Source organism: Sphaerodactylus townsendi, linkage group LG05 (assembly GCF_021028975.2).
Source record: "Sphaerodactylus townsendi isolate TG3544 linkage group LG05, MPM_Stown_v2.3, whole genome shotgun sequence".
In the NCBI taxonomy this organism is placed as follows: domain Eukaryota; kingdom Metazoa; phylum Chordata; class Lepidosauria; order Squamata; family Sphaerodactylidae; genus Sphaerodactylus; species Sphaerodactylus townsendi.
Genome location: NC_059429.1, coordinates 98,033,970 through 98,138,428, shown reverse-complemented (window position 1 = coordinate 98,138,428; position 104,459 = coordinate 98,033,970). Strand labels below are relative to the sequence as shown.

General features: G+C 43.5%; 2 protein-coding genes across 3 annotated transcripts in view; one reads left to right on the top strand and one right to left on the bottom strand.

The window, feature by feature from the left end:
* Window positions 1–5,952: 5,952 nt before the first annotated feature.
* LOC125433382 (receptor-type tyrosine-protein phosphatase V-like) lies at window positions 5,953–62,480 on the bottom strand. The gene is made up of 38 exons (XM_048497885.1): window positions 62,445–62,480; window positions 61,187–61,250; window positions 56,064–56,330; window positions 52,409–52,678; window positions 51,567–51,596; window positions 51,136–51,405; window positions 48,741–49,013; window positions 47,966–48,232; window positions 46,651–46,926; window positions 44,779–45,048; window positions 42,570–42,839; window positions 38,779–39,048; window positions 38,282–38,554; window positions 34,688–34,960; window positions 33,338–33,610; window positions 31,779–32,051; window positions 30,179–30,460; window positions 29,418–29,552; window positions 29,117–29,327; window positions 27,663–27,730; window positions 27,256–27,382; window positions 26,593–26,640; window positions 26,228–26,321; window positions 25,284–25,374; window positions 24,168–24,244; window positions 20,199–20,333; window positions 19,528–19,650; window positions 18,617–18,777; window positions 18,009–18,144; window positions 16,328–16,407; window positions 15,921–16,008; window positions 13,218–13,311; window positions 12,379–12,455; window positions 11,137–11,271; window positions 10,193–10,315; window positions 7,974–8,131; window positions 7,682–7,820; window positions 5,953–6,798 (listed from the first exon to the last, which is right to left on the bottom strand). The coding sequence occupies exons 1-38, from the start codon at window positions 62,478–62,480 to the stop codon at window positions 6,739–6,741; spliced, it is 6,297 nt and encodes a 2,098-aa protein (XP_048353842.1). The 3' UTR covers window positions 5,953–6,738.
* A 24,802-nt stretch (window positions 62,481–87,282) lies between these two features.
* PTPN7 (protein tyrosine phosphatase non-receptor type 7) overlaps window positions 87,283–104,459 on the top strand; it is a 21,709-nt gene continuing 4,532 nt past the window's right edge. Inside the window, exons 1-8 of one of the 2 annotated variants that reach the window (XR_007244613.1) lie at window positions 87,283–87,337; window positions 87,744–87,960; window positions 90,282–90,465; window positions 91,327–91,411; window positions 95,147–95,223; window positions 95,313–95,450; window positions 100,044–100,154; window positions 102,262–102,415. Coding sequence is in view for 1 of the 2 variants with exons in the window: in XM_048497627.1 (XP_048353584.1) it covers window positions 87,830–87,960; window positions 90,282–90,465; window positions 91,327–91,411; window positions 95,147–95,223; window positions 95,313–95,450; window positions 100,044–100,154; window positions 102,262–102,419 (884 nt within the window). In the remaining variant the exon portion in view is untranslated. Of the gene's footprint in view, window positions 87,338–87,743; window positions 87,961–90,281; window positions 90,466–91,326; window positions 91,412–95,146; window positions 95,224–95,312; window positions 95,451–100,043; window positions 100,155–102,261; window positions 102,420–104,459 lie in introns of both variants that reach the window. The other variant, XM_048497627.1, reaches the window with a different exon arrangement.

The window sequence follows — 104,459 nt, the reverse complement described above, 5'->3', positions numbered from 1 at the left end:
TGGAATAATAGTCATGGCGGTGTAGGTTGTGGCTTCCTCCAGCATTCAAACTCAGACATTACAGGATCAAACAGGGCCAGAAAGCAGTGAGCTGAGGTAATCCATTACAAAGCTGAGGCAAGTACTTCACCAGCCTTGCTGTTGGGGTTGGCAACTTTAATTTTGCCATGAACAGCAACTTCATGGAAAAATTCAGCAAGCTCAATATGATTGCTCTCACTTAATCCTCACTGTATATTCATGCTGGGGAAAGCTGTCTGTTCTGACGTTTTGCATATCAAGCAGCTGTTAAAAGCACAGGAGCAATGCCAGTAACAAAGATGGCAACTGTAAAGGCCCTATAAAGGCTGAACTGGGGCTTCAGGTGGGGGAAGAGAGAGAGAGTGACTGAACACTTGCCTTGCTCCTTTGGACTATAACTCTGCCTCCCATTTCCTGGCAACACCCCCCACCCCCTTTCCAGCTCAGGTTGCTTGTGCCGTTCCCATTGTAGACTCCAATCGCTTCTGGTCTCTCCTTTCCTTCTCTTTAATTGTGATGCTCTTGGGAGCCAGACACTATCTGGGCCCTTTGTTCCTTGGCTCAGAGTGATCTCCCTAGCTTTGATCTCCATTTCAGGGCCTCCCTTTCTTAAGGCCACTCTCCAAGAATGAAACCCAACAAAGCCAGAAATCTAAGACTCGCTCTGAGAAGTGAGCCTCCCGCCCCACCTGCTTTGTCTGCAAATCATCCCTAGAAGCTACAAGGAAATGGGTTGTGTTCCAGTCAGATGTGCAGCTTCCACAGCAGCTGGGCTGTGTCCTCCTGCTTGAGTTTTCTCCCTTCTGGAATATGCTGCATAGTGGAGTCCCAGGAAAGAGTCAGCATGGCCTCACCTGTTCCCAGCCATGAGTAACACTGAGATTTCTGCATTAGCTTCTTTCTGTTTGATGCAGAAAGAAATCTAATTTTCAAAATGCATGAATCACATAATCATAGGTCAGGGATGGAATAAAAAGCTCAGGCGATCCCCATGTATCAAGATACTGATCAAGCAAAATCAGGTTTACCAGTAGTATAAGTAGCTACAGGTGTTTCAAGTAAATGATCAGAAAGCATCTAAGAACTGAGCAAACCGCCTGATGTGTCTTTCAGGTTTCCTGCATTGTCTCCTGCCTCTGATGAGTAACAAGAAGTGGGGAGAAGTAGAAGAGAGGATCTGATATACCGAGAAGGACATAGTTTTCTTAGAGGCCTCTAAACTGTTCCTTCATAGGTTATGATTTCAGACAGCATCAGGGCACAGAGGTTTGGCCTAGGTTTGTAATTAATCCCTAACTTGATTTGGGGAATGATTATTCATTAACATGTTAATTAATTAATGTAGAAAGTGAGGATGTATTTTCCTGGAGATCTTTTTTTTTTTTTGGTATAGAAGAAGACAGGCCTTCCTGAATTACTTTACTGTAGAAACATTATGGAGAACCAGTTAATAAATGATCCAGGTGTCCCGTCGTCCCCCCCTCCCCCCGCTCTTATTAACAGTAAACTGGAAGTTCACTTATTCCCTGTTGCTTGTTCCTGAGAGTGGCCAATCAGTCTAAATTTGTATGGTGACTTTGCTGTTGCAAAGTTTCCTTGAAGTGACAGAATTTATAATTTGGACATCACCCCTTATATTTGTTAAAGAACTAGCAGTTTGATGACTTGCTGTAAGATCACATTATGATAATCGAGAAATGTGTTTTGTATTAGGAATTAGGAGATGAGTCATAAGGGAAGATGCTTGTGTCAGGACAAGATAAGATCAAGGGATGACTAGGCTGAAAGGCAAGGCTTGTATCAGATCGTACGTATTGAGCATGCTTAATAGGCTAATACATATTAACTCCTCCTCTTGCTCTGACGACAAACTGTATTATAATAAACATACAAGAAGAATATGGGAGGGGGCAACATATTAAGGAGGAACATGTAAATAGGTGGACCAGAAAGTTGTGACTCAAAGTACTCGTAGCCAATGGGGGAACAAAGAGGGTGTGGTGAATTCGGAATAGGATAAATGTGCTTTGGATATTCTGTTTCAGCGGAGTCTGCCCATGTGGCTCCCCTTTCTTTGAGCGAATAAGGCTACTGAAAACTCTGTTCTGTTGGCTTTATATTTGGTAAAAAAATATTGGGCACCACAACATGATCTTAGTTTGTTCTATAAAAATACTGTAAACATTACTGTAAACATATTTTAGCTGCTGTTCATATCAAAGTTGTATAAAGCCTTAATAGGATGAGGACTGACTTATCTGTGAAGCCAGAAATATTATAGTCCTCATGCTGCCTCAGTGCTCTGTCGCTGTGGTGTTTAGTCCTCAGCTAGTTACATTTATGTTGTTTCTGTGGCATTGCCTTGCATCATCCCTCCCAACACCTCCATGCTTCAAAAGAAAAAAGGCAGGTTTTTCCTTTTTATTCCAGGGTGTGTCTGATACCTTCCCTCCAGTGCTCATTATTTTGAACTAATTGGAGTCAGTAATTTATGAAGAGCAATGTTTTGTCCTTCATCTGCACTTTAATTTGGTTATTTCAAATGGGAGTTGTGCATTTTCATACCCCACTTGCTGTGCGTCTCCAGTGCATGCCATAGTCCCAAGCAAGCCATTAAAATGATAAAAGGGCACCGGCTTTATGAGAAGTGGAAAGACCTGTAGAAGATAAATTGGGACTGATATCCACACCTATGTGATAAGAATGCTGCCAGTGCAAGCAAAATTCCTCTCCAGCATAAAGCAATGAAAGCATTTTTTGCTGGTTGGGGTGACTTTTTGCTGAAACAGATTGGGTTGGATTAGATAATATTTTCCTTCAGCCTCATCCCATAATATTTTGGGGGAGCAAGACTAAGGTGACCAGATGGTCACCTTTATGAACCGGGACGGGGGGGTATGTCACAAGTATGCTTCAGTCGTAGTGGATGCTGATCAGCCTTTCTGGGGCTTGCCATTTCCTGCCCTGTCACAGGGCGGGAAACGGCAAGCCCCAGAAGGCTGTGCTCCTGTGGCCGCGCACGGGGGAGGCTACCGCACTGCCTTGCGCCCCAGAAGGCAGTGCGGCAGCCTCCCAAAAATCGGGACAATTTCAATAATCCGCGGGGCGCGGGACAAATTGTTTGAAGGCGGGACTGTCCCACCAAAAGCGGGATGTCTGGTCAGCCTGAGCAAGACTGCTGTGATGCAGGCCTGTCCTACTTTTAAGGCTACTGGATATTCATCTAAGGGCATACTTTTTTGAATAGAAAATATGCATGGAAAAGACAGCATGTGTAGGACTGAATACCACATCTGATTTCCCAATTACCACCTGGGAATCAAGTGCATAATTGGGAGATAGTCATGAGGGTAGCAACAGTGGCTTTTCTGGAGCAACAGGTGAACCAGTGGTGGGTTGTGAGAGGGGCAAGCGCATTTTCCTTTGAAAATGTAGGCTGTGGCAAGTATCTGAATTCTAGTCCATATACCACTGTGAACTATGTTCCTAGTCAGGTCTCTCACAATTGTGTTAATTTGTTCTCTGCCAGTCATCTGTGCCAAGATTGACAGCAGAGGTAAACAAAGATTGCAGGGAGCCGTGTTGATTCTTAGAAAAATGCCAAAAACAACAGCAATGCAATACTTTGTTATTAGGACCAATCAAAATATCACAAAATAGCAAACAAGCGCTTAAGTTCCCCAGGATTTTTCCATTACGCTTGAAGTTCAGTACATTTTTTAAAGTGGGGGAAGGGGACACTCAGGGGGTGTGGGAGAAGTCCCTAATCTGCAGTTTATAGAGCAGGGGTGTCCAACTCTGGCACCCCAGATGTTCATGGACTATGATTCCCATCAGTCCCTGCCAGCATGCCAATTGGCCGTGCTGGCAGGGGCTGATGGGAATTGTATTCTACGAGCATCTCGGGTGCCAGAGTTGGACACCCCTGTTATAGAGTCTTATAGGACGTGTTCAAAATCAGGTTTCCATCTGTGAGCTGGGAAATACCTGGAAAGTTTGTGCATGAAGACTGGGATGGGATGGGTTTGGGGAGGGAGTCACCTCAGCATACATAATGCCATACAAGTCCACCCTTCAAAGCAGCCATTTTCTCCAGCAATGCTGATCTTGGTTGTCTGGAGATCAACTGTAATAGATCTCCAGGTGCTGCCTGGAGGATAGTAACCATGGTTGCAGACTTGAATTAGACTTCTAACAAGCTGCCCCCTTAAATTGCATTTTTAGTGTGCCTGCGCTCTGTTTCAAAGAATCATGCAAAAAAAAAAAAGAATAACAGGAACTCCATGTAAAGCATGGTTCCACCCTAAAAGCTTCTGGCTTTCCATCTCAGTTCTTGAAGTACCTGAATCTTGTGATGAGAGTCCCTACAAAACTAAACTGTAGTACTGCCCTCTAGTGGAACACTGATCTTTATGATTAAGTTCTTCTGTGGGAACATTTTGAACAGCAGCAAAAGAAAATAAAAACAAGAGAAAGGAAGAAAGAAATCCGACTATTTCATTTAAAATCATAATTTATTATTACAAAACGATTTGTTGCCTTTCCCCCTCTTTTTCAGAGAACGGGGGGGGGGGGGGGCTTTTTCCCACATTTATTTGAGCTTTCTCTCACTCCCATTTTAAAATTGTGGTAATTTAGTAAACGATTTGAAAGCAGACCAAATAAAAAGAATAAATGCTGGTTTGGATTGGGCCAATCTACCTTCCTTCAGAATGGTTTGAGATGAGGAGACCGTCTGCCCTTCAATAAAAGGAAAAAGGGACTCAGTTACAGAGACTGGCACAGGGAGGAAAGATGGCATTTCTTCAACCCAGTTATGAAGGAGATCCAGCTGTAGGCCTTAAACGTGCCCTGCAGTCAGGAAATGGCAACATTTCCCATAGTTGTTCACTGTAAAGACACCATAGGAGCTGACTTACTGTGGGCCCTATCAGTTTTATCTGACACTGAGAGTAGCATAAGGCCATGGTTTGTCCCACGGTGTTCCGAGATTCCCTTTGCATCAGATTCTCAGTTGCACATATGTTCCTCTTCCCCTCCCCAACTCAATGTGCCACAGATCAGATAATCCCCATGGTTTTTGAAACCTCTGAAACCATGACTTTCCCTCTCCCCGCACAAGGAAAGTGAAGGAAAACAGCATGCACTTTGCTTTGTTTAAGTTTTCTTGTTCCTCCTCACCTTCCCCTGCCCACACAATTTTTTCCTGTTCTGGGATTGAAAAGGCTGTTTGTTTTTATTTTCACACTGAAATTGACATAAAATTTGAATGGTCTAGCAAATTAATGCTAGTCAGGTGGCACCAAAAAAAAGTGGCAGGCAGCCTTTCAGATAGAGGTTGCACAGAGAGAAAAGGAAGTCGCAGGTGGGAAAAAAATGACATCAGATCAGCTCAGGACACTTTGCAGCAGGGTAATCAGGGGAGGGCAGAAAACCATGGGGCAACCCCACTGCAAAGCAAACAGCCATGGGGTAAGTAGTGCATGCATAAAGGACATACGTTTTATGGATCAAGAGAGCTGTCATCAAAAAAAATACTGGATCAAACCAACAATTCATGTAGCTAAGCATTCTGTCTCCACCATAGTATAGCCACGTATGTCACAAGCAAGGCAAAATGTCACCTCTGGATCCAGGATCTGGCTCTGTATAATTTCCTAGACCTAATCTTCAGAAAGTCTCTATGTAAATAGGGGTCAGCATACCACCTCCCAGCACAGAATTCCATAGGTTATTTGTGGCTTGTGAAAGAGAACTTACTTGTAGCTCCCTTGTATCAGTTTGCTACCAGTTTCATTAGATTACTGAAATCTTTGGCTCTGATTCAACATCTCTTCCTTGTTTTAACCTTTCTTTCTCCTTCCACATCACCCAGGATTTTTAAAATAAATCTCTGTATCTGCTTTACAATCACTTTTGTCAATGCAATGGTTTTTTTTAAAAAAAATCATTTATTTTAGGCATCCAGAAGATGATCCATGCTCGTTTTGGTTGTGCTTTTACAATGAAGAGACCCCTGTTTAAAAGTCACTTTTTAATAAGTGTTTATAAGTCACTGGAAATGCACAAATTATCCAGAAAACAGCACACGTTATCCAGAATGTAGAAGTATCATAGTTTTAGCTATACCTTTTTCAGGATAAAGATGACACCAGATTTGAAAATTCATCTGCCATAACCTGGACCGTCTTTGTTCTGGAATGCTCTGCTTGGGTCCTAGTGCCTTGGGGGACAGAATTAGGTAGGCACCAATTCTCAAACCTGGTGTCATCTTTATCTAGAAAAAGGTATAGTGGCTTTATCAGACATCTGGATTCCATTATCAGACTGGCTACAAATCTGGTCTGTGTGAGTGCTGGGGATTCCAGAGTTCCAAGACTGCTGAACAGGGAATAGGAGGATTCAGGCTGATTTTTTTCTTGCCAGCAGTGCATCCTCAACTAAAACTGCATTGTTCTTGCCGTGGGGTGCTGTTTGTTGAATGCAGATGCAAGTCCCTTGCTCTCAAGAGGTAGGAACATCACAGGCTCCCTGTTGTTGACTCCCATTATTCTGCTTCCTGCACATGGGCTTAGATCAGGTTCCATAGGACAGCTGCCCATCACTGCAGGAGAACATCTGAATCCAGTCCGTGCTGACAATCCTGATGTGCCCTTGCTCATCTCTAGGCTCCTCCTGTTGTCTCACAGAGAGTGGAGGCCAGGTCCTGTCATAGTCCTAGACTTGCTTCTGGGTGATGGTGTCACAAATGCACTCATACAGATACATGTACTTATCCTAGAGAGAAAGACAGAGAAAGTCATGGGATGCCATAAATAGTGAAGAAATAGTTCTGCTCTCACTTCTCATGTGCAGTCAAAGCATGTGTGATGTTATTCCGGCAAGAAAAAGAGAATCACATCCCAGAGGCCCAACAATTATATCCTACAGTAAAACAGCATGTATGTTCAGCTGAAGCAAACACTAAGAAGACAGCAAAAGCAGGGCCACCAAGCCACACTTTGAACCCCTGCTGCCAATTTGACCAGGCAGCGCAGATGTCGATGGACTAATGGTCTGATTCAGGGTAAGGCAACTTCACGTGTATGTTCAATATCTCAGAATGGCAGCAGGTGAACCGTTCCACAGCAGTTTGAGAATACTTTGCTTGGTTGCATGTTAAAGCCTGAAGAAACCTTTGAAGATAAGAGATCTGAAAATGTTCAAGAAGACTGCATGAGAAAAACCTGATCCTTTCCCCGTCACACCATGGATGTGGGAGAACTGGTGGGCTTTGTGTGTATGTGGAAGGAGGGAAACAAAGCTCTAATGGAAAGTCTGAGGACCGTTTATTGGTAAAGAAGACTGGAGTAGCTCCCTGCCCACTTCCTGCAATGCTGGTGAACAAGCCAAAAGATGGCCTGCCAGAATTGCTCATGAGACTTCTGGGTCTGTCTCCTCAGCTGAGGTTTTCTTCCTTCCCTTATCTAAATCAATGTGCCACCCACTGCTGACAACCACAAAGGTGGCAACACAGATAAAAGGGAAACACACAGAGATCCACTGAGCTCTTCTGAGACAAAGAGCCCCATGAATCTTCAGGGGACAGACTCTAGAATAGCAGAGCCCCAACCCTACGCCTTGTCAGGCCACTGTTGCTGCCCTCTTGCCCCTTACATACCAGTGTCGGTGTCATCAGGCAGCAGCTCCTCACCAGCCTCAAGACAACTCCATATACATCCACACTTTTCTCTCCTTTCAGCTGCTGCAGCAAGGTGTCCAAGGCAATCAATGTGCCCATCTGACCCACGCCTCCCAGACTAGAAAAGAGGTGAGGGAGTGAGGGGGTAAGTGGATCTGTTCTGGTAGTGCTGGGAATTCACACAGATTGATCATTTGCCAAGACTCACTGAGAGGCTAGCTTCATGCTCCCCTGTCCCAGGCACCAGCCAATGTTGGGGTCTGGATCCTACCTGCTATGTAGGACCAGGGGGCTGCCTCTCTTCCGATGTGGCACCAGCTGCCTGATGATGGTGAGAAAGCCCACCAGAACCTTGGGGCTTGGCTGCTCCTCTCCTTCCCACAAAGGGAAAAGGAAGCGTTGCAGCACCCGCTCCTTGGCCTTCTTCTCCTGGCAAAGCAAGGAAAGAGGTGGTGATTACTGGGCAAGCAAAGTGTAGACAAGCAAAAAATACAGACCAAGGTACTAATGAAAAGCTCTTTATAATAGAAAAGCATACAAGCAAGCCAGAAGAGACCAGACTAATTCAAAAATATAAATATTGGTCCATTGACAAAGTGTGGTCCAATTAAAAAATACATATATAAAAATTACCACAGCCATGTCCATCTTACTTTTCCATTCATTCAGCAAATGTTGAAGCAGTCCTTCAGACTAAAAAGTATTTCCTCCAATTTAAGAGGGGTTTTTTTGCCAACAAAGCAGTTGATTAAGAAGCAGAATGCTCCTTGGAGACAAGGTACTTTGTTGAGTGGAATAGTGAGTAGCCTACAAGGACGTTAATACCCAGTCACTTCTTTCTAATCCTTTGGCAGGCAGGTGGAAAATTGGGAACATTCCAGTGTTTTCTGTGGCCTGCACAGTGACTCTGTTAGTCTGTGGCAGCAATTTCTGACAAGGACTACTAACTGTAGTCCCTCATCTCCAACTTTCAATTATTTGCCACATTTCTTTGCTGAATATATTTACCTCAGCCTGTAGGGATGAATTAGGCAGAAAGCAGGTCAGGAGTCTGAATAGAAGGAAGTTTAGAATGAGTAAGTGAATGTGGGGGTGGGGTGGGGGTTGTAAGCATGAGATGGAGACTGATTTGGGAGGGAAGGGTTTGGCTTGCACACATCAGTTGCCTTTTGTTCTGTAAGCATCTGCCTTTTGTGGTGTGCTTGATTTCTGTTTATGGCTCACTGGGAACTGGAGTGCATAGGCTTATGTATGGATGTATGCGTGGAAGGTATGTTGATAGTCTGGCCTTCCATAATTTTTAGCAGGATTTGAAAGTCCCATTCAATACAATGGACTTTTACCAGCGCACGTGTGGCAGTTATTGAGTTGTTTGGTACTTATAAGTACTCAGAATCTTAACAATCCCATCTCCTCAGAAGAGCTTGGCAGAACCATTTTGTTAGAGGTTGATAGATTTCTGCTGTACTACCCCTACAGGTGACACATGTGGATCTCTCCTCCCTGTTCAACTGATTCATTCTTTTCTGCTCTGAGTGCATTTGTACTCAGTACTGAATCAACTGTTCTGGTGAATAAGTATCTGGTGATGATAGGATAACTAGAAAACCAGGTTCAGATGGCTTTCTCTAATTCCCATCTTGCAGCCTTCATACATACATGTTACATTCTCATCTCTTCTAACGAAGTTTAAGGGATGCTCCCTCCAATTCCAAATTTACTGATTTTAAAGTAATCTGACATACATGCTTTCAACTAGTTAGCAAGAGGTCTAGAGAAGTCTGCGTGAACTTCCTCCCCATCTCCCGCCCCGCCCCAATTACCGGTATTTCTGTGGATACCTTTGTCCCTTCTGCCCACTTAAAAGAAAACTAGATAAGAGATGGACAACCAGGCACATGACACTCCATGGTGGATCTAATCAAAAAGAAACTGACAGATAAACAGTATCTCTGGCATTGTGGGTGATGATGCTGTGGTTTGTACAGCAGTTATTGGCTTCCAATACAATTCCTCAACCCTTGATATCATCTTTTTGTGATAGATCTGCTTCAGGGACACCAGGGACATTTCTCTTCTACAAGACATGCGCAGATCAGCAACTTCCCATATCTGATGAGAACAGGTAAATAGCTGCAGTTGACTGACATAAAGGGAGAAAATTTCAACCCTTTTCCAGTCACAAAAATGGTCCTGGCCATGAGTGAAACTCATCCTCTCAGTAAGCCATCAAAAACAAAGCTATGTAATATCTTTCCCCATTTTAGACAGTTCTTGTGGCCTACAGGAAATGGTGATAGGAAGACTAATGTGTGTAGGAAAAGCTCTCAGGGAAAAAATTACGGCCTCTTTCCTCATATGGTTAACAGAGTTTCTTTTGAATCACTGAAATTCAGTTGCCCCCTGAGTGCTGGTGATCAATTGGTCTGCATTGGATGGATTGTTTGGCTTCACACATTCCTGCCCAATCCTGCCCCCCAACTCACGTACATATTTCAGTCGGAGTTGAATACATGGCCACCCTGAAACTGCCTTCTTAGGGCCTTGTTGGATGGTCAGCATCTCTGTGCAGACAGGTTCCCCCTCAGAAGGCCAGCAGATGTTGTCTGGAGCCTATAGAAAAACAGGGATTGCAAGGTTAGCATTTCATGTGACTCTTGATTGGCTTGATAGCACAACTACTAGCCATTCAGAATGACTGAGCCTAGCAAAGAGCCATCTATGTGGGAACTGGCAAATCACATCTGGCTTAAAGAAGAATGCAGCCTCTTTCACCTCTTTCACTACTAAAAGAAATGTGCAGAAAAATGAAACCAACATGCAGCAAAATCCATGGGAATTGCCAGTTCTGATATTACATTTTCCATATTAATATTTCTGGGACTTAATTCCCAGGGATGCAACAGGCAATGGAAGGAATTAGGGATTCTTTTAAACATTATACTAAAGCACTTCTGGGTCGTTTGATCCCACAGTGCTAGTGTAATGTGATCTAGAAACATGTGGGGTGAGGGTATTTTATGTGGGTCTTTCCCATGGAAATGGCACCCAGATGGTGAGGAAGGTGCTGATTGTATGGGAAAGTACCCAGCAAAGCCTTGCCTGTGTGGCAGTCTCGATCCCAGCTGCATGGGATTTGTTTTTTCTTCTGTGGAAACTGCGTCCCACATGACTGTGATTAAATGAGATAGACTGCATTGAGACTCCTCCCATAATTCTGTTTGTTGAGCAGCAGAATTCCACAATCCCAGCACGTCTCTCTCAGGGTGTCCAACTCTGGCACCCCAGATGTTCATGGATTATAATTCCCATCAGCCCATTGGCCATGCTGGCAGGGACTGATGGGAATCGTAGTCCATGAGCATCTGGGGCCCAGAGTTGGACACCCCAGTCTATTTCAATCACTCTGCATATCTGCAAAACAACTGGCTTACCGGGCTGCTCTCCTGCTCAGAAGTTAGAGTGATGATGGTGTGGACTCCATATTCCCAGACCAGCCCCCAGAACTCCTCCCGGGCCAGTTTGTCAGGTCCTTCAATAGCTATATAATCCTTTGCTGAATTGCACCCCTGCAAAAAAACCAAAACAAAAGCGAAAACTGTATAAACTCCCAGTCAGAACAACTATAGCTCAGACATCAGGGGGATGGGCATAGTTTAGTATTATATCTCTCTGGCCTCATGTTGTATAATCTTAGAATATGCACCCCTAGAAAGAACTCTTTGCACAGAAAAGGAACATACTGCATAAGCAGCCAAAAGAGAGAACGAATATTGTTGTTTCATAGGTCTAGCAATGCTCTGCTCAGATCCCTTACAGGCCCTTCACCTCAGAACACCCTTGCCTCTTACAAGGGTGCAGGCTGCTCTTCGACTTTTTTAAGAGGGGAGTTGCTATACACTCAGGTGCAACTCCTGTGCTCTTTGCACTTTGATGAGGGGGCTTTGTTTCACATATTTCTCTCCTGTTGAGTGGGCATAAGATATTAGCTCATAGTATCAGCACTGTGTTGGCACTCGAGATGTGTCAGCCTTGAAGCCTTTGGGCTTAGCTGACCATGTTTTAACCTCTGATGATCATCAGTGGTGCTCATTTCTCTGGGATATATTTCTTTCAATGAAACGAAAAATAGCACTTGCAATTTGGGAACGATTATACTCTCCTGTGTTAAATAAAATTCTCAACTGTGCTTCTAGGTACCTGTTATAAAGTAGTTTTGTATTTGTGCATTTCGTTCTGACTAACTTTGAATAACACTGTTTTATACTTGCAACTTTAGTATTTAGTTTACAAATATAATTTTAATTTTGAAGCCCATATTCAAAACATTTCGTTGGTGTCATTTGTATGCTTGAGTATTGCATTTCCACACATTCACCTATCTTTACAATGACAATGTTAATTAGGTGGCTCCAAGACTGACTTTCCCTTCTGGAATCATTTCCCCAATCCAACAACTGAGTTATACTTGAGTAGTATGCTATGACATCTTTTATTAACATATAAATAGAAATATATTTTAACATGGGGGGTTTTTTTGCCTCAATGTGAAAGCTGAAGCAAGGGAAAACATATGTATTTGACATGAGTAAGTGATTCCTACCACAAGGGTGCCGATGCATCATATATTATTTGAAGGACCAGAAAAGAGAAACCGGAATGTGTGGTAAACTCACAGGGATGAACCAGATATGTGAGAGGTCTGAGAAGGGATCCCGATCCAGTGCTGAGAACTTCACTTTAGCATGATCATCTGCAAAACACCCTTCATGTGAGTGGTACTGGGCAGGGTTAACACAGTATATCACGTTCAGTTCAGCTCTAAGCATTACTAATGGAAAAGCTGAGAGCCAGGAAGGAATTGTGATGCGCCCCATGGACTTGTTCTCTGAGAGTCTTGGTTTTGTGATTAGCGCCAGCCAGCACACACTTTCATATCACATAGGTCGACACTTCCCATCCCTATATTCTCCAAGATTCTATAAGCACTCAGGGGCTTGAGATGGCCATTTCCCCCTCCTACACTCTTTTTAATTTAATTATCAATTGCTCTCAACATTCCATGCCTCCTGGAGCATATTCAGTCCTCATCAGACTTTTTTTGTTTGCTTTCTTCTTGTGGTTAGTTTACAAAGTAATTTTTTCTACATCTGGAGAATTTACCCTTCCTTGGTGCCCTGGCTGACCTATACCTTGCTGACCCCTGCCTTAGTGACCTGGTTTTGTACCTTAAGTGATCATAATGAGAGGCACTCACTATACTATAAGGAGTAATAATAATCATCATGATCTGGGGAAAACAAGAAGGCATTGGACACATGGGGTTTATCTGCATGTACATGTTAAAAAGCACTTTAGCTCCCTCCCAAACCAGAATGCTTTTGTCCAAAACAGTACAGCTCTTTCCAATGCTATGTATTTTCTCAGAACTCTTTGTAGCTTTTGACATAACTCATACAAATTACTTTTCTATACCCATTCAGCTTCTAATGCACAAACCCAACCCTATACTCACAAGGGATTTTGCTGGAGCAGAAGTTGATCTGGTGGTTGCCAGGAAGCGGTACTGCAGAAATGACTTCTTCTTTCGCTGCCTCCAAAAGCATCTGCTAGAGGGGAAAAAAGCATAAGAAAAGAACGGAGAGAAACTGGAGAGTGTCTGGCTCAAGGGATGAAGTTTTCACCCAGGCGAGGCATGGCAGGAACCCAGGAGGGCAAGGGAGAAGGAGCTTCAACAAGTGATGTAAATAACAATGCAGAGCCAGCTTTGCATTATTATCATCAAAAAATCAAAGGGCAAAAATACAAAAGGCTATGTGAAATGAGTAGCTTAGGGCTCCCAACTCTGAGTTGGGGAATTCCAGGAGATTTGAGATTGGAGTCTGGGGAGGGGAAGGACCTTAGTGGATTTTAATACTGGAGCAGCTCTAATTGGTGCTGAAGTTCTACAATAGCCTGAAAATAGGGTTGCCACCACTTAACACAAAATATCTAGAGATCTCCTCACTGCAGCAGGTGAGGGATCGGGACTGAGAAATGGGGTGGGGAATGGGACGAAGGACCCTGCAGTCTTTTCTCAGCTTTCAGTTAGAAAATTAAGGGCAACACCCAGCAGGGACGGAGGGAGACGAAGCAGGGAGAGGAAACTGCACCCAGGGTACAACCTGCTAGTGTGCGCCCCCGCCCCGATCTGCCCCCACCCTGTCCACATCCCTGGGAGAGGGTCTGGGGGTGATTTTTTCACACCCATGTGATGCCAATGGCGCGCTCATGGGGCACAGCGCCCCACTCCATTGCAGCTTCGCCACTGACATCCAGCATACACAGTGTATGTGTGTGTTAAGTGCCATCAAGTAGCTGCTGACTTATGGTGGCCCTATGAATTAATGAGGAATACTATGCCATGAATTAACTTGATCTTCATTGCCAGTAGAGGTGTGCAAAAAAAGTGGGAAAATTCAGATTCAGGTATATTGAGTCCAGAATTTTTTGGGTATGCATTTTTTTCAGTTCAACTATACCCTATGGATAATCTTTCCAGGGTTTAGGGAGGGACTGGTTTTTAAAGTAAAGGCACCAAATTTTCATCCTAGCTTTTTGTGATTCTCCTTACAAGAACCCCCATGTTTGGTAAAGACTGGGTCAGGGGATCCAATATTAAGGACCCCCAAAGAGGGTGTCCCATTTATCCTCCATTGGGGGCCCATAACATTGGACCCCCTGACCCAGTCTTTACCAAACATGGGGGTTCTTGTAAGGAGAATCCCCAGCAGATATGCTGAAAATTTGGCGCCTCTACCTTATAAAACAGCACACACACACAAACATGCACATACACACACACACAGCCCCAGATATGTTTTCCATAGACTACAATGGAGAGAAGGAAGGAGGGATGCAAATGTCAGCGTGAATGTGCTGTAGCAGTTATTTCCTTTTAAGAGGGGTTTCTACTGCTATAGCTGGTAATCCCAAAATGATCCCTGAAAAAAATCCAAATTTTTCCATCTTTTTTGGGATTGGGATTACCAGCTATATCTTAAAAAGCCATTTTTTTCCAGCCAAAAAAGCTGAAAAATACCAGTAACATATTTTTCACCTGTTTTGGTTCAGCTTTACCAAATGCACACTTCTAGTTGCCAGCAGCACATCCCCACACTTAAGTATCTTTTCTAGCTCCTTCATGGCTGCTTTCCCCATCTCAATCACCTTCTGATTTCTTGATTGAGCTCTTCCTTTCAGTTGATGATGGAGCAAAGGAATAGAAAATCTTGATCAGTATCTATTTCTTCATTGTCAGCCTTAAGGTTGTATAATGCCTTACTGGGCAAGATTTCTGCGTGCTAAGCATGTGCATTTGATATTAACAAATCAAATAACGACATGGAAGGACATTTGTGTTTATGTAGTTATTATGTCAATAGGGTTAATAATGACATTTAGTAAAGTAACACTATGAATGCAAATATATTTGTATTGAAATCAATGGATACAAAAATAATAATGAAAACAGGGAATGGAAGCAAAATGAAAGTGAATATCCTACACAGTCAGCAGAACACAAAGGGACACTTTCTTATGTATCCAAGGGCAGAGCTGATCATTGATTTCTGTGAAGTCTCATATATAAGCTGATATAAATAATGTATCTGTGATGTATGATCTATGATGGCTTATCCATACCTATAAATCACTGCTGTTGTCCTGTAGTGAGGAACATGTAACTCATTCTTTAAAAATCAGTCAATACAGCCAAGACCTCTTACACTCATACACGGGTAGCACTAACCTTTGCTTTAGCTTCCAGTCTATTTTGCTGGCCTCTTTTCTCCTTTTTGAGAAAAATGCATTGCACAGTGTGTGGGGGGGCTTTTGGAATATTGGTATCTTAACATGGGCGTTCAAATATTGTATGTATGCTTGGTATGATGACTGCTTAAGTTTGCTATTTATTCTCCTCAATAAATACTATCTGGCATTCCAATTTGTTCTTACTACTTCCTCCAAATTTGCACTAGAAGTTACATCTTTTTGTTAATGATCCTTTCATTGCCATTTGTGTGTGCCATTGTGCAGTTTGAACATATTCCCTTCAGCCTAATATCTCATCAGTTCTCAGAAGTGAAGCAGGGTCGGCCCCACTCATCACTTTGACATGGCCCACTCTTAACACTGCTTACTTTGGTCTCCCCTTGTAACTGCCGTGTCCAGTTCTTACCTCATACTCCCTGAAGAAGCCAGCATTGGCCTTGTAACTGTTCCTTTCATGATGCTGAACAAAGCTCTTCAGAGGGACAGGATGGGAGCTTGACAGAAATAACAAAACAATACAATCTTTCAGTTCACCCATTAAGTTCACCCACAATCGTTCAGTTCACCCATTTCACATAAACTGACAGATCTGCACAGAAAACCAATATCAAGCAGTAGGATAGTCTATTTGCAGAAAAGTTGCCTCAAGTTGAGATATTTCACCTCACCTGATACTTTAATATGCAGGGGCCTTCCAAAGCAGATGCTCTACTTCTGAACCACAGAAAATCTAGGTAACAGTTTTGCTATGTGGCATAACTGAGAAGAGGCCTATGAAAGTGAGTTAGTCTGGAAAGAGAAATAAAGTCTTACAGATCCACTCCAGAGAGGCCAATAAGTGGGTTTTCAGAGATCTTCTCTAAGATGCAATTGTGCAGGAAAATGTACTGCCCCTAGAAGAGAAGAGCACACAATTATCACAGATCCTCTCATTCCTCTGGTACCTGACGTCCTACCAGCAAACTTTGAAACAGAGACCAGTTGCTGAATTGTGCCCCCTCTGTTCTCCTGTGAGGGGCCCTTTACATCTTTGGGACCCACCGTGCCCCACCTTCCCTCATTAGGAGGGTTTTTAAGTAAGGGTTTTGCAGGACGCCAATTTCATGTAGCAATCGCTGTTTTAAATTAAATTAATATTTTAGAGTTTATGGGGCTGAGTTCTTAATGTTAGGTATTTATTGGTTGTTATTTACTCGCCCCTCTTGTTATTGTATTTTGATGTTGTACACCGCCCAGAGCCCTCCGGGGATGGGCCGGTATACCAAATTCTATTATTATTATTATTATTATTATTATTATTATTATTATTATTATTAGTAGTAGTAGTAGTAGTAGTAGTAGTAGTAGTAGTAGTAGTAGTAGTAGTAATAGTAATATTCTAATATCAGTACTAACTTTCTAGGGCTAGACTGTGTAAATTTTTATTCTGCATCATTCCATGATCAGTGTAATACACTAATTAACTCACCTGCTCAGATGCAACAAAAGGCAAACAGATAATTCCAATAGTATATAAATGGAAGATATTGGGATTGATTTTAATTATTAATAGCAGTTTAAATTGTTTATTAAATTGAATTTTACTATGCTATGTTTTATTATTGCAAGGCGTTCTGAGCTCTTTTGGGAAGGGCAGCATATAAATTGAAACAAATAAATAAATATATGAAGGAGGTGTGGTGGGATTCTAATTAATACCCCCCCCCCCGGCAGCACGCACGCCTGCCCCTCATTGTGCCCCCCCGCCACCACTTTCTTGGCTGTTGCGTCCACCCTTTTCAATGTTGGGCCGGGGGAGGTGCAGGAAAGCAGCAGCTGCGGCTTGTTCATAACCCGGGGGGGGGGGCTTTTCCAGATAGGCATGGTCCACACTGTACCGCCTGCCCAGGAGCCACGCCACGCCACCCCTGCTGCTGTCCCCCTGGGCAACAGGCTAGCTGGGCCCACGTGGGGCAGGGGTGACAGGCTGGCCCAGCAGGCACCCCAGGCCAGGCTGCCTCTGCTGCTGCCGCCCTCCCAGTGCGCCAGCAAGGTGGACGACGAGGCGTCAGCCGCTCATCCATCTGACTTCATGGGTATGTTGGCAGAGAGGTGGAGGGAGAAGGGAGGCAGAGCCTGGGGACATTCAGAGGGAGTGAGCACCCCAGCCGGGGAGAGGACCAGACAGGAAAGTGGCCAGATGGGGGGAGGTGAGGGAAGTGGGAGGAGGCTGGGGGAAGAGCCGAGTGGATGGTTGGATTCATCCAGCCACTGGTTCTCCTGAACCAGTGCGAACCGGCTGAATCCCACCACTGAATGAGGTCTAATCACAGAGAAATTTGGCATGGGATAACTGTTTCTGCACATCAGTCTTACACATTTTGTTGGATTGCTGCAGATTTTCAAGCACATGGGCAGAACAGCTGTCTAGATGCAAGCTTCTTTAGACTGTGGTTCAGTGATAAGGTAATAGATTCAGTGATGGGCAGTAAGTGGGGAGGTCTCACATTCTCACCAGAGTCTGAATCATCACATGGCGACTCATCCGTAGACTGTACATGGTATTGAACACATCAACCACCTTCTCGTGCTTTAGCTGCTGCAGGAGCCGGTCAAGGGCAATAAAAGTGCCTGTGCGGCCCACTCCAGCACTGCAACAACAGAGTGAAAGATGAGATTTTCACAGGCTTCAACCAACACAGTTTATTTTGCTCTGTGCCCAACTGGCTTGTTTACAATCCCTTCTAGTCCAGGCAAATTAAAACAGTCCTGGAATTTGACATCCTAGGTCTCATGTTATGTAGAAGATGGCCTGATACATATTTATAATTCATAACTTACCATTAACAAAACAGAGGCAATAATTCATTTAAACCTCACCTTTCCAAATTTGAACATTTCAAATAACAATAATATCCAGGAGAAAACTAGATACTTATTTCTTAGCTCATTCTCTAACTGTTGTACTTCATGTTTTTTTTCTGAATGTCTCAATTGGCTGTTAACTGACCAGAGAAAACTGAAACTATGAAGATATCTTTCTGTCAATGCAGTTTGTTTCATCCATTGTTGCCTCCACAGTTTTAGACAAAGTGGTGACCAGGTGGGCTATCTGTGACTTACCTGCAGTGTATCAGAGTAGGCCCAGAGTCCTTTGCATTCTGTATATGCGCTCGTACCAGATCTATGAATGCCATGATGGAAGTGGCGGATTCAGGGACACCATGATCCGGCCATGCTGTGTAGTGCAGATGGGTCACTCTCCTCTCCTCTTTGAGCCCCGCCTGTGATAGGAGGACCACATTAATGCTCACTGCAGCAAGTCAAATTGATAGTAGGGTTGTTCAATAAACAAAGGAGAACACTCACTACTGAATCTGCCCAGAGGAGTCTGGGATCCTGTATGTTACCTCTCAGTATGAAACCTTGCAATCGCAGAGGCAGAAGCACTCACTATGAGGAACTATACTAGAGGGGTTTTTGTAGCAAAATGTACTTCTGTGCTTTGCTGAAGTGCCAGTGTTGTATAGTGGTTAGAGCAGGATCTGGCAGACCCAGATTCAAATCCTTAACCTGTCATAGAAGCTTATCAGGTCACCTTCAGCCAGTTATTCTCTCTTAGCTGCACCAACCTCCCAGGGTTGTTATTGTGATGATACAATAGAGGAGTAAAGAACAATGTTGCAAGCCAAGCTGGCTGCCCATTGAGAACAAAAGTGGCACATAAATAAATAGTATATACCTCCGAGGTCCTGCAACCAAGATAGTTGGACCAGAAGCAGCTCCCATTTGCCGGGAATCACTCCCTGGATTCAGGTGGGACTGGAAGGGTCCTCTGCTCTTTAAAAGTCACTTAAATTTTCTTTGTGCCAGATTTTTTGAATAGCCCACATCAAGCAAAAACCTTTATTCCAGTTCACTAGCGCTGCCTAGAACACTGTAGATCTGCCACGACATTATATTTACAGTTTTGATTTGGCAAACTTATTAGGAGCTGACATGGTGGCAGAAAGACATGCTGGTCTTCTACTTACATGCTGGAGCTTGAACTCCCGTGTGGCCCACTCATCTGCAAAATTTTCAGCAAGCAGGTGGATGGTGATTTGCCCAGAAAAGACAGGAGAAGTATCTGAGGGCCAGTAGTATTCACACAGCACCTAAGAGGAAAAAGAATACTTGCAGGGTTTTCTGGGCAAGGCAGGAACAGAAATGGCTTGTTATTGCCTGCCTCTGCATAGCAACTGTGGACTTCTTTGGTGGTCTCTCATTCAAGTACTAACCAGGACTAACCTGCTTAGCATCTGAGATCTGATGAGATCAGGCTAACCTGGGCCATCCAGGTCAGGATGTTAGCTGATGAACATATACACATTTACCCTCCCCCCCAAAAAAAACTGTGTATGGGGAGAGATAGATTTTAGCAGAAAAATAGCTAGACTGAAAAATAGCTATTCCTTGTCACTCAAGACTCCAGCTTCCCATGTTTTTCTTAAGGATGCCAGTAGGAAGTTACACGCATCTAACTTAGATGTCAGAATTCTGTGCACACACAGATCTAGAGAAACAAGCCTCTGGGAGCCTTAATCCCAAGTCTTCACTCTGCATGCCCATCCATGACTATTCAGGAGACACTGATAGTGCTGGACTGCCATATCACTGTGCTCTTTCTCAAATAAAACACTGCTGGGTTTCTCATGAAACTTACTCGTCCATTCTCCATACCCACAGTCAACATAACAACTGTGCAGATGCATTGCTCCCAGACCAGCCGCCAGAAATCATCCAATGTTTTCTTCAAGGGTGCCTGCGCAGCAATGAACTCCTGTGGAGAGTTGTAACCCTAGAAAAAAAAGACAGGCAGAAGAGTTAACACCTGAATCACCAAATACTTTTCTTGGATGTACAAAGTAACATATATCCAGGAGCTGCATAAAATGATGACATCTCCCCAAATAAACAAGGCTAAGATCACATGCTCTTGCCCATTCATAAAATGCAATTATTATTTTTTAAAATGCAAATTGCACTGTCTTGACACTGTTCTATGTTACTTAGAGATTTAAAGGAAAAGACACCTATACTTTAAAATGAGTATTTTTGAAATACTATCTTAAAGTGGGGGAGCTAGTTTCAAATAGCAAAACCACATGGAAGCTGAAAAATAAAATTCCCGCTCGTATTCTTGCACAGCCTCGAATAAAACTGATGTGGCTGGAGCCCACAATTTGTATTTTATGGGCAGATCAAGATATGTGGTCTTTTATCTGTCTGAGCACATCTTTACCACCATGAAAGGACATTGGGAACAAACTAGCAAAAGTTTGTTCCCATCTGAAGATGCCAGCCACAGATGCAGGCGAAACGTCAGAAGAGAATGCTGCTAGAACACGGCCATACAGCCCGGAAACCACACAGCACCCCAGTGATTCCGGCCGTGAAAGCCTTCGACAATACATAAACTAGCAAAAGTTAATATTAACCAAGTCTTATTGAAATCAATGAACTACAATGGGACTTAGGGCACAACTACTGTAGATATGACTGTGGACACACACAATGGGATCTCTTGATTTCTTTAATTTTATATGAAAGCAGCTGTAAGAGAAGGGCGGAGATTAGACCAAAGCCATGGTGCGACTAGGGAAGGGTTTTTAACTCTTTTCTCCCACAACATTTCTTCCAAGATACTATTTCTCCTGGGGATAAGGGTAATATATGGCTTTGGATTAGGAATTCAACACAAAGAAAAAGGTCAAAAAATCCCCTCCAGCATTGTGGCCCCAAATTTAATACACATATTCCACTCATACCACCACTAATACAGTTCAATACTTTGGGAGATCCAGTCATGGATTTCTGGCCAATCAAGTTGCAGCTTCAGTTTTGGCTGACTTTTGCTGGGTTGTACTCATTGTCTTCTGTGCAAGAATTATTCAAGTGTATATCAACAAGAAGCCCCTATTAATGAGTATCTTCACTGTTTCGCTATCTGGATTCTGATGGATTGTGTTCTGGAAGTCCTTTTCTTCTCTTGTTTTCAACATTTTAAAAAAAGTTTTAGCTCTTCCGTCAGCAGAACAGAAACAAGGCTAAAAGACTCAAATTCCAGATTGTTTCCATGATCTATATATTACACATATCATTCAGTATAGGGCACAGTGATTTACAGGAAAATAACACAAGGAAAAAGAAGACCCCCCCCCAAAAGAATATAAGAATATATGGATTAGCAAACTATGTATGTTCTTTCAGACTAAAGGAGAGTCCCACTAGTTTCCCTAGGTGAGGTCATATTCCTCATGAAGAATGCCAGCTGTTTAAGGTTTGTGAGGACCTAGAATTATAGCCTCATTGAGCAGCAGGGGATCTGAAGCTTCTAGTTTACCCTACAGCCCCATGGTAGAATCCTCCAAGCATCACTTTATACTTGTACCAATAACACACACATGCTCAGAGGGATTAAGCCACATCACACATGCTATAGTGTATGTAGCCAGACAGCAGAAGCAAAAATGTGTCCCTCAGAAGATGTTCCCATATTATTCATTAAAATGTTCAGTAAAACTGAACCCGGAAACTTCAGTAAAACTGATTGGTTCCCCACCCTGGGACATGGACAATATATACCCCACTAAACATTCCCTTCTCGCTGGACACAGTGTGTAAGACTTCTCTCTCTGAGTGTGTAAGGCCATGAAGATGCCAGCCACAAATGCAGGCAAAACTTTAGGAAAAAGATCTACCAGACCACGGCCACACAGCCCGGAAAACCTACAACCACCAGTTGAATCCGGCCGTGAAAGCCTTCGACAATACATTCAGTAAAACTGTTCAGATGGCTCAACAAGTGAACTAATTTTCATTCTCTAGATACAAGCAAGTTATTCTTTGCTCCCTGCCCCATACCACTACTCACTAACAGGATGTATTCTTGCTAGTCAAAAATATCTTGATAAGTAGGATTTTAAAAATTAAACAAAAACCACCCATTGAAACTCTACAACAAAAAATGCACTCAGCTTTCTAGTCCACCTTATTTAACACCCATCCTCCATATGTGGCGGGGGTAATTGTCTGTCAAAAGAAAGTTTTGTCACCTCCTTGTCCACCATTGCCATGTAACACCTGCCCAAAAGGACATAAAAATTATCTTGCTGGATCAGACCAAAGTCCATGTCATCCAGTATTCTTTTCCCAAAAGTGGTCGGCCAGCCAGAGGCACGTTCTGAGCCAACAGAGCTTGTAAGGGAGACAAATCAGTCCTTTGCTAAGGAGATTTGTTTCCAGGCTTAGCGAACATGCAAATTAAGCACAGTGTTCATACACAAGTACACAAAATGTAAATGCTGTGCAAACACACACACACTCTGTGTACTCTGTACACAAGGACAGGCTAGTACATGCCAACATTAGTACTGCATGCACATACTTAAAATATAGTGTGTGGTTTTTTTACCTGGGTAAATCACCAGAGAGGTAGGAGGGATACATCCAAGCTCTTTAACATGCAGCTGCGCATAGCAGGAGGAAAAAGAGGAAAGGGAAAGGGAAAACAGATGTCACATTTGAGAGTAGTGGGGTCGTTTTGGAAGTACCTTCACTACTTTTATTCCAACATACCCATGCCTGTCCATGGTCAAACTCTGAAAAAAAGGAACAGTCTTGCAAGTTTGAAGCAAAAGATGGCTGTGCATGGTAATGACTGGTTGGCCCCTTATGATGTCATTCCAAAAACCCTTCCCTCTCATTCCCACAGCAATTTTGCACTTTTAGAAAGGAAAAAAACTATTAATTTGGTGCTTTAAAAAATAAAAGGGGTAGACAACCTGCCTAAAACAAGGGGTGGGGGGAGAAGGAGGGTTAAGATTGAGGGCTGAGACAGCATTCCATTTGTTGTCAGGTATGGCTGTAATTACATTTGCGAAACCAGGGTTATCAAGTAGCTGAGAGACATCCTGCAAGTTCTCTTTTTATACTGCATCTGTCTTCAGTAGGAGACTGCAAATTTAGACTAAGAAACAAACTACCTAGCAAAGAGTGTGAACCTCTAGCCCAACCTCCAGAGTCTGTGTACACTCACATGCATGTCACAAATATTCTATTCTTCCAGTGCTGGGTATTTTCTGGCTCTTCTCATGTTTATCCACCTCTGGTCATTTTCTTTGGCAAATCTAGGTTAAGTCTGTTCAACAGCCATGCACCCAGTTTCCTGGAGTTCTTAGTAGCCATACTGGTACTTAGTAGCCATATACAGACAGCATATGAATGTAAAGGTCCAGTATGCACAGAGGTGGAATGAAATGAAGCGTAATCTCACCTTCATTTTGCAACAAAGGTGCTCCCCAATATGTATGTTCTTCCTAAGGACTCAGTGCCTATACAGTTACAGATTGTACTCAAGTAGAATCTGTCCACGTGGTTGGAACTCTGCTGTTCAAATGGCAGATGGCAGATGGCAGATCAGTCAGATGGCAGAACGTATTTATGTACATATATAAACGCTACTCCATGTAAAATGCAGCAAGGATGATACCAGTGTACTATTCCCCACTGTATGTGGCTATCATCCACCCACAATGGCCCTGCATATGAGTCGTGAATATAGGGCTATTACACAGCCACAAACACTACCTAAGAGATGCTTTTCATACTGAGATGGTACACTTGAACTCACTGGCACGAAGTTGGCATTGATATAGTCAGAATGGGGTTCCCCATCCAGAAGGTTCAGCTTTACCCGGGTGTAATCATCTGCAATGAGACCAGAAAGTTGTCATCTTCTAACAAGAAAATCAAGGATTGTATGGTAAAGTAGCACAGATAACAAACACTTTATTTATGATGTGTAACTCTGATGCCATATAATGAGTAGCAGCCAAGTTAGTCAGGTGGAATTCGGGATTAGAGTGAAACCCAAATCCTAGTCATATATATACTGGAATAATCTTGAAACACACAGTTATTTGAACTAACTGTGTCTTCATGTTACAGAATACACAGAATCCTTTGTGTACCTTTTTCATTATATCTTTGTGAGGAAAGTCTCTAGAAACGTTCTTTTTTAAAAAAAAATAAAAGCTAAGAAATTAAAGAACCTGTTAAACCTATCATTACGATGGCATGTGGCTATAACAATATTTTAGTGCTAATTTTTTAACAATGCACAAGCCCAGGGGGTAGGGTAGGGTGGTGTGTGGGTGGGGATCTATTATTATTATTATTTATTGAATTTAATATACCGCCCTATCCCCGAAGGGCTCAGTTCCTAGTTCCTGTTCCAGAAAAAAAAGCAATGTGGTCTGAATGGACATATAGCACTTCACAAACAGGTCATAAACAGGTAGGTGGTAGAGCTGCTCACCTTTTACCCCATACAAAGAGAGGCAGACATGATGGAACTTCATCAACCTTCCTCCATACCCAGCTGCAGCTTCCCTTCCCAAGAATGATAATCTTTCTCCCCAGCACCTCTGTGTATCAACGAAGGCTCCCCCACCTCCGTCTCTTTATCCCCAAGAATGTACTCATTTTCATTCTTTAAAAAATTCAGTCATGAATTTCAACCAACTTATCTGACCTAAGCAAGAGATCAAGTGAAGATTGTTGCTGTAACGTAGGACAATGCCATGTGAGGTTCATCAGAGGAATAATGCATTTTGAATATTTTAGACTTTCTCTTAATGGCCAGGACTAGATCCCCACCCATTCCCTACTTGGCTCCAGTTAAATCTCATACAGCCAAACACTGAGAATATCAAGTCAGCTAAGAATATCTATGGCCAGATCTTACAAGGCAGGACATGGGGGTATCGATTCTTGGAGAGATTGTCAGGGTGTTCAGCTTCTGTTTTTGGCTGATCTTTCCCCACTTCTTTCAGCTCCTGCAGGACACAAGGAAAGACCTTTCTTAGTATGACCACTGTCTTTCATAGTCCCCTAAGAGGACTTAAGCCAGGATCCAGCAGGATAAAATTATAGTGAGATAAATTCAAAATAAATACCTCTACACCATCCAAGTGGGAAGTGTAGACTCTGTCAACAATTAAAGGAACAATGGGACCTAAACCATTAATTTGAACCAAATCTGGTGCTATCTGAAAGACTGGTACTTTTTCCCCTGTAAGCAGCCTGCTCATATCTCTTACACATTCCCTGCTATGACAAATAACTTTCTCATGTAAGGTCAAGCATATGAACCTATCATCTACATAATGTCAGTTGAATCTTTTAAACCAGGTTTTAGTTTGAGCAACTCTGGATAAGGCCAGTTTAAGGCTACAAGTTTAGGACAGTCCATTCGGTACCACTACCAATAATGATTTCAAACCAAACTCCATGGTTCTTACTGTTCCTCAAAATTTCCTGTCAAAATTATTTGGATGATATTTTCTTCTGGTCTTCCCCCCATTTAAACAGAGGGTATATATGTAGCTAGGGGTTCTAAGAAATTATCATGCACATATTACATGGAAGACAGAAGGCCTCTTCCTTCCACATTAAGTTATCCTTACTGAGACCAAGAAGCAAGACCAAAGAGGAAAAGGATGTTTTAGGCCTTAATAGGGTTGGGCAGATCTTGTTGACTCTGTCTTAGCTCTGACAAACATTTCATAGATAGTTAAATTTACATCTCTGGACAATATATGAGACCTGAAGATGACAATAAAGTTATCTGATTACAGCTACATAACCAGCCTGCATTGAATTTGACCCCAAAAAAGGGAAGGTGATTACCTCAAAGTCCTGAAAGAACCCATGATTGGAGTTTGCTGCCCTTGTCTCATAATACTGCCTAAAACTTTGTATGGGGATGGGCCGGTGGATATTTCTGTAAGGAGTAAAAATACACAGCAGACAAGAGTGTAAAGCCATGCAAGTACTGAACAGACATCTTTCTAGGAACAATAAAGAGGTGACAATATATACACACAAGAAACCAGGAAGAAACCAATTATTTCACAAGTGTCTCTATTTTCCAGTGTACACTGGAATGGCCATTCACTCACATCTGCTACTATCCTCTCAAAAACCCTCCTCTTTTGGTTGTGTCAGATGACATGTTTGAGTGAGCAAGAAGAGAGAAGAGTAGCTATACTTACCTCAGACAGTATGTAGCCATTTCTTGTGGCATGTTGCCCTTCTCCTTTCTGAAAGAAAGACACACAAAATGTTACTTCTTGAGAGGAAGGGAAGCATCTGGTTTATTGCAGACTCTTCCTTCTTTTAGTAGTGCAATTATACAATATTACAGGAAACCTTTTTCCCCAACCTCTGCTTGCCAAAACAGCTCACACAGGGAGCTTGCAAAGAAGAGCTAGTGGGTGACCAAAAGGTTAAACGCTCCTCCCCTGATGTTGCCTGGTTTTGCTATTACAAGGGAAACATGGGATTGCTATGACAAAGAGAAACATGGGTTTATGTTCCCCATGCCATGTAGTTTCACTCTTAAATTATATGCTAAACATCATCCAGGCCCATAAAATGGTTTCATTTCATCCTCCAAGGCACTGTCCTATGCAGCAATTCATTATCATATTTAATATGTGCTGCTCATGGACTGCTATTCAGATAATTCAGGCATTTTCTCCCCTCATCTTGGGTATGGTGTTCTTCAAAGCAATTCACAACAGGATATTTTACACTGACCATTTATTTATCTCCTCTAAAAGGTTTTTTAGCTGCTTCCAAGGCCCATCTCACAAGAAGACAACCCCGCACTGCGCTCCTCCTTTCCAAGCAGTACCACTTGCAATTTTCCTTACCTCCTTGACTTCAAATGCTTCATATAGACCAACCCAGCAACTGCTGTGACTGTCAGGAGAAATCCCATGATGATTCCAGCCATAATCGGAGCAGACAACATAGCAGGGTCTGCTGGGGCATCTGCTGCTGAAATCCAAAATATTGAGAAGAAGTGAGGCAAATTTCCCCCAGGGAAAAAAGTCCTTAATATGAAATTCTGTCTCACACAGACTCTGAATCCCTTTCTCATATTCCCGAAGGAGCATCAAGATTAACACAGTTATTAGTGAATAAGGAATTCTTCTAAGGAATTTATGGATATGTAGCTCTAATTAAATGGGAGATGCAGGAAAGGTCTGACTAAATTGGGCAAGAAATTAGAGGGCCAGTTTATCCCACAAACAACCTAAAACAGAAATAAACTTACCTGAGAAGTCTGTGAATGACACTTTGGGGGACCACTGGCTGTATCTGGTAAATGCTGCAACACTGAACCTACAGCAGGACAAAACTAAGAAATGAGCAAACTGTGTTCTACCATCACTATCCCACAAATTCTTCATTTTTTTCTGGCATAAACTGTTTGTTTTATTCCTATACTACATTGCCAGCTAAGCTGAAACAGCTATATAACAGTTCATAAAGCCAATTGAGAATAAAGTTAGTCCATAGCACTGGTATCTCCTCACTCTGGGGCTTTCCGCACTACAGAAGGGAGCTAAGGTCGACTCGGTTCCCTTCAGTGGGGGGCGATTCCAGGCTGTCCGCACAGCAACTTACTTGGCCCCCTGGAACCGAGCTAAGTGGGCGGGATCATCTTGGTGCTTGTTTTGCTCCTCGATCATGATTGGAGCTTGTGTTACCACGGGAAACAGGAACGTTCTCTTTTTTTAACAGTTTACAGTTTACAGTTACATGCCCGCCATGACTCTCCCATTTTGCATATGCCACAAAAGCGGCTCCTGATTGGTTGAACAGATGAGGTGTCGTTTCGATGCATCCGCACTTCGAAGCTTCGAGGCGGTATCAACCTTGTTCCAGTAGAAAGGTGCAGTTCATAACTGCGACAGGGATGTCACAGTTCTGAGGGGGGGGGGGGGAACTGAGACAAAACAACGTTGAGCTTGGTTGTGGTGCGGATACACTGAGTTGAACCTAAGTAGAAACCAGTACAACTCAGTAAGTGCGGAAAGCCCCTCTATCTCACACCTTCTCACACAGAGCCAGCGTACCTCAGAGTAGCAAACACTGGATGTCTCCATCATATGGCCGAATGCGTGGCGGAACAGGTCTGTTTTGCAGGCCCTGCAGAAGCTCTGTATATCCCGCAGGGCCCTGATCTCACCTGGGAGCCTGTTCCACCAGGTAGGGGCCAGGGCTGTAAAGGCCCTGGCCCTTGTAGAGGCCAGCCGAATCGCTTTGGGGCCAGGAGCCACCAACAGCTTCGCCTCCGAGGAGTGGGGGGCCTGACGGGGAGATATAGGGTGAGACAGTCCTTTAGGTATGCATTAATCGCCAGTCTGAAACCCGTGCCCACATTCATTGACCCTCTGTTTATTGATGCGTTTGTTGATGGTTGTTGTTCGACATTATGATTTATGATACTCTGTTATGATTGATGATGTTATTGACCCTATGTTTATTGATGTGTTTATTGATGGTTCTGTGCAATGTTTTGTTTATTGATGTTGTTATTACGTTGTTGTGCACCGCCCTGAACCCTTCGGGGGAAGGGCAGTATATAAATTAAATATACCATACCATACCATACCATATTCCACATGAGTTTCTCAAGGGTCTTGATGTGACCATTGATGAAGGCAAAGTGCTAGATTAGCTGAACCGTCAGCATTGTTCAACGGGGCATTTTGTAGGCCTTACCTGTACTGTGTGCCTGTCTTCAGTTTTCCATTGCAAGTTTTCCGCAAATGACTGCATTCCTCTGAGCCAACAGTCACTGGCCAGGCCTTAGGACTGGTACTCTCATTAAGATGAAAAGGGTTTGGCACCAACACAGCTAAATATGACTCTTCTTCCCCATAATAGTGGTCATACCATGTACGGGAGATGATGTCTTGGGTAGGTCTCAACACTGGAGAGTCAGAGAGAAGCACTGAAATGTTATTACAACTGGGATGGCACCAGGGATTCCCCGGTCAGCATGGCATCTGAAGACACTTACAGGAGTCATTGGTGGTGACAACCACGCCATAATATTCTATGCGGCCATTCTCCTCGCTGAACATGTTGGGCGAGATGATGATTCTGGAGCTGGCATCAAATTCTAGGAGGTCTGCTAGCACAGGAGGCGGAAGAACTGAAGTGAAAAGTCAGAAGGTTAAAAAAATATCACTAGTAGAGGCGACTGCAGCTCTGGAGTTGTTCAAACCCATAATGTATACTGTCATTGTATTGATACTGGATGGCTGTTTTAGATCTTTTATCATCATTTTTAACCTGTTGTTTTATTTGATTTTATGACTATTCTAGCGGTTTTTAATTTTTTGTCTGGTTTCTATTCATTTTTTCTGTGCTCATATTGTAAACTGCCCTAGAAACCCTCTGTGGGTTGAGAATAAATAAATCAATAAATCTGTAGCAGAATTCCAATGTTCAAAGAACGTCACAGTACAGTATTGCAAGGACAGACTTGTTCAGCAGGACAGTGTCATTAGACCCACATTGTAGACCAGAAGCTGATATGGAGGGAATAAACAGCTTGCCAAAGGCCACCTTCCGAATTCTTAACTGAGATAAGAACACTAAGGCTCAGCCTTAGCCACCACACTACAATAGCTATGTGATATCTATCACACAGCCCTACGTTTCACCGAACAGTCCTCTGTCAATCAGCTTTTCCCTTTTGCAGTGCAAGTTCTCAGTCAATCAATCAGTCTGATGAACACATATCCAAATGTCCATGAGAGAATGGGAGGCATGTACCTTCCACAGATGTGTTGCAGATCACTGTCACAGACGGACCCCTCATACCGTTCCTGCCAACAGCATTAATGAGGATTTGATATGAAGAGTCTGAGGTCAGCTCTGCCAGAGTCGCTTCAGCCCTGGGAACAGTCAGATAACGTACAACCTGATGGAGGACTGCTCTTGGAAACGTCTCCACTGCCAGCTCATAAGTCTTAATATCACCTTCAGGGATGGTCCAGTTTAGAAAGACACTGGTGACATCAGGGAAACATTGCAGGTTCTTCACCTCAGTGAGCTCTGGAAGGGCAAGACAAACTGAACTGAGTAGGTTGGAGCAGGATTGAGCTTAGCAGCCTCTACTGCAGCCATAAAACAATACTACATATATATAGAACAAGGAAGGTTGAGTTCATTTCCTGGCTACTCCACACCACTTTGTTTCTGACATATTTTGGCAGAGATTCAGCCCCAGAAAAAAAGACAAGGTCCAGAAATCCCATGTGCCTGTCATTACATACTTCTTGACATTTGATTTTGGAATTTAAAAGAAATTTTAAATATCTCTTCAGCGCCATATAAGTCTGCTCCTAAAAGCCTTATCTTGACATCCAGTGATTTAAAATGTGTGTGTATGTTTATTTGGGAGGGGTGGGTGGGGTGGGGGTGGAGACATGAGCCCTGGAAGAGATACTGTATACATTTTAATGGCGTCTAAGCAGTTTAGTGGGAGGTATTCTTATATGTTGAGAGCCAGAGTGGTGTAGTAGTTAAGGTGTGGGGATGAGATCTGAGAAACCCAAGTTCAAATCTTGACTTGCAACATGGAAGTTTGCTGAACAATCTTGGGGCACTTACACACTGTCAGTCCTGACCCTGGCTAGTATTTGGATGGGAGACCTACAGGAAATACCAGGGTCATGACATGGAGGCAGGCAATGGCAAACCACCTCTGAATAGCTCTTGCTTTGAAACCCCTATGGGGTAGCCATGTCAGCTGTGATTAAAACACACACATTCTTATGGGCTACAAATTCTGCAGCACTAACTAGCATGGAAAAAGCAACATGGGCCTATCTTTGAAACTAACTAGCATGGAAAAAGCAACATGGGCCTATCTTTGAAACTAACTAGCATGGAAAAAGCAACATGGGCCTATCTTTGAAACTAACTAGCATGGAAAAAGCAACATGGGCCTATCTTTGAAACTTATTGCTGAGTATGTTGGGTCTCAGCACTTTTCTTTGATACACAGAACCATTCTAGATTAGTGCAGTGATGAACTGGTGCTTGAAACAAAAAGCCTGGATTATCTGGGAAGCAGAAACATGATAAATCCAAGGTTTGAAAACACAGGGAAGCATCCTGGAATGGTTGAAAACTTGCAGCTATTTTATGCTTCTTGGTGTTCATGTGCTTTTATGCTTCTTGATTTTACTCACCAGTTTTTAATGGTTGATCATTTTAATGAGTTTATGTTCTATGATTTTATTTTTTGTGCTGTGAAATGCTGCAAGCAGATCTCTGAAGAAGTGGCATGGACACACTTTAAATCAACCAATCAGGTCCTCCCTTCGCTGAGTTTCCATACACTCTACCCCCCAGAATGAGCACATACCTATTGGTATTACCACTGTCTCAGAGCTGCTCTTATATGGTCCAGAAATGCAGCTGAGAGATGCAGAGTAATTTCTTCCTGGAACCAAGTCGTGGAAAACATGCTGGACCTGCCACGGGGCCAAGGTGTGATTCTGTAGCATGGTACTGTTGTTAGAATGCCACAGCTGCAGCTGGCAGCGCTCGGGCTTGCTAAGAGGTTTCCCCCAGGACACAGAGAGTTCAGGGTGGTTCTTTGCAATCACTGTGGAGAGCTTCCTAGGAACCAAAGGGTCTAGGTAAAATACAAAAAAAAGAATGAAGAAGAAGAAGAGTTGGGTTTTATGCCCAGCATTTCTCTACCTTTAAAGGATCTCAGAGTGGCTTACAATTATCTCCCTTCTCTTTGCCCCAAGAGACACCTTGTGAAGTAGGTGAGGCTGAGAGAGTTCTGAGAGAACTGTGACTAGCCCAACAGTGATCCACTTGTTAAAACTATGAAGCTATCTGGACTGAAGCAAATCAGCCATACATTATCTAATTTTCTAGAGCCTCAGGTAGGTATCTGATGAAGAGAGGTTAGACTATTGAAAGCTTATACCCTGAAAATCTTGTTGGTTTCTAAGATGCTACTGGACTCAAATCTCGCTCTTCTCCAGTGGCATAGCACTAACAGGGGGGGGGGGGCGATGCCCCAGGTGAAGCAGCGGCAGAGGCATGGCCGAACTGTGGCAGGGGTGTGGTGGGGGCATCCTGGGGTGGGGTGGAGTGGGGTGGGGGCGGCCGGTGCTGCAGCAGGGGTGCAGAGCGTGTGCGCGCCCCAGACATACAGTTTTCACTTGCTCCGCCTCTGCTCTTCTCCTGCAGATCAAGACATCTTCCTCTAGAACTATCAGGCAGGAGACTTCCCCAACTCTGTGGCTGTTAAATGGAATTGACAGGATCTGTATCTGGGATATTATAAATGCACCAAGTTATGTTGTTTCCTCCATGGTCATATACTGATCATACTTTTTTCTCCCAGTGCCATCTCCTAAGCCCAGTGACGAAAGGAGGGGAAACTGCGTCCAAGGCATGAACTGCCCGCATGCCTCGCCTCCGAAACGGTTCCAACACGCCTCACCCCCGCCACATGACTGCAATTGCGACATCAGGGGCGAGCCACCCCAGATGTCCCCATTGCAGCTACGCCTCTGCCTAAGCCTTCCCAGAAATCCTAGGCTGATCATGAGCTATTTTACTTCACAAAGTGCAACCAATCAGTGCACACTGTGTTCAGTATGAGATTTCTTTAATGACAGATGGTCAGGCTCAGCGGTGAAGTACCTATATTGTGCCCAATGAAAACCTGTGTCAGTTTCGAGTTAATTTGCTTGGCAAAGCTGATGCCATTCCTCATATGGACAATTGCACTTCGCTAAACAGCTGTCAACAGGAGTTCAGATTAAATGTTTTCTCACAGAGATGGTAATTTCTGCCTCAACTCCATACTCACTGAAAGTGTATACAGGTTCATACATCCAAAGTCATGCAAATTTCTGTGTAGACAAACCCAAAGACCATAAAGGGACTCATACTCACATGTCCAGTCACTGACATTCTTTGCTGGTGTTTGGTTTGGCCCTGCTAAGGAAGAAACTTCAAGGGAGTATTTAGTTCCAGGGAGGAGACCGACGAAGGTGAAATTTGTGATCCCCTTGTGTACAGATGTTTTTGCTGCCACAGTCCCTGATCCGGCATAATACAGGGTCAGTGCATAGCCCTCTTGTTCTCCTGTGGGGCGTTTCCAGGAAGCACTCAGCTGGTCAGAGTGCCCTTTGTTTGACAAAGTTACTGTATGAGGAGGCAGAGGATCTATGATGACAATAACATCAGAAGAGAAAATGGAAGTCGTAAATATTGCCAGCACAATGTTCATATAATTTACCTGATACAATTCTAAATAAAAAATAAAATAAAACCAGGATACTATATGCATTCTGTCAACCAGCACATTTGTATGTACATAATTGTATCTTGTGCATAATACTTTCTGCTAGTCAAAGAGAAGGACTATGAAGATCCAATCCTGATACACACCTATTGTGCTGGCTGTCTAACAAGAAATGGAGAATTCACTCCTTAGTTGCAGGTAGATTGTTGTTGTTTTGTGGGGGAGCAATATTTAATTTAATTTTTAAATCTAAAACATTTTTAACAAGCCTTTCTGCCCAATCAGGGCCCTAAGACGGCATGCATAAAAACAAAGTTTTTCATATTTATAATTTCTTGGGGGGGGGGGGGGGGATCAAATATCTACACTGTTAGTGAAAATTACTATACCAGGCAGCTTTTTCACTTTAAGGGAGGGAGTCAGGCACAATACCTGTCTTTTCTCTCTGCAGTGGCTTAAAGAAACCCAAAGGGCATTTCTGACTGGGAAACTGGCTCAAGGGACAGTTAACCCCCCCCCCCCTCACACTGTGGCCCAATGCAGATTGGACTTCCTTTAACAGCCAATGATACATCTGGAGTTCCAGAGTCATGTGCAGTCAGGTCCTGTGAATCTTTTACAAAGTCATATTCATCCCTTGTCACATTTGCCTTCCCCCTCCCTCTCTGGCCTCCCCATCACTAGACTTTAGGCTTTAAGCTCTTTGGGCCAGGACCAGCCTTTTTTGTTTGCATGTTTAGCAAAGCACCAGGCACATCCATGGCGTGTAACAGCAACAAGCACAACATCTATGAGGAAGTCATTCCCTAGGTGATGAAAGCAGCTAGCAAAACTTAAGTGTTTGGCATCAGCCATGCCAGAGCAAATCACTTTCTTCCTGGACTGATAGAAGCATCTTGTCTGGCCTGCACTGTCAGGCTGGGATTTCAGAGAAGCTCTGCTGGCTGACAAATGTGACATTTATATTCAAATGACCGGCGCCAGCCTGTGCTACTCACTTGTCCAATCAGTGACATTTCCTGCTGAAGTCCTATAGGGCCCTGACAAGGAGATAATCTCAAACCAGTATTTGGATCCTGGCATCAGGCCTGAGAAGGTGAAGTGTTTGGCATCTCTCCCCACAAAGTCTTGTGCTGCTGTGGTGCGGCATCCTGAGCAGTACAAGTTCAGCTCATAGCCGTGCAGTCTGCCGGGGGCTGGGGTCCAAGCAACTCGCAGCCTGTCTGAGTGCCCCTCATTCCACATTTGCACAGAGCTGGCTGGCACAGGGGCTGTGAAATAGGAAGAGCTTACGTGAGAAATGGAAGGTGCTGAAGGAACTGAATGCTCACAACAGCACGGTGTAGTGGTTAAGAGCGGCGAACTCTAATCTGGAGAACCAGGTTAGATTCCCCACTCCTTCACATGAAGCCTGCTGGGTGACCTTGGCCTGGTCACAGTTCCCTCGGAACTCCTTCAGCCCCACCTACCTCAGAGAGTATCTGTTGTTGGGAGGGAAAGAGAAGGTGATTGTAAGCTGTTTTGAGTCTCCTTGAAGGTAGAGAAAAGCAAGCTATAAAACCCAACACTCATTCTTCTTCAATGTGGATACACAGGACAGACATAGCATAGCTGTGACAGCAGCCATAACAGCACTTGCAAACTGGACCTTGAACGTGGGATGGTCAGGATGACGCCAATGGGCACAATACTGATACCCCCCCTACCATATGTTCATTCACATATATGCTGAGTGTCGATCTGGACAAGGTTTTGGTAAGACACAGGTTTGTTATCTAATTACCTAGAACACTCAGTTAACCAGCATTTCTTAGACAGCGGCCTCTTCCCCATCTCTGCATCTTCAGGCATGCACACACCCTGCTCCTACCTGTCCAGCTAACCCAACACTCATTCTTCTTCAATGTGGATACACAGGACAGACATAGCATAGTTGTGACAGCAGCCATAACAGCAAGACTCCTCCCAAGGACTAAGGTGAGAATTTGCCAGTTTGCTCCCGCCCCATAGCAGTTAGGTGAGGCCACTTTAAGAGCTGTGGCCAAGCAGAGCAGTAGAGTTGCCAACCTACATGGGGAGGCTGGAGTTCTCCCAGATTACAGCTGATCTCCAGACAACATAAAACAGTTCCCCCAGGGAAAATAGCTGCTTTGGAGGGTGGACTCAGTGTTGTGATACCCCACGGAGGTGCCTCCCCTCCCTGAACTCTGCCCTCCCCAGGCTCAACCCCAAATCTCCAGGAATTTCTCAACCCAGAGTTGACAATCCTAGGTGAGACAGTCAGGAAGTGCTCTCCCTGTGATCAGGCAGGAACGTATGAGAAAAGAAAATCATTCAGATACCCCTGTCTCAAGCCATGCAGGGTTTTAAAGGACAAAGCAATACCTTGAATGGGGCTCAGGAGCAGATCTGTAGCCAGGGTGACTGCTGTAGTTTCCTGGTCGCTTGCTCCTGATAGCTGACCCCCAACCAGCAGTCTAGCCACAGCATTCTGCACTAGCTGCAGTCTCCGAATACTCTTCAAGGATAACCACAAGAAGAGTGATTTGCAAGAGTCCATTCTTGAGCTAAGGCATGGATCACTGACTAGACCCAAGTTATCTCAGATCCTAAAGAAACAGCAGCTATGACAATAAAGGATCATCTAAAAGCCGCAGTGAGGATCATGATCAGATCGTTCCACCAGTTTTACAGCAGTTCCCCCAATTCCCACTCGCACAAAGAAGTGGTTTCGGCTCATTTAAGAGCCAAAGAGTTATTATTGCCCTTTCTTTGTTGTAAATTGTATATAAAGCTTTGTAAGCTACCTTGCATGTCAAGGCAGGATTTAATTGCTTGAAATGACTAAATAATCGCTTCCAGGCAGGTCTAAAGTATCTATGTGATGGATGTACCCTGAAGTACCCTGAAGACTAAGAAAGACAGAGTGTAGTCCACCTTCCTATGAAACATTGGTCAGAGAGTCTTCTTATAGTTAAGAACATAAGAACATAAGAACAAGCCAGCTGGATCAGACCAAAGTCCATCTAGTCCAGCTCTCTGCTACTCGCAGTGGCCCACCAGGTGCCTTTGGGAGCTCACATGTAGGATGTGAACGAATGGCCTTCATGCTGTTGCTCCCGATCACCTGGTCTGTTAAGGCATTTGCAATCTCAGATCAAAGAGGATCAAGATTGGTAGCCATAAATCGACTTCTCCTCCATAAATCTGTCCAAGCCCCTTTTAAAGCTATAAAGGTTAGTGGCCATCACCACCTCCTGTGGTATATATTCCAGATTCACCATATCCAACGACGCTAAGGCGCGGAAGAAGTGGGTTTCCTTTTATTAGTCCTAATTCTTCCCCCCAGCATTTTCAATGAATGTCCCCTGGTTCTAGTATTGTGAGAAAGAGAGAAAAATTTCTCTCTGTCAACATTTTTTCTACCCCATGCATAATTTTTAGTAGGACTTCTAATCATATCCCCCCCTCAGTCAGCCTCCTTCCTCCAAACTAAAGAGTCCCTAAACGCTGCAGCCTCTCCTCATAGGGAAGGTGCTCCAGTCCCTCAATCGTATCCTTGTTGCCCCTTCTCTGCACTTCTTTCTATCTCCTCAATATCCTTTTTGAGATGCGGCTACCAGTAACCCTGAAGACACAGTAATCCAAGTGCCGACCTGGTCGACCACTGCTTTTATATATATATAAGCATGACAATCTTGCAGTTTTATTTCCTCAATTCCTTTTCTAATGATCCCCAGCATAGAGTTTGCCTTTTTCGCGCAGCTGCCATGCATTGAGTTGACATTTTGATGGTTCAACTATCAACTAAGACGCTTAAATCCCTTTCCTGGTCTGTGACTGATAGCAATTGACCCCTGTAGCGTGTATGTGAAGTTTGGATTTTTTGCCCCTATGTGCATCACTTTACATTTTGCTACATTGAACTGCATTTGCCATTTCTGAGCCCACTCACCTAATTTATCAAGGTCTGCTTGGAGCTCTTCGCAATCCTTTGTGGTTCTCACCACCCTGCATAATTTGGTATCATCTGCAAACTTGGCCACCACGCTACCCACCCCTACTTCCAGGTCATTTATGAGGATCTGTCAATCACCCTGGATCTTGGGATTTACAACTGAGCATGTATTGGAAAGATGTCTGTTTGCATGCAGGCAAGAGTGGGTGTTTTACCTAATCCCCGAATGTACCCCTGCCTATTCTAGGAGAATGAATGGGTAGAGCTTTAGTCTGCAGGCACTCTTTATATGCCTGCACATGTGTACACACACATGGTCTGTGATATAATCAAGCCTGTGTACTTGTCCCCCTGCCTAATGATGTGAGATTTCTTGATATAATAAAGGCTAGTGATATCTCCACACCACATAAAGCAATATCCTTTTGTTCATCCTGTGGAATGCAGTCAGGAGAGAAACACGCAAGGGGCTACCTGATGGGTATCCAGATGGAGGGAATGACAGAACCCAGATAAGATGCAAGGCAGGGAAGAAAGAGAACTGGAAAGAAGTTGCAGACATAAGATCAGGTGCCTAACGATGACCGGTACATCCTTAGACTCAGATAGGACAAATCAAATTGGTCAGACTTACATGTCCACTCAGTAATGGTGGAAGAGGGGGCCTCAGTTTGGCCTTTCACTGTGACAACTTGTACAATAAATTGGCTGCCTGCTGGCAAACCTGTCCAGTTGAAATCCTGTGTTCCTGGACCCACAACTTGAACTCTCTCAATGCCTGGAGGTGTCAGGTAATATAAGATAAGCCGGTAGTGGTCCTTGCCCCCTGGGGCCTCTGACCAGGTCATGTGTAGCATAGAAGAGCTGCCAGTGTTCCTCAGGGTCACATTTACAGGTGCTGCAGGAGCTGCAGGAAAAACAGAGTTGGGTTCTGCACACTGCTGCTAACACAGCAGGTACATCTCTAGAAAAGGCTCTCCTGACCATTAACATGAATAACAGATCCAAATATCAATTCATGAGGCTACACGGTGGGTGGCCCCCCACAACTTCTCTAGTGGCTTGGATGTTCCTCACGGACACATCTTCTGTTGTCTAAGATGTGATGCCCCAATCCAGGAGTGCACTTACCTGTGCAACCTGTGCTATTTCGTGAAGCTGAGTTGTATGGTCCTGCCAACGACCACACTGCAATGAGGTAGCATGTTCCTGGTGTTAATCTCTCAAGGGTGATATTAGTGCTGGTTTTTTCCACAGAAATATGACTTTTGGTAGCTGTAGGGCCTTCTTCAGAGACAGAGACCATATAGCTGTCCCTTTGCCCAGCAGGTGCCATCCACTGTATGTGCAATGTTGAGGAGCTATGCCTGGTCACCAGCAGGGAGAGAGGCATCAGGGGCACTAGAAGGAGAAAAAGAGGCTTCAGGGTAGGGAAGAAATCTGGCTCAATGGTAGAGCAACTGCTTTGCATGCAGAAGATCCTAGGTTCAATCCCCCAGCAGACAACAGAAGACCTCAACTGTGACTCTGAAGAGCCACCAGGCTGGCTTCATGGTAATAACAGGGAAAAGCTAGGAGATGAGGGGAGAATGGAGGGCACAGTACAGGGACATGATCATATGTTATAAGAATTCTGCCTTTTATGGGATATTAAGAGTGTCTTTAGTCAAACACGTATGTTGGATTTTAGTAAGGCTTTTAGCAAATTTCGAGTGATGACGGGACGGATTTCATGAGGAAGACTGTTGGAAGGGAAAGGTGCAAGTGAAGGATGGGTTCTTTTGAAACATGAGTTGTTGTGGGATCAAGCTATTCCCGTTCCCAGAAGACAGAAACATGGTAGGACACTCAAGAGCCTGGCATGAATGAACACAGAGCTGTAAGGTGAGTTGAAGACCAAAAAAAAAAGCTTTTGTTTAGGAAATGGAAGGAAGGGCGAAAAGAACGTTGTCTGTAGGTTGCTAAACGCTGTAGGGTGGTTTTTAGGCTTAAGTTGAGAAGGAGCTCTGATTGGCTGGGAAACTCACAATAATAATAATAAGGGTTTTTTTAAGTTATACAAGGAACAAACAGAAGGAGGTGAGTCTGCTGTTGGGTGAAATGGGGAAACCTTGACAGAGAATAAAGCAAAGGCAGAGAGGCTTAATGCCTATTTTGCTTCAGTCACCTCTCTGAGGGAGAGGCCTACTTGGTAACGGTGGTGTACAGAATGTGCACAGGTCATTCAGAAGTATCTGGATGTTTCGATAGGTATAAGTCCCCTTGGCTGGATGGTGTCCACAGGAAAATGCTTAAAGAAGTAGTTGGGGAGTTGGCATAGTCATTATCCATTATTCTCATCTTGGAGGATGAGTGATACGGCAGATCTGGAGAAGGGTGAATAATATTGTCTCAGTTTTTAAGAAGGGGAGGATGGATAATCCAGGGAACTATTAGTCAGTTTAACTTCTGTCCCAAGGGAAATCTTGGAGCAGATCTTCAAAGGGATGATTTGCAAACATTTCAAGGATAACTTGGTAATAAGAAGCAGTTGGCATGGATTTGTCCCTAATATGTCCTATCTGACTAACTCATTTCCTATTTTGATTGGATGACGGGTTTGGTAGATTTTGTATATTTGGATTTTAAGCATTGGATGAGATTCCCCATGATGTTTCAGTCAGCTAATTAGAGGACTGCAGGTTAATTTTAGAATGGTTAGGTGGATAAGGAATTGGTTAAATAATCGCACCCAAAGAGTGGTAGTTTAATGACTCCTTGGCAGATTCCGCATGGGCCAAAAACAGCAGCGTGAAAACAGTGTAATCCCTTTTACACCATTTTACACCGTTTTCACACCGTTTTCACACCGCTGTTTTTGGCCCATGCGGAATCCGCCTTTGACTGATTGGAGAGTTATAGTTAGTAGGCTGATGCAGGGCTCAGTTTGGGGCAAATGGTTTTTAATATTGACCTTTAAGGCCTTCCGCGGCATGGGGCCCACATACCTGCGGGACCGCATCACCCCTTATGTCCCACATAGGTCGCTGCGCTCGGCAGCGGCTTATTTGCTGGTGACCCCTGGTCCCGTGATGATACGGCTGGCCTCGACCCGGGCCAGAGCCTTTACGGCTCTGGCCCCTGCCTGGTGGAATGCCCTACCTCCAGCTGTCCGGGCCCTGCGGGACCTTGGTGAGTTCCGCAGGGCCTGCAAGACGGAGTTATTCCACCAGGCCTTCGGAGAGGCCAGCCGTGGACCTACTGCCCCCCACTGAAACTGCAATCGAAATCGGAACTGAGGCTGCCGTTTCCATCTTATTATGGCTGGGCCTGATTTATTTATGGATTCCATCACAGGCCCTGCCTACTCCCTCCCCATCTTTTTGGCCTTTGATCGGGCGCCTGTCTTAAACAACTTTGTTTTATAAATCTGGTTGTTTAATTTATAGCTTTTATTGTTGCAAACTGCTGCTTAGGTTTTAATGGTTTTAGTGTTTTATGTTGTTGATTTGCTGTTCGATTGAACAGCCATATTGTGAGCCGCCTTGAGCCCTTCGGGGATAAGGCGGCCTATAAGTCTAACAAAATAAATAATAAATAAATAAATAATAGTTTTATAAACAAGATAGATGAAGGTGTGAAGGGACTACTCATAAAATTTGAGGATGACACCAAATTGGGTGGGTACACAGATAAATTACAATCAGACTTTCACACATTGGGAAAATGTGCAAATGGGAAAATATGTGATTTAATAGACATAAATATAAGGTTTTGCATCTGGCTACTAAAAATGTTATGTACATGTACTGGATGTGGGATACTCTTCTGGGTAGTTATGTTTGTGAATGGGATCTTGGGGCTTGGTGGACTGCAAAGTGAATATGAGTAGCTACTGTGATCAGGCAACAAAAAACACAAATTCTCTCTTCGGGAGGTATCAATAGATGCATAATGTCTAGGAGACAAGATATGATAGTACTGTCATGTACAGAACTGGTCACACCCCATTTGGAGTCCTCCATTCTGGAGGCCTTTTTTATAAGATGACCATAACATTTTTAGAGCAGCTGCAGAGGAAAGTGATGAAGATGATTGGGTTTCAAAGACTAAGCCTTATGAAGAAGGACTGCAAATACTGAGAATGTTCAGCCTGGAGACATAGAGCTTGAGGGGTGGGGGGGTGGGGTGGGGGGTTATGCTTACTCTTTTAAGTATTTGAAGGGCTGTCAATCAGAGGAGGCTGTCAATCAGTGGAGAATAGGATTCATAATAATGGGTTTAAATACAGGTGGGGAAATATCAACGGGATATCAGAAAAAAGATTTCAATAATGACAGGTCGTTCATGGAATCAGTTCCCGAGGAATGTTGTAGGCTCTCCCTCCTTGGAGTTGTTTAAAAGGAAGTTGGATGATGATGCTTATTCTCCATGATAGAGGATGCTGGAGTGGATGGTCCTTAGACTCCTTCCAACTTTTTAATTCTTTGTGATCAAAGACAGAGTTGCATGCCATTGCTACAGTTTAGAGACCACAGTCTCATTAGTTTTTACATTCAGAGTGACATACTATTGCTCAAAAAGCAGGGATTACACAGCAGAGGGGAGGAAACTAGCAAAAATTTAAGCATGCTATCCAAAATAGATACTTCTTATCTGATTATTTGACCATATCTAAACTGTACAAGAATATAAATGACAGACAGTACAGCTGATGGCCATTAAGTTCTTGTTGTTGTTGAGACTTTTACTGCAGCAAGGGATACGCCAGAGGAACCATGCCAGTGAGTAACTACTAAAATTACCCCTGCTATTGTGTACCACAAACACAGTTTAAGAAGCATGAGGGATATGGGGTATGCTACTCCCCTAAAGGAAATGTGCATTCTCAGGTAAGACCAGGCACAATATGGGTACAAGGGTACAAGAAGTCTGGATTATACCTGTGTAGCCAATGGCTGTTTGTGAGGAAACATAGTGAGGTCCAGCCCTGGAGACAATCTCAACACGGTATCGTGTTCCTGCCACGAGGCCATCTATGGCCACTTGGGTAGTTCCATGTGGCACTGAGAGGTTCCGGATAATGGACAGGGATTCATCTAAGTAGAGCTGTATCCAGTATTCTCGTCCCTGACCTAATTCCATCCAACTCACAATCAATTGCTGGGGGGTCTGGCCACATTGCACACTCACATTAGTCAGAGACTGGGGATCTGCAGAGGCAACATAAACATGGGGCACATCATGAATGAGCATGAAAGGTAAACAGTGGCTGTCAATATCCAGTGGTAGCTGGATGGTACAACCTATCTCCAGGCAATAGGCATCAGTTCACCTAGAGAGAATGGTTGCTTTGGAAGGCGGACTCTATGGTATCATACACCCTTGAGGTCTCTTCCTCTCCAAACCCTGCCCTCTTCAGGCTCTACCCACAAAATCTCCAGGTATTTCCTAACCCAGAGCTGGCAAACTTAGAAGACATGCTGACTGAAACTCACAACAACTGTTTTCACAGGAGACATAGATCCTACCTCCAGAGACAGACTGCATTCTTGCAATTTATGTCTTGCAAGAATGGCTACATCACAACTAGAAACTTTGCTGCCTGCTTGTTAAATTCTTAAATATACATGCTTTGTATTAGAAAATAAAAAGAAGAAGGAAAGGTATTCCCTACTGCAAGAAGAAGAAAAAAGGTATTCCCCACTGCAAGCACTGGGGTGACATCACATCATGACCAGTAGTGGGATCCAAAAATTTTAGTAACAGGTTCCCCTGGTGGTGGGATTCAAACTGTGGCGTAGCGCCAATGGGGCTGGGTGGGGCACGACGGGGGGCATGGCTGGGCATTCCTGGGTGGGGCATTCCTGGGCGGGTCTGTGGCAAGGACGCAGCTGCTGCACCGGTCCTTGGGCGAGAAACTAATGCACGCAGGCGCAGGCTGCCACGCATGCCAGTGCACCTCCTGCTAGACTGCTTCAAGTTCTGCGCGCTACTGCTGAGAGAAGGGGCGTAACTAAGGCAAAAATCACGTGGCAAAATCCCCAATTAGTAACCCCCTCTCAGCACACACAAATAATTAGTAACCTACTCTCGGGAACCTGTGAGAACCTTCTGGATCCCACCTCTGATCATGACATTTACTAAGCAGACTATATTCGCAAGATGGCTTGCCACTGCCTTACCCAGTCATCTACACGTGACCCCCAGCAAGCTGGGTATTCATTTTATCAATCTCAGAAGGATAGAAGGCTGAGTAAACTTGAGCCAGCTGACAGAATGTGACTTCTGTCAGGATCGAATTTCAGTCACGAGCAGAGCTTTGACTACAGTACAGCAGTTTACCATTCGGCACCACGGGGCTTTCTATCCAGAAGGGAAAACCTGTAAAATCTTGATTAAATAATAAGCCTTAGATATTTTTTTTTCAGTAATGTCAGGACTGCTAACATGAGGTAGCAAAACTTCTGGTAAGCCAGCCATATTTTAACTATTGTTCAAAAAATATGTGATGCAGCCGGAAAATGATGAATATCAGTGGAATAATATGCAATGCCTTCAAAAGGACGCTAGAGGGAGATTACATCAAATAGAATAATGATGAGGCAGAGAATTCCAACCTTCTCTTAATTTTAATTTCATTTATAAACCACACAAAAATCATACAGACCCCCTCAGGGCATCTCCAAAAATGGCAAAACAGTTACTTAGACAGAACACAATGAATAATTATAGTTTACCAGAACAATCACAATACAGAATATAAATCATATTTAGCTGGGCTCAACTTGGCTCTACATCAATTCTATTGACTGCTTGGCAACTTTATTTAAAGCTTAGCGCAACAGCACCAAATTATGTGGCCTGAGGAAATAGGGAGGCTCACTTATGGAAAAGAATACCTTTGCCAGGCAGGAAATAATGGATTGTCTCCAAAACAGAATGAGGCTGGCAGATGGACCACATGTGTCAAGCCGATGCAAAGAAGGTACTTATACATCCTGGTAAAACCAGAAGAGGTTGGTATATCACTTTGCCAAGCTCAACCTTAACAAATTACCAAGATATTAGACCTCCACAAGTGCTAGTTACTTTTGCCAAGTGTCTGTAAGTGCAAGGCCTCACACCAGGTATAGCCACTTGAGTACTCACATGTCCATGCAGAGATGAACGGGGATGAGGCCCGGTAGGGTCCTGCTAATGCCACCACTTCCAGAAAATACTGGCTGCCAGGGACAAGCTCCTGGAAGGTAAAATTCTGTATGCTGGGCCCAATTGTGATGTTTCTTAGCAGTGGATGCTGCTGGCTGTAGAAGCGCAGAAAAAACTGGTCTCTGTCACCTGGAGATGGGTTCCAAGAGGCAACAAGATTGAAGGGCCACTTGCTACTGGTCAGCTTTACTTCTGAGGGAGCCAAAGGATCTGAAAGGAAACGGTGCTGATTTACTAGTTTACTAGTTGATTTAGTAGTTGCTATGTGCAGAAGGAGATATAATGTAGCACAGAAGGACCGTCTCCTTTCATACTATTTAGACCACCAGTTAAGATCTGCTCCTGGCTTCAGAGGTGATGTGGGTAATGACAACAGGGAGGGTATTTTCTGTGGTGGCCCCTCACCCTTGGAACATCCTTTCCCGTGAGGCTCTCCTGAGACCTACTTTACTGTCTCTTAGGCTCCAGCCCAAAACAAATCTTTTTACCCAGGCTTTTTATTTGGTTTTTAAAATTAATCTTATTAGATTTTTACCAGTCTGCTTCTGTTTTATGGATAGTTTTTACACTGCTTAAGTCCAACGTCTTGTTTTTTAAATTGTGAGGATTTTGATTGTAAGTCGCCTCAAGCCAGACTCTGAAGAGGGGCCATAGAAATACCCTAAATAAATAAATAGCAACTGCAGGTATATTTTACAGGGACAGTTATTCCCATCCTCAAAAAACCTGTTGACCTTGAGATGTTAGGAAATCAATGTAATGGCTGCTAGTTATCATATACTAGTTGTGGTTTAACATCTTCAAGAGCCCTAAGAAATTTGAATTCAAGTAACAGGTCATGACAACAACAGGTCTGGATGCTTCACCTGAATAATTCCCATCTGCTTCCAAAGTGATATTGCTTATTTTCTCTCCCACGCTCTGCTATACTCAGCTGCATAACGGCCCAAATCAGTTGTGACATGGGCCGTCTCACCTTTGGTCTGGTACACTCATGGTTCGCTTGTTATGGTGATCCTTAGCATATGCAAAAGTTGGGGTGGGGGGGGGAGCCAAAGAAGAGTTTCTTCCACATTACTAAGGCACAACTAACCATGGCAAAATCATCTTTTTACATGAGGGACCACAGCTGGTGTCCCAGTGGAAGCTGGTCAAAGCACCTCAAGCTCCAGATGCCAACTGTATATCTTTCAAGCTCTAGCAAGATTGGTGGTGGAAACTGCCATCAAATCTCAGCCGACTCATGGCAACCGCACAGGGTTTCCTGGGAAAGAGGCATTCAGAGATGATTTGCCACTGCCAGCCTTTGTGCCACAACTCTAGCATTCCTTGGTCTCCCTCCCAAATAATAACCAAAGCTGACCTTGCTTAGTTCCTCAAAGCAAACAAGATTGGGCTAGCAACTCCAAAGCAAGAACAAGAATAAGCCCCTCTATTGTCAGCTGATTTTGAACTTGTTTTGCAGTTCTAAATCAAATTCAACTCCCCCTACAGCAAAAGTCAAGTTTGCCCTTTGTAATATTCACAGTTAATGTTTCCTCACCTACGCCTCACTTCCACTACCCCCTTCCTGTTTTCACAAACAGTTCTTGTGCGTGTCCACAGCAAATTTGTGTCATGGTGTGCATTTGTTTTGATAGTCTGTCTGTCTGTCTGTCTGTCTGTCTGTCTGTCTGTCTGTCTGTCTGTCTGTCTGTCTGTCTGTCTGTCTGTCTGTCTGTCTGTCTGTCTGTCTGTATACAGGGAAAATCTCCAAATGCCAAAACTTGCCTAGGAACACTCTAGCACTTCTCCTGACAGCAGCACACTTACATGTCCAGTCAGTGGCAGTTTGAACAGGAGACTGGAATGGGCCAGCCACTCCAACCATCTTCAGAGTGTATTGGCGTCCAGGGACCAGCCCTTCAAAGACAGCATTTGTTGCATCCTTTTCTATGGTTATATTTTGGATCTCCAGCTGGGATTTGGTTTCCAAGAGGGTTCCTATGTAACAGCCTTTGCCCCCAGAGGAGTTCTGCCAAGAGGCATGCAGTGACTTTGTGCTGTGACCTTCATTGCTTAGGTTCAGGTGGTCTGGAGGCAAAGGATCTGAAAGAAGAAGTTCAGAACTTGCTTTAAGGGTTTAAAAAAATTAACCAAATACCAAAACCTTTCAGCCACCCAACAATAGACTGTGGTTGTCCTGACTCTAAAAAGCATCTCATTATTGGCATCACACTTTATCAAAGCCCACTTCTCTCTTCTGCACATAGGCCCCTCTGCTCCATTCCTGGGATCCTGGTGTTGTGCAACTGTTTCTCCATCATTCCTGTCTGGTTTTCGCTACATTAGACTTCTTCCTAATCCTTTCCTAGAATCATACACTGACTCCTTGCATCACAGCAGCATCAGAGCCTCTTTTCTCTGAATAGTATGTGCATCAAGTAATAATAGGAAAAGAAAGTACTTTCATTGACAGAAGCACAATTACTGGCCCAGACAGCTCAGTCATGGGAGTGGGTTTCCAGGCTGGACCTGAAAACCAGTGGGAGACGAGAGGGGAGAAAATGAGGGGTCAGCCAATAGCAACAGTATGACATCACTTCTGAGCAAATCCCAGAAGTGACATCATGCTTCTCCAGTAATCACCTGAAATTCTTGATGAAACCATATCGTTTTTCACAATTCCTAGGAAGGCTGACATCGCTTTTGAGATTTCCCTGGAATGAAATCATACCCTTGGGCCTGATAGCCATTTTTAATTTTATTTTTCCCATTTGTTGCCGATAGACATCAAATGGTCTGTTTAAGATGTTTTGCAAAATAAAATAAGTTTTTTCTTTTGTGAACCATGGGGTGGGATCATGGTGGTTAGCTCTATATCACGGGTTGTTGGTTTTTTGTAAAATGCCTGATTTCTTAATGGAACGATTTGCCCTGACAATTCAAAGCTAGATCCAATAGAGCTCAGACTGGTCTTTTGCTTCCAGCTCCTGCAATGCTGTATTCTATACAAGCAGCCGAAGCAAATCAGTGCCTTGGTGGCCTGTCAAAGGTACCCAGTGGCTTATGATTTCCTGAGCAACCAGTAGGACTTTCTAGTGTTAAAGGGCTCATAATAATATACTGCACTTTCTTTGATACTCACATGTCCAGTTCATGAGGCGAAGAGGCAGAGAGATGTAGGGCCCAGCAACCGTGCTGATCTCCCATGCGTAGTGAGTGCCTGGGCTTAACCGCTCATAATGCAGGCTGGAATAGCCTTTAGGAAGTGAACTGTTTTGCACCAGCATGGGTGGTTCTGTGGTGTACAGTGCGGCCACATAGCCAGTCCCAGCCACCTCGTGCCAATGAGCATGAAGCATGTGGGAATTGCCCTGGCTTGATAGACTGCCACCTGGTGGAGCTTTGGGATCTGGAAAGGGGAAAGAGAAATACAGCATTATGCCCCCCCCCCGCCAATTCAGTTGATCTCACACGTGGAGTACACATTCAACAAAAAAGAAAAACTTTTCCCACAAGGCTACTAGTGATGTTTTTCTGAAGCATTCAGCTCAGGGATATGCATGAGTATCAGAATGGCCCCTCGCTCAGGTCCAGTCCTCCCACTAGAGTACGCGCCACCCATAATGGAATTCCAGTGATTTGTGTCATTCCAAAATGTCTCAGATTACCCTCAGAGGGAGACCTCCTCTCTCTAAACTTCTAGATGGTTTGGATGAAGGAACCTCTTTAGACAAAAGGAAAGCAAAGTAACCATTTTCCCCTGAGAACAGCATGCATCCCTCTCTCACAGCGTCCACACAGGCAGCAACCAACCAGCTTGCCATTCTTTCTAACACCATCCAAGAGCCCTTCTTCCCCAGCCTTCTACCATTTTGGCAGCAGTCAAGCCCTCCTGTCCACGCTGAGATTCATCTTACATGTCCAGGCAGAGATGCTCTTTGAGGATGCTCTGTAGGGCCCAGCAACAGCAGTCACCCAGACAGTGTAACGAGTCCCAGGATTCAGTCCACGAAAGGTGGCATGTGTGCTGTTTGCGGCTACTGTCACGTTTCGGAGAGGTGTGCTGCTCTTTCCCTCCTGCAGAGTCACCAGATAAAATTCTCTTCCTCCAGCTGGGGAGTCCCATGATGCCTTCAAGGTGTTGTTTCTGCCAGAGCTGACCAAGGTCACGCGTGTTGGGCTCAAAGGATCTGGGGACAGCAGCAGTCATTATAAATGGTTGGGGAATAATAGACTAAGTCTGTAGGGAAGGATGCTCACTGCATGCATAGAACTGAGTTATTGTGTTGTTACAGATACAAATAAAGATATGCATGCACATCCTTCTTGATCTGCACTAAAACAAACCTTTAGCTCCACATCTCATCTTTGAGGACAATATCAGGGTCTAATTAGCACCTCCGTTAATGGGGTCCCACACTAATCACTAGGGTGGGCACAACACTTTGGATTGACATTTCTTCCAAACACCCATCTCCTTTCACAGAGGTGTCAAACTGCTGGCAGGGGATGATGGGAACTGTAGTCCATAACATCTGAAGGGCCATGAGTTTGACACCTAATGTTATGGCTTTATTGGCCAAAGCTTTAAGCCTAACCACATAGGAAGAGAGAAAGATACAGATATACATGATACACACATACATTTTAATCTCCCTCTTCCCTTCAAAGTACATCCTAATTATAAAAGATTTTAAAATGTTATTTATACAAAATTACTAAAAGATAAGAGGCTAAGGATTTAGTAACATTCAGATTCTTTTCCCACAGAAGAAAAACAAAAAAACTTTGTTCATTGCTCATAAATTCATTCTTCTCTAACAATGGGATTATCCATCTGTCTCTATCTTCAGACATCCATCTGAAAATACAGGAAAAAAATGATTGGCTATAATCAAATCAAATTTAAAAAACCTTTAATGGCATAACAGAATACATAACAGGCAAATAGCTCAATTCTTATCTATAATAATGATGGACCGATCCCATTATGCCTATTATAACACCAAGCTGATGACATAAGTTGACTCCTTGATGTAAACAAACTTTTAAGATGTTGATAATTTGCCTTTTACGTATTCTGTTATGCCATTAAATGTTTTTTTATTTGATTTGATTAGCTGTATCTACTCGGATTTGTTAAAGTCAGTAGAAGAATATTCAACTGTCTGCTGAAAAAAACAAAACCTCTATTATCCCAAGAATCTTGGATAACAGGAAAAGGTAATCTTCAAAGAAAAGTTTTTAAAAAATAATTTTGTGTATTACAGGGTAGAAATTTTTTTTGTTTTGCTTTATCAATTAGCTTATTTTTTTGTAATGAAAGCTAATCGATTTGTCTGCAGGGATATCTTTTCAGTCCTGCTCAGTGGCATCTTGAAGGGGCTTTCTGCCACTGGAACAAATCCATCAACTGTGGAAGATCATTTTAAAAACAAAAAGAAAGACTATGTGACCTTTTCATTTTCACAGTGTTAATGACACTCTATAGGTTGCATAAAACCAGATAGCTCTGGTTTAGCCTCGCTGAAAGAGAATGGGAAAAGCTCTTCAAAACAGGGAAGTGAAAGATTACCAGAGCAATCATCTGCAGTTCCTCCACTCTCAGCCATGGATATTAACTGGAGTAACTCTATATAGGATTGCAGCATACTATAACACTAAAGACTGCACATTTTATTGGAGATCTACAATCAGATCCCCCAGTGTATTTTTCATCCTTAAAAAGGAGCAGTGAGTGGTGTTTCTTTACTCCCACCGCATGTGTACAGGAACCACAGCATGGGAAAAGAAACCCATTCCTTCTGAAGCCATTTTAAAAATAGAAATTAGTCTCCTAAATTGCGGTTGGTCCCGGGAGGGGGGGGGGGGGGGGGAAGAAACCAATCTCTGTTATGAAAACCACACAAGGAGAAATGGTTAAATCCCCCTATCTCTATGTTTCGTCCCTGATCCAAATTGGGGAACTCCACAACTGTCTGAACATCAATTTTATCTTCATCTCTGCCATGTTTATGCTCATTGTTTTGACCACATAGGTAGGGATGGCCCCAATGGTGGGATTCAGCAGGTTCGCACCACTTCGGCAGAACCGGTTGTTAAAATAGTGCTTGTAAACAACCAGTTGTTAAATTATTTGAATCCCACCACCAGAACCAGTTGTTAAATTATTTGAATCCCACCACTGGATGGCCCCTAGATCTTTATGGAACAATCTGATAGACTGAGATTGGCTTGCCACCCATTTGATAGACAGCTTGTGACCAGTCTTTCATTTATAATGTCACAAAAAGGATCCTGCCCTATACTCACATGTATAAGCCGTGGCATTGGGACCCTCAGTCTCATAATGCCCTGCTGACACGCTGACCTTAAGGAAGTAGAGGGTACCAGGTTGCAGGTGCCGAAAAGTGTAGCTGTCCACACCCTTCCTGATTGACACAGGAATGCTTTCAGTAGGAGTGCGGAGGTTTTGGAGGACGAGATGCAGCCACTCTGCTCCCCCTGTGCTGGCCCATGAGGCAGTAAGGCTGGAGTTGGAGCGCTTGCTCTGTAAAGAAAGTTTCTTAGGGGCAACAGGAGCTGTAGGGACAAATCACAGCCAAATGAAGCCAGCGGTCATTGCTAATCCAAAAAAGAAAGAAGCAGCCAACCCAACTCTGGCCAATCATAACAGCAGACATTCTGGCAACCTTGCAAATAAGTCAACCCACCATTTTAGTGGCCTGCCTATAAATACATACCTATGCCAGTCACTTGTGGTATACCAGAAGCTGAGAATAAGAAAAGAAGAAGAGGAGGAGTTTAGATTTATATCCTGCTTTTTTCAATTGTTCAGAGTTTCAAAGCAGTTTACAAACTCCTTCCCTTCTTCTTCTCACAACAGAGAGTTCTGAGAGAACTGTGACTAGCCCAAAGTCACCCAGCAGGCTTCACACATAGAAGTGGGGAAACAAATACAGTTCACCAGATTAGAGTCCGCCACTCATGTGGCTTCATGTGGAGTGTGTTCTCCAGATTATAGTCCTGGTTCCAGATTAAACCTAGTTCTCCAGATTAGAGTCCATTGCTCTTAATCAGTACAACATGCTGGAAAAAGCATCAGCTTCTTCTAGTTTACAAACACTTTCCTGCATCATTGCCTGCAGAGAATATTTCCTCCTCCATTCCAGTAGATATTTACAGTCTAACCCCATTTATGAGAACTTTAGACAATATGAGTTAATTTAGCTTGAATCATTAGCTCCTGCATATTTTTCTCTCCTGATCAAGCATGTTAATGAAGTGATATAATGTATAGGCCAGTGGATAGTTTCAGTCTAGGATCCAGGAGATCTAGGTTCAAGTTTTTCACCTCACCAAGTGATCCTGTGCCAGTCAGTATCTCTCAGCCCAATCTACCTAACAGGGTTCTTGTGAAGAGAAAATAGGGAAAGGGAAATCATGGATACTACTCTGTGGAAGAAAGGTGAGATACAAAATTGTGCTACATAGATAAAAAGATGGATCCCTAGAGACACCTCCGTCTCTGCAGAGTTGCTTTTACCCTTCGACCCCTCCTGGTTAGAACACTTATTTCCCCTACCTGTCCACTGCTGTACACTGGTGCTTGCCGCAGAGTGACCTGCCAATGTGGTGATGCGCAGGGCATACTTGCTGCCAGTCAGAAGTTTGTCAAACTGGTAAGTGGTGGCGTCTTTTGGAAGGGTCACATTCCTGACAATGGCTTGTGATTCTGTGTGGTAAAGAACCAGCTGGTAGCCATCTTTCCCACCAGGGGCTTCACTCCAGGAGGCCACTAGCTCCGAAGGGTTGCTCTGAGTGCTCAGGGTCACATCCTTTGCAGGGGAAGGAACTGAAACAATATGCACATTCAAAGACTGGACTTGTCATCAAGTAACACATCTGGGCAAGCACTGTCACACATTCTTTATCAGATCTCCAAATCTATCTTTGAACCCCACACCCACACCCTGGGCAGATTTCCAAAAGGGTTTTTCTTTGTCTGTTTCTTTGCTACTGTCCATCTCAAGGGTGTTGAATTTGCAGCTTTGAACTAAAAGATGCATGCTTTGCAAAGCGGTCCTGAGCAGAGTTACACCCTTCTAACCCCGTGGGTGTAGAAGGGTGTGACTCTGTTGAGGTCTGCTCTGGTAAAAGTATTACAGTTCTTTTTCATTCCATATAACGCTCTGACCTGTATAACTCGATCTCATGAGATCTTGGAAGCTAAGCAGAGTCAGCCCTGGATGGGAGACCATCAAGGTGTTGGAGTGAGCGACATTGGGAGTTGATGCATCACTCTAAGTGTGCATAAGTATTATCTCCTTGAATTGGATGTCCCTGTCTTTGTCTTAGGCTGGGAGCTGCCCTCTGAGCCCTCCTCTCTCTGTGTGTTTATTGTTCTTCCCACTCTCCACATGGATCTTCAAGGAGTCACACATATCTACAGCTCTCTCCTGTAGAAATAATGTCTCATACTTCCACACACACAATGCCAAATTAGCTGGCCACTTGTGACCAGGAAAAGTACTCTTTAGATTAGGTTTCTTTCTTTCTTTTGATTGCACCCTGAGTGTGAACACAATCTACATGAATAAATGTAAGTTTTACTTTTTGTAATACGCTTCCTGGGTGACTTATTTACTGCACTCGATATCACACTTCCATGACTGGGCAAACCCTTCTATATTAACCAAGTATCCCAATACACGGAAGAAAAGGTCTGCTTCACAGAGGCAAGCAATGGCAAACCTCCTCTAAATCTCTTCTTCCTCGAAAATGCCATGGGGATCATCATAAGTTGGTTGCAACTTGGTAACAAAAAATGGGAAAGGGGAATCTGCCTGCAAGAATCATACATTCTACAAAGGAGATCATATTAACACAGACAGAAGACATGGTGTGTTGCTGTGTTTCAAACTTATTACATCTAATGTGACAGGCAACCCAATTCACAGGCTGAGGAGGCTGGGGACGGCGCTGCTGCCACACCACGCAGCCTACAGAGGGCTTCCAGGTGGTGCGGAAGTGCAGCAAAAATTTAAAAAACAGCTGCCTGGAAGCCCTCCATAGGCCTTAATGGAGTTATGCCACCCTTTTTCGATGACAAGCCCTGGCCATGGTGTTTCCAGCATTAAAGTCAGCTTGACCCCCAGGAATGCCCCAGCTGACCCCCTTCCCTCCATGCCAGCAATCAATCTGACACCAGCATTGCTCCACAGTGGTGTCCACTTCTGGGGTTTGCTGCCATGGAGCTGTGGGGTGCCAGGATGCCAGCATCTTTGTCCTCTCCACTGGGGGGGGGGGTACCCCTGATGTCAGCAGAGTGGGCAGATGTGTTGGCATGGCACCACATCCAACAATTTGGCCCTCCCTCTGGATTCGGCCATCAGACTGCCCCCTACTGCAGCTTGACACTGGAGAACAAGTCAGGAGCACTGCTAAAAATATGTATTGTGGAAAAGATATTGGCTGACGAATAAGCCTGAAAAGAGCTCCATAAAGTTGTACAGCTTGTCTAAAACAGACTGACCCAAATCAATTGATCTAACAGAAAACCTTGGGCGGTTTAAGAAAGAGATGCTATTGGAATATAACCATCAGAAACATTTCTGAGCTGATATTAATGCAGACACCAGGCAGGATTGGGGACCCTGACGGCTCACGCAAAGACATCCGTCTTGGATGCAAGTCAAAGGAAGAGAAACTCCTTGCAGCATGGCCAGAAGCATCTGATTTGATGCATGGTTATTACTCATACAAAAAAATAATAATGAGAGAAACAGGCAGTAAGAAAGCAAGAAATACACTAAGCTGACCTAAGCAAATCTACTTGGAAGTAAATTCCATTCCAGTTAATGAGAATGACTTCCAAGTTAGAAAGAACACTAGGATTGAGATGTTAATGGAAACCATCTTGCATGTACCAAACAACATGTTCCTTTGGCTCTCTGATTCAGATGTTTCTGGAATGAAATAATTAGCTAAGAATGCAGAACGGAATCATGAAACAAAAAATAATAATCAGAAAATAGCCCTTCTCACAGAAAAGCACTGGAAGAGGGACGGACTCAAAAGGTACAGCATTGCATGACAGAAGGGCCAGACTTGCATCTTTCTTCTTAAAGGGCTACGCTCCTGTCTGTTATTTCCTTTGTGGGAATGCATGTACCATTCATGCAGGGCTGGAATGTTTATTTGAAATTATCTTTTCACTTATTGATATCATACATATGTAATATATTTGACCTAGTGTGATGGTTTCTGCCTCTTGGTACATAACGACCAATCATATAATATCTAGCTCAGAGACTCTGACTCAACTAGAGCAACGCACTCTGGAACAATTAACATAAAATCTCTTTTGATCCAAAATCCAAACCAGGTGATATGAATGAGGAAATTCTCGGCACGTTCTCTCTGGGTGATCACGCATTCTCGTAATGTTTGAAGGGCTTTCATGTGTTTGTGTCTGAAGAGTGAATGTCTTCCCCCATCCCAAGAACAAAGATAGAGAAAGTCTCCCAGAACTAGCCATAGGAGAAACATGAGTGGCAGAAAGTATTAGCTAAAAGTTGAAACACTGTTCCACTGTTGCCACCTTTTAGTCTGGGCAAGATAAGGATCCCTTTGGTTTCTGTACCTTCAGCCATGTACTGTGAGGTCTCCATTGGGCATACTCCCCAGACCAAAAGACAGACCAACAAAGATCATGCTTCCTTTCTGCCCAAGTGACTCTCCCTTCTGATAGCCAGAGAAGGAGTATATGCTACCTGTGTAGCATAGTGTGCCAGTGGAAGGTTTCTATTGAATAATGCACTGTGCTGAGCCCACGTGGTCAACATGTATCCAAAGCCAGGGGTGTAGCTATGTAAAACAGCACTACTCTCACACTGCTGAGTCCCAACCCTATTAGGGACAGGGTTGCAGTTGAATGCTGGTGAGGAGGGCTTGCCTCACCCCCACTGTCCACCGTGCTCAGCCTGTAGTTTAAAGCTGGATCCAAGTCCGGCTGAGGCCAGGATCAAATGGGCCCTTGCTGCTCCAATCTCCACATGGAGATCAGGGTGGGGTGAGCCCCACTTGCTGACATTCAACTGCACCCCTGTCCTGGACTCCACAAAATACGCCCCCAGGAAGTGGCGCCTGGGGCTCCAGCCCCCTCCCCAAAGCTATGCCACTGATCTGAACATGCCAACTCTATTCAAAATGATGAAAAACGTCTTTCTCCAACTAACCTGTTTGCCCAGTGACTCTTCCACTGAAATTCTGTTCACAAGCCAGCAAAGCAGTGACTTCAATATTGTACTGTGTTCCAGGAAGCAAGCCCTGGAAGTTGAAGCTGGTAGCATTGAATCCAGCTGATCCATTCTGCAGCAGAGTGTTGGTCTCCAAGGCATAAACAGCCAGCAAGAATCCTTGGATATCTCCCAAAGGTTTGTTCCAGGACAGGAAAAGGGAGTCAGAGTGGCCGTGGTTCCTGACAGTGACATTCAGGAGGTGTCCTGCAGGAAGGTGGAACATTTATTTGTATAATACATTCAATACACTGCTTAGGATTTCTCTTAATTTTGCTTTGGTCCTTATTTAGAATACTGCTTATACATTAGCAACAGGTCTCTGTCCTGATTTATTGCAAAGCCTATTTTATCCCTGAGTTACTTTGTCCCAGATGTTTATTTGTGGAAATTGGTAATGTATTCTAGGTAGCCTGTGATGAACTCACCAACCTGAGAATTCTGAATATGATAATTAGGAGTTGTCGAAACATGTACGCAGGTTAATTAAAGCTCAAGGAAATTGCAGATCTGTTGCTATCCCACCATGACTTCCTGAGTTAACAGAATTTGGTTTCAGCTGGCAGATGCGTGGGTAGGAAGATTTTTTAAAAAACCTAATGTTTTTGGGGGAGGACTTTCTGCATAATCTTTCCTGTCTGTGGTAAATGGACATTTGTTTCCCATTTCCTGCATACACACTTTGCAGAACTACCTCAACAGTAGCATTTTGTTCTGGGGACATCGCATTTTCCCAAGAAGTGCAACATTTTATATCTGCATCAGATGAATATTCTTATTGTTTTTATGGCAATTTTGCAGAGGCAAATCCTGTCTTACAAACTTACTAGAGTTCTTTGAGGATGTAAACAGGCATGTGGATAAGGGGGAACCAGTGGACATTGTCTACTTGGATTTCCAAAAGGCTTTTGACAAAGTTCCTCACCAGAGACTATTGAGAAAACTCAGCAATGAAGGAATAAGAGGGGAAGTCCTCCTATGGATTAAAAACTGGTTGAGAAACAGGAAGCAAAGAGTGGGTGTAAATGGGAAATTCTCACAATGGAGAGATGTAGGGAGTGCAGTGTCCCCCAAGGATCCCTGTGATTGGGACCAGTGCTCTTTTAACCCTATTCATAAATGACCTTGGAAGTAGGGGTGGGTAAGCGTGGTGGCCAAGTTTGCAGATGATACCAAATTATGTAGGGGATTGAGTGAGAACCACAAAGGATTATGCGAGGAGCTCCAAGCCCGGACCTTGATAAATTAGGTGAGTGGGCTAAGAAATGGCAAATGCAGTTCAATGTAGCAAAATGCAAAAGTGATGCACATAGGGGCAAAAAATCCAAACTTCACATACATGCTACGAGGGGTCAAAAGTGCTATCAGTCACAGACCAATAGAAAGGGATTTGAAGCGTCTTAGTTGATAGTTCCATGGGAATGTCAACGCAATGTATGGCAGATGTGAAAAAAAGGCAAACTCTATGCTGGGGATAATTAGGAAAGGAATTGAGAAATAAAACTGCAAAGATTGTCATGCCCTTATATAAAGCTGTGAGATGCGAACCGCGACTTGGAGTACTTGGTGGTTCAGTTCTGGTCATACATCTCAAAAAAAGGATATTGGAAGAGATAGAAGAAGAGTGCAGAGAAGGAGGCTAATGTAGGATGATTGAGGGACTGCAGCACCTTCCTTTATGAGGAAAGGCTGCAGCGTTTGGAAGACTCTTTAGTTTGGAGAGGAAGACGTCTGAGGGGGATATGATTGAAGTCTATGTAAAATTATGCATGGGGTAAAATGTTGACAGAGAGGAGAATTTTTCTCTCTTTTCTCACAATACTAGAACCAGGGGCATTCATTGAAAATGCTGGGGGGAAGAATTAGAACTAATAAAAGGAAACACTTCTTCACGCAACGTGTGATTGGTGTTTGGAATATGCTGCCACAGGAGGTGGTGATGGCCACTAACCTGGATAGCTTTAAAAGGGGCTTGGACAGATTTATGGAGGAGAAGTGTCGATTTATGGCTACCAATCTTGATCCTCTTTGATCTGAGATTGCAAATGCCTTAACAGTCCAGGTGCTCGGGAGCAACAGCCACAGAAGGCCATTGCTTTCACATCCTACATGTGAACTCCCAAAGGCACCTGGTGGGCCACTGCGAGTAGCAGAGAGCTGGACTAGATGGACTCTGGTCTGATCCAGCTGGCTTGTTCTTATGTTCTTAATTTTGGCTGGAAAAAAGCAATCAGTTGCAAAGTCTTGCAAAGTGGCAGATAGTTTTGCTTTCCAGATGGAAAAGTATATTGCAAATATTAACACCCTTAGCAGGCATTGCCAGTATGTCTGGCCACTTGGACAGCTATACAAATTGACTTCACCAGTCACTTCTCTTTCTGCCTTTCTTTTTACATACCTGGAGCATGCCATCTACAATGAATCTCCAGCTTTTGAGGATAAGGTCTACCCTATTGTTCTGCTACTTACAGGAATTAGTATGTTCTGAACAGCACTGTGAAGAGTTGGCTTTTATGTTAGAAAGGAGAGATCTCAGTTTTTGTTTAATTTTATCATTCCAGGAGAGCCTGTAGCAGATCCTGAAATCCATCTTGTACTGATCACTATATGATCTGCAAGACCACTTGGTCTCCATTTTAAGCAAGCTACAGTCTGTGTGATTTTCCACAATGTCTTGAAAGATACAATTTTATATTCAGCATATACCTTAATTAAGAGAACTCAAAAGTTTGCTCTTATAATTTTATGTTATTTTAGTTTCCTCTAATTTTTAAAAGCATGCCATAACATCTTAAACTCAACCAATGCACTATTAGAATGCTGTTTTTAGCTGCTTGAAAGCCCATACATGGAGAAGATGAGCAGCAATTCAAATCAAGTCAGAAAGGGATGAAAGAAGCTCTGTCCCTAACAGGGAGGCACTCCTTTCCACCTGAAAACAACATAGTGAAGTTTCATCTTGGTGTGAAACCTGGTTAGTTTAGTCTTATTCTTGCATACTAAATCTCACTCCAAAAGGTTCTGTGAGTGGTAATCATGTAGATTACCTATACAGGCTCTGGGAAAATCTCTCTGTGTGTTTTAAGTGCTGTCAAATCTCTTCCAATTTATAGCAACCGTATGAATTAATGTCCTACAAAACATATTATTGGCTCCTTCCACACATGCAGAATAATGCACTTTCAATCCACTTTCAATGCACTTTACGGCTGGATTTTACTGTGCGGAATAGCAAAATCCACTTTCAAACCATTGTGAAAGTGGATTGAATGTGCATTATTCTGTATGTGTGGAAGGGGCCATTGTTAACAGCCTTGCTCAGGTCTTGCAAACTGTGGGTTGTGGTTTTCTTTATAGAATTATTCCATTTGATGTTGGGTCTTCCTTTTTTCTTACTACTTCCAATTTTTCCTACCAGTGAGTCTTCTTGTAATATGACTAATGTAAATAGCCACAGTTTAGTCATTTAAGCTTTTAGGAAGACTTTAGGCTTGATTTAATACAGAACTCACTTATTTCTCTTTTGGCAGTCCATGGTATCAGTGCAGCCTGTGAAAATACTGTATTTTTCCTAGATGGCACTTTAATATGCTATTATTATTATTATTATTATTGTATGGAAAGTGATTGTGCAACTTTCACAACCATGTATAGCAGAAGGCTTCAACCAAAGTGTTGGGACCTTCAGATAAGTCTGTATGGAGCAGTCATGTTTTTTCATTCCAGCATGGTTTAGTGGTTAAGAGTAGGTGGACTCTAATCTGGCAAACTAGGTTTGATTCTCCACTCCTCCACATAAGTGGCAGACTTTTAACTGGTGAACTGGATTTGTTCCCCCCTTCTCCACCTAAAGCCAACTCTCAGCCCTCCATACCTCACAAGGTGTCTGTTGTGGGGTGAGGAAGGGAAGGACTTTGTAAGCCTCTTTGAGACTCCTTACAGGAGAGAAAGGTGGGGTATTAATCCAAACTCTTATTCTTTACTGTCTTTTAAAAGGACCGGATACTAGAATTTATGTCTAGACAGCTAGGATGCCATGTACCCCTTTGCCTTTTTGTGCAGACACACTGAACAGAGTTGTAAGATGGTGAGATGAGGTCACTCAGTGGTGAAAAGAGGTACTCCTTGGGTTCTCCTTCTTTATATACCTCCTTTGTGTCTTCCAACCCTTGGACTACTGCCTACAGTTCTGGCCTAGACACCAAAAAGGTCATAATCCAGATACTCTGTATTCCTGTCATGTGTCTCTGATGTCTGTCTCGTGCCTGCAGCTTAATAGGTCCCATGCTTAGTGTGTTCCAGGGCTGGAAATGTAGAACACCACTTATCTATAAAATATCTAACAGCCATTTTTGTGTGGTGGTTAGACTAGAACTAAGGAGACCCAAGTTGAAACCTCTACTCAGCCATGAAACTCCCTGGGTGGCCTTGCCTCATTTGTTGCTTTCAGACTAACCTCTCTCACAGAACTGTTATGAGGACAAAAAGAAGACTAGGTATTCTGCTTTGAGGTCCTTGGAGTAAAATGCAAACAGTAGAAACTAGTAACATGTTTATCTCTATAATTTTGTGAACCATTTTATTTTTCAAATGTAAAATTCTTTCCCACGTATGGTCAGCTTATCAATCTAAGTGCATTACCAGCCATTTAAAAGAGAGAGAAAGCCACAGAAAGATCTGCCTCCCGCTCCAGCAGTGCCAGCACATCACATGACCCTTTCATTTTAGGATTGAAAAGAACTTAGTGCAGCCCTGTTTGCCCCCACCCCCACCCCCACCCCCTGTACTTTGTATTCATGGAAACCAGGTGAGAAGGAAGTTCCTGGCTGATCTGCACAAAGGAAGAGAAAGTCTCTGCCCACAGTGAAACCAAGTCTCTCCCTGCTCCAGGGAAGAATGTTTCCACTTCTTGTCGACATCCTCAGGTCTCTCCTGCTCTCCTGGTTTCAGGGAGATATGGCTGGCTCTCAGACAAATGTCGACTCTGCACCCATGATAACACACAGTTAAAGACAGCCCTGTTTTCTCCCCAGATGGGAACTCCCGGAAGGAAGAAAACTCACCATTCTCGTCAGACAGTCCTGCTCCTGGATTTCTTTGCCAGTCTGTTTGGTTGCATTTGGCATCCTGTGAGGTTGGGATAAAAATACCTTCAGTGGTTTAATGTAGGTGAGGCAAAGTAAAGAGAAAGAAGCAGCATCTCTACCCATCCTTGTCTCCCTGATGTGGCCAACTGGTACAGATAGGTTTGTGGTTTTAAAAGTCCAAAGGTATTCACATTACAGCTTTCTGCAGGGCTGATTTATCACTGTAATATTAACCAGAAGTACGGGAAAGATACTGCAAGAAAGATGAACAAAATTAATAAGGGAGGATACGTGCTTTTTTGATACTCTCACATGCCATAGTCCTGCTGATCCCTGGTCTGCCATTTGGATTTACAGGGATCAATGTGTGGATCTTGTGATTTTGATGTATCAAGGAGGAAGGGAAATGGGAGAGAAAAACACATACAGCTTCCAGTTTGGGCAAAGTGCTGAGAACTGTCCCAGGACTGATCCCATCAAAACTGATCAGAAGCAGCAAGGTCTGGTTAACAACAGCCCAGGTTGGTTCTCCCTAGAAAGTCCACCATGCCCAGCCCCCCCCCCCCCCATTCAAGGGATGTTATGTGCCTTTGCATGTAACTTTGTCCTGATGGATTTTATTAACCAAAAGCAGCTTTGAATGCCTGTGAGCTTAAGCAAAATAATGGTGAAAGGAAGGGTTGTGTAACTCCTTCCTCTCTTATCGCACGGAGGCGGAAGGGGTAAGGTCGGCACAATCCACGCTGACCCGACCCCTCTGGGACCGTTCACATGGACGGTCCCAGAAACGGCAGGGACGACGGCGCAGAGCTGCGCCGTCGTCAGAGTGACTCACCTGTCCTGCGGCCCTCCGGCACATCGCCAAGGCCAGGGGACACGCCCCCCTGCCCTGTGCGACCGCCCCAGGGTCGCAGGGCAAAGGGGGCGTGTCCCCAGGCCTCGGCAACGCGCCGGAGGGCTGCAGGACAGGTGAGTTGCCTGGTCGGGGGAGAGGGAAGGTGCCTGGAAGCCGGTGTTTCCCAACAACCTCGCTTGCCAAGCGAGGTTGGGAAACGCCGGCTTTGCACCCTGACTCAAGCGGGCCAGCTGACTGCACGGTAATAAAACTACGCCACCCTCGTCGCGGAGAAAATGGCTCCCTGGGGACAGCGTTTTTGCCATCCCCAGGGTGCCATAAACCACCTGTGCGGAAAGGGCCTTAGTGTTTTCCCACTTGCTCCATGAGACGACATACCTGCAGGTAGAAAAACACCAAGAAGCAGATGACCATTCTGAGTGGGGAAAATAGTCCAGAGGGGGAGAGGAATTAAACTGCTTCTTCCCCTTTCCTATAGCCATTCCTGAGTGTGGTTTAATTCCTTCCCCCCTCTGCCCATATTTCAATTTTTTTTCCTGAAAACTATGGACTTTTTCTAGGTTTGTAGAAAGATCTGTCTTGACTGTTCTTGGCCCCACTCTCCAGATTTAAGTATCCATAGATAGCATCATATTTAAAATGAGGTATATTGCTAGTACAGTACAGCGCAGCTGGCAGATTTTCACACACATGCATCTCACAGCCTGATGGTTCTGGTGACTTGTTGTCACTGCTTGTTGCTCATCAATAACATAAATCAATCAAGCAGCCAGCCAGCCAGTGCATCCTGCCCCTAACCCTCCTTCCAGCAGACTTTCTGTTCATGGGTGATTACAGCTGCTAAAGGTGGCACTTTTGCCTACTGAACATGTTCATTGCAAAGTTTGCAGCATCCCTAGTCTGTACACTAAGCTGCTCTTCAAGGAATGGTTGTGCTGTCTGGTTGAAAAATTGACAGCTTTGACAGTCAGGTATCCCTGGAAAATTCATAAGCAGACCATGGCAGCAATAGCTGTCCCTGGTGGCATGATGATAGTATGGCTCCTCTCTATGATATTCATTTAATGAATTCTTAAGAGAAGTCTGTTTTAGTGCTACTGGCTATCACCACTGCCTGTGTAATTCCATATAAATTATGCCTCTTGTGAAGAAAACACTTTTGTTGAACAACCTGAACCTGCCAATCAAATTCACTGTGCCACCCCCCCCCCCCCCCGACATCTAGTGTAATAAAAAATGTCCTACATTCACACCTTTCTTGAGTTACCAGTTTCCCTGGGAATAAAGTCACAAAAAATAAAAAACCAGAATTATCTCTAAACATATACTACCACTTCAGCATTTTCAAACTTGTCAAGGGTCAGAATAGCATCTCACGTGATGCTGGAATTACAACCTGGAAACCAACGCTTGCTTCCCTCAAGGCAATGTAACTCCTCCCTGAGTCCTTGGCCTCACCCTGTTTCCACCAAGGTTCTCATGGCAAGAAGAAGGGGAGAATGAGGTTCATCTCGTAGGGCTTGGGGGGAATTTAATTAGTTTGACTGAATTTTGCTGGCACCTCTCAGGACCGTATCACTGCTAAAACACGGCAAAAGAATCCCAAAAGCAATGTTTTGGGGACCTGGGGTTAGGATGCTGTGCCTGCATCTCACAAAACTTCAGTCTGACTTGTGTTCAACTGTTCCATTCAGAAAAACACCTGAAGGAGGACAAGAATCATTGCAGACAGGACCAGAGACGCAAGGTTTGAAGTTTATTAATACATCTAATTCCAGGCAGTATCTGATGCTTCCATCAAACTCGAGATTTCAGATTGGAGACTCAGCGTGTTTTTGAACCAGTTGGGTGAAGGCAAGGATGTGAGAAGAAGCTGAGGTGCTACTCATCTGAAGAAGAGTTTGAATTTATACCCTGCTTTTCTCAATCACAAGGAGTCTTAAAGTGGCTTACAAACTCCTTCCCTCTCCCCACCACAGCTATCTTGTGGGGTAGGTGAGACTGAGAGAGTTCTGAGAAAACTGTGACTGGCCCAAGGTCACCTGGCAGGCTTCATGTGGAGGAGTGGGGAATCAAACCTGGTTCTCCAGATCAGAGTCCACCATTCTTAATCACTACATCACACTGGCTCTCTCTGGAGGTAGGGCAATTAATCAGAGCAAGTTGCCCTTTTCAAGGTGCTCAAGGTTTTGCTCCTAGTGGGGCTAAGGAGCTCCTGTGTCCCAGCAAACTCTCAGGTCCCAAGAGCAGAAGTCCTGTCTTGTATGGTTCCCCATTGTTTCACTGTAAGGCTCTGCGGAGAAACTGGGGGAACAGAGAGGAGCCAGACTGCTGTTATGGGTAATGGTGCTAATTCAGTGCAGCTGTGCAGCCAGCAGGCAGGAACGCTGTTCCTCCATGGAGCCAGCGTATGCAGGATGGCTGTGTAACTCAAAGCCAGCATCAGCCAGTAAGAAGAGACACGCGAGGAGATTTGAGCTTACCTCAACCAGGGTCTGCAGACGTGCCAGCAGAGGTGCCCAAGCCATGGGCAGCAGCAGCAGCAGCAGCAACAGCATCTGGTGCCAGGTAGGCTGATGTGAGGAAACAAGAGAAGTGGAAGAAGCAGAAAGTTAATCTTCAAATGGTAGCAGCCCTCATCCAGCTGTCTTTACAGCAACTCCAGCAGACTTCCCGCATGTGTCTGTGACATCAGGGCAGTGGCATGCAGAATCCCTGCCTGCTGCAACACTCAGCTGGATTGCTGGGGATCTCAAGGTGCATGCGGGTGTCCAGCACATTTGGGAGAGCACATGCATTTGTAGGTGTATGTGAGAATGTGAAGAAGTATGTTTGTGACAGAGGGAGAAAGAGAGGATAATCCTGGGGGGAACGGGACGGATGTCCACTGCTCCCTCTGTAAGAGAAATTGTTCGTGTGTGGCTCTTTGTGTGAAAGAAAGAGAGAGCAAGAGTTTCCTGCACTGTTCCTCCATGTGGGAGTGTCTGTTTCTATGGGTGTGTGTCTCAAAGAGGCTGTCTTTGGTCGTGGTACTCAGAGCCAATTTCTTCTGCGAGAACAAGTTTCCTGCAGTTTAAAGAGGTGGCTGGGGAAGGGACTAGAGGAGGTCTACTCCTCTTGCTTGGAGCGGTACAGCGACCAAAAGGAAAGGACAAGAAGAGAGCAAAGCCTCTCAGATCTTCTCTCTGTTTTCCATGGGAGTGGGAGAGGCTCCTGTTAACAGCAGGACTGACCCAAGAGAGGATTTGTTTTACTGCAGGAAACTCCTGGCATGGTCCAAAAAGAAGGTTAGTTGTAAGAATTTCAAGCCTGATGACATGTAAAAGTGGCTCTAATGATATTTAAAAGTTCCCTGAAAGCAGATTGTGCTGGATGGAGTTGTTTTTCATGGCACTCCGGTAAATAAATTGTCATGTTCCCTGGAGTCATGAAATCATGCTCTGGCATCATTTAAGATGAACAAAATCTTCTCATTTTGGTTACATTCTCCCATATGAACCTGCTGGCAAGCTGACAAAGATGATCAACTTGGTCTGGCCCAATGTCTGGCATTGACTGTCATCTTGGGGGAGCAACATTTCAAACACTACAGAAATGTCAAAGATATATGCAGATGTGCAACAAACTGAGTCATACACAGACAACTTTGATGTGAGTCTGCAAGGATTTATTTCAAACATACACACACAGGGCCAGTTCCAGGTTGTGGAGTCCCCTAGAGACAATAGAGATTGGAGAGGTTTCTAAACATTAACCAGGAGTGACATCAAATCCTCCAAACCTCCATGGAATTTCCTCAGTCTCTATGGTCTTTATTTGAGTGATTAAGGAAATTCCTAGAGCATCACAGAAGATGTGATGTCACATCCACTGAAACTCCACCTTTCCCAGGCACCTATCCAAAAAATCTCCCAGCATTTGCCAGTACAGGGCTGACAATCTTATTTCTCTGCCCACATGCAAGCCCTCCCACCACCCATGCTCACGGCTACCTGAATGGCCTGTAGCCCTGGTGATACTGCCACTACATATAGCTGGAATGAGGTGAATGAGGTGAATGGGTGGGCTCCAATGACATTTAAAAGTACACTGAAAGCAGATTTTGCTGGATGGAGCTGTTTTTCATGGCACTCCTGATGAGGGTATTCTGATACCAGCCTTGAAATATACATAAGCACAATGTACATATGAAAGCCTCTGGGAAAGTCCATCCAAGTACACAGCGAGTGAAAGTGTGTCCTAAGGAGTGGCCTTACCATGGACGTAGGTAAGGGGGGGTTTCTTGGGTTTGAACCGCCCCATTCATGTCCGAAGCTCCACCCACCCGTTTGTGGGTTTTAAAAACATTTTAGTGCTTTTTTTGGTTTTTGGCCTGCAGGGGACGCATTGTTTGGGCTACGCTAGCAGCACCAAACTTTCAGGGATTGTTTGGGGGAATCTCCTGATGATACTACCTGGGTTTGGTGAGGTTTAGTTCAGTGGGTCCAAATTTATGGACTCCCAAAGGGGGTACCCCCATCCTCCATTGTTTCCAATGGGAGCTAATTGAAGATGGGGGCTACACCTTTGAGGGTCCATAACTTTGGACCCCCTGAACCAAACTTCACCAAACCTGGGATGTATTATCAGGAGAGTCTTTTATTGATACCACCCAGATTTTGTGAAGTTTGGTCCAGGGGGGTCCAAAGCTATGGACTCCCAAATGGAGTGCCCCATCCTCCATTGTGACTAGCTCAAGGTCACCCAGCTGGCGTGTGTGGGAGTGTAAAGCAGCATGACAATATTTTAAATAAAATACACAAATAAATAAATGGAGGCAATATTTTGCATCCTGTTCTGAACTGTGTAGAATGCAGACATGCGTCATCCTGTGAAAAACACTGCCACTGCTCTTAATAAGCTGGCAAGAAAATAAGTATATAGCTTCTTCTTCTCTCCCCGCTCCCTTGGAATACAACCAAGTTACAGAGCAAGAGCTAAATATCTCTCATCTCTGTTATCCATTAACCAACGTCGTGCATTCATGCTAGCACGCCTCAATATTTTCCCATCAGCGGAAACCTCAGGGAGATACCTCCAGATCCCTAAACATCAGAGACTATGCCGTTGCGGATGTGGATCTATAGAAACCATAACTCATATTCTTCTGGAATGCTGTCTTCACAGTAACCTGCGCATAATTTTAATTCACCCTCTGCTGCTTCCAAGACTTGAGCACTCCAAGTTCCAGACCACTCGCTTTCTGCTAAGTGACTGTAATCCATCGATCACCTTGGCAGTGGCTAAATTCTTGGAAAGCATTTTAAACACCTGTATTTAAATGTTTTAAAAGTTTTCTCTTTTAAATGGAAATATGCTAATAATTTATATTATTGAAATGAAATGAAAATATAGCTTCTTCTTTTTTTAGTGGAGAATTCCCCCTCTATCACTGGAATGTCTGAAAACAGGACAGGCAAGTGATTACATTTGCCAGTCACCTACCATCGGACCATCCACAGAAGACTGACCAATTCCTTTCTATAGGTCTCATAAGACAGGGATTTCTTTTAGTATTGTCTCATTAGGAACTTTGATTTCTCTTTGAATCTATATATAGACACACACACACACACACACACACACACACACACACACACACACACACCCTTATTGCTTTCTCCCTCTATTTCTTTTGTACAGATTGGGCTGAACAATATGTGGTAATTTAATGCTGATCTCACAGTCAAAGGATGATTCAGACTCAATGCTGTTTGCAAATTAAAAGGGATGGGAAAGGGCCATTATCTTGTGAGGACAATCATATGCTTGAATGTCCTCAGATAGAAGAAAATGTCTGTATAATCAGACCCAGCTCTGATAAAAAGCTGAACTAAGATAGTGGTTCAGAGTTTTAAAGGGCTAACTGCAACTGGTGACAGTAAGTTAACCATACAGAACAGAATGCTCTCTCTCTCTCTCTCTCTCTCTCTCTGAGTGTCCCCCTCATACATGCACAGACACTTTTACCTATATTGTTTTATCTTCAAATACACACACACACACACACACACACACACACACACACACAGAGAGAGAGAGAGAGAGAGAGAGAGAGAGAGAGAGAGAGAGAGAGAGAGAGAGAGAATTACACACCAAGAAACTCACTAAAATTATACAGCTTGGTTTTGGCACCCGTGGATCAAAACTATATTACTTCTGTGAGAAAGCAGAAGCTATGTTTATGTTGAGGTTAATGCAGAAGTTGGGTATAAGAACCCCACACTCCAATATCTACCTGAAGCAGATGATTTTGAGCTAGTCTCTAACCTACCTCACAGGATTACTTGAAAGCTAAAATGCTGTTCTAAGGTCTTTAGAAGAAGAGAAAGGCAAAAATGCAATAGACTGAATGCTAATTAACCAAGTTCATTTTGTATTAACTTCCCATTATTTCTACATATTGACAACAGCTGGGCTTAGGCTATAACCTTAAAAACCTTAAAAAACAACAACAGGGTCACTGGTCCCAGTCCATGATGGAGATATCAATCATAGTTCAGTCTCTTCGATGGAAATATATTTAACTAGAATTTTTGTTTTACGTTAAGAATTTGCAGGAAGGAGGAAGTACCAGGACAGGATGGAGAATGTACCCGCCAGGGGAAAAAAGTGACTTGCTTTGCTTACACCAGAGTGAAATCTAATTCCTGGGCACAATTTTCTGAGACAATGAGTACTGAGAAATAGGAGAATGGCCATTATGGAGTAGATTGTGTGGGCAGCTTAGAAGGAATGACAGTGCTGTCTGTATGTTGAGAAAGGGGCTGAAAAGAAGGCACACTCTTTTTGCCAACCCTACCCATCTCACAGTATTAAGATACAAGAAAAAAAAACAATCCAGATATCATATGAAGACTATCAAGCTTGTACAATTGCAAGTGCTGACTTGCTTGATCATGAAAACAAGATTCTAGATCGCAATGGCAGAGCTACAATAGGGTAGGAGGGACAAATGCCCCGGGCGCACGAGCAGGGGCAGAAAATCACTCCCCTACCCCTCCCTTCCCCTCCCTTCAGGCTGCCTCAGGCCGCCTCCGTAGCCTCCGCAGCAGCCTCCACAGCAGCTCCCATAGACCACAGCAGGCTGCTTTTTTTGCTTTAAAAAGGTAGGTGAGGAGTGTTTGGGGGGCGCAGCCACCATTTTGCCCCGGGCACCATGTCCCCTTCCTACAGCACTGCTAGATCATGCAGCACTTCTGACGTTACACTGCTCCTGTGAGTCGACTACTTCGACAAGCAAGTTTTGTCAGTATGAGTCAGCTGACTCATCATTACTGGGAAGGAATGACTAAGCATGTGAGTCCTTAAACATGTGTGATTTTGGATATCACATGAAAGGAAAACTCAAGCATTTTATTTATTTAGAATTTTTTATTGCCAGCTCTTCGGGGAACTTGCCCAAGTGGCTTGCAAAATAAAAAATAAAAGTAAAGCGCAGCTACATCATTTCAGGGCTTGCAAACACTGGGCTGAGAAATTTTTGGAGAGTCGGGGTGGAGCCGATGGAGGGGAAGGACCGCAGTGAGAGGTCCAAAGCAGCCACTTTTGCAGGGGAAGTGATCTCGGAAGTCTGGAGATAAGTTGCACTTCTCCAGAAGTATGAGGAGCGATGTTTGGGCCTGGATTGCGTGATATCTCAAAGCAAAGCAAAGCAAGAAAATGTGTGAACTTTCTTGTCTGTATTCTTTCACTCGTTCCTGGGGAAGTTGCCCTAGCTAAATCTCTGCCCCAAAACACATTCGGTAAGCTTTGTAAGGCCTCAACAATGTAAACTAGATCTTTGTGGTTAGCTTCAAACTGCTTGGAGTGCAAAGGAATCTAATCAGCCTTTTTTCCTCCTAAAATGCCTACTTTACTTTGTAAAGTATCATTATGCTTGTGAAAAGCCATGTAGATCAAGCAGATTAAACAGTCCAAATGAGAATGCTTCCATAGTTAATTAGGGCTTGATTTTTTTCTTTTTTAAGAATTGCATTTTCCACTGCGCTGTGCTGTTTTACAAAATCAAAACAATTTTTTGGCATTCCATTGGTTGGATGCTGGAATCAAATAATACTGAAATATTTGAAAACCAGATATTTTAAAACTCAGCTGGTGGACTTGGCTTTTTCTGCAGGGTAATGGGAAACTGGACGGGCCTGCTGCTCTTAGGGTGGGCGGGGGCAGAGCTTCTCACAATTGGTCAGAGCAGGCGGGAGGCGGCCAGCTGGCTCCTACATAAGAAGCTGTTTGGAAAGGCTGCTTTCCAGGCATCTGTGGTTGCAGATGGCCCAACTCAAGCTCTACATTTCCCTTTGAGTTGGGTGTTGCTGCCAGTTTTAACCCCTGATCTAGGCCTATCGCTGTGCATGATAAGCCCTCTTCTGCTGTGGCCAGCAACGGGCCAGCAGCCTGTCCCAAAAGTTGTTGGAAAAAACAGACTAGCAGACCGATAAGTCTGGAAAACAAAAAGGAGTCTTGTACACTACAGCTGTTGGCCTTCAAGATGCCACAAGTCTCCTTTCTGTTTCTGTATCCCTCTGGGCTACTCAGGAAAAGTGGAGGATGGAGGGATAAGTGTTAGTAACCAATGTGCAGCCAGAGAATGAACTGTAGCTTCCTTTTCTATGTCAAGTTGGTTGCAGACCAGAATAAATACCAGAGAATGGAGCCTCTTGAGTTGGCAGATACTACCCAAAAGCTTGCAAAATAATGAGTAAAACTAGCACTTATGCAGGGGTTTTTTGGGGTTACTGATGGAGTTTCAGCAGCTATTAAAATGTTTTCTCTTGTACCTCGGACTCATTGCTCAAAGCTTGCCCTTGTTGATGAAAAATCTTTTCAGTAATCTGACTGTAAGAGTGCCTACAATCAAGTTTCAAATTACAAGGTCTTTTCCCATTGACCAGGCAACCTATATACCATTTCACAGAACATAGCAAAATAGAACAAGGGACCACAGTAGACTTGAATACCATTCTGATCATATAAGTCCACTGTAAGATATATTATAAAACCAATATCAATGCAATCCTGAGCAGTTATATCCTAAAGTTACTGACTTAATTGACTCTGTTTAGGATTGCACTGTAAGATCCTCCCACAAGGCTGGGTTTATAACAAAGCATCTTATATTAAGTAACAAACATACTACGTAAAAACTGGTAGATGAGACAGAACAGCAGATTCAGCATAGCCACCTTAGTAAAACATAACTGCAGATTCATCTAGACACATTGAAAGTGTAATCCCCTCCAATCATCCTGTGTCCCCTACCCACCCCCTGCCCCGGAGACCGAAAGGAGATGGCTATATTCTAAACACAGTTTTTCATGCTCTGGCCTCCTCTGGACTACCTACAGAAGGGACTTGGGGCCTTTCCCCACTTACCTTAATCCCCCCTATGCCGTGACCTGCTCTCAGCGCGCGGCATCCCTGGCGCGCGCCTGGGCGTCCCCGCGCTCTGCGTGGGGTCATCAAAAGGCGCCATTTAAAAGAGTGCCAGGGATGCCGTGCGCTGAGGGGGCGCGACAGTTGCAGTGTCGGGGCAGCTGCACTGTCGCCGCCCCTGTAGTGGGGAGTGCCGGGGGACCCTGCGCTGCTTTCGGAGAGTAGCACGGGGCTTAAGGTAAGTGGGGAAAGGCCCATGGTTTCCTTTGAAAATAATTTCTAGATGAAAACTGGAACTCTTGCTAACTGTATATTTCAGACGTTACATACATGTTATGTATTGCATTTTCTTATTAAATCTCCATCTACAATTAAATACATTTTGTCATTGGATTCAAGACAGTGCATCTGTTGCACAGAACTTCTTATATTAATTGTGTACTGCAAGAAGAAACACTTCTATTTTCTAGTATTAATTTCACTGTGTGACTGCTAATACCTCCATGCAGTGATCAGAGACGGAAAAATCCTCTTTGTATGTCTCCACGCATCATTTATAATTTTGCAAATCTCTATTGTGTCCCTCCCCCATAAGCAAGAAGCAAACGTAAAGGTGAAAGTTTCAAATGTCTTTGAGACAGGCAAACATTTGGAGAAGATTTTTCTGTAGGAGGAGAAAAACAACTAGAAAACAATGAGCATAGCCTCGGAACTAAGAGACTGGTGATCCCTGCAGGATAAGAACTCAAAGAAGAAACATCTTGGGGGGGAGGGCAACTGAGAGAAGAGAATGATGAGAAAAGAGGGGAACCCCTCCCAAAGTTGATCTTCATAAACAAAGCAGGCAAGGGTGGCTTAATGAAACATTTAGCTGGACTATGAGGACAAACCAAATGAGAGGATGGAAGATCTGAGATTGAATATTCCCACTGATTTGTAGCGGTAAATTGTGGCAGCAGGGGGCCCTGGCTCCAGCCATGGCCTCAGACATTTCACCCTTCTCCCTTGCACGGCTTTGCAAATTGTGATGTTATTAGCCCAGGAGAGGAAAAAAGAAAGGTCAAAGTCCCACACACCCACATCATGGCACCACAGCCCCAATACTGCAGCGTACCTCTAAAAATGATAGGAAAATTGAACCATAGGCCTTTCAGTGTCACCTTGGCTTTGGCCTTTAGATTCCGAGAAATAAAACAAAGCCCAGTTGACACCATGCAACAGATTAGTTTACTGCATCTCCTCGGCATATTTCCTAGTGAATGCTTTAATGTTTAAATGGGAGATATATGGGTTTAAACCCACAGGGAAGCTCTAAGCTATGGTTCAAGTAGCTAGTGGGGAGTAGGGGCTGAAAAGTGACTGTAATCAATAGCCAGTTAATTGATGAAGAATGAAAAAGCATTAACCAAGCTGGGCCCTCAGCTCCACAAAAGACAAACACTGATCAAGGGCACAAACATGAGCATCTTTTAACAGTCACAATAGGAAATTCAGCTACTCCCAAGTCAGATACTGGACACTGATGCTCAGAGTCTAAACTGCAGGTTGATGCCAATTTCAGCTTAAAAGAGGACCCTTCTAGGCTTGAACTGGAGAAGCATGTCAGCATCACAGACCACTTTTGATGTGTTTGTTCTGTGTTTAGGCTGTGATGGCTCCACACTTGTCAGTGACACAGACAAGGGAAATAGTAGGGTAAGTACTGGATATGTGGGAAGAGGGAAAAATGGTTTCTTTCTGCATGCCTTGTGCAGTGCTAAATGCTAGCATGGGCCTCTATTATCTGCAATAGTGGAATCAATAGAGCTGTGGGTCAGTATGGATGAAAAGGGGCACATTTCTGCATTTCCTTATCTCCTACTGTCTTTGATAGCCTGGGCTAGCCTTATCTCATCAGATCTCAGAAACTAAGCAGAGTTGGCCCTGGTTAGTACTTGGATTGGAGACCACTAAGGAAGTTCAGCGTCAGAACGTAGAGGCAGGCAATGGAAAACCACCTCTGAACATCTCTTCCCTTGAAAATCCTATGGGGTTACCATAAGTCCATGGAAACTGTGCAGCACCTTCCCCCACCATTTTCTATGCTTTCCCTTTCCCTGTTTTATGCAGGGTTTATCGTTTCTGTGTTTGAATGCAAGCATGAATCAAAAATTCATTCCCTGGGCTCATTTTTAAATATTGTATGTGAACGTTCTCTTTATTTGTGACATCGCACCCTTGCCAACCTAGTCCAAATGCAGGTTAAGTTCATTAAGTGTCCTTAGGCAAGTTGCTGTCTTTTTACTATTTTACCCTGATTAGTTACATGAAAATACAAATGCTAGCCCACCTTACCTAGTTGCTCAAAGGGTGTCCCCCCCCCCCCCAATTCTGGGTGACCATGGGCCAGGCACTCTCTGTCAGTGAGGTTGACATAAAGGAAAAGAGACCAGTATAGTAAGCCATAGTGGGTCTCCACTGGAGAGAAAAGCAGGATATAAATATCTAAATAAACAAACAAGTGGGAACAAATTCCCTTGCAGGGCAGATGTGTTTTCTTTTACACACACAGCTGAGCAATCCTTGAATAGACTGGTGCTCAGCAGCTCCTCAGAAGGCTGACGCTCCAGAGCAGTTCCTTGCATTGTGCCTCTGCCTACACCAGGACGAGGGGACGACGGCAGAAGAACCTGTGGAAACCAGACTCTCTCCTCTCCCTCATCCTACTGCTTTTGATGCTGAAACCTCAAGCAAAGGCTGGACTCTGAATAAACCTCAGGAGGTTCCTCCACCCAGCAGCTGGAACATGGCCTGGAAATAGGGGCTGCCAAGTCATCACATTTTCCATAAAGTGGTGGAAGCCGCTGCAGGGACTCGGGTATGGGAGAGGGGTTGGGGGGAAGCTGCATAGCACATAATTGAAAACAGAACTGGTAACAGGCAGAGACTGGCTACCAAAAGGGTTCTTGGTACCCACAGACCTCCATTGAGAGAACTGCTCTGAGCTGCCTGAGGGAACTGGAGCAGAAGAATACTCAATAACATATGCTTACACTGGGGACACAAACACACATAACCTCTTGCATAAATACAGCAACATCAGAAGAGAAGAGGACAGGAAGGTATTTGTTGAGTGGGACACCACCCTATTTTATGAAGTTCTGCCAATGTGAAAAAGATCCTAAAGTTACTGACTTAATATTGGGCCTTTCCCCACTTACCGTAAGCCCCGCGCTACTTGAGGAGAGTAGCGCGGGGTTCCTCCTCCCTCCCCACGGAAGGCGGCCAATGCACAGCCGCCCAGCTGTCGCGCCCCCTTACCGCGCGGCATCCCAGGCGCTCTTCCGAACGGCGCCTTTTGACGACCCCGCACAGAGTGCGGGGTCGTGGGGACGCCTGGGTGCGCGGCATGGGGGGATGGAAGGGAGTGGGGAAAGGCCCATCAAATGTTTCTGTACAAAAGAGGGAAAAGGGAAATGAACTGGAAAATGGGGAGAAAATTTTGCACCTGTTAAAATGCCCTCTTTCACAACAGTATTTAAGGTACTGATAGGGTGTCCTCTTTTGCATCTGGTCACCAATTAACCTAGTAGACTGACTAGGTACTGATTCCAGCTCATAATACTGGCTTGTCCTGCAACAGGAGGACCAAGTTAGATGAGAAGCAGGAGGATCCAGGAATGGATCTCTCAAGAGAGTGGGGAAGGGAATTAACTCCCTCTCCCCAGACCATTTTCCCAACTTTAAATGGCTTGTTGCTTCATTAAATGGCATTGTTGCCTGAAATGGCTTGTTGCCTCATTAGGGCAAACAAAGAGATTGCTTGACTGTGAATTAGTAACAGGCAGAGACAGGCTACCAGTTGATCAAATAGTCTGAAGCAATTTGAGGTCAGAACTACAGTATATGAGGAAAGGGGTTAAACCTTCCAATCCTGCACCCAGTCCAGATTTGGGTCACTCTCTACAGCAGATCTGTTTACCAACAAAAAAAAACCCCATTCATGGATCTCTGAGCTCTCATCTGCTTTGGCCCTCAGTGTTAGCATGTTGGTGGTTTCTCCATCATGCATTTTCAGCAACATCATTGTCAGGTATTCTTTGCCAGCATCTGATAGCACAGTAAATGCACAAAACAAGTTAGGCCAGTTTTCAGAAAGTGAAAGATGCAGTCTGCTAAGAGGGCCATGCCCAGTCTTTTGCAGCCTCAACTGCCACACAGAAAGCAAGCTTTCCTCCTTGCTGCTGAATGGCGTTACATGTCCAAGCTTAACCCTCTCAGTCAGATCTGCAGAGTCTCTTCAGCTTTTCCTGTTCGTTCCTAAGATCTATAAGGCCAGTGTTGTTGTTTTAAAATGGTGCCAGTACTCATATAGTGTGTGCCAATAGACTGTCAATTTTGCCCAACTCTTCCCTCAAGACTTGGGACAGACACCCCCCTCGCCCCGGCCACAGGTGCCAATACTCGATGCTGATGTGTACCACCACAAAAAAAGCCATGTATAAGGCTGTAAAACCCACACCTGTGAAATGCTATCAAAACATGCTATCCTTTCTTTTACCTGCATCCAACCTGAACTTTGACCAACCATCCATCAAACCCTTCTCACAAGGAAGTCACACATGGCTCTGCTGCTGCTGTACAAAGGAAAATCTTCCTTCACAATTCTTTCCAGTTTTGATGGCCAGATCCTGACCCTAAGTGCTTTGCCCCTTTTCATTGTATCACATTAAACAACACTAAAGAAAATGGCTGCAGCATTCTCTTTTCTTGATACAACTGGCTACATCCACAGTCCCAAATAATCCATGATTGATTCTCACATGGGTTGTGGGCTGCAGCCTTCACACCATGCAGCCTGGCATGCAGAGTCTCAGGGGTCTCTGGCACAAGGGAGAGGTCCTTTGGGTGAGCCCAAAGGCTGAGCCTGCTTTTGCCGAACTGAAAAAATGGTGGCATTGATGTTGGCAGGGTATGATGATGGGTTTAAGGATTAACTGCATGGCACTCTGATTCAAAGAGAGCAAGTTAACTTACAACCAACCCTGACAAAGTGAAAGCTAAGCCATGTTCAGTCTTTCACCTCACAAGGACCCAAAACTCCATGTGACCCCCGATCACCTTCAGCACTGGTATTTCCCAACCAACTCAGTAAAAGCACTGTATTGTCTCATCTACTATCTCTACACATCTATGGCAAATAGCATGGTCCTCCATTTCCCAACCTTCCTACAACAGTGCTGGGGATTTCCACTGCAAGAGGCCCGGGTTTTTAGGGTGCTTACCGGCTCCTGCAGTTCTTCTTCGAGGGGTAATCCTGAAAGTTTTCTCTTGATCTCAGTCAGCGCACTGCACTGCTACTGCTGCTGGTTTGCACAGCCTTCAGCCATTGCTCTCTTGTTCTGCAGAGTGCGGCAAGCAAGTCTCAGCTGGCCCCTGAGGACGGCTTGCTCAGGCTCGCCTCAGTTGTTTCCCCAAACCTTTCACGTCCTGCTGAGAATGGAGGCAGCACCCACAAACTGTGCTGGAGAAGAGAGGGAGTGGTTTATGCCTGCATTATGCCATCTCTTCAGTGTGCTCCTCAGGTGTTGCCATGTGATGTGCTTCCAAGTTATCTGCCTGCACAGACAAACATCCTCCATTTTCTTGCTGCTTCTTGCCTTTCTCCTGAGACTTATATGCCTCTTTTCAGAGCCAGCTCTATATCTTACACTCTTTGACCCTGGGTTGAGAAATATTATTGACCCAAGTCTCATAAAGAGAGATGAGATCTTGACAGCCTTCACATACCCAGAGCTGGGATGCCTTTGTATGCTGCCTTGAGATCAAGAACCATGCCCCCAGTGTGAGTTAAAGATAAACCCACTCTGCCGTTAAGAGCCATGCAGTCAGGTTCTAAGTAGACAAGAACCTTCTTCCAACGACCACCTGGACCCAACTTCTTTGATCATGGCAAGCACAATGATAACTCAAAATACTGCAATACCAATACCATTTGTCAAGGGAGATGATCAGAATTCCATACAGTCTGGAAGTGAATCACATGACAATATGGGGGATCTGAAGCTGCAGGCATTCTGGGATCTGTAGTATCAATACAGACCACACTTTCTTAAGAAAGCCCAGGATCAGATTAAATCTGAGGAACGTCTAGACCAATGTTTCTAGCACAGATGCACTAGCAGGATAACATGACAATGCCTTTCCTCTATTTTGTGACTGTCCCAGCAAATGGCAAGCAAGTTTGTTTGGTTGCAAGGAGCAGCTGCAACTGTGATAAAAACTCCAAATGGAGAGCAGGAAAGGCAAAAAAAAAAAGACCAAACAGAAGGCCGGATCTTGTGCACCTTGTGCCCCAGGAAAGAACTGCCACCAGTAAGGATCCAACCCACTGTATAGTTTTTAACATAAGTTTTAATACTGAGTGGTGTTAGCCTTGCAGTCTCTGAATGTTTGTGGTTAGTATAATTAGGTGCCAGATACAAGGTGCCTGAGCCCTTCGGGGGAGGGCGGTTTATAAATATAAATAATAATAATAATAATAATAATAATAATAATAATAATAATAATAATAATAATAATAATAATAATAATAATAATAATAATAATAATAATAATAATAATAATAATAATAATAATAATAATAATAATAATAATAATAATAATAATAATCTGAACAGGGGGATGCTGCTGCTGCTGCTGCTGGAGGAGTATGTTTGGAAATAAGCGAAGTCCTGAAATTAAAGCTGAGTGATCAATTAGATATTAGGAATTTACAAGAGGAGTCTGCAGGGGAAGAGAAACCCAACCCACCCTTGCCAGCCTCTTCTTCCTTGCCTCATGCCCAGGCTCTCAATTCCAAGCTAGGGTTGCCATGCCTGAAGAAAAAAATATGCCCTGTCTCTTTAATGGAGGTTTAATGGGATGTTATTTACCAAATGATGTTATTTACCTCCATTAAGCAAAAAAGGAATGACCGCCCCTTCCCCAAAAATAAAAACAATTATAGCTAGAAAGCAGAGAATTGCAGAGGAAAAAATACCATATAGGTCCCAGAATTACAACTGATCTCCAGACTACACATGAGCGTTCTTCTGGAGGACATGGCCTCGTTGAAGGATAGTCTTTATGGAATTACATCCCTGCTGAACTCCCTCCATTTCATTTCACCCTCTGCAGGTACCGCCCCCAAATTTTCAGGCATTTGCCAAGCTCAAGGTGACAACCCTAGCTGCCTATTTCCACATATTAATCCTCTATTAAATGGGCAAGACATTTTCTTCCATTTCTCTTGACAATCCTAGTGCCTTGCAATGTTCCTTATTTCTTTACTTGGATTTTAATCTTTCCCCAGTTTTTAAAATAATTTTTCCAGGTCCCCCCCCCCCCCAAGATTACACACAAAAATGTATGTGGCCTCATTGTGCAGATTTTTTTTGCCATTTCAGTTTTTATAATTGTTACTGCATGCATTACATCAGGGATCCCCAACAAAGTGGCTGGAGTGCCATGGCACCAGTCAACACCTTTCCTGAAGCCAGCCAAACATTTTTAGAAAGTGGGAGGGACAAGGAGGGGCTTTTGCCAAGTAAGGCTTCTAATTGGCCAGTGGGGATTTCATTGGCTGTTCATTTTTTTAAAAAAAATTCCCACCAGTGCACAAGGATCTTCACCGCATGACAGAAGATAAGTTGCACCAGCCATTTTGTGGCTGGCGACATCATCCCTGGCAGCCATTTTGTGGCTCTGCCCACCACATTGTGTTTGAATTCCAAAAGTGCCTCCAGGCCCAAAATGGCAGGAGACCCCTGCCCTACAAAATAACTGAATACAAAAAAGATGAGTGAAAAGGCAAGAATGTCAAATCAGTAACTCAATCTCCTTTTCAAGCTAGTACATAAGCAAACTGCACAGTGTTCGCAACATTTGTTGGCCTATTGTTATGTAGGCTTTTGATTTGTATGTTCAGAATTACATCCGTGATGTTGATGTTATAGCTGTGGTGAGCTGAGGGTAGGGTCTGTTACAAAGGATAGCTGAATGATCTGCAGGAGCTGCAGTAAGCAAGAGGCAGGATGCAACTGATGACATAACTGAAAGCAAGGGGAGTGCTGAAGATCAAAAGCTACAGTAGAAACCAATTGACAGGGCATTTGTAGGATGCATATTTTTTATTACAGTGCTTTGGAAAGGTTTAAACAGCCTGGAAATATTCAATTGAAACACCTGGGAACATTATAGGGAGTTGCACCCTCTAGTGGGGTATTTGTATATTGGTTTTGTACAGTGAATTTAGACAATATTTCCTAGTAATCATACTATATATGATTGCCAATAGCCTGAGAGAAAAAGGTTCTCCCCAGCCCCCTCCAAGTTGATTTATGGTCACCTTGTAGGGTTTTGGAGGCAAGAGACATTTAGAGGTGATTTGCCACTGCCTGTCTCAGCAACACAACCCTGGAAGTGTCCCATCTAAATATGTGCCAGGGCCAACCCTGCTTTGCTTTGGTCTGCCATGATAGGGCTACCCTAGGCTATCTAAGTCAGCACCTAATTGCCTTAACAAAGCATTAATATGTGGAAATTGGCAGCTGAAGCTTTTCCTGGTGGGAATGTAAATAACATCTCTTTGAACCTAAGGATGTTTTTCTCTCCAGCTAGCAATCCTACAATATGTTCTCAAGACATGGAAACTCTCCAGCACATTCTTTCAGGGTGTGAGGCTGCAGAATGTATCCTGCAAAACAGCCATTTTCTCTAGGGGAACTGATATCTGTCATCTGCAGATCAATTATAATTCCTGGAGATCTCCAGACCCCACTTGGAACTTGGTAGGCTTACCCCCTACTGGACTAAAACAATGAATCACTGATGTGGGACATCACATACAAATTAAAAACTTTTTTTTAAAGCTGTGTTTGAATGGGTGAATTAAATAACAAACGGGAATAGTAAAACAATAGTTACACACAAGCAAAAGGCTACCAGATATTTCTTGGGATTCAAAGAATAAGCTGCCTATTTGTCCTTTCTTTGTCATGAGCTGGTACAACGCAGAAAGATTCTACAGACTCAAGCCAGTCATTTACCATGGCTGACCAAGCACCAAGAAGATCAAGCTAGTCTGGGCCACTTAGATCAGGGCACTGATTTCTTACCAGTGTTTCCTCCTGTGACAAGTCTTTTTTTCCAACTGAGGTGAGACACTCAGCCTCCTAAGATTTTTGGGATCTAGGTTCGTTTTGAACTATAAACTTTCCCCTCAGTTTCCAGGTGCTCTACTGGTAGCACGTGTATAGGCTTTGGTTTGCTGCTATGAGGTGAATGTTGTGGTACAAAAGGGGATTATTGACATCACTGAAGTGTGATCGTTATACAAACAGCTATGGAAATTTATTTATTTACAGGTTTGTTTTACAGTAACAAACTAGCAGCACAGGTCTCCAGGATGACAGTGTAGAAACCTGGCAGAGGCTCAAACATGAAAACTTGCTATGACGTCAGAGAGTAAGCAAACTTTTCTACAATGCTTTCAGGCAAAAACTTTTATTGATTAAGCTGGGCCCTAGTCAGGATTCCACCCATACCATCCTGCTGTTTTCCCAGAGTCAGACTCAATGGTAGAATTTCTGCTCATCACCAGAGATAGGCCTGACAACTGATCACTTTCTTCTCTCCCAGAGATAGAGCCAAACAGCTCTGCCACAGTACCAGGCAGAGCAATCCTTCACTGTGTCTGCTCTATTTCCTGAGCCAGACCCGAGTTATCACTGCTCTCTCTTCCTGAGACAGAACTCAACTCCATCTTCTGTGTTCCTTCCAACATCTCATCCCCATTCTCAAAGGTGATTTGGATGCTGGAGCAGCACCCCTAAGGGTTCATCTAAGTGGCTGATTTTCCCTTTAGAGGCAAGACAGCCTCCTGTCCACCACACTCCCCTTTCTTCCTTAACTATCCTTTAGGTTTGGGGTGTAATGATTAATAACAGGAAATGAAACTGGCAGGATAGGGGGTGGGGGAGTGAGTGAGTGAGACTGTGTCTGGGGGAAGAAGAGGAAGTGGTTAAAAACTGCTCAGTTCTTGCTCAAATGCTAGGACTTCTTCACACCGGCTCTGCGGACCATGTGCAAAATGAAACTTGGGCTGGTATTCTTATCTCTCTTGGGATCATCTTTGAGCTTAATCGGCAAGTACAGACAGTTTGCTATTCACACTTCAAAGAGAAAAACAAATCAGAGGCATTTAAAAATATATTTCTACCTTGATGCCTTCCTCTTTTGTCTCTTTACTCTGAAGTTAGCCCCACATGTGATGACAGCCCCAGTGCATGTGATGGCAGCCCCAGTGGAGAAATTTGGGAATAGCTGAGTAACAATTTCTCTTTTTTGCTGTTTCCCTGTATGGAGCCCAGCATTGCTTTTGGAGACCCACAATCAGCCATTTCACTTCTATGTTGCATTGTACAAAGAGATTTTTATGGGGGCGGGAGAAGGAACAACTAGTGACTGTCTAATCTTACCAGTGGCAAGCAGTTGCAGAGGCAAAACATCTCTTTAAAAAGGATTCTACTTCAGTAAAAGGTCAGAAGAACTTGCATAAATCCATTAGTCAGATGTTGCTTGCTGTCCTAAATACTAGGAATTAAACCCTTGACATATGCATGAAAATGAAGTGAATGAATCTTGGGGTGGTAGCCCAAATGATAGCCCTTCTCAGACTGCAAGTTAAAGACACAATTTTTTAGACTCTCCTTTTTTTTTTTGTTTAAAAAAACACTCTCCAGATACACCAGGGAGAAAGTTCATCAAGCACTGCTGTGCTAATATTAAGCATATTGGGAGGGTTTTTTAAAATAACTTAGAGCACGAAAAACAAAATCCATCACTGTTTATTCATGATTGTCTCAGGACTATTCCAGGTCATTCCATGGCATAGCTTTACCAGATCAAAGCGGGACTTATTTCTCTGAGTGAAGACACTTAAGTTTTTGCTGTATCTGTAATTCTCTCAGGTATAGCCAGAACATCCAATGAAAACAGCATTTCCCTTTATCCAAATTCCTTGTTAGCCAAACATTTTTGGTTTCCCTTTGGTGGACAAATGAAATTGTCATGTAGTTCTAGCCAGTGTTTCACATATTAATGCTTTTCATAGTCTCCATTCTCTTACACTTGCAGCAGATGCCATCCTCCCTTCTCCACGGGGTCCTGATTGTTCAGGAAGCAATCAAGGGAGAGGGTCATCTTTCAGAAGATGTGGCAGACCATGGTGTGCAGTTGCTACAGCAGTGTGCAGTTGCTTGTCTCTCCATGCCTGCTGCAATGCCAAGAGAACCCATAGCTTTCTAGCAGCCACAAATTAGGCACAAGAAAGGCTCTGGGGAAGCACAATGCACCAGGAACTAATGCTTAGATCCCTGCCCACCTATACATGTCCCTGCCCATTCTGCCAGAAAAGTCCTTGTCCTACCTTTTTCAGGCTTAAAAAGTGTCTCTGGAGTGTCCCACCTCCATGTGGTAGATGGAGATCTCCCACTAACAAGTGATCTCCAGGTGACAGAGATCCATTCAGCTGGAAAAAATGGTTGCTTTGGAAGGTTAACTCTGTGACATTATACCCCACTAGCAGTAAAGCCCATTGTACAAAGACAATGGGCTCTAGAAAACTGTTGGTGGATTAACGGCACCTACCAAGGGTGCCAAACCCTCCTACCTTTCCTCCTCACTTAGCCCTGTAATTTACCCCAGAGAACAAAAACCTAGCCTAATTATTCAATGGCCATTTCCCCACTGAGAAATTAAAGCTGGATACAACCAGGTTTCAAAAGAAACAGCACCTTTCCATTGTGGTTTCTCCTCCACACTGCAGCATGTGTCTAGTGAAGACCTTGATGTCTATTGCGGATTCAAGCAATGTAACACTCCCCAAGAACACGCGATCTGTTCTTCCTCATCCTGATTGGCTGTTGTGTTGTGTTAGGGCAGGAACTTTTTTAAAAAACTTTTTTTTTGCACAGCTACATCGTTACGTAGATGCGAAGGCAGAATTTCCCCGACTTCTGATTAGCTATTGTGCTGGAGCTGGATGTGATGAACCTGATTTAAAATTCATGTTATTCTTCTTGTTTTTATATTCGAATGGAGCCACGCATAAACAATTTATCAAAATCATTATACCTATTTACGTTCCTTCGTATCCACGCCCAGCACGGCACAAAAAAAAGGCTGCGTGCACTCTGCGTACAGCCCACTGTGCTCTGATTGGCTGGAAGGTTTGAAGGATGGGAAGAATAAGCTGCGTCTGTCCCCTGTTTCTCCCCACCGATCCAGCTTCAGAGCGGGATTGGGGAAAAAAGGTGCACTTCAATGCAGGTTCTGAAAAAATGCAGGATAAGGGGGGGAGCATGTTCCAGAACTGGGATGAATCCGTGTTCGGCACTTAAATGGTGGGGAGTTCTTGCTGAAATTGTGGTTTTTTGCGTGAGGATCAACTTTGCAATGTCCCAAACTTTGCAAATGGGTTATCCTTGCTCAGGTTTCTCCCCCCACACAGAGACAGGCTTCCCTAACTTTGCAAACAGGCTCTCCAGGGAGAAGCACACTCTGGGGAAAGGAGGGGAGTGTGGCTTACTACTGCAAGGACTGCTGGGAAGAGTAGTCATTGTCCCTCTTGGAAGAACTGGAATCTGGGCCCTCCCAGATGGCCAAAGACTTCATTTTCCAAGAGCCTTCACTTTTTATGGTTTGTCATTGGGAACATGCTGCTCAATTATATAGTAAAATTGAAGTCTCTCCCTTCCCCAAACCCTGCTCTCCTCTGACTTCACCTCCAAATTTCCAAGTATTTCTTAAGCTGGAAGCAGCGACCTTAGTACAAACCCATGTCCTTGGCACTTAAGTTTCTAGAGATTTCTTTTGGTTAAGCAGAATACCTTGGTTTTTAATATTTTCTTTAAACCCCACTGAGCAAGGAAAATAATTCTCTTTGACTTTTTCACTATTTTATTTGTGATCCTTTCCCACTTTTACAATATCTTTGGAAACAAATTAGTCAAAATCCAACTGAATTCAAGGAGAGCCCCCTCCCCACACTAACTGAAATCAGAATTGTTACAGATGTGGAATACACACTGATACTCTAAAAATATCTCAGGTTACTTAGCTACTCTGTGCATTGGATTAGTGTGTTTTTGTCTACATGGCTTCCCACATCCTTTTCCATTTTGAATGTGGCTTGTTCAGAACTCAGTGGCAAAGCCTTTCCTAATTATAACATTCTGCAGAGTGTTTCAACTGATTTCATAATGCCTCATCAAGTTACTCTGTGTGCAGCACAGCATGGACTTCCTTTACTTTTACCAGCTTTAAAGGTATTATGTCAAAAGATACTGTTTCTTACATTATTGGTCTTCTTCTTGTCGGCGTCCCCCCAAACCATCATCTATGTCCTAAAGAAAACTTCACTGAACAAAGAGGCAAAAGGTAAACATAGTCCCCTGTGCAAGCACCAGGTCATTACTGACCCATGGCATGACATTATATCACAATGTTTTCTAGGCAGACTTCATTTACAGGATGGTTTGCCACAGCCTTCCCCAGTCATCTGCGCTTTACCCTAGGGCTTCCAACCTCCAGATGGTGGCTAGAGGTCTCCTAGGGTTGGGAGGGGGAAGACTTGTTGACATTGTGAGCAGAGTAAAGTGCTTAGAGGAGATAAGAATAAATGTAAAAGAGTTCTGATTTATTTAAAGCAACTGTTTTTCATAAATAGGAAAAAAAGCAGTTTGAAAATTGATCTTTATCTGATCATGGACTCTGCATAGACTAGGGTCGCCAACTTCCATGTGGTAAATGGAGATCTCCCGCTATAACAGAGGTGTCCAACTCTGGTGTCCCAGATGTTCATGGACTATGATTCCCATCAGCCCCTGCCAGCATGTCCGTGAACATCTGGGGTGCCAGAGTTGGACACCCCTGTGCTGTAATAACTAATTTCCAGGAAACGGAGATCAATTCACCTGGAGAGAATGGCCACTTTGGAAGGTGGGCTGTATGGCATTATACCCCATTGAAGTCTCTCCCCTTCCCTCCTCAGACGTCACCCCCAAAATCTGCAGGGATTTCTCAGCCCAGAGCTGGTAACTGTATGGCAACCTCCCATCAAGGGACTTTCATTGCAAGTGAGAAGCAGAAATGGTTTGTCATGACCTTTCTCTGCAGTCTCCCTTGATGGTCTTCCTTCCAAATACTGTCTCTGCTTAGCTTCCATGAGTTGATGAAATCGGGCACCTTCCCTCCCATGTATTATATGTGTATATATTAATAGATAGCTTACTTTGATATATATTATGAATGTTTTCTTTTTTGATTACTTTTAAACCCATGTACTGTACCTTTTTTACAATGCAATCCTAAGCAGAGTTACATCTTCTTAAGCCTCAGACTTCAATGGAGTTAGAAAAGTGTAATCCCATTTAGGATTTACGCTTGTTTTTCTGAATTGGTTGTTGTTTTGTTTTTAGGTTTTACCTTTTGTTGCCACTGTATGGAAGCTTGCTGAGTAACCAGTCATACATTCTTAGGTTCTTTCTGCACAGCAGAAATAAAATGTATTGAGGACAAGAAAAAAGCCTTTTGGGGAAGAACTCTGTACAGCTTTTCCCCCAACATGATTTCAGGGTGTTTTATTTCTGCTCAACCCAGGTTCTTTATTAGTGATTCTTTTTCTCCAGCATGGTGTCAAGACATTTTCTCTTGGCTGTGCAGAACAAGAAGCACTTTATTTTTCCCACCTGAGTTTAAAGCTCCCACTTTCGGATTCTCCGCAGTTCGCGCCTGACATTTTCTGCCCCCTTCAGGAGACTCCATGCTGCCTCCATTTGCAGAATGTCCCCACAATATTTCCTCTGCTTGCATCTCATCCGTGCATCCTTTCAGTGTATTAAGGGCATTCATAAAGTTAGTTTTTCCTGGCGATCCTACAAACATATAGTTTTTTTCCTTTTTCTTTTAAATTTGATATCTTTGAAGCTATGACATCATGATATGAGAATTGCAGCAAATTTGCTTCTCAGAAGACATCAGGCTGTTAGTCCTGGGTATATTAGGCCAACTACCTAGCAACCATACTAGCAAGCAGATAAATCATATGGAGTCCATACCAAAGGGCGCTGCCCTGGATCAATTTTAGAGCCTATGCGGTGTAGTGATTTGTCCATTTTAGACAGCGCTAGAAGTGAAGGACGGGATCACAGGGCAATTTTGCAGAGGACAAAAAAGTTTCTGCATTAATATGACTGTGTTGGAATATTTCCATTCTATTAATCTTCAAATTTCCTCAAAAGTGTTTACAGGCCTCTCCCTGGATTAAAGTATTTACAACACAGAGCTCAACATCAGATGTGAGGCCTAAATCAAGATGTTGTACAAGTTGGCTTATGAGGGACTGAAACAAAAGTGTAGAAAATAGATATTTTCAATAGAATGTGTATTTTGATCCATTTAAGTTTCCTGTTTGCATTAAAACAGGAAACTTAAATGGATCAAAATACACATTCTATTGAAAATATCTATTTTCTACACTTTTGTTTCAGTCCCTCATTAACAACAGCCGTATGAGACACGAACAGTGTGCAAGAGCCTCAAAGGTGCTTTTTTGGTGTCTTGGGTATGAGTGTGTTTGCGGATGGAGCTTTTCAGTTTGTGGCCAGCACATGTGTGGGTGGCTATAAGGGTGGAGCAAGAGGGGGAAGTGTCAGGGCAGCCATCAGCTCTGTGATAAGGAGTTTCCTGCATTCACTGTTTGCACTGTGTGCACATTCGCAAAGCCCCAGGGCTCAGCTAGACACCAAAAGGCAAGATGGGCCTGCTGACAGCACTTGGTGAGTGAACTGGCAGAACTGAGACGACCTATGGGCAGGTGGGGTGGGGGAGATCTCAGTATCTACTTAGGAAAGAGAATGTCAAATACAATGCTGTTATGTTGAGCAAATGGGTAATGTCTCTTCTCCAGAGTTCAGAGGGACCCAAAAGAAGAAATATCTTCTACCTTTACTGAACAAACGTCCCGCGATGATAGCTTTATGGGTTTCATGAAGTGACCTTAGTAGTACATGTCTCTGCTGTCAGCTGGATTGTTATGGAGGGAAGAGCATACCCTTTCCCCAGCTCTATAGGATGCCCCTATTGTGTGTGTATGTCTGATGATGTAGCAGGATTGCTCCAACACCTAGGAAACAGAAAGAGCAGGGAGCTTTCAGTGAAAGAGATTTGCTTTATGATCTGTAGGTCTTTCTCATCCTCACTGACCTGTGTAGCATCTACTCCCTGGTTACTCTGGATTCTCAGTACACAAAATTTGCTGCTGATGCAGCATGGTCCTTGCCCAACCACTATGTTCCAGAATTCATAGTTCCAACTTACTCCATGAGAAACTGAAAGACGGAATGGACAAGCCTACAGTTAGTCATCGGGAGGTGAAGAAACGTGTGTGCCTGCAGGATAGGTAAGTCTGTGAAGTTCCTGAGATTCCAGCTCGTTGTGTAAATTACAGCATCCAGAAGAAGCATGTGTCCCATGAGAAGAGACCAATCCCTATTTGCAATATATGATGAAAATGTGTGGTGTAGTAGTAGTAGTAGTAGTAGTAGTAGTAGTAGTAGTAGTAGTAGTAGTAGTAGTAGTAGTAGTAGTAGTAGTAGTAGTAGTAGTAAAATGTGTCAGGAGGGTCAAATGTGGCATAATGGTTAAATTGCTAGACTAACAGCCAATCCTATGAAGGGGGCTGAATCTAGTTGTGGAGTCAGCGCAGGGATGCACTGACATGTTTGCCTCCTCTGCCAGTGCTAGGGGCACCCCAGTCAGCAGAAGTGCAAAAGTACTGGCAACCCTCAGCTCTGCAGCAGCAAAGCCTGGAGGTCAGGCCCATTGCAGACCTGCACTGGCATCTGACCAGAAACTGGCGGTGGCTGGGGGGAGGGGCAGGCCAGGGTGTTCCCGGTGGTGGAGCCAATGTTAGTTGGCTTCTACCCTGGATTTACGGGCAGTTACACCATGGCCCGGGATTTGGACTTACACTGGGAGGCAGCGGGGCAGCACAGCAGTGGTTCTATACCCGGCTGCCTCAGGCTGTGGATCGGGCTGCCCAATCAGGAAGACCCACATCAAAATCCCTACCCTACCATGATGCTGTTGGGAGATTTGGGGTTAATCCATCTCCTTCATTATAACCTTCCTCTCAAGATTTTTGAGTTATTAAATGGGTAGGGGTACCCTGTATGCCATTTATGGCATTCTGAGCAACTTGGTTGAAGGATAGGATAGAAATCTAATAAGTAGCCAAGCTCTTCCCAAAGGGATCTGCAATATGCAGTTGTGTTGCTCAGGACCAACATTTTTTATTCCTTCAAGTATCAACCTAAAATTGACACCATATGGGAAGGTTTGGGGTGATGCATGTGTCATCTACAAATTGTTTTCTTGAATCTGTAGTAATTGATTGGTATTTATTTATCCTATTTTTCTACCCAGTGGAGATCCAAAATATCTTGCAACATCATTCTCCATTCCGTCATTGTATCCTTACAGCAACAACCCTGTGACATAAGTTAGGCTGAGAGAGAGTGGCTGGCCCAAGGTTATCTAGCAGCCTTCCACGGTAGAGTGGAGATTCAAAATTGAGATTCCAAGATCCTACTCCAACACTCTAACCACTCCATCACACTGGATGAATATGTACCTAGTAAATATAGCATGTTTTCAAGCATATCCTTACTCTTATTCACTTTACTGCTGGCTAGACTGGCAGACTGGGCTGGAGACAATCCCTGTTCTTTTGATGGAGGTTTAATATCTGGAAATGGAAAGTTTTCATGGCCTGGAAAATACTATCAATTTTTTTCATATTCCACCAGTGGGTGAAGACTTTTTGGTTCCTTTGAGGTTCCCTCAGCGGTCCCTCCTTCCTATTTTAATTGTCATTTTAATGCTTTTGTGTGTATTTTTGCTTTGATTTTAATTGTTTTAATAATATGTTTTAATTGAGTGTAATGGATTTTAATATGTGATTTTATTATAAATGTTTTTAATTCATAAGCCGCCTTGGTGGCCCTTATGAGAGGAGAAATATGAGGTATACATTTTGTACAATTTTTTAAAACTGCTAATACATTTTTCCCAAGATTAGTTAGGAACCCAAACATTTGCCTAGTGTTACTTAGAGGGAGGCATTGTAATTGGACTGGCGGGTTGTGGGTGTGTGGAAACAGATATTCTAAGCATAGTAGAAATAGTTTAGACCAGGGGTAGGGAACCTGCGGCTCTCCAGATGTTCAGGAACTACAATTCCCATCAGCCCCTACCAGCATGGCCAATTGGCCATGCTGGTAGGGGCTGATGGGAATTGTAGTTCCTGAACATCTGGAGAGCCGCAGGTTCCCTACCCCTGGTTTAGACATACATTCTCTTCCCTGAAAGTATATGCCACAAAATGCAGCAAATATGTGCCATACTGTAGAATGCCTGGTTGCTGCTACGTAGAGTTTTGTCTGCAGTTTGGGTCTCTAACTGCAGTGAAAGTATCTGAGCTTCCACACAGGCATCCTTCTTCATTAGGCCTCCTTCCATGGCTGTGTTCATGCAAGAAGAAAAAACCCAAAGGGGTTGCCATGTTATATTCTATAAGAGTTGTGCAGTCTTATGCCATTGGGTTCAAGTACCTGCTGCGAGTCTTTTCAGTAGTTTGCAGCAGCAAATCATCCCTCCTTGTGATACCAGTTGTAGCCTTCAGGCTGATAGTTTGCATATCCAGACTTATTTGCCTTTCAGAAGGGGTTCCAGTGTGTCACTGGTGCTGGACATGAGTTCCCTGAGCAACACAGAACCTATTTTATCAGTCTCTACACCAAGGGATGTCACAGTTCAGCTCCTGAAATCAGCAAGTCATGTTCTTACTCAAGAGATGCTTCAGCAGAAGTGCTGCAGCCTAGATGAGCTTCAAGAAGAGTTTGCGGTAAGATGTTCAGCAGTGCTCCATCCTGATTTGTTATTGTCAGCAAAGTTCCTGCTGCCTAAAGCCCTGCTTAGCCCTGAAGGCAACTGGTGGGAATAGCAGCAGGACTTGGCTGTGGCTAGCCAAGGTCTCTAGAGGCTGAGTCAACTCAGGACCTTATAATAAACCTGCTAGCATCTTGATAACAAATATCTGATGTAAAGTCTTCTCTGTTCCTGTTATTCAGAGCTGGGTAAAGAAGGAAATGGAGATCTCTGTGGTGCGACCATTAACTTTCAGGAAGTGGTAGTAAAATTATATTGCACTTGGCCAAAGGTCCTCACAATGCAAAACAGAAAGAAAGAAAACAAGATTCAACAGTGAAAATTATATGTTAAAATACAGTCTTTCATTAATGAAACATTTTCAGACGCTCAGAGTAGGTGCTTTCTTTATAGCCTCTTTGGCTCGAATCTTCCTTGCTGCCAGTGCAAAGAGAGCTATGCTGCAGGACACAAAAAGTTCAGCATCAGACAGCAAGTATATCACTTTATGACATCTGAAGCAAGATTGACTGGGATTATTTTAGGCTCTGCCTATTCTGTCTAAAACAGAATGAGGGAGATTTTCAACAACTGGATTCCTGCACATACAAAGATGTTGATGGGGTTCTGTGTGGTTTCCGGGCTGTATGGCCGTGTTCTAGCAGCATTCTCTCCTGACGTTTCATCTGCATCTGTGGCTGGCATCTTCAGAGGATCTGAATACAGCCCGGAAACCACACAGCACCCCCGTGATTCTGGCCATGAAAGCCTTCAACAATACAAAGATGTTGATGTTCCAGGAAGCCATTTCAGTAATTCTTCCTTTATTCTGTAACAGAAAATCCCTTCAAATTTTGCCAGTCCAGAAGAACTGGACATCCCAGGACGAGCTGCAAAGGACAGATACAAATCCATCCTACCAAGTAAGTTCCGCTTTGGTCTTCCTGGAATATGGAGTGAGTATTTGGATTTTATCTAGTACCTCACTTAAGATTTGTTTTGCTGCTAGAGGTTACCAGGTCTCCTCCTGACCTCTTGCAGGAGATGGAGGGGTAGGGTTACCAGATCTAGGTTGAAAAACTGCTGGAGATTTGATTGTGGAGCCTGGGGAGGACAGGGACCTCAGCAGGGTAGTCCATGCTCCAAAACATTCATTTTCTCCAAAGGAAATGATCTCTGTAGTCTGGAGATGAGCTGTAATTCTAGGGAATCCCCAGGTGCCACCTGGAAGTTGGCATTCCTAGTCGCGGCATCACTGAGATCATGCTCTGTGGAACACTAGCAGATCCCTATTTGAAACCCTCAAGGATCATGTGTGATTCCCCCTTCACAAATCTGCACTCATATGTGTGACATTAATTTTAATTCAGTAGCTTCCAGTAGCATCTGAAGCTGCCTTATATTAAATCAGGGCATGTGTCTGTCTAGTTCAACACTGTCTGCTATGGTTGGCATTGGCTCCTCTGAGAATCAGGCACAGAAAGGTCTGTCCTAGCCAGACACCGGAGATTCTTTGACTAGAGATGCCAGGAACCAAACCTAGGGCTTTCTACATAGGGTTGCCAACCACCTGGTTATCTCCTGGAATTACAACTGACAAAGTCTAGTTCCTTTGAAGAATATGCCTGCTTTAGAGGGTGGACTCTGTGGCATTATACCCACTGAGGTCCCTCACATTACTCTTCCTGGACTCCACCAGATCTCCAGGGATTTCCCAGCATGATGTTGGCTCCTACTTCTGAATGTGAATTATGTGCTCTACCAGTGAGCTGATGCCACAAAATTGAATTTTAAGTGAAACTTTTAGAGTATGGCTACAATGGTTTTTAAGGCTTTAAAGAATTTCTAGCTTTAGAATACAGCTGTTCAATCCCTTAGGAAATTACACCAGAGCACTTTAAAAAGCACAAGATCCTTGGCACAGGAAATACGTGATCCTCTAGAGTGTTGGATTGATTCAAACCCCTGTGGAACCATGAAGCACTTTGGTTGGCCACAGGCACATCCCTTGGCATCTGCTGAACCAGGGATGGAAGTAACTTAAATTTCTTATTGGTTCTCAGAGGACTCAAAGTAAAAGATGGGGCATCCCAGTTGAGCCATTTTATGCCCAATCTATTTCATAGGATTGTTGTGTGGAAAAATAATAAGCTAACTCCATTTATAATACATTGAACTATAACTTGAATTATTTTAAACTTTCCCACACTTTAGGATACTGTAGGAGAATTAGACCTGAGCAGTTGCTGTTGTTGACATACTGCTTGCTGGCCTGATCAGAGAAAGAAGCATAAATACCTTCATGAGGGTACCTTGTTACCTTATGATCCTTGAGGTCTTAAAATTAATGAAAATTCCAAAGCCTAAAGAGATAGGAACCTCTTGCAGACATCTTCCTTCCTTCCTTCCAATTGCTGTTTTTATGTATGTGTATTTTATTGTGTATTTTAATTTGGTTTTGTTTGAATGTTTGAATGATGTGTTTTTGTTTAGTGTTAATGGGGTTTAAGTGTGTTTTTTATTATATACGATCTTGGTGGTCTCCCTTCAGGGCAGAAAGGTGTGGTGTAAATTTTGTAAATAAATTAATGAATATGGTGATCTGGGAAGGGGGAAACAGCTACAGGTTTGTAATGCAACTTCTGCTTTATCGTGGGAGTGAGTACGCCTTGTCAGAGAAGAAATAAAACAACCGTGAGTTCTTGTTTCTGTAGGAACTTATGCTGATTCTGACAGGATTGTTTCAAAGCCAAATAGCAAGAATCTGGCCAAAGATATGAAACGTCTGAGTGGAGATGGAATGGGAAGTTAAAATAGCCATGGGGAAAAAAGAATCTACGCAGCCCCGCATTTGGTTCTGATCCATAAATTATTAACAGATGGCAGAACATGACCACATAAATATCCATTACAAATATAAAGCAATACTAAACTGCTTTTCAACTTCTTCATGGTCGGAGGACTCCTCTCCACAAAAGCAATGCTTATGAACGATGCGCACCTCATGGCACATCTCTTTTCCCTATCTTTTCCTGCCATGATTCTGGTGGCCATCCCAACCAGTTGTGTTGAAAGTAACAAGTGAAGCGCCAGTCACCTTTGTTGTAGAGCAATGTGGCCAGCTACTTCGCTATGATCTGGCCAGCCCAGGGAACTTCAGGGGGAAGCAATTTCTGTAGAACTGCACTTGTGACTACGTCCATTTCCATCTAGCCAGCCGGCCTAATCAGTGCTAACATTGGACTCCCATGGGTGCATGGGGGTGGGGGGATTTTCGCCATCAGTGGTGGTTGTTTTTAACTGTTTTTAACCATTATTTTACTGGCTGTTTTATCTGTATTAAATTTACTGTTGTACCGCCCTGAGGCCTTCTTGGGAAGGGCGGGATATAAATTAAAATATTAAATAAATAAATAAATAAATAAATAAATAAATAAATAAATCCCAAGCTAAATCCACTTTCTAGCAACCACCTCTGGAGCCCATTTTGAAGCCTACATGGGTTCTAGAGGAAAAGGTGCATGTGTCTTTTTGTTCTGCCACCTCCAGGCTCCAAAACATGGAGCCCATGGGGGTTGCACAGGAAAAAGAGTGCTTTTGACAGTAAATTATCATCCAGCTGGTGTGGCTAAGCCAAGCATAAACAGCCCCACGCTGCACTGCAAGCCTATATATAGCTCCTCTCGTTTTCTAGAAAAGTAGCAGCATAGGCCTACTGGGAATATTCTCAGTGAGCTAAATCATCAGTCACCCCCGCCCATGAGATGACAAAGACTGCTGCAGAAGTGAATACTTGGGAGAAGCAGTCCTGCGGGTATATGGATCATGAAGGACTTTATAAATAATAATGTACATCTTGAACTGAACCCAGAAACTGATGGAGTAACTGTAGAATAAGTGTAATATGTTCATTCTGCCTAGCTGCTGATGGCATTCTGTATGAGCTGTGACAGCTGAAGCTTCTGAATTGTCTTTAAGGACAGTCCCATGTCAAATTCATTACAAAAGCCTAGCCTCAAGGTTACTGTGGCACATAGCAAAATGGGCTAGGTCAGTGGTGGTGAACCTATGGCACGGGTGCCAGAGGTGGCACTCAGAGCCCTCTCTGTGGGCACGTGCAAACAGAGTCGTTTCCCCCCCCCCCACACACACACACACATCTAGGCTGGCCTGGGCCGCTGGGCTCGACTGTTAGCATTAAACTTAAGACCTAGTTTTGGGGAAGCAGTGTAGGTAACCCTGTTAAGCGCTGTTAAACCCCACTGATTTTCTTGCCAAGAACTAAAGTGCGATCCTTTACCTGGGAGTAAGCTTGGTTGCTGGCAATGGGGCTTGCTTCTGAGTAAACCCTCCTAGGGTCGTGATTCACCCATTGGAAGAGCTGCATGGTTGCTTCAAAGCAAAGCCACCGATTACTACCAAACTTACTCCTGAGTAATGCTTGCCTCAGAGCCAACCGTTTTTTCTAAACTAAAACCTCAGTATTCAGGTTAAATTGATGTGTTGACACGTTGCAATAAATAAGTGGGTTTTGGGTTGCAATTTGGGCACTCAGTCTCGAAAAGGTTCGCCATCACTGGGCTAGGTTAATGCAGGGAGCCATCCTCCATGCTAAACATAGATGCAGACGGATACATCTAACTGAACTGTCCCTCTAGATTCCCAGAGTCGTGTTTGCCTCAAGAGTGCTGACGACCAAGAAGAGGAGAGCTACATAAATGCAAACTACATCCGGGTGAGCTGGGAGTCATCTGGACTTGAGAATTCTGCAACTCAATGGTGGAGCTTGTCTTTCTCATGGCTATTTCTGTCTTTTTTTTCTAGGGTTATGACAGGCAGGAGAAAGCCTACATTGCCACTCAAGGGCCCATGCTAAATACAGTCAATGATTTTTGGACAATGGTGTGGCAGGAACAAGTTCCTGTTATAGTTATGCTTACCAAACTCAAAGAAGAAAAAGAGGTACCTTTTAAATGCTCCTATGGGCTTCTTTCCATCTGCTGTGTATGATTGTGAATGAATTGTTCTGTGGGCAAGTAATAGGGGGAATTGGCTGTTTTTTAGAAAAGCTGGGCAATTAGCAAGATTAATTTGCCTACGCATTCAACTAAAACCAGGAAATGACCAATGAATAGTTCTATTATCTTTGAAGATTATTATTCTGTACCAGTAGCAGCAAGGAAATAATATGGATTGTATTTGTTAAATCCTTTCTACTTTCACGAATGACTCCAATAGTTATGCTACAGGGTTTCATTTTCTTTGGCTGACAGAGTACTGAAAATGTATGGAGTTGTTACTGGTAAATATTCAAGCAGAAACTACTGAAAGCAACAGGCTCTGAAAGAACATTGCAAAATTGCTGATCCTAATGCAGGAGTGGCCAACCTATGGTGCTCCAGATGTTTATGGACTACAATTCCCATCAGCCCCTTCCAGCATGGCCAATTGCTGGCAGGGACTGATGGGAATTGTAGTCCATGAACATCTGGAGCATCATAGGTTGGCCACCCCTGTAAAAATGGCACAGACCTGCTCCCTCAAGAAGGTGCCCCTCCAGTTGTACTCCAGTTAAAAATTCCCATCACTGCTTCTGTCCAAGTTTTAGAAAAATTACAATTCTCTTCTATTTGGCTGCACCCCTTTCCCTACACATCTCAGGTTTTAGGCCCCCCTTCAGATAATTTGTCTCATTCAGGAGAATTCATCTTTCAAAGATCCACAGACTATTACAAGTAATCAGTTCAAGAAAGGATGGTCACCTAGTAGCTGTAATTGAGCCATAAACAAAAGATCATTTATTTTCTTCACATAATCACTATTTCATAAATATGCTATTTCAGTCATGAACAATAAAATAAAAATATGAGCAGTGGCTTTAACTGGCTACAAGGTAAAAAAAGAAAAAAGCTCCTTGTTCACCTACCCAGACTGATAGACTTCCTTCCTGCCTAAATTTTATTAATAGTACAACATACAGATAATAATGAGTTTAATATCTATGTGCAGAACTTATCACTTACATTTCTAACAATTCACTAAGTTGCATTGCCTTACCTTCTTTTGACATCTTAATCTTATTTTCCTCTACATTTAACAGAACAGTTTCTTATAAAATTTTCTCTCTTAAATCTTTTCATTTTTGCTTCAGTTCTCACCTAAGCTTCTAGCCATATAATGCTTTCTATTTTGCTGCAAATGTCATTCTTGCTGCTGACGCCATATATTTGAATAGTTTGTTATATATTTTGGGCATATTACGTGGTAATATATTTAATAACATGCTTTGGGATCCACCATAAACTCAGTTTAGAATATTTTGCACCTCATCGTGAATCTCTATCCAGTATTTTCTTGCTTTCTTGCATGACTCCCACATACAATAGCATACATCCATGTTTTGACATTTTCAACAGTTCCTGCCATAATTATTATTAGATTTTGCTGTATCTCTGGAAGAAGTCTGAGGTCAGTAGATGCAAACCTCCTGATAGTCCCTGGCCCTTCTGCTGTTAGACTGGCTTTTTCAGCCCTAGCTCGGGCTCCTACCTGGTGGAATGCCCTGCCACCTAACATCAGGGCCCTGCAGGATTTGATGCAATTCCACAGAGCGTGTAAGGCAGAGTAGCTTGCCAGGCTTTTGGCTGAGGCCTATACAGTTTTAAGTAGATTCTAATTTCAGTGGTATTTTAATTAGTTTTGGACTTGATTTTAATTATTAATATCAGTTTTAATTGTTTAATAAATTGAGTTTTATTATGTTATGTTTTATTGTTGAAAGCCACTCTGAGCCCTTTTGGGGAGGGTGGCATATAAATTGAAGCAAATAAATAAATAAATACATAGGTACATAAAATATACCATCTGTAGAACATTTTATACCAATTCTCTCTTAATTTAATTTCTTTAGTCCATAGATCCTACCATTGCTTCATGTGTATTTTACTTCCAAAATTTTGCATCCATTTTACCCTATGGTCTATTACCTGCTCTGTTTCAGTTCATATTGCAATAGGGTTTGATAAATTTTCCCTAACATATGTCCTGTATTTGTGGTTATTATTTGTTCAAAGTCTGTCTTTCTTCTTAGTTGACCTCCCTCTGCAGCTATACGTCCCAAAGGCCGTTTCTGCACGGCAGCAGAAACAGCTCTCCACCAACATTAATTATGTTGGTGGACACTCGGAGATCGCTCGTACGGTATCATACGGGCGGTCCCAAAGCTGCAACGAACTGGAGGGGGGCTCTGCACGGAACTGCCTCAGGTTCATTCTGTTTACTCACCTCTCCTTCACAGCTCTGGAGGGCTGGAGGGACACGTCCATACTGCCCTCCGACCTGCAGGGGTCGGAGGGCAGCATGGGCGTGTCCCTCCAGCCCTCCAGAGTTGCGCAGGAAGGAGAGGTGAGTAAATGGGACACCAAAAGCGGCGCCCTCACTCTGGTGCGGTTCGCACCACACCGGTTGGAAGACACTGCTTTTGAAAAACCTCGCCCCTTGAGGGACAGTGTTTTTACGGTCCCTAGGGCACTGTTTTTGGGCTGTGTGGAAACAGCCTTAGTCTTGTCATCATCTGGTGGTATTGAATATGCTTACCTTCTTTGATTTTTTTGTCCAGTTTTTATTTTTTCTTGATTATGAATCACATTAGCATAAGATCATGTATCCTTATGCTTCTTTCACACTAAGCACCAACTGGGAATATCAGTAGCAAGACTGGCGAACTTAGTTTACTTCTCCACTGGTACCATATTCTCAACAGACCTTCTCTCAAAACATGTTTCCCATCTTGGATTTGAATTGTCCATAATAATTTCTTGATTCGTAGATAGTAACATATGCCTTTTGAAATATCTTGTTTCCAGTTTTGCTGTCCTTCAATTGGGATCAATGATCCAATCTCCCAGCCAAACTAATGTGACTGCTTGATGGTACAATTTTATAATTAGTACTAATAAACCATCCCATTTTTTTCATCCTGTAATATTTTAAATCTTACTCTTGGCTTTTTTCCACTCCAAATGATATTATTAATTGTTCTCTGCCATTCTTTTAAAGACTTTTCTATATAAAGTGGTACACCGCTCTGAGCCCTTCAGAGGTAGAGTGATCTATCACATCAAATCAATCAATCAATCAATAATATTTGAAATAGAAAAGTTAGCTTTAGTAATATATTGATTTTAATTGCAGATATTCCTCTGAGTCATGACGTTCCTATCTTTTCCCATTTCAGCAAATCTTCTTTAACATTGTCCAGATTTCTGATAGTTGTCCTCGAAAAGTGTATTACTCTGTCCCATTATATAACTGCCCAGATATTTTACTGATTTTCTGGTAATAGCATATTCTGTTATTTTTCCTATTTTTTCTTCTGTTTTTGTTGCTGATATCAACATCACTTTTGTCTTTTTAATAATTCAACGTACGTCCAGAGAAAGTTCCCTATCTGTATATGTGTTCCATTATATAAATCAGATAAGTTTTTGATTTCATTACTGATATTACAACATCATCTACCGATTTTCATTTTATCCTCTTCATAGCCATTTTTATTCTTTAGAGCCTCTTGTCTTGTCTAATTTTGGTAGATAATATATCCATTCCAAGAATAAATAATATTGGTGACATTGAGCAGCCTTGCTGTATTCCTTTTAATATTTCAATCTTCTCTATCATTGTCAAATTTATTAGAATCCTTGCTTGTTGTTTAGTATAAATACTTCACATTCAATTCATAAATTCTGTTCTACAGTTTTGAAGCACAGCAGCGGGACTGATAGTTTTCAATTAATTCATGAATATGTGAGAGATGTAGCTGGTCAGGTGAGAAGCTGAAAGTAATTAATTAGGTTAAAAAGGGAACAAAAGAAAAAGTGCAAGAAGCAGAGCCTTTGCCAATGTAGACTTCCTTCTGTATAGACATAGAATCTTTGGGAAAGATATAATGGCATAGTACCACCTAGAACCACACGGAACCACAAATGCAATTATATTTCTAGCTAATTGTAGAAGTGCTGCAAAACCGCTCTCAGGTGGATCCAACCTAAGCTTCAGTTATGCTCTTACTCTTCTAGAAAGCAAATGAATTTCTATAAGCTGCAGGTTACGAAGATTCAGACACAATGGGAACTGGGTCAGTTGCTTACATTCTAGCCTTTTCCTTATAGGGCTGCAGATGTAATATTCCAGGAGGCACTGATGCAAATATGAATGGAGTGTAAACGGCTAGGCCCCAGGTATCTACTTTGCTTTGAGCATTTTCTCAAGCTCTCTTTCTCCCACAAATCTGCAGGAATATTCTGTACAAAGAATATCACGACTTTTTGGGTACCACTGCCTTATCCATTTTGGTATTTTCTGTGTACTCCCCTTTGCGTAGTATACCTGTTCTTTGCTTATGTTATGCCATTAAGGTATCTTAATTGTGCAGGTGGCTCTAGCAGGACTTGGTCTGATGATTGGCTTTACTCCTTTTATGTTATTCTAGGATTCTGGATTAGCCACTTGTACTGATGCTTCCTATTGAGGAGATCTGTTTTTGTTTGCTTTCAGAAATGTATCTGTTACTGGCCTGAAACAGAGGCAGTCTATGGGCCACTCACGATCCGTGTGCAAGGCTTATGCGAGTGTGATGAATACACCATCCGAGATATTAGCTTGCAGGTAGGCTAATTACTAAGGAGGGTTGGGGAGAGGAGGGCTATGATGTGAATTATATTTCTTTAGCAGAAGTCTTCTGCTACCACAAGATCATATCATCATAGTAAGTATGCAAATGATAGAAAGAAAACCCAGTTCAAGGTGTTGCTGATATAGTTTACGTGGTTTATTTGAAGATGATTGCATAATAAACCACAAAAGCAAATTGCATGACATGTGAATGGTCAGTAAAAACACCAAAAAGAGGTATATGGTTACAGCAAATAATAAGGGACGCACAAACTGGCAGTGCAAGAGTATAAGCAAACAGAATATTAGTCCACAGTATAGTTCTACACCAGTCCCCAACGTAAGGTTGCCAACTTCTAGGAAAGACCTGGAGAGCTCCTGCGATGTGGTTGCATGCTGGGGTTGCTACCATCGATGTAGTTCCTGAAGATCTCCTGTGATTACAGCTAATCTCTAGATAACCAAGATCAGTTTGCTTGGGGAAAATGGCTGCTTTGGAACATGGGCCCTATGGCATTATAACCAGCTGAGGACTCTCTCCTCCCCAAATCCCACCATTCCCAGGCTCCATTCCCAAAATCTACAGGTATTTCGTAACCTAGACCTGTTAGTCCTCACTAGAACCTTATTTCTTAGTGGTGGAGAAAGAGGTGTTGACTTTATTTTCCTCTTTCTTGAGCATCCAGGGGACAAAAATCCTCAGACTCATATGGCGCTATCAGTCCCAGTTGGTACTGGGAGATTCCCCACTTTAGCTCCACCCCCACCCCCCAGTGCTATTTGGCCAACAAGTAGGGGACCTTGGGGCATTAAACTTACTTCAAGGTCTCCGGCATCTGAAATGCAATGATGTCATTAGCAACATCCACTGGAGGTGATGTCATCACATCACAATAAGCATGGGAATGCTCTGGTATTTGAGCAAATGTCCCCATGCTCATTGGTGATGCAGTGAAGTCACTTCTGGTACATGACAGAAATGATATTGTCGGATTTCAGATGCCGAGGCCTCTGAATAAATTTGCTGCCCTAAGTCCCTCTCCCCTCCCCGCGCTAGTTTTCAGGAAGTACCTGGCAACCTTAGGCTCATAACATCTATTATCCTGTATCCCTAAAACAATATGCTATGCAGAGCATTTGTTGTCCACCATGAGGCAGTTCTTGTTTGTCAAAACTACAGGTGTGGCTCTGAATCTCAGATACATCATCCCTTTTCAGCAATCGATAGTGCATTCTAGGGACATCAAATTAAAACTTTTAGGCTAATAGTATGATTATACATTTAAAAAATGGTATGGGGGGGGGTCTTCCTTATGTGTGGATCTGGTTGCCTGTAATAATGTTTTCTGATGTTCGGCAACCAACAATCTTCTCTTGGCATCTCAGCAGCTGTTCAATTCAGTTAACATAGTTGACACAGCAGTTTCTGGACTCTTTCAGCTGAATTCACATATTTACCCAAAGCTATTGAAAGAATCCTGCAAAATAAGATCAAATGTCCAGCAAGCAATGCTTCTTGACGCACCAGATATATTACAGGGCCACATACAGGCAGGACCATCTGGAGGGAGGGGCCCTTTATTGTAAAAATCCCCTTGGACCAGCTGTGCCTCTGAACAAAAATATTTTCTCAATATTAAGTGGTACTTTTCAAGTGTTTACAGATCCATGCAGCTTGTAGAATGTGAACAATAACCCAGAGTCTGATGTCAATCTCCTTGGAGTCAGGGTCTGAAATCCATTTAGCTCAAAGAAATCCATTTTGTTCGAAGATAGGGCTTTAACTGGGGTCAAATAACATACCAGGTGACAACATTTGAGTATATGAGCAAACTGATTGAGAAGACTGTTCTTCAAAAGCTATGGCAATTTCAGTAAAAACTGAAATTTTAAATTTCTGAATCATAAAGAAAAAATTATGATTTAGCTTTAAGATTTGATCTCTATTTTTTTTAATTCATGTATTTTATAAGGTGGAAGTTATCTTAATACTTTTTTGTGCTTTTTCACATTGTTAATCTCCATAAACTTCTTTTTTGGGCAAGAAGGCAATTTTTTAAAAAAAACAATAAAATTCTTTCAATTTTATGATGATTCACAGCTTAAAGACGAGTGCCGCACAGTGAAGCACATTGTATTCTCATCCTGGCCAGACCAGAAGACCCCGGAATCAGTCAAGAGTTTCTTGAACTTAGTTTTGGAGGAAGAAAAAATTCTGCAAGCTTCAGAGAGCACAGGACCGGTTGTTGTGCACTGTAGGTATGAATATTTTCCCATAATACTGCAGTGGTGGAAATAGTTCAATACTACAGTAACTTTGACTTGAACATACCACAGTATCAGGAAAACAGGCTAAGAAAGTTGTCTCCCCTATGGCCTATTCACTGCCAGCACTCAGGAAACTTCCCTTTCCCATCATCAAGGTTTAATTTGGGCGCGGGATCATCAACTTTTTTTTTTTTGCAGCACAACCTCTTCACATGGCTTGGGATGTTATTACTGAGTTTAGTTATTTATACGCTGCTTTCTCCCCAGTGGGGAGCCAAAGTGGCTTTCAACATCATCCTCTCCTTTCCCATTTTATCCTCATAGGCCCATTATGCATGGAACACTTACCTTGGGACTCTTACCTGTGCAGTGGGACTGTACTGTGGTCTCCTTGTGTTTCTCTGCTTACGCACGAGGAGGAATTCACTCCCTGTCCGCAGCTGTTTGCTTAAGTTTCAATGGGCCTCTGCTTTTCCTGGTTCTCTTAACTCCGCCCATCAATACTTTTTTAAAGGCACTTTATCTTGCAACTACTGGGTGTGATGAGAAAATTAAAGTTGCACTTAAAGTGGTGTTGCTTGGGATGGGGAGAATGGAAATTTAAAGTGGGCTTCAGGGAAATACATCTGTGCAAGAAATCTTGCTGCAACAAACATTTGCCCCTGCTGCCAGCAGACACCTAGTGCATAATGGACTAGAATATCTTGTGAAATAAATTAGGCTAAGAAAGACTGTGCCAGGATCACCCATGGCAGAGCTTATGTAGCAGACTGGAAATTCAAACCTGGGTCTCTCATGTCCTAGTCTGGCACTTGATCTTAATTTTGTAGACATCTGTTAAGGCTGAACAATAATACTTGCATTTTTTCCCCAGATGATGTTATTCTGAGTCTATCTTTCCAACAAGATGGATAAAGTGTAATCTAAATTTAATGAAACAAATTACCACTTATTGATTTGGGGTCCCAGAATGAGCACATAATCTGAAGCAAGAAAATCCCTAAATTTTGCTACATTATTTTATTTATTGTATTGTATGCCTTACGACCTCAGGGCAGCTAAATCCAGCAGCCTGGTGACTGTGGCTTCTGTAAAAGCTGTTAGAAACTATAGTGGTAACTACTGAAACAACAGAAAATGGGTCTTTGCTGATCTGTTTTCCTCTTAGTGCCAACACTGGGAAATGCAACAGGAAGAAACAGCACTTGGAGTTAACTAAAATTTAGCCTAGTGCAAATGATAGAGGAGACACTGCATTTGGACACCATTTCCCCATCAAGCAGCCAGCCATTTCTTAGCCCATTATTACACCGCTATCATTGCCTCCCTCCGTTCAGCGCTCCTTGCTCATGATTGCCATAAATCATGACAGATTCTGACTTAAAAGAGCCCAGAATTTGAGAGCTATGTGTGGTATAATTGTTAAGAGCAGGTAGACTCTAATCTGGAGAACCGGGCTTGATTTCTGACTCCTCCACATGAGCAGCAGACTCTTATCTGGTGAGCGGGATTTGTTTCCCTGCTCTTCCACATGAAGCCTGCTGTGGGTGACCTTGGGCCAGTCACAGTTCTTCAAAATTCTCTCAGCCCCACCTACCTCAAAAAGTATTGGTTGTGGAGAGAGGAAGGGGAAGGAGTTTGTAAGCTGCTTTGACACTCCTTACAGAAGAGAAAGGTCGAGTATAAATCCAAACTCTTCTTCTTTTTCCCATATAGGACTTTTTACCATATTAAAGCCAGTCCTTAAGGTTGTAAAGATCATTGGGCTGCCAGTATATACATCTGTCCTGGGTTGAGTTTCTCCCCTCCCACTCTGTAAAACTTAATTCATGGCTTTACATAATTATGATACATACTTATGTCCCCCAACCCTCTAATGCCCAACTCCACCTTGTTGGCTGGTGCTGAATGGGCAAATGCATATCCTAATGAAACGATACAGGCCAAATTTTCTCTTCTGTTGCTCTATTTCTGGACTCTTACTTTGGGTGTTTAACCCACTGTAGAAAGACATGAGTTTCCTAAGGAAGT

Bases quoted from the DNA above. Each gene is read 5' to 3' on its own strand.
- LOC125433382 (XM_048497885.1), bottom strand. From the start codon at position 62,480: ATGGTCATCTGCTTCTTGGTGTTTTTCTACCTGCAG. The intron at 33,611-34,687 runs GTGAGTAGCACA...TTGTCATCATAG, and splicing joins AAATGTCACTGATTGGACAA to ATCCTCTGCCTCCTCATACA. The intron at 25,375-26,227 runs GTAATCACCTTC...TGTGTCCTGCAG, and splicing joins GGTTCTTTCAGGACTTTGAG to GAGCTGAAAGAAGTGGGGAA.